The sequence below is a fragment of the Octopus bimaculoides genome, chromosome 8, assembly GCF_046866305.1.
Source record: "Octopus bimaculoides isolate indiv1 chromosome 8, ASM4686630v1, whole genome shotgun sequence".
Taxonomy (NCBI): Eukaryota; Metazoa; Mollusca; class Cephalopoda; order Octopoda; family Octopodidae; genus Octopus; species Octopus bimaculoides.
This window is the reverse complement of record NC_142935.1, coordinates 75,453,194-75,597,372: the sequence shown is the minus strand read 5'-3', so window position 1 is coordinate 75,597,372 and position 144,179 is coordinate 75,453,194. Positions and strand designations below refer to the sequence as shown.

At 35.2% G+C, this 144,179-nt stretch overlaps 3 protein-coding genes and 1 pseudogene across 7 annotated transcripts; 2 read left to right on the top strand and 2 right to left on the bottom strand.

The window, feature by feature from the left end:
* Positions 1-9,319: 9,319 nt before the first annotated feature.
* Positions 9,320-12,692, bottom strand: LOC106875672 (dynactin subunit 4). Its single transcript, XM_014923913.3, has one exon. The coding sequence runs from the start codon at positions 12,602-12,604 to the stop codon at positions 11,270-11,272; it is 1,335 nt and encodes a 444-aa protein (XP_014779399.2). The 5' UTR covers positions 12,605-12,692; the 3' UTR covers positions 9,320-11,269.
* A 14,307-nt stretch (positions 12,693-26,999) lies between these two features.
* LOC106875671 (lysosomal cholesterol signaling protein) lies at positions 27,000-77,338 on the top strand. Of its 5 annotated transcripts, none has more exons than XM_014923912.3 (15): positions 27,000-27,229; positions 42,737-43,125; positions 46,322-46,609; positions 48,075-48,189; positions 51,477-51,642; positions 54,107-54,262; positions 55,693-55,776; positions 56,172-56,380; positions 58,272-58,365; positions 58,642-58,897; positions 62,558-62,799; positions 63,462-63,557; positions 73,387-73,451; positions 76,531-76,662; positions 77,107-77,338. In XM_014923912.3, the coding sequence occupies exons 2-15, from the start codon at positions 42,741-42,743 to the stop codon at positions 77,294-77,296; spliced, it is 2,478 nt and encodes an 825-aa protein (XP_014779398.2). In that variant the 5' UTR covers positions 27,000-27,229; positions 42,737-42,740; the 3' UTR covers positions 77,297-77,338. The 5 variants fall into 5 exon arrangements, with proteins under 5 accessions (XP_014779398.2, XP_052826128.2, XP_089212778.1 ...); XM_089356652.1 differs by lacking the exon at positions 27,000-27,229 and adding an exon at positions 28,859-29,016; XM_089356653.1 differs by lacking the exon at positions 27,000-27,229 and adding an exon at positions 36,814-36,930.
* Positions 77,339-77,689: 351 nt separating this feature from the next.
* Positions 77,690-78,375, top strand: LOC149134448 (ribonuclease P protein subunit p25-like protein; annotated as a pseudogene).
* A 6,904-nt stretch (positions 78,376-85,279) lies between these two features.
* Positions 85,280-141,159, bottom strand: LOC106875674 (uncharacterized). The gene is made up of 18 exons (XM_014923915.3): positions 141,024-141,159; positions 126,608-126,802; positions 119,236-119,331; positions 118,663-118,963; positions 113,076-113,671; positions 109,971-110,133; positions 109,500-109,566; positions 108,058-108,073; positions 106,226-106,289; positions 103,542-103,679; positions 98,945-99,054; positions 98,478-98,645; positions 96,167-96,242; positions 94,999-95,213; positions 91,574-91,670; positions 91,207-91,385; positions 89,076-89,194; positions 85,280-85,869 (listed from the first exon to the last, which is right to left on the bottom strand). The coding sequence occupies exons 2-18, from the start codon at positions 126,748-126,750 to the stop codon at positions 85,679-85,681; spliced, it is 2,739 nt and encodes a 912-aa protein (XP_014779401.1). The 5' UTR covers positions 126,751-126,802; positions 141,024-141,159; the 3' UTR covers positions 85,280-85,678.
* Between the last annotated feature and the right edge of the window lie 3,020 nt (positions 141,160-144,179).

Genomic DNA, 144,179 nt, shown 5'->3' with positions numbered 1-144,179 from the left:
GCTCATTGTGGATCCTAACATGTCTTTTAAGACCCCCATTGGATTTGCAAGCCCTCTGGCACACACTACATTCAAACGTGTGCACAGACATATAATCAGAATAGTTGGTTGAAGTTTGTTTTCCATGGGTTCGCAGGTGAGATTTGAGGCCAGCCAAAGACAGGCATGGTCTGTCACAGACTGTGCACACAAAAAGGTCCTTGTCATTCACCTTCTCGATCTTTACATTTTTCCTTAAATATCTCTTGAGTCCTGCTTGCGTCATCCTGGCCTCTTCAACCGCTTTCACTCCACTCCACACCCTTGTTCACCATCCAACTCGATCTCACATACATACATACAGACACACACACATGTACATACATACACACAAACACACACACACACACACAATACTACAGTAAAATGTGTACACATAAATCTATGACAATTCCACACATATACATGTTCAAGTCAATAAGACACCCTGTATGGTTGCTTGAACTGCTGCAAATAACAGTCAAATTTATCACACTCTGCTACCTTAAAAAAGGTAAGAACACACTGGGTAAGAAAAAAGTCCCAGAAAAAGATGGCATAGTCATGGCTAGAATGTCTTAGGTTTATGTCATCGTGAGAGTTAAACATCAACAGACTTACCCATAAGCACACACATATTTATGATTAAGTCAAAGTCTTACTGCTTTTTCCTTTTTCTCTTTTAGTCTCTCTCTCTCTCTCTCTCTCTCTCTCTCTCCCTCTCTCTCTTTCATTCTCCAAATCTTTTATACTTAATTTTCCCTCTTTTTGTGTTTGCAACTCATTCTCTCTCACAGCATTTTTCTCCTGCTTCTCTCTTTGTTCTTCATGTCACTATCTCACTCCTATCACCCTCTCTCTGTCTCTCATATTCACAATTATATGACAATTAATAACGTTTAAGCCAAAATTATCCAGAAACAAGTGCAGTGTTCCAGCATTTCCAGTTGTAAGCAGATGATAACTTTATAAAGAAGAAACAGTACTTCTTTAGTACTTCTTTACACTCTTATCACTCTTACTTAATATGACTCATTGAACACTTTGGAAAGAAGCTATGTAAAATCAACAGAAAAATAAGATTGCAGAGAAGGAGGGATAATGATGGGCAAGAAATTTTTAAAAAAGCAAAGAAATAAAGTTACAAAAAATGATAGGAAAAATAGAGTTCAAGAATGTAAAAAAGAATGAAAAATAAGAATTGCAGAGAAAATATGTGGAAAAAGTAAGGACAAAATCAATAACAAAATATTGTATTTAACTATGATTCTAATAATGATTATGCATCTGAAAAAAAATGAATCCCTGGACTCTATGTGCAAAATATGTGAGAAGTGTGGTGCTAGAAGTGGGACAAGGAATAAATAGATATCTATGTTGTAAGATCCATTGATCGTTAGTATCAATAAGATTGATATTGCATCAGCAGAAATTCCAAACATAACCAAAGAATATTAAAATTGTAAAATTGAATATGGTTCATAATGCTTGAAGTAACCTCAACCCCACTGCATTTACAAAAGAAAGGTACCACAAAAAGAAGATTTGGAAACAAAAATTGGCCAGAATGTAATTGGTAGGCTGTAGATATACAACTGAGCTTTTCAAATGACATCATCTGAGGTAAAAATTATCAAAGTACATGGGTTTATGGCAATTTTTAAAGTACAAGATCAAATTTATTATAGAATTGGCATCATTAAGCACCACAGTTTTTACAGATATATCTTACAAGTGACACTCAAAAAGAAGCACAGTGCCACAACAAAAAACTATCCAAGCACAAAATTAGAACTTATTTAAGGTGATGAGCTGGTAGAAACGTTAGCACGCCGGGCGAAATGCTTAGCGGTATTTCGTCTGCTATTACATTCTGAGTTCAAATTCCACCGAGGTTGACTTTGCCTTTCATCCTTTCGGGGTTGATAAATTAAGTACCAGTTACATACTGGGGTTGATGTAATCGACTTAATCCCTTTGTCTGTCCTTGTTTGTCCCCTCTATGTTTAGCCCCTTGCGGGCAATAAAGAAATAAGAAACGTTAGCATGCTGGGCGAGATGCTTAGCGGTATTTCATGTCTTTATGTTCTGAGTTCAAATTCTGTTGAGGTTGACTTTGCCTTTCATCCTTTCAGGGTTCATAAATTAAGTACCAGCTGCATTCTGGAGTTGATCTAATCGACTAGCCCCCTCCCCCAAAATTTCAGGCCTTGTGCCTAGACTAGAGAAAAAAAAATTAGAACTTATTTTGAAGTTGTAAGAAATGCTTCACAGAAAAAATTCTTATGTTAGAAGCTTTTAGTATGCTTTAAAATGTACTTCACCTCTAAACTTTCAAGTTACCAAGTTAGAGAAAAAGTTCCCCAATTTAATATTCCAAAGTGTAACGAAGTGAGTTATTATGGTTGGAAAGCAGATGGCAAATTAAAGAATTGTTTAGAAATGTTGTAAATGTTGCATCAAATTCAAAAATGATGCTTTGTAATAATCCTTGTTTTTGTCAACTGAAAAAGTGGACGCCACTTTGGTATTTCAGTTGGTGGAATCACTTCCAAAATATTTTCATTTTGCTTTATACTTATTGATTGATGATTCAAAGTAATTTATTTAACTGTCTTCAATGATAAAATATTTTTCACCAACGTGTTGTTGATATGTATATTAATATAGTGTCAGATGGTTGTGCTCCATAAAAACTTATTAAAAGGAACTATGTTCAGAATCCTATGTGCATTTATAACATGGCATTAACAACAATGATATTGCTGGATTATTGGGTCAAGACTCAGACATATTTGTATTCCTCTGTTCAGTTTTATAGGAAGCTGTATGCTTGAGAGAACACTGAATACCATGACTTTATCATTTCGCATAATTACAAATGTACTGATCTTTTCATTACTTATCTACAATCCTAAATGTAACATCCAGACAGAGCATTTTTCCAGGATAGTTATACATTTATAGATACAACCAAATTGCAAGCATTTTTTTATCACCAGATATTTGAATTGAAGGATGTTATAATTAAGTCACAGACGTCTTAATCAGTACATTACCACTTGTACATAACTGAATGGCAAAAAAAAAAAAAAAGCCTACCTCACACACAAATTGTAATTGGCTTTTTTTTTTTTTTGCACAAAATTCACTCTAATGAGATTGATATTATATCTGCAGAAATTCCAAACCCCACAAAACACAAAGAATATTATAAAGTTGTAAAACTATACTTTACTATAGAAACTGCTACACAGCAATCCCTAACTCTAAGAGAGACTACATTAACAACTCTTTTGAGACTTTGCCTCAAAGACACTTTCTCTAAAACCCTGTTATATTATCAATTACCATCATGTTATACATGAAACATCCAATGGAATTGCAAAAAAACTAAAAAAGGAGGCACTTGGGTTTAATGTTCCATAAAGATTGGTTTTTTTCTCTACACACATTTTCTGTGGAGGCACTTTCATATGAACAAAAAAAATTATCTAGTTCAAAACAATTTTTCATTTGATTAATCTTTGAATTTCAATGAGTAATGATGGTCAATCAGAAGCTGCAAGAGGTGTAGTGGGATCACAGGTTGACAGGGAAGGTAGACTTCATATGTGGCAGATACGAGGTGGTATCAAAAAGTTCCCAGACTAGTTTTGTAGCATTCCAGCAGATGGCAGCACACAGTTGCATGTGCAGTGAGAGCTAGCATTGACTTTTATGAAGCTGTGTACCAAATGACATCACTGTGTTTATTTTACAAAGATAGTACCTGGCAATTACTACTGCTCTTTTTTGTTGAAGCTAGATAACAAGGCAAGTTGTAAGATTGCGTTAAAGAAACAGGACATGTCACATTGCTACATACATATTTCACAAATATTTGCTTTCTTGAGTAATTTTTCTGAGTTTTAGATGTGTTCTGCATTTATCATGTAGACTAATATGACAGCTCTAATATCCTAACAACAAGCATATGTTTTGTGATGTGAGGATCATAGGCCCAAAGTATTTCAGATTACAATGCAGAGTACTACACAGAATCAAGAAGTCAGTGGGGTGAAATGTGAACAAAATGATAGCAGCACACTTGCCCTCACTGATGCTGAAAACAAGAAGCATGGAAAAGCTTCTATGAGAGGTTTTTGGATGTAGCAAGAGAGAGAAAACTGCTGTACAGTCAAAAACGTGATTAAGAATGTCAAAGGCAGGACTATAACCAAGATACTGAAAATATCTGATAAAGTAGATCATGTCCTAGTTACATAGTTTAGTCAGAGAACACACAGAGACGTCATATCCAATGAATGGCATAGTCATATAATAATTTGCTACAAAAAGTAAAGGAGGGGCTCCAGTAACAAGCAATTACCAAGGCATCAAGTTAATGGGCCAAGTCATTAAAGTTACTGACAGAATTATAGCACAACTGATTAGGAAGAGAATTAACCTACATAAAATTCAGTTCATGTTTATGCAAGAACAGAGAATGAAAGATGCTCTGAAATCTATTGGTTACTAAGGAAATTAGGTATAGTTGAAATGCTTATAAGAGTTATGCAAGCTATGTACAGAGGCGCTGTCAGCAAGACAAGAGTTAGCAATGAATCTAGTTTACAGGTTAGGTGTTTATCAGAGCTCAGATCTCAGCTTCCTTCAGTTTATTACAGTTTTTCAAACCATAACAAATGAGTTTAATACCAGCTGCCTTTGGGAACTCTTGTATATCAAAGCCCAAGTTCTTCTTGAATCAGCCAAAAATATAACAGGAAAGAAAATCCAAAACTAAAAAGCAAAATCTAAAATTGAGAGACTTGAAAGTGAAGCTAACATAGGTAAAAGTTTTGGCAAAAATGAAGACAAAACTCTACTGAGGAAGTGACAATGCTCCATATGCAGAAAAAGAATAGGTAAGAATTCCATACAACCCAATGTAATATCTGAATGCACAAGAGGTGTAGTGGGATCACAGGTTGACAGGGAAGGTAGACTTCATATGTGGCAGATACAAGGTGGTATCAAAAAGTTCCTGGACTAGTTCTGTAGTGCTCCAACAGATGGCACTACATGGTTGCATGCACAGGGAGAGCTAGCATTGACTTTCATTAGGCAGTGTACCAAGGGACATCACTGTGTTTAGTTTGGAAGTTACGAAATTTGTGTTTTTTTTATCACATGTAGGCTGTAGTTTGTGATTTTTGTCATAGCTAGGAAGCTGAAACAAAGAGCCGATGTGAAATTTTGTGTTAAACTTGGTGAGAAGTCTGCTACAGTGGCATTGAGCATGCTTCAGCAAGCTTATAGCAATGATAGCTCAATCAAGAGCATGATCATTGCTTTTTTCAACATCTGCAGTATGTGCATCAAGAATTCATCCCTCAGGGCCAGACCATCAATCGAGAGTTCTACTGCAACATTTTGAAGCGTTTGAGAGAGAGCATTTGGTGAAAGCAAACAGATCTGTGGAGTGTGAAGAATTGGATTCTTCACGATGACAATGCATCCTGTCACCGATCTCTCCTCACTTATGAGTTTCTCACCAAAAGCATGGTATCACTTTTGCACTCACCCTATTTACCAGATTTAGCATCTGCGGACTTTCATCTCTTCCCCAAGATGAAAATGCAGCTCAAAGGTTGTCATTTTAACACTGTTGTCGAGATTGTAGTGATGCAAGTCATAAACGGTGGTAATATGACATAATGGTCATGTTTGCCCGAACAAGTATAATATGACCAACAATCACTAGGTATGAGTGTCATGGAGTCTAGTGACAACCAATGATCATTAGGTATGAGTGTTGTGGAGTCTAGTGACAACCAACGATCACTAATCAATTTCCCCCAAATCAGGGTTATTATAACTGCTCATACTTGAATTCTAAGAACCGTATTTCGTGAAAGATTTCTCTTTGACAAAAGTTTAGAATTCAAATATGGGTAGTAATTTTAACCAATGGGAAACTAACAATTATACTTGTTCAGGCAAACATGGCCATTATGTCATATTACTGCCGTTTATGACTTGTGTCGCTACAACATCAAGAGCGAATCACAGAGACTCCTTGGCTCACTTTCAGAAAACAACATTCAGGCTGGATTCCAAAAGTGGCAGGAACGCTGGGACCAGTGTATTGCTGTACAAGATGACTATTTCAAGGAAGATGATGTTAAAACTTGGGTAAATAAGTTATTTTTTTATTAAACATAACTAGTCTTGGAAATTTTTGATACCACATCATTAATCATAAGCGCAACTGCAAAATAAATTCTGTCAATCATCCATAAGGCTTCCCCCAAACAGTTGACAGTCTGTCACATAGGTGATGTGATGAGCAATGGAGGTGGATGTTGTGAAAGCATAGTAGCCGGAGTAAGAATGAGATGGAAAAGGTTAGAGAATTGTTACTTTTGCTGGCAATAAAGAGAGCTTCTCTCTGAGAAAAGGGCATATTATAAGATGTCTGTATATAAAGTACAATGATGCATGATGGCGAAACGTGAATCTTGACTGTAGAGTATAAGCAAGGCTGGAAAGAAATGAAGTAAACATGCTCTGCAGGATGGCTAATGTTAGTATTTATGAATGACAGAAGCCATGGAAGAGGAAGACATATGAAGATGTCAATACTGAACTCAGCAAACTGAATCATATGAGGGAGATGGCAAAAACTTCATCCAATCATCATCATCATCATCGTTTAACGTTCACTTTCCATGCTGGCATGGGTTGGACGATTTGACTGAGGACTGGTGAGCCAGATGGCTGCACCAGGCTCCAATCTGATCTGGTAGAGTTTCTACAGCTGGATGCCCTTCCTAATGCTAACCACTCCGAGAGTGTAGTGGGTGCTTTTAAATGCCACCGGCATGAGGGCCAGTCAGGCAGTACTGGCAATGGCCATGTCCAAATGGTGTTTTTTACGTGCCACCTGCACAGGAGCCAGTCCAGCGGCACTGGCAATGACCTCGCTTGAATATTGTTTTTCACATGCCAGTAAGGCGACGCTGGTAACAATCATGCTCGAATGGTGCTTTTTACGTGCGACCAGCACGGGAGCCAGTCAGTGGCCCAGGCAACAATCACGCTCAGATGGTGCTCTTAGCGCTCCACTAGCACAGATGCCAGTCATGCGGTGCTGTCATCAAATTTGATTTTGTTTTTGATTTCACTTGCCTCAACAGGTCTTCGCAAGCAGTTAGTGTCCAATGAAGGAAAGGTACGAATAAGTGGGCTGGTTACACCCCTGGCATAGGCCATGGGTTATAGTCTCACTTAGCTTGCCGGGTCTTCTCAAGCACAGCATATTTCCAAAGGTCTCGGTCACTAGTCATTGCCTTGGTGAGGCCTAATGTTTGAAAGTCGTGCTTCACCACCTCATTCCAAGTCTTCCTGGGTCTACCTCTTCCACAGTTTCCCTCAACAGCAAGGGTGTAACACTTTTTCACACAGTTATCCTCATCCATTCTCGCCACATGACCATACCAGAGCAACCATCTCTCTTGCATACCACAACTAATGCTTCTTAGGTCCAACTTTTCACTCTGTTGTGTATGCACACTGACATTACTCATCCAGCGGAGCATACTGGTTTCATTCCTTGCAAGCTTACGCATGTCCTCAGCAGTCACGGCCCATGTTTCACTGCCATGTAGCATGGCTGTTTGTACACGTGTGTCATACAGTCTACCTTTTACCTGAGCAAGAGGCCCTTTGTCACCAGCAGAGGTAGGAGCTCTCTGAACTTTGCCCGGGCTATTCTTATTCCAGCAGCTACACTTTCACAGTACCAATCCATGTAAGAATGAAAAAGCAAATGTAAAATGATGTTGATAATGATACACAATAACTGGGTAATGACAACCTTTATTATGAAAAAGCCAAAGGGGATCTTTTATCCTTGACTCATTTCAGTCATTGTACTTTAGTCGTACTGGGGACCACCTTGAAAGGTTTAATCAAATAAATCAATCCCAGTACTTATTTTTTAAACCTGGTACTTATTCTATTGGTCTCTTCCGTCATACTACTATGTTACAGGAACATGAACAAACCAGCACCTGTTGTCACATGGTGGGTGGAGATAAACAAAAATACATACATAGATGTATACATATACGACAGGCTTCTTTTATTTTCTGTCTACCAAATCCATTCACAAGGCTTTGGTCAGCCAGGTGCTATAGTGGAACACTTGCCTAAGGTGCCTTGCATTAGGTTTGAACTCAGAGTCATGTGGTTGGGAAGCAAAATTCTTACAACACACCCACATCTGAGCCTATGTTGTGGATGGAGATTCTGGAAATCTTTTGTATTGAGTAAATTGGACTGCAAAACATGACTTTTGCTTCATATTACTTGGCTACCAACTGGAGCGATTGTAAAATACATTCATGTAACAAATAACCTAAGTGAGAAACTTGAGTGCCTTTACAAAGATTGGTTCAAAAACTTCTAAGAAGCTTATGCCTTTCTAGCAATGCATATCAGCAGCAAAACTTATGATAGCTGCATAGTCTTCAGTAATTCTAGTTGCCACATATACAAGAGCCTCTACATGGTCGCTCACCAGTTAGAAACAGCAGCCAGATTCTTCTTAAATCACACCATACTACCTTAAAAATGAATGGACACCTTTGATACTGTAATCTTAGATACATACAATATGAAAAAAAACAAAGAGAATGATCACAGCTGGAATGCCTTTGATCATAGAGAAGTCTGCTTTGCAACAGAAAAACTGTTCCCTTTCACATACATGGGTGACCCAAAATAACAAAACATAAAACAAACTATAAGTGCTTCAACGAATAGTTGTCTCTTTTATATTCAATGCCGTCATCCATTTGAGGAAGTGATGGGTAACTTTTGAAGGCCTGTGATCTAGGAGATAATATTTTTATTGTTTAAGTTGCTATTTGGATTAAAACTAACACAAAATCAGTAGTGGTTTCGTTTGTAATCCTGAGAATAGGATATTATTTTTGTACTCTTAAGTGTACATGAGGAACAAAAGAAAAAAAATATTTTGAAATAAACTTTTTAAAATTCTTGTATCTTGATAAATGGGTTATTTCCCTTAGATCAAAAAAAAGCGTCAGCATTTTAGATAGAAAAGAAAACATTCTTAAAAATATTTCTACATAATGCAAATTATTCAGTGAGACATTTTGCCTGGGGAAATCAATATTATTGACCAAGTTACTTCACATTTTATTTTTTTTCTAAATCAACTTTTGTTAAGTTTAAAGTATTTTGAGGAATTGCTTCTGAAAATTAGAGCTAGAGACAAAAGAAGACATTTCTAGAGTATTAGATAAATTTTATTTCAGAAAAATACATTTGTCATTATTTCAGAATACTGGCAATAATGAATTGTGCAAGAAATTATAACAATGGTGTTCAGGGTAAAATAAATTTTTCAATTTAATTGCCAAAGTGAATCCATGAAAAAAGTTTCCCAATTACATACTGACTTTAAATAAAAGCATTTCTAATTATATCTGCACTGACATGTATTCTTCAAGTAAATTTTTCTTAATAAATAGCTTTTTCATTCATTCTTAAAATATTTTCTAGAATACAAAACAAAACAGGTTACATTTCCCACTACACACACATATACATATGCATACATATATATATATATATATATATATATATATATATATATATATATATATATATATATATATACACATATGGATATATATATATATATATATATATATATATATATATATATATATATATATATATATATATATATATATATATATATATATATATAATGACACAGGGACAAGAAATTATGTAATGAACTTCATTAGTTTACAGTTGTTTCTGTTACAAGCTGCAATACATTCATAGCTGAGTGCTTGTGTATCACCTAATGGCTTCATCAGAGCTCCAATGAAATTATAAGGTGATATAAAAGTACTTAGCTATGAAGTTCATTATATAAGTTCTTGTCCTTTATTTTATGTATTACACCCTATACTCAACTAATGCTTTTTTCTGAAGCATATGCATATTGAGTTTTGATACCAGATTATTAGTATCACTATTCCTATATATACATAATATATAAATATATATATGTGTGTGTGTGTGTGTATGCACAGATTATAAGTGGAGGAAGAAGATGAAGATATCAATATAGCATTGGTTAGATTACTGATTACAAATGTTTCAGTATCATTTTGCTTCAAACCACATTACATACAAATGATTATGCACAGTAAATTACATCAGGGTATTATTTGCATACTTAGAGATATTATGTGTGTGTGTGTATTATATTACTAAATTAAATTAAGGGACGAAATCACAAGACCATAATTGTATAGCTGACAATAAGTAATTCTAAAGTTGCAGATGTATCTCACTAGTTATCCAAAACCATTTAACAGCAATTATTTGTCAGTTTAATAAGAATATTATAACAGGTTTATATATGAACTAAAGAATAGGCAACAAGCAGTAAGATGAAGAGGTGTAACAACACATTGGTCCCCCCACTTCACTTGGTTTCCTCGCCACATACTGAAAAGTGTATATTTTTAAATGAAATTTTGCAGATATATATTTTTGGGGATGTAGACAACAATTCTACTGATAAAATTTGAATAAACAAAAATTTAGAAGTTTCAGATCGTTGTTCCGCTCCATTTCCTCTAGCCTTTGTTATCACCAATTTCTGTAGCAATTTGCACTATTTATCTTTCTGAATTGTCTGACAATTCCACACTTGATAATCAACACTTTCGAAAACATATATCTGCAAAATGTCAATTCAAAACATGCATTTTAATGGAAGTCATAAGTAAACAAATCGGCAGTTGGAAGAATAATCCGAAACTCCTTCAAAAAGAATTGTTCTTTTTTTCTAATGATATTAACATAATTATAGCCCCATCAACATAGTGTTGATTATCTTAGGCATTTTAGACAAAAGAGACAAAAAAAAAGCCCCTTGATCGGGACGTGAACTACGTACGTACAGTTTACCTTTAGTATTTATAATATCGATTATTATTCATCCTAAATCCTTTGCAATAATTACGTTCTTCACTTAATGAAGCATTAGTGTATACCGAATACAAAACGGGAGGTAAATTATACATTTTGGCAACATAAAAAATAGCATTATTAATGAAGGCTATGCGATGTCAAAGTTAGTTATACATTGTTTCATGACAACCAACATACAAAGATCATCAGGCGTTTGTTCATATGGTCCTTTATTTTACTAGATTTGTCCAAGTTGAGCATAAATTGTATGATCTAACCAAACTGTTTGCACCTCTTCTTTTTCGCTCGGGAGACCGAGAGTAACGTTTTTATAAGTATGGCGCATAACAAATGCAACCCTTACCTCACCTTCAGAAATTACAGGTGTAACACCAATAACAAAGATAATTTTGTTCAGCTTGCGAGACACAATAACTGCTGGATCATCATCGAACACATTCTCAAGAGAACTGCTACCTTCGTATAATGCATCTTCATCACGTCGTGCCAAAACAATCTTCTTTTTAGGCAGCTCCACTTTGGCAGTTGAATACAGATCTTCGCCTTGGACAAGACTAAATTCAATATCCATATTGTAAATAGCAGGGTTTGATAAGGTCAGGCTAATTTTTTTCTCTTTCTTTGGAGAAAATACATTATAGTTAGAGATTCGAAGCTCTGGTACATGATACATGGCAGTTGATTGAATTTTAAATTTGGTCGAAGCAGAGTTGTAGTCAGGTTTGATGAGATTATGATCACATTTCTTACATCTGACAGACTTCCTCACTTGTAAATGCTTGTGTCTAGGATACATATTATTCACCTGTACTGGTTGGAATTCTGGTGATGATAGTCTTTGGTCGATAGTAGTAATTTTGTTCAGCTGAATCGGAGTAGCAAATATTTCATCGTCAAGTTCGGGGAATTCAGTGACTGTTTCGGCAGGTTCTATCTCTAGAATTGTGGTGTCATCATCGTGTAAGGCTGCCGAAGGACTGTTTAATGCTTTGCGTTTCAGAGCTACGGTCGCCAAACTAAATTTATCGGTATAATAAATATGACCACGCCTCTTAATAAATTTCTCACGTTCTTTTTCAGAGTTCTCTTTCAGTGAAAGCTTTTTATAGTATTCTAAAAGCATAGTAACTCTATCAAGATGCGGGCTTTCCAGATCTTGCCAACCTCCCGTAGCAACAGGTTTGTCACCAATACCAATATCTCTGGTAGTCCAACGACAAAATCCACAAGCTAAATAGTACATCTTTTTCGGGATGTTTTTCGTCGGATCCTCTGGGTTGACAATAAAAGTGTTTGTAGCTCGAGTAGACAAGAGATGTCCACAGCTGGGGCAATCAAAACAACTCCCACATCGATTTTTACGAAGCTTAGCTTCTGTTGAAGGTAGATTTTCAAGACAACAAGGACAAAAGTGGGAATCCACTTCATGTAGAAGACAGTCACCACATCGGAGCTTAAAACAATGTCGACATAGATAAAGCCAACAAATTGGATGCTTCTTGCCACAATCACAAAGGTATTTCACCTTATCAATATCACGATACGTCGCCATCACAGCAACCGGAAGCGATAGCAATGCTAATGTCTCGTATTTTCTCGATACGTTCTCGCTTAATGACGTTTCCTACCCACCTTCCCATCTCAAGTAACGTTGGTCCTTCAATCGTTTCTATGCTTCTTACATTAATTTGCAGTAGCTGCCTACTATGTATGCAGGGTAAAATAATAGTTTGTAATTTAGGCACAAGGCTAGCAATTTTTAGGAGTATGGAAGGAGGTTAGTCGATACTAACCCCAGTTGGAAAAGTAGAAGAGAGAGCTGGTGAAGAATGTCCAGGTGTACCCTTAAGTTGCAGGAAGGTGTATATATGTATGTGTGTGTACATAAGAGTTATGGAATGGAGTTGGAAAGATCCGGGCTACATATGTTTTATAGCGAGTGGAACTTCAGAAGTGGTAAAATCCAAATGAGGTGTATACTGCCAGCTACTCTTCAGGCCAAGGATATCTCCATTCTGTAATTCTTATTCACACACCTGGCAACCCTGGTCGCCTACTGTGGAATATAAAAAGAACTTTTTCAGCTTATCGTTCTTTGATACGAAAAAATCCACAACCTTCCATCTAAATAAACCACTGTTGTCCCTGAAAGTTGTTTTTTGATATTTACTACAGATTGCTTGAAGCTAACTTTCTTCCTACACCTTGATCCCTGGATCTTACATACATTTATATATATATATATATATATATATATATACATAGAATTGCCAACCAAGTGTGGCGTCCTATACAGGACAGTGCTACTGGCGTTTATAGCCCCAGGAAGACATCTTTTCCAGGCTGGCTAACGACACACATTCTGTGTCCGATTAGTATTTGTGTGGGGAGGTCAACACTCACATCCCTAGCTTTATGTGATACACATGGACTCAAGTTTCTGGGTGGTTACCCGTCCTCAGCATGTGTTAATCATCAGCTAGTGATGAAAACTCACCTCACTCACAAAATACTGTATGCTTTTTCCAGTGACAGTTCGTCGCTGATCTTAAAAAAGGAGAAATAAGCTATATTAAATCTCTGAGCGAGATGTAAACAGTAGCAATACGGAATCGCAACATATAATTGCCAACCAAGTGTGGCGTCCTATATGAGACTGCTACTGGCGTTTATAGCCCCAGGCAGACATCTTTTCTATCTGGCTAACGACAAACATTCTGTGTCTGATTAGTATTTGTGAGGGAAGCAGCTGAAAGAGATGTCTTCCTGGGGTTATAAACGCCAGTAGCACTGTCCCATATAGAACGCCACACTTGGTTGGCAATTATATGTTACGATTCCGTATTGCTATTGTTTACATCTCGCTCAGAGATTTAATATAGCTTATTTCTCCTTTTTCGAGATCAGCGACGAACTGTCACTGGAAAAAGCATACAGTATTTTGCGAGTGGGGTGAGTTTTCATCACTAGCTGGTGATTAACACATGCTGAGGACGGGTAACCACCAAGAAACTCGAGTCCGTGTGTATTACGTATGGCTAGAGATGGGAGTGATGACCTTTATTTATATATAAGCACAAAGAACAGAGAATTATACATTCTTTCATTTGTTTACATGAGTTTTGCATTGGCATTTCAAAATTTCATAATGCCGTAATCAATCCCGTATTTGATCACCTAAGATTCTACAGAGCAGGAGGAATTTAACACTATCCTATTCTTATTAAAGCTATACCACACTGCTTAGATTAGAGAAAATTTTAAGGGAGCTAGATTGTAGAAAAGAAACTATTTAAATAGTTATATATAGTTATGCATCTGTATATATATATATTTCTTTGTCACTCTGGCATGTATTGATGTTTTTCAAACTTTTTCTCCCTATAAACACATTTAATGGAATGATGAAGCACCTCATAACTTTTTATTTTTTGGAGTTTTCAGAAAATTCTTGTAAGTTTGTGTTCTATGCACAGGAATTTATATGATCATGAAACAATTTTTTAAAAATTTTATCCCCCTCCCATAAATTCTGTCAGAGACAAAGAAACAAGGAAGTATTAGGTGGTCAAGAGATGTTCTAAAAAGAACAGCTAAATTTTTTTGTATAATCATATGAAAAGCTAAATTTTTTTGTATAATCATATGAATTCCCATGTGTGAAACACAAAACTTTTCTAGAAATTCCCAAAATAAAAGCGTTGCGAAGGGTTACACGGGGTGCTTAAACCAGAATTCTGTCAATCAAAATATTATCATGCATAAATTGGAATTTCTCTGGGAGCTTTTTCTGATGATTTTAATCATGAAAAGTGAAATGAAGTGGAAGAGTTATGAAATTTTTTCTCTAAAAATGCATATTACAAGTGGTCCAAAACGTAGAGTACTATAATATTGAAAATGGTTATTGAATTATTCCAAAACTCTAATTCTCTTCTTTGTGAACTAAGAAACATTAAACATGACATGAATGGCAGATATATTCACAAAGTTCATTGAAGTTAATTGATAATTGGAGGTTAAACCTTGTCAAAGTAAAATCACCTCTCTCCATGTTTCTTTCCAAGTTACAGTTATTCAAATATAACATAAATTGCTGTGAGTTCTTCCAGTTTCCAAGCCTCTCTGAAACAAAGAAGGTAAAAAGCAAATTAGAAGATGACTTTTACATATATTGTTCACATGCACAGAGACATGCTAGGCAATCCATTCCAAGATATTAATCAAGAGAAAACAAAAATAGTGGAGGAAGAACTGGTTTCACCTTAAAAGGACATTGAGATGAGGACAAAGTTCTAAAAACATTACCATGATTTTTGGCTACAAAAGGACTTTTCGGACAGCTTTTCAGAACAAAGTCAAGATGTATTTTATTGTCTTCTCAACATCATATGTAGTAGAGTGGGGCTTCAGTACAGTTACCCAGACTTTTTCTGAATAAAGTAAAATAGACTGAAAATTATTGAATGTGGGTTGGTATCCCTGCACAATGTAAAACCATCGCATTAAAAATATGAAAACAATGTAATTACAGATGAAATGTAAATTTACTCTCTCGTATTACAAAAACAGCAAAATGGGTTAACTAGGATAAATTGTATTTGTGAAATACAATTGTGTTGAATCCTCTGAAGGAAGATGTCTATGCTTGCAGTGTGTGTGTGGTAGGCACTAGGAATGTGGACTGGGTGCCTAGGGATTGGGTGGGTGCAGTCTGAAAAAGTTTGGAAACAGCTGCTTTAAGATTTAATTTTAAATATTTAAAATTATTCGAAAATGGTCACACAAAAAGAGTAAACTAGCACCCAAATTTTTTGTTAGAATAAAGCTTCAATTCATTAAAAAAAATTATACCTCAGTAACATTTTTCCTGTTTTCATGTTTTCATTCACCTATAGGATGGCAAAAGAGTCAATTAGCTCAGTTTCCTCTCTGTTTTCCCAAGCTTTTGCAACAAGAAACTTTGAAGAGTAGAAGAATATTATCTTTCTCAGAAGAGAGAAGTCAAAGCTTGAACTGAAAATCAAAACCAAAGTGGGGAGCAAGGAATGTCATCATTATTTTGATTCCAAACATTATGAACAGTATGAGTGGATGACAGGATGTCCCATTTTGAACAAATTGTTCTGTGTTCCATGTCTTATTTTGTCAACATGAGAACACATGGATAACTACTGGCTACTGTGAGTTGAAAAATTTTATTACAGCTTTGACAAGACACAAAAAAATCTCAAAACCATCTGAATTCCATAATTGCTCTGGAAATTCCATAATTGCTCTGGAAATCTTTGGTTGATAATGATAATGATAATACTACGATTGATAACTAGATAGCAACTTTTATTAAGTTGCATAATAGGTAAGTCGAGAAAAATTATGAAATATCGAAAGGTTATTTCATTGTATTGAAATTTTGGCCTGTCGAGAATTAGCATTTCAAGAACACAATGAAACAGAAGAATCAAAAATAAGGGTAATTTTCTAGCTATATGTGAAGCAGTAGTAGAATACAATGATTGTTTAAGATTGCATCTAGATTTTGTGAGGAAAAATGTCAATTGTGCATTTTCTGCACTTTCAAGTAATATTCAAAACAAGATGATTAATTGTATATCAGCTACAATTGAAGGTGAAATTAAGGCAATGATCATAAAAACATCATTTGTTACTGTATGTTTGATGAGACTACGTATCTTTGAATGAGATCTCAATTGTCATGTGTTTTGTGATTTGTTGATAAAATGAGAAGGTTTTTTGAGAAAGGTTTTTCGGATACATTGATGTCAATAAAGACAGAAAAACTGCATCACTGATAGAAGTTAGAAAATTTGTTAATGAATTCAACAATGGCCAAAAATTGATTGCACAAATTTATGATGGAATGAACATAATGGCTGAACATTTATGAACAAGAAGAAAAGAAAATTTTTGGTGCGATCGTCATATTTGTACATTGTTACACACAGTCACTTAATTTAGTGCTCTTGTAATTGGCTTCAAGTATTCCTGAATGTCGAATTTTCTTCCAGTCTTTAAAAGGAATTTTAACATTTTTCTCCAAGTTGATGGTTCAAAGAGCACTACTGGATGAAATCGTTAAGGCAATTTCCAAAGTTACCTAAGACACTTTGGAATTATTTGTCTCGAGAAGTATCCATTTTCTCTGACAAAATTACTGAGTAGTCTGAGCTATTTCAGCTATATTAGAAAATTCAGAAGACTGGAATGCTTTAGATGTCTCATTATTTGCAGTTTTTTTTTTTTCTAAATACCTCTCCTAACCAGAAATGGTCATTATGGCTAGTCCATTGTCAAGATATTATCAATGGGGAGATATTAATTCCAGTGGAGAGGGTTAACAAGCCTGAAGCATGGGTTGTGGGTAGAAATGCATTTTCTCACATTTACAGATGGGGGAGTGGAATCATTTTCCAGGAAGTGGATTTAAGGCTCCACGGCCTCATCATGGATTGCATACCCTGGTTTTTAAGTCACCTTTCATCACTGATATATATATATATACATATATATATATATATATAAACACGAAGGAGAGTCAAAAATTATATGCACCCTTGTTTTTCAATGTATTTACACAAAAGCGTGGGATAAACAAGTACATCATTTTTCTATATAGTCCTCCCTTTTCAACGCACTTGAAACAGCAGTTCACAAACTTGCATATTCCCTCCAAGAAGAAGGTTTTGGGCTATATATTTTTTACCTGTTTCAGTCAATAGATTGTGACCATGCTGGGGCATTACCTTGAAGAGATTGCAGTGAGTCAAGAAAGGTATTTGTGGTGCCGCGGCATTGCACAATTGTTATGGCATACTCCATCCAATCAGGGTTGGCTGCATAAGAATGCAAAAGGAGAGAAGTGGGAGTTTTAAGCAGTTGACGGAAAGATATATATATGACAGGCTTCTTTCAGTTTCCATCTATCAAATCCACTCACAAGGCTTTGGTCGGCCTGAGGCTATAGTAGAGGACACTTGTCCAAGGTGCCATGCAGTGGGACTGAACCTGGAGTCATGTGGTTGGGAAGCGAGCTTCTTACCACACAGCCATCCTTGCACCTAGCTTACCACATAGCCACTCCTGCGCCTATATATATATATATATATATATATATATATATATATATATATATATATATATATATATATATATATATATATATATATATATATATATATATATATATATATATATATATATATATATATATATATATGTATATATATATATATATATGTATATATATATATATATATATATATATATATATAGAGAGAGAGAGAGAGAGATATACCCCATAGATAAGACCCAGAGATTCTCAGTTTCTCAGTATAGAAAACACTTTGTAGTGCTCAACAGATTCAAACTTAAACTCCGATGTCTTTACAGGGGATTGATTCCACAAGTTAAAGAATGGCTATAAGATGGATCAAGTTGAGCTGAAATAGATGTAATTATGTGGATAAACAAATTAGACACATTAAATATAATAGTTAGGGTAAGAAATATTCTAGGTGCAGGTATGATTGTATGGTAAGAAGCTTGCTTCCCAAACACATGGTTCCAGGTTCAGTCCCACTGTGTGGCACCTTGGCCAAGTATCTTCTACTATAACCTCGGGCTGACCAAAGCCTTGTGAAAGGATTTGGCAGAAGGAAACTGAAAGAATCCTGTGATATGTATATATCTGTATATATTTATGTGTGTGTGTGTTTGTCCACCCACCATCGCTTGACAACTGAATTTGGCACATAAGCTTATAAAGAATAAGTCCTGGGGTCGATTTCTTCAACTAAAACACTTTAAGGCGATGCTCCAGTATGGCCTCAGTCAAATGACTGAAACAAGTGAAAGACTAAAAGAATAAAAGAATACAAAATATGTATATAAATATACATGCAAAACAAGAGAAAGCAGAAGGTGGAAACTTGCAGATGATGAATTTTTAAACATAAATATATAGATATTTATATTAATAGGACCAACGTACACAGAGTACAAATGACAGAAAATTAGAGGAGTGAATGAAAGGTGTTATAAATCCAACAACTGTTTCTGGTAGTTAAAATGGTAATTAAAATAGTAATTAATGGTAATTAAAAGTGACACCACCATCATCACTGATATATACTATAAACACACAGGTGTGCATCAATACCTGAATTTTAAATTCTGCCATCCAACACATACAAACACAATATCTCATACTGCCTAGCCAGAAAAATTTGTACCTTCGTGGAAGATGTGAATACCAGAGACAAACCCCTGACAGAACTCTAAGAATTTCTGCTCAAACAAAACATCTGTCTCTACTTATAGAAAATGATATACAGTATGCTATAGAAATACTTATACAACAACTTAGGACAACACACAAATGAGGAAAACAAGAACAGGTCATACCATTTATAGTGACACACAATCCGTGTCACCAAAATATCTTCAGCATTGCCAAAGCAAACTTGCCAACCATTGCTCAAAATAATGAATTAAAGGATATAATCACAGATTGAGCTATGATTCAAAGTAAAAGATACATAGTTCAATTTCAGTTCTTACTTATTTGTCAATTGATTAGCTACTTAATCAAGGAAATAATTCATTGTTTGATTAATCATTTAGTTAATTAGTTCATCAGTTTACCAAAGTCTTTTCATTACTATTCATGACCTTGCAGTGACATGCTTTCTCTACTCCAGGTTTAGCTTCACATCTGTCTTTTTGTTTTAGGTTCAATATTTATGAAGTTGTATGGATGTGAGTGGGAATGTATAGGAGAAGATGGAAAGAGAGAGAGAGAGAGAGAGGGAGAGAGAAAGAAAAAGAGAGAAAGAGAGAGAGAGAGAGAGAGAGAGATAGAGAGCATGTGTGTGTTTGTGTGTGAGTGTGCATTCAGGTATTTGTGTGTCTGCATTCATGGGTGGTGGTAAAAAAAATCTATTTCTATGTATCATTTATATAGTATCATTTATCTGTCTTTATGGGCATCAATATGAACTGATACTGTGCAGCTGTGCCACTTGTTATTGAGTAGCACAAATTGAATTATAATTTAACGCCATTTTGTTTTTATTCCAATACTGGAATATGTCTGTATATGTGTGTGTGTGTGTGTGTGTGGTAAGAAGTTTGCTTCCCAACCACATGGCTCCAGGTTAAGTCCTACTGTGTGGCACCTCAGGTAAGTGTCTTCTACTATAGCCTCAGGCCAATTAAAGCCTTGTGAGTGGATTTGGTAAACGGAAACTGAAAGAAGTCCATTGTACATATGTATGTATGTATGTATGTATGTACGTATGTACGTATGTATGCACCTACCTATGTGTGTCTTTGTGTCTGTGTTTGTCCCTCACTACCGCCTGGAAACTGGTGTCGGTATGTTTACGACCCTGTAACTTAGCAGTTCAGCAAAAGAAACAAATAGAATAAGTACTAGGCTTAAAAAAATAAAGTCCTGGGGTTGATTTGTTTGACTAAAACCCTTCAAGATGGTGCCCTAACATGGTTACAGTCAAATGACTGAAACAAGTAAAAGATAAAAGAAAAGATTTATATATATATATATATATATATATATATCATCATCATCATCATCATCATCATTTAATGTCTGCTTTCCATGCTGGCATGGGTTGGACGGTTTGACTGAGGACTGGTGAGCCAGAGGCTGCACCAGGCTCAATCTGATCCGGCAAAGTTTCTACAGCTGGATGCCCTTCCTAATGCCAACCACTCCAAGAGTGTAGTGGGTGCTTTTACGTGACACTGGCACGAAGGCCAGTCAGGTGGTTCTGGCAATGACCATGCTCAAAAGATGTTTTTATGTGCTACCTGCACAGGAGCCAGTCTGGTGGCACTGGCAACGACCATGCTCAAATGTTGTTTTTCACGTGCCACCGGCACATGTGCCAGTAAGGCGATGCTGGCAATGATCATGCTTGAATGGTGCTTTTCATGTGTCACCGGCATGGGAGCCAATCCGTGGCCCTGGCAATGATCACGCTCGGATGTGCTTTTAATGTTCCATTAGCACGAGTGCTAATCAGACGGTACTGTCATCGGCCATGACAGCGATTTTGATTTTGATTTCACTTGCCTCAATAGGTCTTCGCAAGCAAAGTTTATTGTCTAATGAATGAGGGATATTCATAAATGGGCTGGTTACACCCACTGGCATAGGCCACAGGCTATGGTCTCACTTGGCTTGTCAGGTCTTCTCAAGCACAGCATAACTCCAAAGGTTTTGGTCACTAGTCATTGCCTCAGTAAGGCCCAATGTTCAAAGGTCATGCTTCACCACCTCATACCAGGTTTTCCTGGGTCTACCTCTTCCACAGGTTCCCTCAACTGCTAGGGTATGGCAATTTTTCACACAGCTGTCCTCATTCATTCGCAACACATGACCATATCAGCGCAGTCGTCTCTCTTGCACACCACATCTGATGCTTCTTAAATCTAACTTTTCTCCCGGGGCGCTTACACTCTGTCATGTATGCTCACTGACATTACACATCCAGTGGAGCATACTGGCTTCATTCCTTGCAAGCTTATGCATGTCTTCAACAGTCACAGTCCATGTTTCACTGCCATGTAGCATGGCTGTTCATATACATGCATCATACAGTCTACCTTTTACTCTGGGCAAGAGACCCTTTGTCACTAGCAGAGGTTGTAGCTCTCTGAACTTTCCCCAGGCTATTCTTATTCTAGCAGTTACCCTTTCAGAGCATCCACCTCTGCTACTAACTTGGTTCCCTAGGTAATGGAAGCTATCAACTACTTCTAGTTTTTCTCCCTGGAATGTGACAGAAGCTGTTCTTTGCACATTTTCAGTGTTTATAGAACCTGAGCATTTGCCACATACAAAAACTGTCTTCCCAGTTAGCCTTCCTTTGATATTGCTGCACCTGTGTCCATAGCTTACACTGGGTACATTTTATGGCGTTTCTACCTACGCCTTTTCTACAGATTGATCAGGGATTTGTGGTTTGTCTGCCTTCCTACTTATTAAAACTTTGGTTTTAGTTAGGTTGACTCTAAGGCCCTTCGATTCTAATCCTTGCTTCCACACCTGAAACTTTTCCTCTAGTTCTGATAGTGACTCAGCAATTAGAGCAAGGTCATCAGCATAGAGGAGCTCCCAGGGGCATCCTGTCTTGAATTCTTCTGTTATTGCCTGGAGGACTATGATGAATAAGAGGGGGCTGAGGACTGATCCTTGGTGGACCCCTACCCCTACACTGAATTCTTCACTATACTTGTTGCCAACTTTCAACTTACTGACAGCATCCCTGTACATGGCTCACACAGCTCTCACTAACCATTCATCTACCCTTAGTTTCCTCATTGACCACCAGATAAGGGATCGGGGGACCCTGTCAAAGGCTTTCTCCATGTCAACGAAAGCCAGGAACAGAGGTTTATCTTTGGCTAGGTATTTCTCTTGCAGCTGTCTTACCAGAAATATAGCATCAGTGGTGCTTTTCCCTGGCACAAACCCAAACTGCATCTCATCTGAACTGACTCTCTCCCTTACTATATGACAGACTCTCCTATTGAAGATGATGTATGAGTGTTTAGTGAGAAGACAGGAAAATAAAAATCCAACCAAATAGACAATCAATAACATACTCACACTACCCACACTACTATTACTACCATTCACTAATGTTTACAATTCATCCACTTCACGTTGTGACTCCTCATATGAGTCACACACACACACACATAAGGGAAATAGGACAAGGTAGAAAATGCTAAAATAATTTTATCGTGAAGAACATTTTAGTACTGGTTTCAGTCTTTGCGACTTTTTCAACTTAGAATAAAACATGAAAGTGATTAAATTGTGGAAAAATGAAATGAAATGTTTTTTTAAAATATTTTCATTGTTTTCAAATAAGTGGGACATTTTCCTTTTTTCTGTCTCTCTCTCTTTTGTTTTTGTGAAGGCGTGGTAGGTAGGTAGTAGCAGATCTGAAGAAATAATTAAGAGGGTTGCAGTGTGGGGAGTTAGGTGGCCAGATGTTAGGGGTGATGTGATCACAGAAATTGTCTGAGAGCCATGACTGGGTTCTCCTGCTTGTGTGGCATGGTGCAGAGTCCTGTTGCCAGAAATAGGGTTTTCCAGCAGCCACCCTCTTGACCCAGGGCAGCACTACCTCCTTCAGGCACTTGATATAGGTTTCCATGTTGAGTCTGAGGCCGTGTGGGAAGCTGAATGGAGGCATAATAGCACCTTCACTAGTGATCACTCCAAACATCATGATTTTGACTGGATGTTTGATTTTTATCACTCTTGGCACATGTTTTGAGGACATGGCAAGCCAACAGTTGTTCTATGGGTTCACCATTTGTTTGTATTGGAGCTTCCAGCACGAATGCCAAGCAGTATAACATGTCGTTTCCAAAATTCTGGCAGAGTGAATTGTGTCAGAGTGCTGTTTTTCTCACAGATGGTGTCCAACTGACTGTACTATACTGTGTAGTCAACAAAATCAAAAACAATGTGCATGCACGAAATTAAAAATATAAAATGGCAACAATTTAACCATCACACCCTTTGTATATATACACACACACTTATTGAATATCAGGTCACTTGTGAGGTCTCTCATGAATGTTAATGGTAATATGGAATCCAATACAAATTGTTGTATAGTTAGGCCGTCAGTGACTAAACCGGTACTCCCACTAAGCTTGCTACACATCCAGTAGAATTAAAAACAAAACTTCAGGAATTCCTGGTTGATGTCTGGTATGCTAGAAGATCATTGAGAGTGAGAACCTCTTAGCTTTTGCTAAAGTTTGTCTCTAGGAGAAGGTGACTCTGATATATAAAACATACAGAATGGCACAGAGCATTTTGGGGATCTTTTGCTTGCACTTAATCATACTGCTCTCACATTCCTGAGCCTGTGACCCATATCAGCACTGGATATCTTGCCCTGGCTTGTCTCAGGATCATGTCAATAAGGTAGAGAGGGTCTCTGAGGTGCTATGCAAGCCTTATTGAACCTAAAATTTTAGGCTGTGCAATCATTGGCAAGGTGACTATCCAATGCCCAGTCTAGAAGGAAGATGTGGACATGGACCTGGTTGAAGCTGACTGCTGGTTCAATAACCTCATGCATGGGCAATGATGGCATTTTGCATTGTCAGTAGTCAGTGATTGTCTTCTTCAGTCATGAGTGGACAGCATCATATATATACATACATACATATGTGGAGTCCCTTGATGGACTGTTAGTACAGGGGAGTCAAAATATTTGACAGGGTTGGAAGTTTGAATCTGAAATTAAGGAAGGAAGAAGACAGATAGAATATACATATTTAATATTTTTTGTTGACTTATTATGAAATTGTAAAATATCTAGTGATTGGTAATCATGTATAACATTCTTTCATTCTTTTTAGAAATCATCAGTATGATATAACTTGGGGTATATAAATTAATAAATTAAACATCTTATGTAGCAAGAAATTTCTTATAGATGGAAAATAATTAGTCTAGAATGTGTTTTTCTTTTCTTTTTCTTCATAGAATATTTATAGTTTAGCAATCAAGAGAAAAACATATCTAGCTACAGGGAAATATTAACTTACTGGAAACAAGTGAGGGTTGGAGGCAAGAAAGGCATCTGGTTGTAGAAATGTTGGAAGATAAGAAAACAAAACAATGTAAGAGATGGTGGAAATAATGTATGAGCTAAAATGGGAGGGGTGTGGTGAGGTCCAGATCAAATGAGGTGGAAGAAAAGTGAGAATGTAAAGTAAAGCTAAGAGAGGACCAAATACCAAAGAAGACAAGCAAAGTGGGAAAAAGAGACAAAATGTAATGGGAGAGTGATATGGTGGTGAGTAAGATGTGTTTGAGAATATAAAGAATTAAAAAGCTATAAAGAAGCTGAAAAATGTATGGTGACATGCATTAGAAGGTGGGAGAGGAACAAAAGGTGAATATAATTAATTGAACTATGAACAAACACAATAACTATAATACACATATGCTGCTCAAAGCATATAGTGTCATATACAGTGTATGTACAGAACTGCATACAGCATATACACACAACCTGGTTATGTATATATATATATATATATATATATATATATATATATATATATATATATATATAATAATGTAGATTTAATCAAAAGATTAAATGTGGTACTTAAAATGTTTGAGGCACCAGAATTTGGTAGGGTAAAAACCAAAAACAAAATCAAGAGATTTGGTGAATAAAATTTGAAGATAAGCAACAAAAATTCAATAGGTTATAGCAGTACGTACGTTTCGTACAAGCTCCATTTATTCATGTAGTGAGAACACCACATAGAATGTACAATTAAAATGTACTCCTCAGCTGCATAATGGAATTTCATTTTAGAAAGTCATTTTGAAGATGTTTGCAAATAACAAGAGTAAGAGAAGAAAACATACCATCTCGACTATGCTGCTGTTTAACAGACTAGTGAATCAAACAAGAATTTAAAATCTTAAATTCTTATTTTAAATTCTTGTTTGATTCACTAGTCTGTTAAACAGCAGCATAGTCAAAATGGTATGTTTTCTTCTCTTACTCTTGTTTTTGCAAACATCTTCAAAATGACTTTCTAAAATGAAATTCCATTATGCTGCTGAGGAGTACATTTTCATTGTACATTCTATGTGGTGTTCTCACTACATGATTAAATGGAGCTTGTACGAAACGTACGTACTGCTATAACCTATTGAATTTTTGTTGCTTATCTTAAAAAAAATATATATATATATATATATATATATATATATATATATATATGTATATATATATATATAATAATCATTTAACCTCCGTTTTCTATGCTGGCATGGGTTACATAGTTTCACTGGAGCTATAAGCCAGAGAGATGCACCAGGCTCCAGTCAACTGTTTTGGTTCAGTTTCTATGGTTGGATGCCCTTCCTAATGCTAACCACTTTACGGTGAGTGTCTTTTATGTATCACCAGCATGGATACCCCTTTACCTATTGTGGCACAGGTGCCTTTTACATATCACTGGCATGGGTTCCTTTTACATGTCACCAGCACTGGTCACAATCACAATTTCACTTAGTTTGATGTATCTTCTCAAGAACAGCAACTTGCCAGAAGTCTCAGTCACTTGTCATCACTTCCATGAGATTCAACAACTGAAGATCATATTTCCCCACCTTGTCCTATATCTTCCTGGGTCTCTCTCTTCTACAGGTTCCCTCTAAAATTAGAGCTTTGCACTTCGTTATGCAGCTGACTTTGTGTGTATATATATATAATATCAACAATAATAATGATAAGGATTATTATAAAGTTGCATAGCATTACAATATATCAGTCATTATCATTATCATCATCATCATCATTTAACATCTGTCTTCCATGCTGGCATGGGTTGGACATTTTGACAGAAGTTAGTAAACCAGAGGATTGAATTAAGCTCTGCTTTCACATGGTTTTACAGCTGGATGCCCTTCCTAACATCAGCCATTTTACAAAGTGGACTGGATGCTTTTTACATGGCACCAACACTGGTAAAGTCACCAAGTAACTTGCAAGATAAAGATTCCTTAACTGAGAGGAGGAGTAGTATTGTGTAATGTGATGAGAGGTTAAAGATAGGACAGAAACAAGTGTCTTGCTATAGAAGAGATACATAGTTACCCCAGTAGAAGAGAGAGAGAGAAAGAAGGAAAGAGAGAAAGAAAGAAAGAAAGAGAGAGAGAAAGTGAGAGCAAGAGTGAGAGAAAGCAAGAATAAGAGAGAGCAAGACAGAGTGAGAGAAATGGTGGCGATGTGGCAGGGCATACTCTCAAGGTACCAGGATATGAATATAAATGGAATGAAAGAGGATTGCCCAGCGTAAGTAAGAAGTGCAAGGAAGTGCAAAAGGGGGAGAGGGGGAGGAAAGTGGGGGAATGCAGTGAGTGATAAAACATGGGTATATAGTGGGGGGCTAACAAGATAGCAATGATACAACTGGCTGGGAGAGGACGGAGAGAGAGAGAGAGATGGCAGAAAGAAATAAGCATAGTGCTTGAATAAGAGATGTAGCTTGTTTCATTGGGATAGGGCATGTGAATTAATGTTACATGTGAGTGGAATACACAGTGCTTTGAGAATGCAGTTTTTCTGAGGTAGGTAGGTCTTCTCAAGAACTTCATATCACCAGACGTCTTGGTCTGTTGAAATCTCTTCTGTGAGGCTCAACATTTTGAGATTAGCCCTTAGTACTTAATCTCATGTCTTTCTAGGTCTCCCTTTTCCATAGGTACCATCCACTTCCAGTGATTGGCACTTCTTTTTTATACAGCTATCTTCATTCACATGTTCCAATCTATCGTAGTCTTCTCTCTTGCATGTTACATGATTCCGCTTGAGCGTAACTTTCCTCTCAGCACATTTTCAGTCATACATGCACACTGATGTTGCACATCTATAAGAAGATACAAGCTTCATTCCTCTCCATTCTATGCATGTCATCTGCATTCTGGGCCCATGTCTCACTATCATGAAGCATAGCTGTTTGTACACGCACACACACACACACACACACACACGCATGCGCATTCCAGGCCAGGCACACACACCACATCCATGAACAGTCCTTGAAAACCTCATGTAATGGTCACATGGCAATATAGTTTTCTTCAGCAGCACCAAAGCATAATTACAATACATATCAAAGAAAAAGTCTTGCATCAACTGTCCCTGCACAAGAATGATGCTTAACAAAAGGCTTCAAAGTTGCTACAAATGCTTATAATGATCCCTCAATGCCATATCTGCATATTTCAAACAAATCTTCTTCAGATGGTCGAAAATACTTAATTTCTGATTAGTAACTGAGTGACCAAAAAACATTGTCTAAAATCTCCAACTCCTTCAAAGCTGGTTCCAAGTTTGGTTGAGAAAGGAGGAGAGTGGTAAGCATAAGGTTAACACCAACAAGAGAACATATGCAACTGATCCTGGTAATGAGAGGTAGTCATCAGAGATTGCATATAAGAAGGTTACATCTGGGGACAGCTATCCTATGCTCCACATGCAATCAAAGAAACTATTATATCGGGGACCTTTGCTACAACTACACTCATAAATACCCTAGACAACATTTAGAAGGGCTATTCAGCCAATTCATGAAGTATCATTCGCCAACCTATAACAATCACTGAGCCCAGATACCTTATTTTCCTCTGCCTCTTCAGCCACTTTAAAACACTCTTTGCTTCTCTGAACTAGCAAACTCCACACCACACTTGCTCCAACCTACCCGTTACACCTGTCTCCTCATCACTCCCACAAGGTCACAATATTTTCCAGACTACAATATTTTGGTCAACTATTTCTCCCCAAAACCCTCTGAATTCTGTTCCTCATCTTAAAAATTTCTTTGACTAATTTATCCAGAAAGTAAAATATCCAGCTTATAACTTGAACGTTCGTTCCTATCTCCGTTCCTTTACATTTGTTTTCCATTAGGCATTTCAGAAAGTTACATTAACTGGTTATACATTTTGCCCAGCCACAAAGGACATCATTTCAATCTGCTGAAGGGTACAAGAACGTACTGGCTCTCAGAAAACGTTGTTCGGAATGAGATACATTTTTTTTCTTTCGCAACAGAAACGTAAGAAAATCTGTATTCACTATCCCATTATAGCCGGATTTCAAAGGCCAATATAGTCAATATATCAATAAGCTAGTCTGTGAATGAAGCTGTAACACTCGTTGTGTTGGTGTAATTTAATTAGCAGACACCGAACGTTTTCGCTTCCAACATGGCGTCGTGTTCATCCCACATTGCTGGATATGCATAACTAAACGTCTATTCATCAATGTTTTAATTTTAGTAACAGTCCTAGTTATGTAACAAAAAATATTGAGGAATACAGAGTATTTGCTTGTTAGAACAACGATAGAGGTAAGGCATTAATTTTATATCTTTTAAACATTCTATCGTCTCGTGCTGCGAGATGAGGAAAAGTCAAGTACAAAGCATGCGAGTTTTTATTGCTTTTATTGTATCACCTGTTTTTATATCTGATAATATCTCTACTTATGACTTTCTCTTATCAATTTATATTTTCATACTGATTGCTCTTAGTAATCAAATATGATATAATTGTTTGGAACATACAAACATAAGGCAAAGATACGACAATTTAAAGAGACAGATAGACAGTTTACTACTTCATCTTAGAGACTTCGAAAACTGCCGAAGTGACTACATTCCAATTCCTACAATATGCATGGATATATATATGTATGTTACATATTAAAACATTAAACAATACTGAGCTGAGGGTAATAAAAAAAACACGTTATAGAAAAATAATTATCAAATAATAGGTCTCGGGTCCCAGTCACTATTTTCCTCAGTAATTTCATATAATATTTATGCAGTGTTATTTTATTTCGTATATCTCAGTAGATTGTATAGTTTCGAGTGAGAAATTTACAACAACATTACAGTATTTGTTAGTTGTAAATAACGATGAAATATATTTGAATATAGCATCAAACGACATTAATTAGCTATTTTGGAAAGTGTAATCCGCGCTGTTTAGTTTTGCGCCAGAAAGTAAAAGGCACCTCGAAATATGCGGCTTCTGTAAGATTGCCTATCTATCTATCTATCTATCTATCTATATATATATATATTACACACAAGAAATATGCGTGTGTTGCACACACATACACAGGTGTGTGTGAATTTAGGAAGAGCAGAGCTCATGTCCCCTTTACGGAACTTTCCAGATTAGTAGATGAGAGGAAATTATCCTCAACCGGACACCTGTTTAATATGATTGCCTCGGAGTGAACTCCTCCAGAGGCCCCCAACTGTGCTTGCTGGTGGTGTTTTGCGGAATTCCTATTTAAGCATCCCATATAACCCCTCATAACCTTTTCATTTTTGGGAATTTACAGAAAATCTTTGCAAATTTGTGTTCTGTACATGGGAATTCATACGATTATGCAAAAAAAAAAAATCTTTTTTGATTCTTATTACCCCCAACTAAAATCTTCACAGCTATCGGAGAGCCTGAGATCAGTGCTGGGATTTTTTCATAGTGACATAAAACGGTTATGAAAAAGATCATTTATTTTAAGAGCATACTTCTCTGTTAGTAAATGTTTTTTTTTTCCCGAGTGACAAAGAAACGAGGAAAGTACCTGGTGGTTGTGGGATGTGCTGAAAACAACAGCTAAATCTCCCTTAAATCACACACTTTTTCATCTGAAAATTATTTTGAAATTATGAACAGAAACAGAGGGCAGATTCGGACTGTCTGTATTTTAAAACCATTATTAAAAAAAAAAACACACATTTTGAGAAGGAGTGGAAATTTTAGGATTTGTGAGGTGGGGTGGGGATAATTACATAACTTTTTTTGCATAATCGTATGAATCCCCATATATACGACACAAATTCGCAAAAATTCAAAGGATACACCCCCATTCCTGAGCCTATGCGGGATTCAGTCCCACTGCGTAGCACCTTAGGGAAATGTCAGGATTTGGTAGATGGAAACTGAAAGACGCCAGTGGTATATATGTGTGTGTTTGTGTGTTCAACACTGCTTGACAACATTGCAATATTCTAGAGAGAGTTGGTATGAGACGTTGTCATTCACCCTCTTTTTCAGCTTATTGTCTTTATCTATGTCATGAAGGAAGGTTGTGTAGGCGAATGGTGTGTACCAATAACGAAGGGTTGTCAAATATATATATATATATATATATATATATATATATATATATATATATATTTACTTGGAGAATGGAGCAACAAATACAAGAAAAAGCATTTTCGTTGGACTAGATAGCCGTTGTTTTATTATGTGGAACTTGTGAAATGAGTCAGTGTGGAGGTTTAGGTTATGTAATGAGTCATTTTGTATATTATGTCTTAGTCACTTACGTACGTTTCGATGCAGCCAGTAGTTTGGCCGATCTCTTCAGAGTGTTGAAGGGTATATTCGAAGTTTGTGGTGTGCTTCAGACTACTCCTGAAGGATCGAGGCAAACCTACCACTTACCTATATATATATATATATATCTTGATTCAGTTGATTCAGTCATTAGACTATGCTTGTGATGGGGCACCACCTTGAAAGGTTTTAATTGAATGAATAGACCTCAGTACTTATTTGTTACAGAAAGCCAGCTACCTATTCTATCAGCTGCTTTTTGCTGAACTGATAAGTTATGGGGATGTAAACAAACCAACAGCTGTTGCCAAGTGGTGTCCAACACACACACATACATACGCCCAGACGCACACACACATGCACAGAAATATATGCACAAACACACACACAATTACGGCTGGCATCTTCCTGTTTTCATCTACCACATCCAGATATTTTCTCAAGGTGGCATACAGTGGGGCTGAATCCCACATAGGCTCAAAAATGAGGGTACAGGGGGTGCAAGCAGATCACCTAAACTTTTTTGGGATGGGGGCAACGAAAATGCTTCGTACATTCTGAATTGGACTTGGATTTGCACCTTCTAAGCCAATTTCTTTCTCACACATGCCACGCCTATGCCTATATATATATGTGTGTGTGTGTGTATAAGTAAAGGTAAGATCCAAGGATTAAGATGTAGGAAGATAGTAAGTTTCGAGCTGTCTGTAGAAGGTATAAAAAACCAAATTTCTGGGACAATAGTGGTTTATTGATATAAAAGGTTGAAAATTTTTCCTGTAATGAAGTTCAGTAAGCTGAAAAAATTGCTTTATAGTTTATGGTTAGCAACAGCGATTACTGTGTATGTGGAAATAAATCCAATATTAGGGAATGGAGTAGAATGGAATATATATATATATATATATATATATATATAATGAATCAGTTTAAGAAAAATAGAGAATATCTAATTTTCTATTATATATATATATATATATATATATATATATATATACATACATATATATGTATATACAAGTGGAGAATGGAGAAACAAACACAAGAGGAAGAAGGTCGATTGCGCTAGTTAGCCATTGATTTAATTATGTGGAGATTATATAATGAGTCATTAACGATCGTTTCGATGTGCCGATTTAAAAACAACCACGTGTGGAATGCGTTTGACCAAAATTGGAACTACGAGCTTGAACAGCACCTGCCCTACCTCTCCTTCACAGAAAGACTATTAACACAACTTCAACTAAAATGTAAGACTAACTTTACCTAACTCTATTCTTATACCACTATATGCATTACTATATCTCCTAACTGTTATTCCTGCATCTCTCACACCATGAACTTAAACATACTTCTCAACATTCTGAAGAGATCTGCCAATCAAATTGGCACATCGAAACGATCGTCAATGAATCATTATAAAATCTCCACATAATTAAATCAATGGCTAACTAGCGCAATTGACTTGCTTCTTCTTGTGTTTATTTCTCCATTCTCCACTTGATTATAATTATAAACTGCGGTTTAAACGATAAATTACCTGCCTCCGGATACCTTCTAACAAAGATGGTACCCACACAAGTAATCTCCAGGAGTGCCTTCAGATTTAATTATCCCCTGGTTGCTTAGATACTTCAGATTACCCCTTGAATGTTTAAGCAATCCTATCATATACCTATATATATATATATACACACACACACACACACACACACACACACATACACACACATACACACACACACACACACACACACATACATACACACACACATACACACACACACACACACACACACACACACATACATATATACATATACATACAATAGGTAGGTAGGATGGCAAAATGATTAGTTTCTGATTTCTCATTATTTTCTCTCTACCATTACTTTGCAAGTATCGTATCATCATTGGGAGTAAAAATTGGTCAGCATAGTTGTTGTTGTTGAAGTTGAGAGAGTTTGAAACAGTCAGGTGACAGGTACTTTTTTTGAACTCATTTTTCCTCAACCTTGACCCAATTATAATTGAGCTTGCTAATAAAATATTTGGATAATTTTTGGTGTTTAGTGATCAATATTCTTTTCTTTGTTGGATTTCAATTTAATTTTTTCCCCATACTAGTGTCTAATTTGATAATTTTCAATTTTCAAAACATGATGTTTAAACTGGGGCAGAATCAGTAATGACTTATTTCAATAGTTTCTTCTCTTTAACTGCATGATGCATAAATATATCATGAAGAGAGTAACTCCTGTAGATCATGCAGAAGCCAGAGAGAATATTTTATGCTAACTTTTTAGATTTAGTCAATTTTTGTTAATTTCATTATCAAGTGCCATTTTTCCATGATCAAAGATGGATCTCGATGTGTATGAGTCTTTTCTCAAATATAATTCTGTTGAACTGAAGAGAGAGCAAAATCTTATTGTGTTTTACTTATTTTGCCCCACTAAATTTGTCTTTTATATGTTCAAAGAGAATGGAGATAATTTTCTGAAATAGTGTTCAGGTTGTCATAGTGTTTTTAATGAATTTAGAGAAGGTCATTTGCTTTTGTAAGTAGTGAACATGTGTAAAAAATATATTTTGTCTTAAAGTCAAAAATGCAGTGAATCTTACTCATTGTGCCCCCCCCCCCCCATATCTTTTACTTGTTTCAGTTATTGAACTGTGGCCATGCTGGGTTACCACATTGAAGGGTATTAGTTGAATTAATCGATCCCAGAGCCACTGATGTAAACAAACCAACACCACCTGTCAAACGGTGTTGGGGGAAAATACTGCTGCCAAGACACATAGATATAGATATATTAAAAACAAAGACTGGAAAATTCGGTTTATTTTTATTTCCATGTAACAAGTGTTGGATTATAACACCTGTACATATATATAGCCTGAATAACCTTGGTCCTGGAATAAATATTATTCAAAACAACTGCTATTGATTAGGTCTACCTATTGGCTACAATCATAAGCCCAACTTACATCTCCTTGATTATCAAAACCCTTCCTACCTCCATAGTTGAGACACTAACACCTCTTTTCCTACCTCTCAGATAAACAATTGTATTGACCGACATGGGATATAGACAGAGCACAATCACACTGGCAGTGAGAAAACCTGTTGCTGTTGTGTCCCCAAAGACTGTTTGATAAATGGGTTTTGCTTGCATTATAACATAGTATATAAATGTCTGGTCACAACTCTGCGTTGCCACCAGGCTAGGATCTACATAGGGGGTACTATCAACTTCAAGTGACACTATCTTACTCACCTATGCTCCTTCTCAAATAAGTCCTCTAAACAATTCCTTTCCCTATCACCTAGTCTTGGCATACCTTATACCTTATCTTGGTCTATAGGTTGTGGTTGCCAGGAACCACTCACAATATTATGCCAGAACGAGACCTCTTTATTGATTGATCTTCTTATGCAATCTCTTGCAAGCACAAAATCTATAGCGCCTTTGCCCATTATGTACAATCATTATAATTTCTCTTCATTTTAGCTAAAATTCTTGTTTCTCACAGTATCTTTTTTGTTCCCCACTGCTACCACACTCTTACCTCAATGCTTAATTTTCCTATGCCTATCGCTTCTGATATTCTTAACTGCTTTACTGTTTGAGAATTACTACTCTGAATCCCTCTGTTAGGTTTACTGAATACCTTTTTTCTTTGGCCAGCTATTAATGTTATTTTCTTTAAATCTGGTCTTTGTCAGATTATATGTTTATCTTGTCTTGCTTCTTAATTACCCTCTCTCTTTGCTTCCTCCAACTCCTATTCCTTCCTCTTTTCTTTAAAACTTTATGCTTGTAAAGACTACTAGAAGATTGCATTTGCCATTTTTTTTTTGAAAAGGGAGGCCTAACTTACTTTAACAATTTTATCTGAACTTGTTGGTCACACACCTATGACATTATGCACATGTCACTTATAAATATGGTTATGTAAGTTTGGTTTCTTGAAACAGCTGTTGAGATAGGGCATTACATAATTTTTTCAATATATATTTTTTTCAATATATATTTTTTTCATTATTTTATAATCTGTATCTTGTGTTCCATGTAAATATGTCTCCAGCCTAACTGTGTTTATCTACCTTATTACCTCTATGCACACACACACACACATTATGGGTTCATATATATATATATATATATACAGTGGTGGTGAGGGATCTCTGTCACTTGATGAGGATTCAGTTGTTTGATAAGTTGAATTATCTAATCCTGTATTAACATATAAATGGCTGAGTATTCTATGGACACTGTACCCTTAATATAATTCTCAAACTGAATCAGTGTGATACAGTGTATGACAAGGCTGTACTTTTATGTCACAGGTACAATCCTGATGGGCTTCTATTCCATTTACCCAATTTTACTCATAAGGTATGAGTCAGACTGAGACTATAGAAAGTGGCAGTCTGTTCAAGATTGAATCTGGGACCCCATGGTTGTGAAGCTAGCTTCTAAACTATTCAAATGCACTGCACCTACTAATGTTGTATAATGCACTTATTGTAGTATATATATATATATATATATATATATATATATATATATATATATATATATATATATATTATTGTAACCAGATTTGTCTCTGATTCCTCTGCATGCTATATCAATTGAAAAATAACTCTTAAAAGTTGTCCCTCCAAGACTAAAATTTGAAGTATGAATAGAAGACAGAAATTATGTCAAATCGAAAAATATTTCAATATAAAATGTCACAAAGAATGATTATTTTCTTTTGGGTAAAATTAAGGATGGGGAAGTACTTGTGGGTATTGCACAAGTTTAACCAATCAAAATGTGTTTAAAATTTAAAAAAGGAAGACCTGGCACTCCTTCATATGGTGTAATTGTTTGCAATATAACACCTCTCTCTGCCTTCTTTGTTTTGACTTTTTTTTTTCCAAATAATTTAGGTTTTGTTAGATTAAAAAAAAGATTGTTTCTATTGAAAGTTTTAAATTACTTTTTTCATTTAGAAAGTATATATTTTTTATGTAACTTTCAAAAGACTTAGTAAAAAAAATCACCCACTCTTACAAATTTAAGTTTTTATCCACTACAGTAATTCCTGGAAGACCATCCTCTGAAATGCAGAGATTGCTTTCTAGCATCCATGGCCCACAAGCTCTCCTGTTTCCCATATTGCAGCTGGTCATTTTGTTCTCTTATTTAAGTACGAATTTTGCAGAATATCCTTCTTTCTATTTCTCAACAATAAATGCTTCTGTAACTAGTACCTCCATGGAGAAAACCTCCATATTTGCTACCTGCTTTGCATTCAATCCCACAATGTACAGATTTGGTAAAAGTTATCCAAAACTATCCCTCTTCACTCCATTAAGCTCACTATTAAGTATGAAAGCACCTCTGAACACTTGAAACCATCAAGCCCGCTGGCCAATACAAGGTTCCTTCCTTAAACAGTGCGTTCTAGAGCTAGTCCCCATCTTTGCTAAACATCCTTCTCTCTTCTCTCTCTCCTCCTCTCTCCTTCATCCCAATGGTGTATCCCAATCTTCAGAATCATGCTAGAATCTTTCCCATTACCGAAAATGACAACTCTTCCTACTCTGCCAATTATTCAATAGTGACCTTCTTCTTCACAGTCAGAAAATACTTCATCCCTCAACAACTAGTAATCCTCTATAAGGCTCAGGTGACTCCCATGATTGAGTATTGATTCCATTGATGGAACGGTGCTGCTGCAACACACATATATCCTAGACTTCACCAAAGAAAGATGGCTAAATTGATAGGTATGAAGTCATGTGGCCTACAGACATGCTGTCTCTTGTCTCTGCCTTTTCTTTTCCTGTTATTACAATGGCCTCTGATCCTCAGAACTGGTTGACTTGGATCACTTCCACTCAGGTACTCCTGTCTTCTTCATTATTCATGTCATTCTATACTATGTACTACATCCAGTCATTCCTTTCCAGAATGTCAGTCAGGAATTCCTTCTTTGCCCATGTTTTTTGTGCAGCCACCAGCTTGTAATTGTTCAAGTAGAACAGTAACAACACCAATATCGATGATCTCAGGATGGTATCAAATACCAGTGGACACAGTGCTACTAAACATAATACAAATATAGTAGCAGACTGCATCTAAACAAAGTCTTAATGGTATGGCATGAAGTCACTCACCAGTATACACAACCTCAGGCCTACAGACATATTGTTGTCTCACTTTACCCCTTTTATCACTATTACAATAGCCTTTGTTCCTCACACTTGGCTGATCTTGTGTCACATTTAATTAACCCATCTGGCTCACTTATTGCTCCTTCTCTCATCATGCATACACATTTCCCTTGTTCTTTCTCTCCACAATGTTATTCTTCTTAAATTCCCTCTTTACCCTTTTATCCTACAGCTATCTCCTTGCAGTTGCTCAAAAGGCCCATCAACCATGTTGATCTAACTGATCTTAGAGAGTCTGGGAAGGACATAGTCACAGCCCCTTCCTCCTGGCCTGGGTTGTGTAGTCAAGAAGCTTACTTCCCAACCACATAGTTTTGGGATCAGTCCCACTGCATGGCACTTGGACAAGTATTTTCTTCTATACTCTTAGGCTGATCAAAGTCTTGTGAGTGAATTTGGTACATGGAAACTGAAAGAAGCCTCGTATATATATACACCAGCATACACAGCCTCAGGCCTACAGACATTGTTTTCTCACTTTACCCCTTTTATCACTATTACAATAGCCTTTGTTCCTCAGACTTGGCTGATCTTGTGTCACATTGAATTAACCCATCTATCTCACTTATTGCTCCTTCTCTCACCATGCATAATATGCCACCCTCTGGGTCTCACACTAACCACATTTCCCTTGTTCTTTCTCCCAACAATGTCATTGTTCCTACACTGGTTTCAGCCATTACATTATGGTCATTTATTTTCTCAGTTTAATTAAATATCTCTGGAAATTTGTAATTTTTTTCTACAAGGTCTAAAGAGGGATTTTGTGCAAATTTTTGTCTTTTGCTGCTTCTGTTGCCTTGAAACACTTGCTTTCATTTGGATGTGTTTTTTGCCTGCTTAAGTTCTTGAGTATGTTAGATTAGGTGACTCTATAACCACTTTGTTTTCAAAAACTCAATGAATGCAAATGAAACAGCATTAAATTAAAATCATCACTTATATATCCTACTAATGTACACACCGTGAGAAGACATGAATCTATGAAATTGTCTGAGATAAAATCTCTTTATAGACTTGTGTTAAAAAGACAATAGATATCAGATTGAGACAAACATTGTTGCTGCAGTGACTCATGAAAATGACAGATGTGTTTTGCCTTTCTTGGGGCTTACGACCTGGCAAGCTTCTGTGATACCAATGAATCCTTTATTTGATGTATATTGAGGCATGAATTTTGTTTATGCTATTAACAGTTGGGGGTGCACAGTGTTGAAAAACCTCAAGAAAAGCATAAAGTGTGTGTTGTCCTCATAAATCGCTGCTGCTACAATGTTTGCCTTGCTCCTGTATATATTGCTTTTAATACAATAAGTATACAAAGATTTTTATCTCAACCTATTCTACAGCTTCATGCTTTCTTATGATGTATATGCCTTTAGTATGATACATAGATTGCAATTTTAATTTAATGGTGTTTTAATTGCATTTATTGACTTTGTCTACAGCCTGGCAAGCTTCTTCAGTATCAGTGAATCTTATTCACTCAATATTGAGGCACAAATTTTCTTTAAACATGTGACACTTGTGTACTGCATTGACAAGCCTCAAGAAAGGCAAAATGTGTTTGTCATTCTTGTGAATTACTACAGTGATGATATTTGTCTCACTTCAAAATATATTGTAGTTTTAACACGAGTCTATGAAGAGATTTTATCTCAGGCAATTCCACAGTTTTATTCTTTCTGATGGTGTGTGTACATTTACTATGATACACATTTTGCCACTTTATTTTCATTTATCCAACCTTCAAAGTAATTTTCCAAATCAGGCTATTCATGGATGCCAATTCTTGCAACACATTTCTTCTTTGGCATCTTCGGGGAAGCTTTACTTTTCTTCCAATCATGTACCAGCTTTTCATTTCTTCTGCACTTCTATATTGCTGCAGTTTTGTTTGAAGAAATCTGAAATGCAACAACTTTTAGTCTGAAAGTAGCTTCATATTTCATTCTTTTTGTTGATGGAGCCATGGGAATAAAATATATTCAGCTTTAATATCTGAAAGTGATCACAATGAAATCTGAACAGTTAAAACAAAGGACTAACCATTTTGAGTGTTGGTCATGTGGGCTTGGTAATGTCATTGTCTATTTGTACACATCTCTGATGCAAATAGCAGGAGGTGGTGGTAAGTATGGTTTAAGTACTTCACAGAAGTGGTATCAATTTATTATATGATGTATGGTATGTATATTATAATTGGCAGTTAAGTCTACTCTAGGGCAGTCATCTGTAAGTATTGCTTACTTAAGTATTTTGTAGTAATTTTAATAGTATATATGTATTATAATAATCAGCTAGAACAGTGTTTGTCAAGTGGGTAGTACTGCTTCTTGGGGAAGGTAGTTGAACATTTTTGTGAGTAATGCGGACAAAGGGGATGGTGGTGAGGTGATAGATACATCTGTATAGTATTTTTTAGTTTTTGTCTTCTATTAAATTTTACAAAAGTTTTAAATGTGATGTTATGATAAACTGCTTGTTAATTATGATCCAAGCAGTTATAACAATTACAGTAGCAATGACAATCATCATCATCATCATCATCATCATCATCAACAACATTTAATGTCCATTTTCCATAGTGGCATGAATTGGATAGTTTGACAGGATCTGATGTGCTGTAGGACTACACTGAGTTCCATTGTCAGATTTGGCATGGTTTCTCTGTTTGGATGCCCTTCTTAATGCCAACATTAACAACAATAATATACTTCGAAATTTGTATATTCATTTGAAATGAATAAGAACAATAAATTAAAGTATATTTTAAAAAACATTGTCAAAATCTGTGGGTATTTCCATACAGGTAACAAAGGTGGTCATTGCACCTGTTGCATTATGTGATATACTTACTGACTTGCACATGCATATATATGCAAACATACCTGCTTGTACATTGTTGATTGCAGCTATGAGTGTGTCATCTTTTAATATCACAATACACTGACATGTTTAAAAAGCTTGTATAAACTTGTACAATATATATGTGTTTGTGTGTGATCATCTAGAAAATGCAATTGTAAATCAGAATGCATAAATAAATCTCAACTGGTAGTAATGGAGTTATATTTGAAGCCCAAAGAATACATACCTATGTTGGATTGAAACCAATAACTGAGGTTGATAACTAAGGTGACCTGATAAGCAGTAGGGGAGGATGTTCTGAAAGTGTAGTCACTAGAATAGGATAAGGCGGCGAGCTGGCAAAAACGTTAGCACACCAGGCGAAATGCTTTGCGGTATTTCATCTGTCTTTACGTTCTGAGTTCAAATTCTGCCAAGGTCGACTTTGCCTTTCATCCTTTTGGGGGTTGATAAATTAAGTACCAGTTGCGTATTGGGGTCAATCTAATCAACTGGCTTCCCTCTCCAAAAATTTTGTGCTTTGTGCCTAGAGAAGAAAAGAATAAGAATAGGATTGTGAAAGTTGAGAGCTGTTACTTCTGTTAGCAATAGGCAGATTGTATGATGCTACATGGTAGTGAGACATGTGCCCTGAATGTAGAGGACATGTGAAGACTAGATAGGTATGAAGTTACTTTGCTTTGCTGAATGTGCAATGTTAGTATGCATGACAAAGTGTAAATGTATTGAGAGAAAAGTTAGACATGAGAAATCAGATGTGTGCAAAAGAGAAGACTGTTTAGGTTTGGTCATGTGAAGTATACAGATGAGGACAGTTTGCATAAAGAAATGCTGATTGCTTAAAATGGAAGGAACTCATGGAAGAAGGAGACTCAGAAAGACATAGGATGAAGTAACATATTGAAGGCTGATCTCAAGACGTTGAGCCTTATGGGGGAGATGACAAGGGACTGAGATGGTTGGTGTTTTGCTGTGCTTAAGAAGACCATTAGAGCAAAACGGATTTCCTAAAATCATTAGGTTATGCTTGTACATGAGAAACCCTGTTCCCCTCTCTCCCCTTTCTCTAACACATCAAGCTTTTTCCTCATTTTCATCCTTCCTCCATCTATGATACCACTTGGCTGCTGTACTCACCTGAGAGCAGAATTAGCACATATTACATCCCTCCCCTCTCCCTGGAACCATTTCTATTTCTTATCCTCTCAGACCACACTATTGCTATCAATCACCCCTTTTCTGTACCTTCAGCCACTGCTCTCTCTCCCCTGTATTACTCTCCATTATAACCAAACACCTCTCTTATCTGCTATCATTCTCAATGCCCTCTCATATCTACCATCATGTCCCACTTACTGTAGCCCCTTTATATCTCCCTCTCTACTATTTCTATGCCTTGCACATCATCCTACTACTTTCTGTTTGATTCTCCTTCCTGATCCACTCCAATATCTCCCACCTTACCCCTCTATATACTGGTATTTCCCATCATCCACAACCTCATCCTTATTCATCACTCACTACATTAACCTCCACCTGTTTATTCTTCCCTGACACTCCTATCCCCTCCCATGACTCACTGTCTCTATCCTCTCTTAAGCTCACTTTCTTGTAACTTGAGTGTTTGCTCCAGCACTTCGTCACTACCTTTCTTTTATCTGTTTCAGTCATGTAGTTCCTCTATAGCAAGACACCCATGCTTGTCTCTCTGTCATACTTTAACCTTTCAATACCTGGCATACAACCACCCACTTCAACCTTTCCCTCTCAAATATTCTCTTTAGTAGTGAGAGCTCTTTTCCTTTCCTTTTCCCCCCCTTTTCTTTTCTGTTTTGCAAATTACATAACAACCTAACTAGTACTGGTGGCATGTAAAATTCACTCTATAAAGTGGTTGGCATTAGGAAAGGTATCCGGCTGTAGAAATCATGCCAAAGATGACACTGGAGTTCAACATGGCCTACCATCTTGCTGGTCCCTGTGAAACTGTCCAACCTACACCAGCATGGAAAATAGAAATTAAATGATGATGATGTGATGAATGATTAAGCATTGATGTATCAGATATTCACTTATTGTAGGACCCTGTTGTGGTAAGTAGTCAGCCACATCAAACTTGTACCTGGAATTAAGTTATTCTGGCCTGATATTACCTTAAGAATGAGAAAGGGAGCATTGAATTGTAGCAAGAGTGCATTGGAAAAGTTAGTGAAATAAAAGAGGTGATAATTAAAAAAGTTTGAGAAGCTCTGAGAACGTCTCTGGGACAGCATCAGTAAGCATATTATCTGTTTGAGAGTTGATCAATACAGTAGGTATGGGCCTAACACCTAAGAATCTTTAAGATTGACTTGTATACTGGATCAATCTATAAGCCACGGTTTACAGTTATTATTGATAAATATTTATGAGATATAATGCAAATAGTAGTTATAATTAGAGCTCATCAAATATGTTTTTCCCTGCTATTTATTATTTATGTTGTTGTTGTCATTGTTGTATATGTTATTGTTGTTTGTTGAACTGTTATTTCTGCTCATTATTTTAAATACTATTGTTGTCATCTGGATATGTTTTTATTGCTGCAATATCTTGTTTTCCAGCATAATGAACAACTCTACAATTGTACCCAACCCAGGAGACTGTTCCATAAACAATTTATATCCTGCTATTGTACAATGTTTTGCTGTTATCTTTGCTGGTTATTGGGCTGGATGGACAAAAATAATTACTTTCAAAACTGGAAAAAGCATTGGAATTTTTGTATGGAATTTCTGCTTACCAGCGATGGTCATGCAAGGAATGTGGGAACTCCACTGGGAAGAAGTTAACTACAAATTCATTTTGTGTGTCTTAGTCTCTAAACTCATCATCTTCACTTTGGTCATATTAGTTACTTTTATTACCTACCGTCCAATCAACTTTGGTTATGCTGGTATTTTTGGTATTTTTACTACATGTAGCAATGATTTTGCCCTTGGCTATCCAATATGTAAGTATACAGTATATTTTAATAATTATTTGCATCAGCTATTTCTAGCTTAGTAATAAAGTGAGTATTTTAAGCATAATTGCCTCACTCATATGACAAATAAAATTCGAAGGTTTTTATTTGACTTATTTTTTATTTTAATTTGAAACGCTACCATATATTTTGTGACCAAGTTACTCGTATAGTTAATCAAGTTGTCCACAATGGAGTTACATCCAACTACTGGTGTAGCAGCATTTTAGTCAAGTGCTACAAAGGTGACACCTTAGACAGAAATAACTACAGAGGTATCAAACTGCTGGACTGGGTCATGAAAGTTACAGAGAGGGTCGTAGCTTAACTAATTTGAAAGAGAGCCTAGACGAAATGTAGTTTGGTTTTATGCCAGGGAGAAGTACTATTGATGCTATCTTCCTAGTAAGGCAACTGCAGGAGAAGCATGTAGCTAAAAATAAACCCCCCTACTTGGATTTCGTTGACATGGAGAAAGCCTTTGACAGGGTCTACTCCCTTATCTGGTGGTCAGTGCAGAAGCTAGGGATTGAGAAGAAGCTGGTGACAGCTGTACAAGTCATGTACAGGGATGCTGTCAATAAGGTGAAAATTGGCAATGAGTATAGCAATGAATTTAGTGTTCACCAATGATCACTCCTCAGTCTCCTCATGTTTATCAGTCCTCCAGGCCGTAGTAGACAAATTTAAGACTGGTAACCTTTAGGAGCTCCTCTACGTTGATGACCTTGTTCTTATAGCTAAATCTCTACTAGAATTAGAGAGGGGAGGAAGAAACACTGACTCAAGGGTCACTACATTAGAAAGCAATACATCAAAATATTGAGTTATCCTCAGATGTGTTATCTGATCAAATATTTGCAAAACAGTGGTCTCTGATAAAGGCACTCAGGATCCAAGGAGCTGTGTTAATTGGGCAATATTTCTATTTTATTTTTATTAATATATTTGATTCTTTTCTCTATATTCTCCAAGAAGACTGAATTCCTATAATATGTACTTTAAGCATGGTACATATATATATGACTTTGAGAAGGTGTCATCATCATGCTGGTGGCATGTAAAAAGTACCCACTACACTCTCGGAGTGGTTGGTATTAGGAAGGGCATCCAGCTGTAGAAACTTTGCCAGATCAGATTGGAGCCTGGTGTAGCCATCAGGTTTCACCAGCCCTCAGTCAAACCATCAAACCCATGCCAGCATGGAAAGCAGATATTAAACAACAATGATGATGATGATGATGATGATGATGATGACGATGAAGGAGTAGTAACTGGAAAAAAACCAGCGAGATAGCTCTAGGCCTAACTTTGGTGCATGAAAAACAATGGATAGAAAACTAACAGCTCCAGCAGCAGAAAATGTTTGAGACTATATATTGTTGTCATAATCATTTTTATATGAGATTGTTGTTAGCATATCATCATCATCATCATCATTTAATGTCCATTGTCCATGCTGGTATGGGTTGGATGGTTTGACCAGAGTTGGCAAGCTGAAGAGCTGTACCAGGCTCCAGTCTGATTTGGCATGGTTTCTATGGCTGGATGCCCTTCCTAATGCCAACCACTTCACAGAGTGTGCTGAGTGCTTTTTACATGACACCAACACAAAATTCTTGCAGGCCAATCCTATTCATCAGGAGGAGTGACCTTAACACTTCTGCTGTAGAGTACAGGTCTTCTTGAGTACAGCAAGGCATCAAGTATCTTGGTCCTTTGTCATCTTGTATGAAAGGTTCAGCATCCTTATCAAATGCTGCTGAATTATTCAGTTACTACAAGAGTTAACTTTATCTTCTAGTTGTCAAGAATTGATAAAATATATGTACTCGATATGTATTGTGGTTGATTCTATTAACTACATCCCAATTAACCAAGCTATCATTAGCCTTTGACCTTCAGATCTCATATATTTGGGGTTATTTTTTCAGAGATTTTACACAAATTGTTAAACTAGTTGAGAGTTATAACAAAGTTATTACAGAATATGGTTAACTTGTATATGATGCAATTTGTGCTTGTACTAAAATTCAGAGCCATAGATGGCATATTTCTGATGATGGCAATTGCAGGAGTAGTTTTCATTTAAAACGAAGCTACTCTGCATTTAAAGTTATACATAGAAAAAAGGTTATTACTGTCCACCAGACTATTAAAACTAGTCTGGTGGACAGTAAAGAACTAGATGTAGATGATTGGCTTGTGAGTGTCAATCAAGCCATGTATAAGATTAAAGTTGGCAGCAAGTTCAGAAAGAGATACAGTGTATTGGTAGGCTTTCACATTGGTCCCTTTCTATTTGTTATAGTTTTTGAGACTTTAACAGAAGAGTTCCAGACTAATCAACATTGGGTACTTTAATGTGCTGATGACTTGGTTCTTATAGCAAAATCTGTTGCAGAGTTGGAAGTAAAGTCCTAAATCAGGAAGAATAGTCCAGAGTTCAAAGCAATAACTTTTTAATTTTTAAAATATTAATATAGCAATGTCTGAAATTCTCATAAGAAAGGAACTGTAGATGTTCAGGGAACTGTCACTTCTATTTGCAAAAAAATGGCAATTTATCTCTGCAAAAGGCAGTCAGTGTGAAGCATGTTTAAGATGCCTGATACAACATAGTAGTGAGGCTTGGGTATTGGTTGTGGAAGATCTGTAGAGGCTAGAGAGAAATGCAAGGAGCATAATGGTTAGATGAATAATATTAATATGGATGAAAAGCAGATCCTAATTGAACAGAAGTAAACCAATGTATACAAGAGAGACAACAACTGCACTGGTACAGGAATGTAGTATGAATAAAAAAATAATGATTATTGGATATAGGCCGATGATTGAAGGTGCCTGAGATGAGGAAGACATGAGAAATTGTGTAGTAAGTTCTTGGGATAATGAATCACACATGAATTAATGAAAGATTGAAAGTGGTGATACATTGTAGGCCAGCATGGGAAAACACATTAAAATTACACTGAAATAAAATCTGTCTGTGGTTATGCAACGTATTCCATTACAAATAGAGGTCAATGTTAACATATTGAATTATTCACTTTTCAGAAAAATGCCATGTCCTATTGGAAGAGTTTATTTTTTTAAACAATATAAGCTTTTATTAAGTATATATTAATCAGTTAATTTTATCAAATTATTTTATTACCTGTATTTCTACTTCTTTTTATTGCAGTGAAAGCCTTATATGGTGACAATTCAATATATCTTAAATATATCTACCTGTTTGCTCCTATCTCGTTAGCTTTGATTAACCCTATTTGTTTCATTATGATGGAAATACATAAAAATCGAAATCCTAATAATTTTCAAGAAAACAGAAAACAACCTTATGTAAATTTAAAAATTCTTGTGGATGTAATCAAAAATCCCATAGTATTTATGACAATATTGGGAATTATGTTCAATTTTATCTTTCAACAAACAATTCCCATCATTATAAAAAATATTCTGACAGTGTTAGGTAAGTAACAATGTTTTTAATACTTTATTATATTTAATCTTAATTCATGTGCTGCATTGTGTTTCTACAATTTCCAAATTAGCATATGAGTGCAAAAACATTTTTGGTAGTCTGTTTATATGATTTTATTTTGAGTCCATCATTCATTCTCCATTTGAACACTTCATTTATGCTTCTAATATTCTTAACACTTTTAATATTAAGCTACTTAAGACTATCCATATTGATTTCCCATCAAAATCTATATATTGTGTCATATAGTACCAATGTACTATATACCAAGATATATAGTTACTGATATTTTACTAAACCTCTTAAAAATCTTAATTATTTAAAAAATAAACTGAAAAACAGAGATGGTTAAGAAAAATTGGCGATCATTCGCTGATTGTCAACTGGCTGTCAGCTGGTCAACATGTCTTTGTTTACATCAATTTGGCAATTTCCATAAAGAAAGATGGAAAGGGCGTGCCAGCAGGTAGCAGACTGCAGGGACTCCTAACCCTAACCTTCCCCCTCCCTTCCCCCTCTCTTAAAACCACATGTCACTTATCACTCGCTTTCTCTCTCTCTCTCTCTCTCTCTCTCTCTCTCTCTCTTTCACACTCTCTTAAAAACACATGCCAGTTATCTCTCACATGTCTTTGTTTACATCAATTCTCTCTCTCTCTCTCTCTCTCTAGAGAGAGAGAGAGAGAGAGAGAAAGCGAGAGATAAGTGACATGTGTTCTTAAGAGAGGGGGAAGGGAGGGGGAAGGTTAAGAACACATGTCACTTATCACTCACTTTCTCTCTCTTTCTCTCTCTCTCTCTCTCTCTCTCTCTCTCTCTCTCTCTCTCTAGAGAGAGAGAATTGATGTAAACAAAGACATGTTGACCAGCTGACAGCCAGTTGACAACTACTACTATCGAATGATCATCGCTGAAAAATTTGATTCATGTATAGTCTTGTTTATCTGATTTCCTTCACCTTTAAAAGGAGATCTTGAAACTTATGAAAAAATTCAGTATAATGTCCAAGTCAATGTCCAAGTCAATTCATTCATTTTGTATTGGTTGATGTGAATAATCTTGGTCACTAAAACACAGACTTTGAAATCAAAAAATATAATTTGTAAATAAGACCAATCCCATATTTTATAAGCAGCAGTTTTAATTTTACCTTATTTTTGCAGTAACTTGTTATGTGTCTCTTTGATGTGAATGTGCAACTTATTCAAAATACTGCAAGTAGATCATCAAGAATCTGTATTGGTGTCATTCTACAAGATGTGTGTCTCATAGTTTCTGTTTGTTTATGATAAATTGTTATGATAAAAATATACTGTGAGGATAATTATCTTGCTTATGAAATACATGTTTAAACAATTTCAAAAATCAAAATTATTTTTAATCACTGAACATTATAAACTTTATTTAACTTTTTTTTTTATTGTTGTATTTTAATGTGATTTTTCTTTTCCAGGTAATGCATTTGCTGCATCTGCCCTCTTCTACCTTGGTCTGAATTTGGTTGGAAAAACTAAGAATCAGCTTGGTATCCAATTAGTTGTTCCATTTTTATTGGTTCTTGCTAAAACGTATGTCTATATTTCTTATTTTACAAAAAAAAAAAATGAAACTCAAAAAAACAAAAAAAAAAAAATCAATGTGAATTTTGATGGCTTATGTGTTATGATGATTACTGGTTGCTTGATGGTAAATGGGTTAGAAGCAGATGTGTTGACAGTTACCCTACCTTTGTTTTATCAAAAATTTCTTTAGTTTCCTATGCTTTTCAATTACAGAATTTATTTTTTTATCTTTTACTTGTTGCAGTCATTTGGTTGCTGTCATGGTGGAGCACCCCCTTGAAAGGTTTTGGTCAAACAAATCAAGACTTATTTTTTAAAGCCTAGTACTTATTCTATCATTCTCTTTTGCCAAAACGCTAGGTTACAGGGATGTAAGCACACCAACACTGGTTGTCAAGTGGTGGTGGGGACATAGACACAAAGACACATAGACACAATGACACATAGACACAAAGACACACATATATGATGGGCTTCTTTCATTTTTTTATCAAATCCTCTCACAAGACTTTGGTCGACCTGATGAGGCCATGCAGTGGGACTGAACTCGAAACCATGTGGTTGGGAAGCAAACTTCTTACTACAGAGGTATTTCTAATGTTTTAATATTATATATATATACTATTGGTTCTTAATGCATCTCTGAAGAGCGGAATTACTGATAATAAGATGATCTTTAGATCACTTTGTGATTATAGTAATATCCGCGAAACGATCGTAAGATATTTAACTCTTTAAATTTTAGGTTCCTTTATATTTTATATTTTAGACTTTACAATATTCATGCTTAATTACGCATAAATTTTTATACGCATATATATTCACACATATATTTATCTATATTCAGATTTTTATATGTATTGATATTTATATTTTAAATTTTAAATTTATTATGTTGCCGTGTCATGTTGGATGTATGTCTTTCAAAATATTAAATATTGATTTCCTGAGTATATTATTGATGAGTTTATGAATTTATTAATAATATAAAAACACACACACACACACACACACACACACACACACATATATATATATATATATATATATATATATATATATAGTCAATCCAAACTAGAACAAGCAAGAAAAAACAACAACGTGAGGACGTGGTACAAGTACTGTGTTATTGGACGCTCAGGAAAGGAAAGAAAAGAAAGAGGATTTCATGTTCTGAGTGGATCTCTTCATCAGATATATAGAAAAAGTTTAAACAAGGGAAGACGGAGAAAGAAAATCGCCAACGATACACACCCGGTCACATATTGAAATGACTGGAAGGGAATGGGTGAAGAAAAAGTTCTTTCTAAGACAGGAGAGTGCAAGTAAAGGAGGCATGTGTGGGTATGTGCATGCGCACAGGTCTGTGTGTGTGTGTGTGTGTGTAATGATAACACATGTATGTACGTATGTGTGTGTGCATGTGAGGTTATGGCTGTTTATGTATGTGTGTGAGTAGGTTGAACTTTGTGTCACTTAAGAAGCTTGCTTGGTACAGGAGGTGACTTTTGATAGACACCCTGCAGGGTGAAAAACAAAATCTATTAAAGGACAAATGAAGTCAGTAGAATCAATGCCCACCCAATAGCTGGGAGTAGGAGATCCCTAGTCTTTGTTTAGAGATCACTCTAGGAGAAGGAAATTCTGAAATAACATCCACCTCATTGTGAAGCCGGAGATTTTGCTCTTGCTTGTTTCTGGACTATTTGGCTTTGTAGGTGAGAGTTGTATTGGTGTTGTGCAAGCTGTTATTGAATTTAAATTTCACCTCGGACATTGCTGACAGTCATTGTCTTTCGCATCTAGGATATGTCAGTGATGCTTATACTCATCTATGAATTGACAGCCATCATTATATGAATATATATAAATGTATGTTTATTAACGTATATGTATGTGTGCATGTGTATGTATACTGTTTTTTTATCATTGTGGTTACTTGTTCTAACAGACCTAGAACCTTTTTCATTCCAAGGAGAGGGATCTATTTGCTTTAAGGGTAGTATTGTTACTGTTACTTTCCTAATTTACTCAGGTGGTAGTTTGTCTCAACTTGGGTATAGTCACTCATAGTGAAGGCTCATGGCTTAGTGGTTAGGGTATTCAGCTCATGATCATAAGGTCAGGAATTCAATTCCTGATGGCATATTGTGTCCTTGAGTAAGACACTTTATTTCACGTTGCTCCAGTCCAATCAGTTTGCAAAAATGAGTAGTACCTGTATTTCAAAGGATCAGCCTTGTCACATTCTGTATCATGTTGAATCTTCGTAGTAACTTGTTAACGATACATGTCTGTGGAATGCTCAGTGACTTGCATGTTTATTTCATGAGCAGGCTGTTCTGTTGATTTGACCAACTGGAACCCTTGTCATTGTAGCTGACAGAGTGTCAATGATGAATGATAAGTAATTTATATTTTCAGCTTGGTTAGGTGTTGTTGACTGCGATAGTTTTACTGTATAATTATCATATATTTTATAGATTTATGTGCCAAAAGAAAGATTTTTCTTGGAATTTGAAAGAAATACATGTAGAAATTTATCTCCACATCTATTTTGTATTTGTACTTTGAGATCAAAATATTGATAAGAGATAATAAGAAACAAGCAATAACTCATTTGTCCCTCTCATGTAAATCTTTTGAAGTATACCACCCCCTCTGGTAGTAAAAAATGCTAGGGAAAGCTGAATAGCAGAAGGCCTTCAGCAAAGAAGCCTCCTAACCTCATGCAAATCATTTGACCCTTAACTCCTTACACTATATGGGAGTAGAGCCACATCCAGTTCATGACTCCTGGATACCCCTCTGCTACCATGTTCTCTTCTACTGTCTGTATTGCAACCTGCACCTTCCTGGGTGCTTGAAGTACCCCAGAGCCAAGGTACCTTGAATGTTGTCACCAACTTAGTCTGAGACACAGTTGAACAAAGGGTAAATTATACCTTTGGAAATTCACCTCTTTCATTACTCCTTAAGAGTTGAGGTTCTATTTCTCCCAGAAACTGAAAGCTGTTCCAGATCATAGACAGATTTGTCCACAAACCTCCATCTTCCCACCTCTATAGCAAGAACTTTGGTTTGGAAGCTAGATTTTCTCAATTTGATGGCTAAACTACCTATTTCTCAGTCTTGCTTCCATATAGCACAGTGAGTTCTGGCAGAACTACTTGCTTTTTGATGAAAGTGAGTAGGGTACAATATTCATTCTCATGCCAAGCTTGTTGAGTGTACAACACAAAATGTTTGTTTATTGTTTATTGTTTCTAACCAGTTTTATCTTATTTTTTCAGACTATTGTTACCACTTGTAACCTGGCAAGTTATCTATATTGTCAAGCCAGGGGCTAATGCAAATGAGACAAGCTCACTTAGTATGAATGGCTTTCTTTATGGAACATTCCCTACTGCTCCGTCAGCCTTCATCTATGCAAGCCAGTATTCCATTGCTACTACTATTGTAAGTTTACTGTTTTCTAGAGTTTGCTATTTAAGGATGTTACAATCAAGCTTGTCATTGCTCATATGGTCAAAATCTTTAACCTTATCACTACTATAATTAGGTTTTCATTTTCATAAATATTAATGTTGCCTTTCATCTTTTTGGGGTTGATAAAATAAAGTACCTGTGGAGTACTTGGGTCATCAATTTTAACAAAATTCTTTACCTCAGAATTGCTGGCCTTGTGCCTAAAAATAGAAATATCATTATTTTTTTATTATTGTTTTTGTTATTGCTGTTGTAGTTGTTTTAATAGTGTTCATTATAATCATCTTTAATATTGCTGTAACCATATTTATAAACAACAATACTGTTGCTACATTTTATTTGATGCTGTCTAGTTGACATCATCATCATCATCATCATATGCATCATCATTTCTTTTTTCCCTTCTCCATTATAGTTAGCAACTTCATTGTTAATCATCATCATCAATATAAGCTCTTTAGCATTAATAATTCAATAGTGTAAAATATATTGTCTATTCAGCAAAAAAATGAAATGATAAAATTGTAAAAAATGGGAGGAAAAATCTAGCTTTTACATACTCCTTCAATAACACCAATCTTAAGAAGTCTGATAGTGAATGTGACCTGGGCATTATTGTCAACAGCAATTTGCATTGGACAAACCACATTTCTAAAATTATCAAGAAAGCTGAGGGTGTCATAGCATCACTCAATAAGACCTTTTTTAGCTGCTCTCTGGCTATCTATTTAAAGCTGGAACCCCTATCTTGCTCAGCATATCAATTTCCTGGAATCTGTTCAGAAACGTGCAAGCAGATGAATTCTGGCTGTCAGGCAACTACCATATTCTGAACATCTTGCTTTTCTGGACATATTAAAGCTCTGACATCTGGCAACTAAGTTGGTAGACACCAACAAAATTGTCCACCATCTTTCCAACAATAACCTCAGGCATCTTCCCAAATTCCTTATGTCTAACACTCAAGGACATGCTTACAAGATCAAGAAACAATACAACAACCATGATTTTTAGAAATATTTCTTCAGGCTCAGAATTGCTGAAGCTTGGAATAAACTATCTGCATCATTTGTTAGCTGTTGAGACATTACATCCTTCAAAACTTGCATGCTGCCTTAAATTCACTGTTCATTTCCTGTGCATATTCTATATACTGTTCATGCATGTTTGGTTACTTTTTCTGATGAGTTGTAGTGCACCTGAGCACTGGATACGATAAGTTCATTATATTATATTATATTATATCTATTGTGAAGGCATGTAGCCTCGTAGTTAGGCTGTTGCACTCATGATCACTAGATTGTGGGCTCAGTTTCCAGACTGGGCAGTGCATTGTGTTCTGGAGCAAAGCACTTCAATTCATGTTGCTTCAATCCCCCTTCTGATCAGTGTGTGTGTGGGGGGGGGGGGAGAATGTTGGACTGCTTACTGAGCCATTTGAAGGCTAAAACAATGCAAAACACATTGTGATGAGCGATGTGTAACAACAGCAGACAGCCTGGTCAGTCATTGACCGTGATCTTGATCACGTGATTATATCTATTATTTGAATTTGTGGTGGTTTTCCTGCTACCAGAGAGTATATGTTAGAAGATTTATGTATTGATAGTTTGTTCAAGTGGCACTGTTTTATGGTGACCTGATTCAGTTAGTTTGAAAACTTGAGAGCTATTGTTAACAGCCTAGTGTTTGTTTCTGTTGTTGCCATGATTTTAGTGATAGAACTTTCATGGCTAACATCTCAAAAAGGTGTTAATTTTTGTCTGAATCAAGTATGCTTTCTACAAGTTGCGTCTGTGACTCAGTTATGATTCCTGGTTGTAGCTGAGTCACTTAATTTACATTTCCAGTGCCCTTGAGGAAGGCATCAGAGCTCTGAAATTATCCCAAATAAATGAGATAATAATACAAATTGAAGTTGGTCTACACATGCTTGGCTCCTTTGGAAACTTTCAGTTACCAACTAATTTAGCTCAATTAATATTTATAGTACAAATGATATGTCAGCTGCTTTGTACCATTCACCATCTTCACTAACAATAGACTACATACCAGGAAAGGAAACTCATCTTACATTTACAGACATCTTCAAACATTGGATCATCATCAAACTGTTGAACTGTGTCTTGTTTACTTTTCTTTTTTATTACAACTTCAATGATTTCTGCTTATCTGAGTTTGTTAACTCTATCATCACTCTTCTAGATTCATTCAGTGTAACTATTATGTTTTAGTGTCATCTCCACAAACTGTACAATGGCGTTGCTCTTGAACTCAAAATCCAACCATTTAAAAGGTTATAATTACTGTTCTTCCTTTTCAAATTAACTAATGAGTAAATAACTGACTTTCCCTCATAATTTTCAGTTGCTTTGCCTACCTAACAAAATCAGTTTTATCAAGGTATACATTTTATGATGTTTTGCCTTTACAGACTGCAAGTGGCTTGGTTTTATGCACAATTTTCTCAGCTCCACTGATGTTCATTTCTGCCAGAATGATGACATTCTTATCTCATCACCCTTCCATTTACTCTAAGATCATTAGAGATACTACATTTGATATCAGCACACTTTCTCTCGTTTTTTGTGTAAGTAGATGATTTTTACTTTGCTCACTTTTTATATCAATTATTGTTTATTTATTAAACACTTTTAAAAACTGTTTTACATTCATTTTCTAACGCTAGACTAGATTTCAACTTTGGGACTATGAAAATGTTTGTGGTATCAAATCCAGAGAGTAAAGCAGCTGGGTTGCAGAAGTCATCTTATGCTCTGCCAAAAGGCCATGGAGTGACATTTGAGCAATTGTGTTGTTATGCAACATCCATGTTTCATTTGTCCATCCATCAGACCTCTGTCTTTATACTAATTCTCTCAAACACTGCAGGGCATCCAATTAAGACTCTTTACTAATCATCTGACCACATGTAGCAAACCTATGATGTTCTTCCAGTCAAAAAAACTGATCAACATCACCTTCACATTTGGCTGACTCAGCCATACTTGTTTTAATTGCAGCAATGATGATCTAGCACATTGTTGAAGAACACATTGCAATGATTACCTTTTTATTTTGACATCACAGATGTACACCCATGTTTTTTCACCTACTGTGGCACTTTCCAGAAAGTTTTCATCAGTATTTAAATGATGGAACAACTCCTTACTGACTGTGACACAGTTCTCTTGTTGTTCATCAGTTAGCAAACAGCACAAACTTTGTGGTGGCACAATGCGTTTTCAGTTGTCCTTTTAAAGTTGGCTCAAATTTTTGCAAAGGTGGTTCTTTCACAGTCAGGTGATAATTTGCATGGATCACTGGAAGCACTTTCACAATGGAAGGTCATCAGATTTGAGATCATCTTTGGAAGTGATCTTTGAAACATTGGTGCCACTTGTGACATTGTGTACAGTTTAAACATTTCTCATCCCATAGGCTTGTTACAACATTAGGAAAAATCTTCATAAAGTTTTTCTCTATTTAAATGTTCTAAGACAAGATCATCACTCCCAAAATCCTTTGTTCAACTTGCAACAAATTGCCCACTGCACTGTAACTACATTCACTTTTGCACCTCTATATGAATGAATAACTGACATGTGATGTGGCTGTTATTAGACTAAAGGTGAAAATTACTCATGTATATAGCATCGTAGTGGATGGTTGGTCTGCTGTTTTAGAAGTTCAGTTTCTTTTTGATAAGACTACTTATATCACATTAAGTCTTACAATGTCAAAATGGTTGAAATACTAGTTGCTGCAGTAGATCTGAATTCTATGCTAGATTATTCACCACTTGTAAATATGAAAGAGTTGAGGTAGCATCACATTAAACTAATCTGTTTCCCCTATCTTCTCTGTACACACCACTACAGGTTTCAGGCTTAAATGAACATGTACAGCAAAACATTATCTATATCATATTGGTTTATTTCTTAATTTTATGTTTTAGTTATATTTCCTCACATGTTATTTATAATAATCCATTTAAAAAGTATTTTCTTTTCGTTAAAGGTTTGGATTTGTGTAATATTTGTTATCACGCGTCGTTGGAAAAAAGTTCCTCATCTGTTTACATTATGCCTTGCCATATCACAGGTAATGATTATCATTAATAAAATAAGAGTTGTGAGTTAGCTTAAATAGCAGCATGCCAGAGCAAACACCTACAGTATTAAGTTTACTCTGCTATTCTAAATATAAATTTTGCTGGAATTTACTTTACCTTTCATTTCAGTAAGTTCCAGTCAATTCAGTTGGCCTACAAATTCATGTCATTGTTCCTATTGAAGAAAAAAATCATTGTTGTTAAGTGATAACTCATGTAAGGTTAATAACAGTTTGGTTTTGTTACTGGTTAGTTGCAGTTTCATAAAATAAAGCTACTTTTAATAATTGTTGTACTTATGGGTTCTATCAAATGTAAAATCAAGATTATGTTTAACTGTAAATTGTTTATGATTGTTGTGATTCCACCTGCTTATTTATTACAGATATTTCGTGCTATTGGACTGATCTGCTGCCATTCTGATAGAAAGCTTTTCAACTGGCAACATTATGTGGAATTCATTTTTATCAATGTTGGTGATTTATCTTCCAATAGTTGGACCTGTCTACTTAGTATTACTATTTGTATTCTTCGCACTCGACAAAAAACAGACTGGCTGCAAAACCATTTTCTGTTTTCTTTAATTGGCTTTGGGTAAGTACTTCCTCTTGTTTGCAAATTGATTATTGGACAAAACATTGTTTAATTTTGTTGTCATCAGCATAACATCATCGCCACTACCATTACCATCACACAATCACTACCACTACTATTTGCTGACAAAGAAAGATCTTTTGTGTATTCTATTCAGTTATCAATCATCTTTTACACAAATCTATATTGTGGTTTCATCTAGTCCTTGAGTGCCCTTAGTGGAGTTTGCCCTGTTACAAACATTTGAGCTAGGTCTCCATTTTAAGGATAAATTCCTCTCTTCCTCCCACTAGTCTTAAAGATCTACTCTTCCTCTTCTGAGCTGTAAAACGAAAAATGCTGAAGCAGGTTTAACATATTTTTGTAAATACAGAGATTTACTCAAAAACATAGATCTCACTTGAACAGAATCTTTTGGTTTTTGATATCATCTTAAAATCATTTGAAATAAGAACTACCTATATTAAAACAGATATAACCAACATATATCATTACCAACCTTGTCCACCATTCCATCAAGCCATATACCTCTGCTCTACAAAATAGGAGATTTCAATCTTGCAATACTTTGTGTTACATTTGTAACCGAGACAACACCTCAAGGTGAAGTGGCAATATATTCTTGCTAAATTCTCTACATTTAAATAAACAACTTAAGAGCAATTTAAAAGTTAACACAGGAATGAGGCACAACAGAAATTTAGCTACATGTAAGAACAAGGCAGTTTACTTAAAAGAATTACTATAAAATAGAAAACCAGAATACATCCTATTAAAAACAATAAGCAGCATCAAGAACCCCAACCAGACTTCACTAGAAATCCAAGTAATTTTATTCACATCCTCTTCTCTTCATTGTAATTTTGCACCTTTATTTCAAAACACTCTTTAAAATGCAAGAAAAATATTTACATGGTACAAAATCTTGCATACACTTAAAACTCTAAGGAACAACATACCAATGCTGCTAAATGTGTAGTCTTTAGAAACTGAATAATTGTATTTCTCAAACATGCTGCCAATATTCTGTAGAACCATCACTTTCTTGAAAAAACTTAATTCTATAATTCAACAATGCACATGTTCTTCCTAATATTCTGTACAACTACCAACTATTTTATCACTGTAGTACTGTTAGTACTGTTTTATCACTGAAGTTTAGTTTGGTTTCTCTTGTGCAACATTACCGCTAATAATATCTTAATTCCCTCCCTTGGATACTTCACCGAACTTGCATGCCAAAATTTTACTGGGCCTGAATCATCTAAAATGACAACCTACAATGATTTAATATTCACTCCATTTGTTTACAAAGCTTTCAGCAGCAGTTTCTCAGTACCTACTCATGAAAAATATGCATCACTGCACTAATTAAAAACAATGCTGGCTAAGTACTTTTTAACTTAAAATATTCTGTGTTCAATCTCACAACATCTGAATATTCTCTTCAGTGTAGTACATAAACGTGTGTTCTATCATCCATTCTCTGCAGTCTACAGGTTTATAACTTTCTTACAATATACAAAACATTTTATGTTGATAACATCTCAATGAACCCCTATCACAGATCCCAGGTACAATTTCACCCCTACTTCTCATTGTGAGGTCTTCAGAGATGAGTAAACAAACACTCACTCATTGTTTTTCACTATTGTTATTTTTTTTCAAGTTAGGTAAAAATTGAAGTTGCTCAGATTTTAGTTTCCCTTTGGAGAAGTTATTGTTATTATTTGATAAAAAAGGAAACTATTTTAAAACTCAGTAACTAATAATGACTAGTTTAGTCATCCTCTCCTGTAATATTTTGTTTGATTTTCAAATAATGTATCTTGCAAGTTCTTCTTTGATCTACTTATGGAGAAAACATTTTTGACTATACTTTCTGTGTTAGGCTTCCAGTTTTCCTGACAGGGATCCTCTTCTTAATCAGCTGGAAGTATTATTCTGTTAGTATAGATCCTACTCTACAATATGGTCTCATTCAGGTATGCCATTTAATTATTTGTTTAATTTGTAATGATATCACAAACATCTCAGTTGTTGCTGAGATCTTTAACGAACCATAGTTTTTTGTTCCTGTCTTAGCACTTGTGACATTACTCTGTACATGTATAGTATGACAACCATGTTGTGTTGTATAGCATGACTTTATAACATAAACGAACAAATGCCATCAAAGTAGTGGTCGAAAAACAATTTCTCCAATCATCAACTTATTAAATTTTTCTTATCTTGCCTCTTTTTTGTTTTTATTTTTATAGATTGTGATAAAGTTTGTAATCCTTTTAATATCAATAACAATAACCAGTGCTGCCCTGATTATTGGACAGAGGAAACAAAAAGACAAATATCAGCTTATGTCTTCTAATTCTAATCAAACTGACAAAAATCCTCAGGAAAGATCTGAAAATGCAGAGTTTAACCATTCATTACAAGAAACTTTACAACCATCAAGTATTAATAATGATGTTGAAGCTAACCATTTCTTTGAATTTGAAAACCAAACAAATCAAACAAGTAAGTTTTCTTGAGAACAAGAGTTGATGGTTTATAAATATTCTATTATAAAAAGCTTTCTGTTTGAAGTTTGTATGTACTTTGATGGAACCAGGACAATTCATCATCATTGTTAGTCAATTGGTTATCAGAGTTTAGGTCAGAACATCGCCAAGTTGTTTCATTTTATTATTCTGGCTTCAGTTAAAATCTGCATGCATGGAAAAAGTGGTTATTGCTTAAGTTTGGGAAACAAATAGGTGTTGAATAGTTGTTGCAAGTGGTTTTTGAGGTATTCTGAGTGGGTCTTGTTTAATATGTAATTCCAGAAATAGAGAGGAGATAACAATGAGATTAATTCCTGAAAAGTCATCATCATCATCATCATCGTTTTTCAATCATGAAAAATGTGTTGATTACGTGTACAAACAATACCAAATTGCAAAACTTCATCTAACAAAAAGAAACCAGTCAAAAGAAGCAATACAGAGATAGCAAATAGGACATTAGAAATAGGATAGACATGATTTAGAACAAAAAAAATGAAAATCCTGGAAGCATTTGCTCATCATTGTCATCATTTAACATTTGCTTTCCATGCTGGCATGGGTTGGACAGTTTGCCAGGAGCTGGCCAACTGAAGAGCTGCCCAGCTCCAGTTGACGTTTTGGCATGGTTTCTATGACTGGATGCCCTTCCTAATGCCAATCACTTTACAGAGTATACTGGGTGCTTTTACATGGCACCATCATGGGCACTTTTATATGACACCGGCACAAGTGGTTTTACATGACACTGGCACAAGTGCTTTTTATATGTGTCACTAGCACCTGCAAGTTCTCAAGAAAAGAACTTCTTGGCTGAGAGGCCGTAGAGGGCATGCCTGTTTGTATGAATGGCACAGTTTTACTTAGCTTGGTATATCTTCTTAACCAAGCAAACCACCAGAAGTCTCAGTCTCTTGTTATCTCCTCTGTGAGGTCTAATGTCTTAAAATCCTTCTCACTACTTTGTCCTCATAATCTTCTTGTAGTGTGATGGGTTTAAATGAAGTAGATGTAATTACAAGTGTGAGAAAAAGGAAATATCTTCAACAACGTTTCTAATATTACTAAGTAAAAATATATGTAATGTATTGTTTGTCGTATATTTTTGTAAGTAAATGTGTAATTTTTAAAGAGAGTTGAGAGATATCTTATTGATGTAGGTCTAGAGTCATATAACTTCTGGCTGCAGTAAGAGAAATCTCTTGAGAAACCCAAATTTCAGGGTTTACATAGATTTGCTAAAAGGTTTTGTGAAAATTAAAACTTTCTTTTTTATCTGTCAATGCTCATCAAAATCGTCATCATTATCATCATCATCATTTAATGTCTGTGTTCTAGGCTGACATGACTTTAATGGTAGGCCCAAGGATTGTATTATGCTCTGGTGTTTGTTTGGTTTGGTTTCTACTGGTGAATGCTCTTTCTAATGCAAAACTGACATAAAAAAAGATTAGCTGGAAAAAAATGTCAATGGGTCTTTTGATAACATTCAAGGACATTAGGGCAGCTAGCAGCTGTAGTCAATATTACCAAATATGGTAATGTTAATTGTAAGCAGATTTAATTTTAAACCTAAATTTTCTAAGTTCGGATCTGTAGAAGCTATCTGCTGCAATCTGAAATTTTAATATCCCAGTATTTTGTAATTTGCTTTAATTTTTAGTTGTTATTTTTGTTCTTGACAAATTTTTAGCTTAATAAAGTATTTTCAATAAATAAATTTTATTTTTTAAATTATAATTTTCTTACGTATCAATACATAAGTATAATTCATAAAACCATCTATATTCTATATGTTTCATTTTATCTATGCCTTTGTTTTGATGTGTTCAATAAAAAAAATGAAAGAAACTAAAGAGAAAAATTTATGAAAGTAAATATTTTACCTTATTATTTTCGGTTTCTTTTTCTTTTCATCACTCCATTCCAACTTTTGTTATTCTCCACATCTTAATTTTAATAGCAAGCCGGTATTCCTTAATGCTAGTTCATTAATTTGTTTCAGTATTTGTTTAATAACCTGGTGGCATTCTAACTTGGCTGCTGCTGCTGAGTTAACCAGGTGATTCGACCTTTGACAAACTAATTGGACACCACCTTTGATATTAATATATACTGAACTGTAAACTTTTCAATTATGAAAATTGTAAAAAAGAAAAAATTGCAAAAAAAAAAAAAGGTGGGGCAATCAAATAAATGTGAATATTTCTTCTGTAGTAATTAGGGATCTTTTGTGACTATATGATCGGTCAAGTTCTTTGCAATGGTGATTGCACCAACTCTTTCAGTATTTCCTATGGCATTAAACAGGGCTGCATATTCACCCCTGTTTTATTCAACTTGTTCTTCACACAAGTCCTACTTTACACAGTGAAAGACCTAGGACCTGAGCATATACATCAAATATCACTCAGACAGGGCTATTTTTGACCTCCACCAACTCTCTGCTTGAACCAAGACAGTGGAAAAGCTTATCACTGTAGCCCTATTTGCAGATGACTTATGGCACACAACGAAAACAACCTGCAGACCATTGTTGATTACTTTGCAGAAGCATCAAGGCTCTTTTGGAGTGACCATCAGCCTTGAGAAAATGGAGTCCAAGCAGCCCTGAGCATAATTTGCCCTCAACCAAACATCACTATTGAAGGAATCCAGCTTAAGTGTGTGGAGAGTTTCAGGTACCTTGGCATTACAATCTCAGCTGATGGATCATTTGACAGCAAATTTTCATCCAGAATCTACAAGGCCAGCCAAGCACTTGGAAGACTGAAAGTGAAAGTCCTCCAGCAGAAAGGTGTCAAACTATTGACCAAGCTCAAAATCTACAAAGCTGTAGTTGTTTCTACACTATTTTATGGATGTCAAACATGGACCCCATGCTGTTGACACATCAAACAGCTGGCACAGTTTCCCCACAAGGACACTGCACAGGATCAAGGGCATTTGCTGGCAGGACAGTGTGACAAACCAAGAAGTGCTGCACAGAGCTTGTAAAACAAGCATTGAGTCAATGTTGCTGAAGGCTCAGTTATGCTGGATTGGCCATGTCATCAGAATGACTGATAACTGTGTGCTCAGACAGCTGTTGTATGGTGAACTCATGCAAACAAGGAAGACCTAAACTGAGGTACAAAGACACTCTGAAAAGTAACCTCAAATGGAGAAGCATTAAACTACATGAACTTGAAGCGTCAGCTGCAAACAGATCAGCATAGAGGTCTCTCACCTCACAAGCAGCAGCTGCCTTTGAAGAAGACAGGTGACAGGGTCTTGATGCTACAAGAGAAAGACATCACGGTAGAATCCACCTCAGTCCAGTCAACAGACTATCACTGACATCTGTGGGTATCTGTGTGCTTCCAGCTTTGAACTGCGGAGTCACATGTGCTCTCATCACTGAGAACACAGACTTTGTTGTCATCGGACACCGATAGACTACATATCAGTAATTAGGGATCTACTATGTCCATGTTGTTGAGAGTTTGGTTTATGAAATATTGAGCTGGTTACTAGATGAGATTATATTCTCTGCTACTCCCATATTGTATTTGATTTTTATGAAGGTTAACAAAAGTTTTTACAAATTGGATATTTTATGACAAATTATAGAAAATATATGAATTTCTTACAGATGTAAATTTTACAAGTTTTGAAGAACAAAGTATTGAAGATTTAGATTTATCACCAAATTCCACAGATCTGAATGATTCTAAAGTACATCTTCTTGAGAACTACTTTCAAGCAGAACCTTCAACTGCAAATTCTGATATTGACAAAATAGAAATTACTTCCCAAGAAGAATTACCTGAAGAATCTCTACAAATCTCCAAACATATCATTCTTTTATTGTGTCTTCTTTTTTCGATGTGTATAGTAAGTATTATGCTTTATACTATTATAGTATTATTTCTCACAACTGATTGTTACGATGTAGAGGGAGGAATTATTATTTTTGTTTATTTATTTTTGCTCATCTTTAAAGAAAGGAAGGAGCTATGTTAGAGACATCAGTTCCTTTGAGCTAATGGGATGTTTTTCGTACCTTGATGTGAAAAATAGAAAAATATTATTAGATAACAGAAATTAATAATGTCTTAGTTATCATTTATTAATGATTAAACATCATAGATTAGAGGGTAGGTAAGTTTCTGGAAAACAATATCTGAAAACAAGTAGCAGTTTTACTAATTGTTTTATGACTGATAGGTGACTCTAGTATAATACTGTGTTTGAAGCAACTAAGTGGTGAGGAACTGATAAGTATTTTGTTGCTGTTCAGTGCCAAGTTCAATTTTTCCCTCAGGAAACACACCCGGCAATACAAAAGCATATTATCCACAGAGATATTTATCCTTCTCAGTTTCCTAAGCTGAAACATTTGTGATTTAGAATTGATTTTTATTTTTTTGCAAACTATTTCTAAATTATTTCATTAACATTTAAAATATAAAAATATTGTATATCCACTTTTCTTTCCAAAATAAGTACAGGATCAGCTGGGTTTTTTTTCTAATTTATCCTTTTAATTCTTTTAGTCTCTTTTCTTAAACTTCTGGCGGCTGATGAGTGGTAAGAAAACAGGAACTTATGTAGAAGTTGTCTTTTTCCATGGAGTTTTGTCAAGTGGATTGGTAAGTTATGTCAGTTCTTTCCTTGTTTTCCAACTACATGGTTCTGGGTTCAGTCCCACTGTGTGACATCTTGGCAAGTGTCTTCTATTGTAGCCACAAGCCAACCAAAGTCTTGTGAGTAGATTTGCTAGACAGAAAGAAACCTGTTGTATATGTATGTATGTATGTATGTAAATGTATGTATGTATGTATGTATGTATATATGTATGTATGTATGTATGTCTTTGTGTCAGTGTTTGTTCCCCCTCTGCCACTTGACAACCAATGTTGGTGTGCTTACGTCCTTGTAACTTAGCAGTTTGGCAAAAGAAACTGATAGAATAAGTACTAAGCTTAAAAAAAAGATAAGTACTGAGGTCGATTCATTCAACTAAAAATTCAAGGCAGTGCCTCAGCATTGAAACAAGTAAAAGAATAAAAGAAAAGATATTAGACTAAACCCCTCCAAATTCTTGATTATACAGAATATTAAGTGAAACCCTTAGGCAGTCTACATTTTAGAAATATATGCAGGAAGAGTTATAAGTTTTAAATATAAAAGCTTTACATATTGTGTTGATTTATTAACAAAATAATATCTAGAGGAATTTGAAGCTTATTCATCAAATACATATTTCAACTTTGAATGCTTATCAACTTTTTATATGAAAGACTGTTGAATTTTCCAATACTCACAGGTATTTAAGTTTTTTTGCTATTTCCACCTTACAATCTTTTTGCATATGCAGAATTTTCTTTAGAAATCAAGCCCTAGACAGTTCATAATAACTTTAAAGAGTATGATAAAAAAGAGACATTATGAGAAGGAATCCTCATCAACTCAACATCATCACCTTTTAACCACCATTTTCAATGCTGGCATGGATCAGGCAGTTAGACATTGTTGCAATGTCTGCTCAGGCATGCTTTCTAAAGTTAGATGCCTTTCTGAATGCCATCTACTTTACAGAGTTATACTACCAGCACCTGTGAGGTTATCCCATGCAGCTTGCAAAACTAAGATTCCCTTCAGCAGAGTGGAGCTACTGTAGAGGAAGTTGGCTTTATGTATGGAGGTGAGAAATTAAAGTGAAGAAGGAGTCAGAACTGAAAAGTTTCTTGTTGTAAAGGAGCTACATGGCTACTCACATTATAGAAGAATGTATAGGTGAAGCTGGAAAGAAAGATAAAATCGTGATGATGAAGTGTCAGGGGTGAACCTTGAAGCTAAAAGAAGGTGAACCTTGAAGCTAAAAGAAGGTGAACAGAGGTGAGTGTTGACAGAAGAACAGGGAGTGTGGGTGAGTAGAGGCTGCAAGAGTACATGAAGTAGTGAAGGATGATTAGAGATGGGGGAATGGGTGAGAGGGAAAATATAATGAAGAATAAGAGTTGAAGAGCGGTTAATGATAAATAGATGGATGGAAGAGTAGGTGATAACTGTAGAAATTGGGTAGAATTGAGAGATGAGAGTAGTGAGTGATGAACAAGGGTGGAGGCATGGCTGATAGTACATATGAGGTGAAGGGAAGAGTAGGTAATGACTGATTGTACAAACATAGGAGAGAAGTAGAAGAATAGTAATAATACAGCAAACAGAGGAAGGATGAGAGGGAGAGTAGACAGAGTAAAGATGTGTGGGTTGCATAAGAGTGAGTGGAGAGGCAGATATCATGCCTGGGGTGGGGTGGGGGAGCAATGTATGGTGGTTAAGAAAGGGAGATAATTTGTAGTACAGAAGAGTGATCAGTGTAAAATGTCAAGTGGAGAGTGACAATCGTCATCATCATCATAAAACATCTGTTTTCCATGGTGGCATGGGTTGGACGGTTTCACTGTGGTCTGGAGAGCCAGCAGCTGCACCAGGCTCCAATCTGATCTGGCAATGTTTCTACAGCTGGATGCCCTTCCTAATGCCAACCACTCCGAGAGTGTAGTGGGTGCTTTTTACATGCCACTGGCATGGGAATCTATATATATATATATATATATATATATATATATATATGTACATATATATATATATATATATATATATATGTACATATATATATATATATATATATATATATATATATATATATATATATATATATATATATGTATATATATATATATATATATATATATATGTATATATATATATATATATATATATATATATGTATATATATATATATATATATATATATATATATATATATATATATATATATGTATATATATATATATATATGTATATATATATATATATATGTATATATATATATATATATGTATATATATATATATATATGTATATATATATATATATATGTATATATATATATATATATGTATATATATATATATATATGTATATATATATATATATATGTATATATATATATATATGTATATATATATATATATATATGTATATATATATATATATATGTATATATATATATATATGTATATATATATATATATATGTATATATATATATATATATGTATATATGTATATATATATATATATGTATATATATATATATATATATATATATATATATATATATATGTATATATGTATATATATATGTATATATGTATATATATATGTATATATGTATATATATATATATATATATATGTATATATATATATATATATATATATATATATATATATATATATATATATATATATATATATGTACATATATATATATATATATATATATATATATATGTACATATATATATATATATATATATATATATATGTACATATATATATATATATATATATATATATATATATGTACATATATATATATATATATATATATATATATGTACATATATATATATATATATATATATATATGTACATATATATATATATATATATATATATATATATATATGTACATATATATATATATATATATATATATATATGTACATATATATATATATGTACATATATATATATATATATATGTACATATATATATATGTATATATATATATATATATATATATATATATATATATATATATATATATATAATGTAACCTCGTGGGCATTGGTACCATTTTCCTCTTTCTCCGTTCTTCCATTCTCCGCACTTTCCATCTTTCCGACGAAGGGCTACACCCGAAACATCATACACTCTCTCTTTCCTTCCTGAGCGTCCAATAATACTATCCATATCACGTCCTCACTTTGTTGTTTTTTTGTTTCTTTGTTATTGTTTTTTTTAACTATATATATATATATATATATATATATATATATATATATATGTATATATATGGAAGTGAGAAATTGGTATTAAAGAAAAAGATGATCAAATATAGTTCTACTCCCTTTTAATTACACTAGCAAAGTATTGCAGTTAGGTAAGTAATGAAGGAGTTAGTGATAGACAGACAAAAGGCCTGAGGAGGAAATTGAATGAGAGGATGCAGTTGTGTGCTTGTTTTTATATATATATATATATATATAAATGTCACCTAATTAACAGTGGAAGAGAATGTTCTGAAAGTATAGTTGCTAGAATAAGAACAGAATGGAGAAAGTTCAGAGAACTATTACGTCTGTTGGAAACAAAAGGTCTTTCTCTAAGAGTTAAAGGCAGATTGTATGATATTTATTTACAAACTGCAATGCTACATGGTAGTGAAACATGGGCCTGAATACACTCTGCATTCAGGGCCCGTGTTTCATGTGAAGACCAGAAAGAAATGTAGTATGCTCTATTGGATGTAGTATGCTCCAAGTGCAACATCAGTGTGCATATTTGACAAAAAAGCAAATGTGTAAAGAGAGTACACGGGTATAAGAGAAATCAGGTGTAATGTACAAGAGAAGGAAATGTTTGTATGGCCGTAGAGTTGAGAACAGTTGTATAAAAAGTGCTGATTGCTAACTGAACTCTCTCCATCTTGTTTTTATTCTAGCAACTATACTTTCAGAACATCTTCCTCCACATCTGTTACCTCTAGGGATCCTCCTGGGCATTTGAGAAAGTCCATTTCGTTTGCGCTCTTAGTGCTTATTGCTCCTGAGCATCTACCACATACAAAAGTCTACTTTCTCTGTTAACCTATCTATGATACACTGCATCACTTGTGTATCCATAATTTACATTAGGTACTCCATATAGAATTTTCCTACTTACTCCTTTTCTACATGCTGAGCAAGGCCATTTCCCTGATGGAGGTAGAGATCTGTCTGTTTTCTCTACTTACTAAAACTTTATTATTTGTTTGGTTGACTTTGCAACCTTCTGATTACAAGTTTTGCTTCCACATCAGGAATTTCTTTTTAATTTTTCCAGCAGAGGTAATTCAACTAGACTGAACTGCAAAAGAAATGTGATTTCTTTCAAATGTCATTTTTGTATGGTAAATTCTGAAAATTTATTTCGGGGATGTAAGTGTAAATATTCCAATACATGGTAGTTTATGGCTGAGACCCAAATTGCAGGTAACCTTTCAACTTTCCCTGGAACGAGATGCCAAAGCACACTTGTGTTGAATGTTGTGGGTGGCATTAGAAAACAGTTGTCATGAAAACCAAAATGCATGTGCATCTTGTGGAGGTTTTGAGTATAAAAATCAACTTGAAACGCATTCCTGGCATTCGTAATTTTGATGCATCAGGAAGACCCAATTGTTAGCAGTGCAGAGAGAACAAGCTATCAACCGATTGCAAGCAGGACAGTGTGCCCTGGTTGTTGTGAAAGCTTACAATGTCCATGTCTGTCAGCACCATCTGTGGCCTGCAACAATGATACAACAACACCAACAGCACTTCAGACTGTGCCCGCAGAGGATGCTCTCGCCCAGGTAAGACCACTTCATCCACCTGCAACACCTCTGTGATCGCTTCAGACCGGCAAGCATGACAACTTGTGAGACCACTGGCACTGGACAGCAACCCATCAGTGATGATGCAGTATGACGTTGACTGGCCACCAACAACCTGCATTGCCATTGTCCTGCTTGAGGGTCTGTCCTCACTGCTGACCACTGTCAGAGACGACTGCAGTGGTCTACACAGCACCTACATTGGGAACATAAACAATGGAAGTCAATAGTCTTCTCTGATGAGAGCTAGTACTGCATTTCCACTTCGGATAGCAGAGTGAGGGTGTGGCATAGGAGGGGTGAATGCTATAGAGATGCGTGTGTCATGGTGAGACACTTGGAGTGACCAAATCATCATGGTTTGGGGTGCTATAGACTTGAATCAGACAATTGGGCCCCATGGTTTCCAAAATGCTGGTAAAGGCAGAGGAAATAGCATCACAGCCCTTCTTCGCACATCACCATAGCCACATGTTCCAGCAGGACAATGCTCCCTCTCACATGGACTTCCATGGATTTCCTGCATATAATGCCTGGGGGAGAGCAATGTATGGTGGTTAAGAAAGGAAGATAATTTGTAGTCAGAACCATGCTATGGCCGGCTCTCAGCCTGGATTTGAACCCAATTGAACACCTGTGGGATGAAATCCAGAAACGGCCGAACCAGGTGGTCCTAAGGCTGACAACTCATGTAGAACTGGAAGCAGCTTTCCTCAGGATGTGGGTACAGGTACCAATGGCTTTTGTGAGCTGCCTCATGCAGTTCATGTACAATGGTGTATGGCCGTTTTGAACACCTAGGGAGGGCACACATGGTATTGAACATGTCATGCCCTAAAATCTTGATGTGCTGGATCCGCCCACTACCAGAACATATGATGATGACCCATAGACTGTGGTCAAAGTGCATCCAAAAAATTGACTTTATCAGATTTATGAAAATTTATCTCTGCCATAATGAAATTAAAACATATTTCATGGTCATACACATCTTGCGGGTTTTTTTTTTGCGGTTCAGTGTATATGAAAGGGATCACTAGCATATAGAACTTCCCACTGGCAACTGTTCTTAAATTCTTCTGTTATGGTTTGTAGGACTGTGATGAATAGAAGGGAACTGAGAACCAAGCTCTGATGGACTGCACTTTAAAGTCATCACTGTACTCATTGTTAACTCAACTTACTGGCAGTATTTCTGTACATGGCTTGTATGACTTTCTTCAGGTCAACAAATGCTAAATACAGCACATTACTTTTGATTAAGTACTTCAGCAGTTGTCTTACTAGGAAGAGAGCATCAGGAGTACTTTTCCTTGGCACAAAAACAGACTGCATCTCATTTAGTTCCAATCTCTTTTTAATTATTTAAGCTATAAATCTTTCTGTAACTTCCATGATTTAGTCCCTCAATTTGATACTTCTATAATTTCCTCTCTCTAAAGCATCTCTTTTACCTTTACAGTGATTGACTCTCATGCTTCTATGCTAGTCATTATGAATGACAATGTAGTGAGACATGATAAAACTATTTTTCACTGAGGTGCGAGTTAGTTGCGCTTCGTCAGATGCAAACCAGGTAGGGTTGGCGTTGTACGGATTCAAGCAACAACTTCTGCCCAATGTACCTTCAGATAAAAAGTTAGTTCAGTTGCTGCTAGTATGTTGGATGGTCAACCATGTCACTTTGAAGCTCCTCATCCTGTCAGCTTCATCTAAAACATGGAAAGTGATATATTTTGGTTCCTTAGCTATTATATTTTCAGAATGATTGAGAAGTTATTTAAGTTATCCTGAGCAACTTTGACTCTTCTATAAGTTCTTCACTTGACATTCCAATTATTGCTTCAAAGAATTTGTTTAATTGATATATCCAGCTTGCAGAATTTTGTTCTTTTAGCAGTACTAGCGTCCACATTATGGAATCAATATTCATACTCATATTTATGGCAGTTGAACTCTGATAAAATATATAGTTAGTGAAACCTGATCCATTCATGTCTTTCACTACATTTCCTTCAAACTGAGGCTCTAATGTTTGTTAATTTTCGTAAACAGTAAAAATCCTTTTGCACACAATTGTTTAGTGTTCTTACAGGATGTAAAAATAACTAATTTTTTAATAGCAAAACAAAATACTGCCTTCTGAATCTTTTTGTAAACTGTTGACTTTCTTCATTATGACTTTCTAGAATGAAACCAATGTTTGTACAAATTGAATTTGTCCTAGTTATTTGAACATGTATCATGTCAACCTTTGTATTTTGATTTTCAATGTGTTTAATAACTTTCTGTACTGTGTCATATTACTGACTCTTGTATCTTTGCTAAAACAACTTTGTATACAACCTCATTGACTGTGCAAATAACTAAGCCACATCCTACTCCTGCATTTTAAGCATTCTTAGCAGTAATTCCTGATAGTCCAGGGGCTTTTCCTGACTTTGTGTCCCTAATTATTTCATCATACTATTGTCAATAAAAATATCTGGTCTCTTTGTTGGGTTTTCTACATTCAGTAGCATTTCATAGAAGCATTTCCATGCCTCTTTTTCTTTTCAGAATCACTAAGTACAAGTGTATTATTATCCATTTGTACACACTTCTTATTCACATCATCTCAGTTTTCACGTCTTGCAATGTGCAATATCTCATGCTGTAGAATGTTGGCAAGCCTACATCTACAAAGTATCACAGCTGCTGCCCGGGCTTAGTCAGACTAAGAATTCTGTCTTCTATAAATAATAGTTAAAATTTAAGGAAATCTCTCCGAAACTAATTTTAAAAATCAAAACATAGAAAACCCAAGATTCTTTTCTACTCTTGGCACAAGGCCCAAAATTTTGGGGGAGAGGGCCAGTCAGTTAGATCAACCCCAGTGCGCAACTGGTACTTAATTTATCGATCCCAAAAGGATGAAAAGCAAAGTTGACCTTGGCGGAATTTGAACTCAGAACGTAAAGACAGACGAAATACCATTAAGCATTTCACCCAACATGCTAACGTCTCTTATTTCTTTACTGCCCACAAGGGGTTACACACAGAGGGGAGCTAACGTTTCTGCCAGCTCGCCACCTTATAGAAAACCCAATATTAAGTCAATAAGGACTCTATGTTGGCATGTGTGCAATACAGTATATCTTTATTTGTCTTGGATTTCCAGTCTCTTCACTGTTGATCTCTCCATTTCTTGTAAGCAAATCAATTCCAAGATAACAGTTAGGCACCTTGGCAAAGGTAAAGCACGTGTACACCCCTCATTTATAGTCTTTTCAGATTTCTATAACTTCTTTCCAGAACTCAATTATAGACTGGAATTTATGGATCATCTTTAGACCCAGGTCCTCCTGTAATTCCATTAGTTCCATTTCCTCAGTAGATGATTTTGTAACCAGAAGTTCGCAAATTGGACATCCATCATTGATCACATCAACCACAGATGGATTTACAAGAAATGCATAGCAGGGCTTCAGCTTCCACAAGTCATCAAACTTAGCTAGGAAATTATCAAGCAGTCTTTGTAATTAAGAAAATGGTCTACTAGTAAAAGTCCATTGTGTTACATAGAATTCCCAAAAAGAAGGATATTCTGTCAAAGAAAGCAGTGAGGTATTTATTTATTTTGTTCCTACAAATAAACTCAAAAGGAACAATTTAATAAGATTAGAAATATGGTAGCTGAATTACTAATTCTATCAGATGCTAACCTGAGAGTTTCTCTTCTGAAATATTTTGCATGGTTGGAAGTATTCTATTGAATGAAAATGTTCCTGTAAGCTGCCCAAATAAATGGGTAGATTGCAAATGTTTACCCACTTATCAAATGTTATGGATGTTTGTACTGCTTCAGTGCTTTCTGCTAAACCTTGTAAATGTAGCAAATGTATTTATAATAACTTCTCTGAGCCGATTGCTAGGTCAGATTACATTCTACTAACTTGGTTTTTATAAAAGTTAAAGAAAGTTTTTACAAGTGGGATATTTTTGATAATTTATAAAAATATATGAAATGTATTTAAATATATTTTATGGCTGTGAGGTTAGGAAGCTTACTTCAGGTTCAGTCCCACTGCATGGCACTTTGCACAGGTGTCTTCTGCTATAGCCTTGAGCCAACTGAAGCCTTGTGATTGAATTTGGTTGGTGGTAGAAGTTCCCATCATGTGTGTGTGAAAGTGTTTGTACCTCCTAACTGAGAGGAGGGAAATCTTGAAGAATAAAACAAAAGAGGAGGGGTAGATCTGAACTAACATCAATAATAGAAGATTGTAACAAGATAAGAACAACAACGTTAGCCAACAAAACAATAATAATACCTCTAAATAATCTAAAACTGTTTTTTTACTTCAGTTTCTGCTAGCCTGAATGTCTGTCTTATTCTTTTTGTAGGCAATGGACTGGTACAATCATTAAAGTATCAGACAAAATACCTTATTGTATGTAGTTCTAGCCCTTTATGCTTATAGTACAAATCTCACAGAGGCCAATTTTGCTTTTCATCCTCCTGGATTCAAAAAAATAAGCACCAGTCTAGTAGTAGGCTTGATATAATTGACTGATATTAGTGTCTCTCCTGAGTATATCTTCTGGATATTGCATGAGCTTTAATGATGAATGAGAGTGTAATCTCCAAGAGGCTCTACTATTCTTGTGAGGGTAGTGATTCCAGGTATTTCTAGCTCTGAAATACATTATCATGGAATAGTGCCATACAGATTGTATAACAAGATGTGTTGTATCAAGCATCATGCACAAATTCTGGAAATGAATTTCTGAAATTTAAAACATTGAAAAAAATAAATAAATAAAATGAATTTTTGAAGAAATCATGTTAATTTCAGCATTGTGAACAAAATATGAAGACATTTTTGATATATTCACAAATTTTAATGTATTTATATTTTTCCTGACTTTTATCTTGGTAATTAATAAATGGTTATTAATAATTAATAAATAATTAATTAATGGTTATTACTTCAATTTTATTTCTAGGGACTCATTTTATTTGTTATTTTTGGTTTTGATGTCAAAATGCGACTTGGAGCTTTTCTTGCCAGGTAACAACTGATTTTTGCTTTGTTCTCTCCAAATTATTTTTATCATAGAAGTTGCATTTAGCTTTGTTAATTTGTTTGTTTTTAAATGTTCATCCACCCATATGTCAATTTTCACCACCCATTATTCTTAAAAGTGTCAGTGGGTGGAGTCATCAGGCACATACATCATAGGATCCTATCAGAAGCTGACTTCATTACACTTTCCAACAGAATTTCCAAGCATGACCAACTGATGTTATGGATATCATCCAACTGTTTCACTTATGTCTCCTGCTGGTTGGCTCAGCTTGAAGAATCTGTCTTGTGATTCTTTCCTGTGACGTTCTACTCACATGTCTGTAGTACCAGAGCTGTAACCCTCTCAATGCAGAGATGTTGTGACTCAATCTGGAAAGACTCCTTGATCTCTGAGCTATGCACCATCAGGTAACATTACTTCAGATCTCCTTTGGAGAAACCCTGTTTTGGCCACTTGTATTCGTAATCATATCCTTTTGGTCATTACTCAACATTCATAGCATAAATGAGGATAGGTACAAAATCCAAATTGATGATAGCATGTTTGGATTTTTTAGCAATCTCTGCTATTCTGAGGATCAGTTGCTGAAGTTGGCACCTTACTATGCCAGTACCTGCATCCAATTTGGCTTCCTACCGCTCATTGTTTGTGAATATGACACTGAGTGTAGACTTTACCAGGAAGGTTTAACAAGGCGAATCCTCTTTAATTAGAGCATTCTTTTGTTTCCCCCTTTTTTAAAAACAGATTACCACTCCAAATTGCCATTGCTTTGGTGTCTTTCCAGAGGTCTAATCCACTTGGCATACACAAATTACCCAGAGAATACCTTCTCCTACTTAAGGCTCTTAACATCTCAGACTGAATTTCATCCTACCCAGTGGCCTTACCACATTTAAACATTTTAATCACCTTAATAATTTCAGCTTGTGAGATAAGTTTCCATCCCTAGATGCATCTCATATCCACCGGAAGATTTTATTGACTGAATTTAGGAAATCAGTCAAGTATTTTCTTCATGTCCCAAGGATGCTCTTCTCTGAAGAGAGAACTTCAGCCAAGTTCTTAATGGCAAGTTACAAAGTTGATGGATGTTCTGTCAAAATACTTTATTAAATGTACTGTAGAATGTTAGCAAAATCTGATGTAGGTTAATGAGAAAACATTACTTTGCTATCTGGTACTGATATTTGCCCAGTATATATGGTTTTGTGCTTCTGCAGTGGGTGGTGGGGTTTTGGAGACATGGATTGTGGGTGGGTTTTGCCAGAGGACAGAATTATGTGTGTGTGTGAGAGAGGAAAAGGGTGGGTTATGGCCATAAAGGACATGCTTATGGATGGCCATGATTTTACTTAGCTGAGCAGGTCTTTTCAAGCGCAGCAGATTGCCAAAAGTCTTGGTCCCTTGTCATCTTCTTTGTGAGGCTCAACCTCTGAAAATAATTTTTCGTCTCATGTCTACCCCTTTCACAAGTTCCCTCCACTGTTAGAGACTGGCACTTCTTTATGCAGCTGTCCTTATCCATATGCGTCACGTGGCCATACTGGTGCAGTCTTCACTCTTGCACACTTCATCAGATGCCTCTTGTACCCAATTTTTCTCTTAAATCATTTACCCTCTGTCTTATATGCACACTAGCATTACCCATCCAGCAGAGCATACTGGTGTCATTTCTTCAAGTCTTCACATGCCCTCTGAAGTCACAACCCATGTTTCACTGCTATGCAGTGTAATTTTTCGTACACAGGCATCATACAAACTGCCTTTCATTCTGAAGGAGAGGCCCTTTGTTATCAGCAATGGTAGCAGCTCTCTGAACTTTACCCAGCCAATTTTATTCTAGCAGCTACATTTTCAGACCACCCTCCTCCACTGGTAACTTGGTTGCCTAGCTAACAGAAACTACTTACTACTTCTAAGAATCCTCACTGACATTTGAGGGAGTCTATTTTGTGTACATTTGTTGTGCATATCTGCTGCACACAAAGACTACATAGTGTGCAAAAGATGTGCAGGTTCAATAAACTTTTAACTTTCCTGTGACCACTGTACCTATTATGTATCCATAACTTGCACTGGGTACACTGTATGAAGTTTCTATGAATACCTTTTCTATACATTGAGCAGGGCCATCTCCCTGAAGGGATCTGTGATTTTGTCTGTTTCCTTACTTGTTTGGAAGGATTTGGTCTTTGCTAAATTCTTTGGTGTAAGAATTTTATTTTGCAGTCATGATGTTCCATATTTCATGGGACTGCATAGCACCTCTGGGAAGAGTCTTCTTCTATAGTCTGGGCTTCACCTTAGCCTTATGAGTGAAAATAGGTTAATGGAAACTGAAAGCTGATTGGATGAACCGTTCTTTAGATGCTAGACTTATTAATCCACTACCCAGTCTCAGGATAATAATTTGAGGTCTTCATGCATGTGTTTTACTGCTGTGACCCATTAGTCATGGTTTCCTTTCCCTACCATTCTTTAAAGTTCTCCAAAAAGTTATTGGCACTGCTCTCTCTTCTCTGGTTAAACCCTCAAGAAAAATTTCTAGGGTAAATTAAATCGACTTTCTCCTAAATTTGTGACCATTTTAAGAAATTGTTAGCATTAGTACAACTATCTGATCAAAGATAGCTTGTTTGGATTCATTTGGCAATAATATCTGTTAATTCCCGTTTAGCTCTAAAAAGTTGAAACAATGTTCTTTTCTTGGTGTGAACTTGGGTATAAAATGAATATATATATTCCCTAGTTAGCACTCTGTGTCATTTAGTTGATACTAAAATTTCTGGTTGGCATGCTAGTGTGTCATTTAGTTATAGGTTATCCAAATCAGTGACTCAGTCCCCATCGACAGTTTCAGCTACTTATAAAGGAATGATCATACCTTTACATAAATTTGGCTGAGATCACCTGATTATAGAAAAATTGAGCCTGCTAAGTTGATTTGCGGTTGATGATATTGTATGAAGGTGGAACTACAACAAATATACTCAACAATGAAAAATAAGTTATGAGCATTGCTCCAAAGAAAACTTACATAAACTTTATCTATTGTAGCTGTCGCTGCTTTAAGTGTTGTTCGGAAGGTGATGGTATCAACAAAATTGATGGAGCTACACAACTAAAATGTCACCAATTTAAGAAATATCACAAAACAAACTGTAGAGGTGATGTAGAAAGAGATATCAGGTAGGATCTCTACTTATTACAAATGAATTCATCATTGTTTATGTTCCACTTCCCAAATCTCAGTAATGACTTAAAATTAAGTATTTTTTGTTTGATCACAAGTTCACTAACTTCTTCACATTATTATGTATAAAAGAATTATACTCTATATAAAATTATTATTAATGTATGAAATAAATCCACTTACAAATGAAGTCTTTACCAGATTATTACAGTAAGTATTAGAGTTCTCTTAACTCAATGTTGAACATATAACCAGCAATTTAAATGCCTATTTTATAAATTCATAAATGTGTAAGTTACTTGTTAGGAATAATATCAGTTCAAGTATATCAATGTGGTATGGTTCAGTTTTAAAATATTTAATGAATGAAGAAACAAAGAAATTCTGTTCAGAACTTTGTTTTTATGTGTTTAAAATATAACTGCTTCTTATTGTTACAGATATAACCTGAAGGTTTACCGTGCAGTATTCCCAGGTAAAGTTTTATGTAAGTGGCTGGTAGATGCAGGTCTTGCTGGTGACAGCTCAGAGGCTATTGAATATGCAGTCAAACTACTCCAAGGAAATGAGATTAAAAGTGTCAATAAGAAGAAAACATATTTTAGCACAATGCATTTGTACAGTTTCTAAATGTACATTTTGTTTTTAACTTGTAAAAAGAGATTTTTAAAACACTGTCGTTTTGTTTTTATTATAAATGTCTTAACCCTTTAGCCTTCAGATTACTCTGTCAAGTATAATGCTTATTCATTCATGTTGTTTTGAATTAATCATGCATTATCTTGTAGCTTTGAGAAGCTGGAAGATGGCCAGTTTGAACATAAAACATACTATTTGGGTCAGATGTCATCATCACCGTTTAACATCCATCTTCCCTGCGTGCATGAGTAGGACAGTTGATAGGAGCTGGCCAGCTAGAAAATCTATTGAAGGCTACTGTATATGTTTTGGCAGGGATTTTACGGCTGGATGCCCTTCCTAACACCAACCACTCAGTTCTGACAATATCTGATATTGCCATACATATTGAATGCTCTCTTCTATATCAAAATTGAAAACTACACTAAAGGAGATATTGTCACTGTCAAGGAATTTGGAATTACATAAAGATAATATTGTAATGACTGTCCACTATGGCAGTAAGATATGTAATTTAATTGGACTTGCTTTGAACAAAATGCAGAATTCCAATACCAAACGGATAGTTTGGACTGGAAGTGGTCCAGCAATCACTAAGACGATCACCTGTGCTGAGATTATGAAACACAAGATAGAGGGCCTTCATTAATTGAGCACACTGGCACATGAAAGAGTCAAAGAAACTTGGCTGCCCAAGATATAAGGACTTGAAAAATTAATTGTGAACCGTGACATTCCATGTATCTCTATTTTGTTATCTAAAGACCAGCTTGATGTTAATGAACCAGGGTATCAAGCTCCTGGGAAGTGCAATATCCAGGATGACTTGGAAGATGGAAAATATGAAGGAAATCCAGCTTACAAAAAACAAAAGCAGTTTAAATGCAGGAAATGGAAAACGCCTTCAGCTCAAAATAAAAACCTTACAGGAATAAGTCTCTTATATTAGAGAAAGTGGATTTGGCCGTTTCATGCTCCCCCCCCCTCTATCGGTTTTTATCATTGCTATATGGATTTGTGGCATGTATCCCTTTGCTAAAGTTTACTGCACAATATGTAATCATCCTCCTTTTTAGTCACTTTGTACAAAAGTGTTTTTTTTTTGTTTTCTTTTTCAGCTCTGCCAGCTTTTTTTTTTTTTTTTTACACAAATTAGCCGGAGGCAGAATTAAGAACATTGAACAAAACACTCTGTACAGATTCAGTTAAAATGCTAATATTGAATAATTTAAAATTTGCTACATTTTTAAATCCTGGTTTCCTTACTTTGTGCCAATATTAGCAATTCATACTCAAGGTTCAAAATGCTTCCTTGGCTAATTTTTGATTTCTGGGTTTTTATAAGAATATCAGTGATATATGCAAGTGTTTCCCTGTATAGCCTTGCTGGTTCCATGACTGTCTAAACTTCTCCCTCACCAACTCCCTCACTTTAATTCCTTCGTCACCTTTTAGCCATGTACAACACCACAAATAGCCATTCTAATTCTGACTTGTGCTGAACCACCTTTTTGTGTCTACATTCTTTGGAAACTCTTTTATTAACCCATTCCCACAAGGGCAGCAGGTACTTGATCATAGGGAGTCCCTCCTTTTACTTTGACCTCAGCTTTCAAAGAGAAGGCATAATGTAACCACCTGTTTCAAGCTGGCAGAAACATTGGCACGCTGGGTGAAATGCTTAGCAGTATTTCGTCTGTCTTTACATTCTGAGTTCAAATTCTGCCAAGGTCAACTTTGCCTTTCATCCTTTCAGGGTTGATAAATTAAGTACCAGTTGTATACTGAGATCAATCTAATCAACTGGGCCCCCTCCCCCAAAATTTCGGGTCTTGTGTCTAGAGTAAAGAATATTTGGCTTTATTTCTTTTCTAAGGCAAGAATTCCCTTCATGATGCCAAGTCTTTAAGTTGTCCTATTACAACACATTGGAACGTGTATTTGAATGGCATTATAGCTTGCTTGAAGCATTGTGATACAAACATAGAATGTGTTCTCCATATGGACTGAATACATTGTCACAACATGTAGCAAATCATCAATAAACCCATTTTAATTCTATAAAAATGCCTTGTTAAGTGAACACAGTATTAAGAAAATGCAATGAACACTTCAAGAACTAAAAATTATTTGGTTAAAATTTTAATTTACCATTAACTGAAAGTAATAACTGAGGATAGTTAAAAATGTTTGTTATTCAAGCTTATTAGAAATAAAACCTCATACTTTACTGTTGTGCATGTAGCGACCATGTGACCAGGAGATGGTGACGAAGGAACGGCTCCTTTAGCGCATCACACGGTTGGCACAAATATAAAAAACAAAAGATGGAATGAGGTAAGTGCCAACAAGAAAAGAGAGAGGCTCAACCGGTACAAATGTATAAAAGTAAGGGTTTTATTGGTTGTCAACTAGAATGTCTGTGTGAGTGAATGCGACATAGTAAAACACAATATAAGACAGGCCTTCGTGTATACAAATATGTATATGAATGCAAGAGATACAGAGCATAGAAAACAGTCTATAATAAGGACATTAAAAGTCCAGACACAAGGATGAGAAATACCAGTTCGTAGCTAAGGTACTCAGTAATAGAGGTGCTGTACCAAGAGGTTGTGGCGTTGAAGGCAGAGCCGAAGTAAGACACATGTCATGTAAGAAGTTGAGGCTGTGGCTGGTTACTTGGTACAGGAGTTCTCGCAGGTTGTATTCTGGCTGCTAACCTTGGTGAAGCATTTCACACAAACTGTGGAGAAAGTTATGTTAGCGTTGCTGGTTTGGTGTGTACGTTAATATGTCTGTGTAGACGCTGGCGACGAAGAAGCTTGTAGTAAACAGTTAGTTGAACAGTGGTGTGTCGTCGCTGGAACTGGCTGGTGCTCTGTGGTCAGCGGCTAGACATCAGAAGGTCTAAGGCTGCGACAACTTTAGCGCAGACAAGCCAGCTATTTATGAAAAATAATCAGCTCAAACAGGGGTTCAGAAAACTGTTCCACGTGACCTTATCAGAAGGCTGCAATTGGTTGGTTTGCACCCTGGCGCAAAATAGAACTAGCGACAAAAATGCGCCAATACCAACCAATCAGAGTGGTGGACACAACAGGGGCCAAAGATGCGGTCGAAGGCTAGCTGTTATCTGCTACGTCCGCATTCATGTATATATAACAGAGAGAGAGAAGCTTCGCTACATGTACATAGACAAATATTTTTATGAATATATTTCTTGTTCCTCTATATCAATATTACATAGAACTAATAATTCATCAAATTCTCAGTTAGCTCAATTGTATAACTTGAACTGAACATTGCATTAAGAAATACAATGATTGCTTCAAGAACTCTAAAAATTTAACATTTTAATTTCTGTACCATTTAAGTGAAAGTGTAGCTGAAAATGTGTTCATTATTCAATGGCTTATTAGAAATAAGACTTCATACTTTCCTATAGTGTATGTGAAAACAAACTGAATATATTTAACTGTAATACTCAATGTCATTTGAGTAGCATTTTTCTCTGCCTCTCCCTGCAATTTCACCTAAAAGTGATGCTCCTTGTCCAAGTTTTGAGCTGATGTGATTTATTTGGTGTTGATTTGATAGTTATTAACTGAACTCGTCATTCTTAAAACTTATCGTTCCCTTAATCTAAATTTTTTTCAAGTTTGTGATTGCCCACTTCATCATATTTGCTCCAACAAAAGGATGCAATTGCTTTAATTAATTTGAATATAAAGTAAATCCAGAACACCTATCCTTTTCAAAATTAAACTCTTGTAATGTTAGCTGTTCATTTTGTTAAGGAAGAACAGTAAAATGTTTCCAAACTACTCAATTGTCATTTTATGTGATAATTTTCATATGGTATCTTTTATACCAATGAATTTTTTTTTCTTTCAATTACTTGTGCAAAGGTTCATCATTGTTTGTTGATTCTTTATTGTCCACCAGGGGGCCAACACATCACGTGTGGGGACACAGAATGGCAAATCAAAAAACAAACGTATGACCAAGATAAATAACATGAAAATGAAGAACAGGAATGGGGCTACTCAGGCCCACTTCTGGGCAATCCCATTTCTACCCTTTATCACCTTTTGTACCCCGTTCCTTCCAGAATGTCTATCCCATATAGTTCTAGTATTTCCTTGTACATTGAAAATTCTGCTAGTTCCTCTGTCCAACTCTACCTCCCACCACCAATAACCACTTTTGTTTCAATATCCTCTCCAAATGTTCTTTCGTTGGCAGCACAACGGTGACACCTAACATTGTCAGACCCATGTGTTCCTATTTCCTTAAAATTATCCCATTTCAGCAATTCTTGAAACAAATCCGTTTGAATCGTCAATTATCACTACTGAACATTTCTTTTTTGTCTGTGGGGAGGGAGTTTGAGATTTCAGTACTTTTTATGTGACACTAGCACATGTGAAGTTAATTTTGGCAAGATTTTTACAGCTGGATGCCCTTCCAGATGCCAACCACATTACAGTGTCGACTGAATGCTTTTAACATGGCACCAGTTCTGGCAGGGTAACCAAGTAACTTACAAGACAAGGAATTATGAGAGGGGTAAGGTATTTGTATCAGAGGATGAAAGTTAGAGTGTGTCAAAGAGACAGAGAGACAAGCAGGTGTCTTGTCACAACAGAGGTGGTATTAGAGGTGATCCAGTATCAAATGATGAAAAGTTAGAGTGTAACAGAAATAGAGAGGCAGAAATAAGTGTCTTGCTATTGAGGAGGTACATGGTTACCCAGTGAGTGAGAAAGAGGCCCAGAAACAAGTGTGTTGATATAAAGGTGATACTTGGTTACTTAGTCAGAGGAAAAAGAAGAGGAGAGAGAGAGAGTAGGAAACAGCAAAAGTGTAAGAGAGATGGTCTAGTGCTAGGGTATACTCACAAGCAACAAGAATATGAATGTAGAACCTGGTTAGAAAAATAGGTAGTGAGTGGTGGTGGGTGTGGAGAGCAGTGATACATTGAGCCACTGTGGTACAGTGAGGGCAACAAAGAAGATTGGGAAACAATCATAATATATGAGGAAGAGAAAGAAGCAATTAGAAGAGGAGTGCTAGTTTGATTTCTTAGGGTAGAGTGGGCGAAAAGTATGTTGTTACATGTGGGTGGGACACAACTCTTCTAGCACAGTTTTGTGGATGGGTCTTCCCTAGGACCTCATATTGCTAAACATCTCAGTCTACTGCCATTTCCTCCATGAACCCCAGCATCCTAAGATCAGTCCTCACTTCATCCCATGTCTTCCTCTTCCATAGGTACCATCCATTTTCAGCCACAGGCATTTCTGTATACAGCTGTCTTCACTCACATGTCCAAACCAATGCAGTCTCCTCTCCTGCATACCACATTTAATCCCTCTTATGCTGCTCAACATTTCTCTCAACACAGTTGTACTTTGTCAGTCATGCACACTGATGTTGTAAATCCAGTGAAGCATACCTTCATTCCTCTCCAGCCTACACATGTCCTCCGCAGTCAGACCCCATGTAACATAGCTGTTCTCACACAACCTACCTTTCACTCAGGGAGAGTACTTTTGCTAACATCAGAGGTAGTAGTTCTCTGAACTTCCCCTCCACCCTATCATTATTCTTGAAACAATACTTTCAGAGCATCCACCACCATTACTAATTTTGTCACCTAAATAGCAGAAACTATCTACTACCTCAAGAGAGCCTCCTGGGCATTTGAAAGAGTTTAAGTCCCTTGTGCTCCTACTACTTACTGTTCCTGTGCACCTGCCACACACGAAAGCAACCCTATCTGATAATCTTTAGCCAGATATGCCCAGTTTAAATGCTAAAGGGTTAATCCATAACTGGTTGAACTGACTGTTAGCTGTCTTTGTGTTGCAAGTCCATTTTTCTCTCTCCAGGTTATGGACAACAACTTGGAATGTCATGTGTAAAGGACTCAGTAAATTATGCTCAGTCATATTCAATACACCAAAAGCTTACTGCCACTGTATGTTAATCTATTATCCACATTTCTAAAGTATATATATATATATATATATACACAACTAACACCACCATTTCATCCTCTCATTATTCAGATACAGCTTCACCTATGGTACCAAGGAACCTTAATCCAAAACAACAAACTTAAAGTAGCACCTACCCACTGTTTTCTTTCTTTTGAGCACTATTACATTCAGTGACAAAAATAACCATACAGAAAACAATACTAGGAGCTACAACATTTACAGTACTCGAGACATAATAAACAAAGGCACTCATAAATACAGTAGAAATACATAATATACATGATTAATTATTAGCGATTACCAAAAGGTAATCTTTACATTCAACTTAACATGGATGTATTGTTAGAATAAATACTGCATTATTAGCCTTGAGAGATCCCCTCATATAGGTGCTTGGGGCATAAAAGCACACACATAGATCACAGCAGATAAGAATCAGCAGTCATGGGCACTAGAACACTCATTATCACATCATTTCATTCCTCTGGAAATCAGTGGGAGGTGTCTGGTTATTGTAATATTTCCAAGGTCCTCTAGCTTTCCACAAACTATAAAGATCATAAAACAGCAGACTTTACATCACCACGGGTTGCAGAACTGAACAGAAATACGAGATGTGCAAGTGATGCAGGTAGTTGTCAAAATAAACTTTAGTCTCAGTTCCAACCACAATCATTTCGAAACATTCAGACCAAAAATGTCACTAAGAACTGCATCCTCAGATCAGTTCTTTTCTTGTAAAACAGCTGAGAGCTAGCAACAAGAAGGCCATCCAGCTGTAAAAACAATGTTTCAATTGTATGTTTGTTTAAACCATTTTATCACGGAAAAATGGATGTAAAAATGTATATAATAATATATCTTCATGTTAGTGTTTGTCAAGTTATATATAAACAGTTTAACATTAAACTGGAGGATTACTCTATACTTTTTAACAGAGTACATGTTCTTCTCTAGTCTAGGTACAAGGTTCAAAATTTTTGGGGAGAAGGCCAGTCGATTAGATTGACCCCAGTATGCAACTGGTACTTATTTGAACTCAGAATGTAAAGACAGAAGAAATCTACTCCACAAGGCTTTGGTTGGCCTGAGACTGTAGTAGATGATGCTTGCCTAATGTGCCATGAATTGAGACTCAACTCAGAACTATGTGGTTGGGAAGCAAATTTCTTACCACAGCCACACTTGTGCCTATGATGACAGAGTAAAAATGTAGACAAATAGTAAAAAAGAGGGAAGTGATAGTAAAGTGTATGTAATGCAGCCACCTGTATATAGGCTTTGAGATAGACTGGAGAGCTGAAGAAGTTTTAGGGAGTGGTGGCAGGAGGAATGCAAGGTAGTTGGTTCCTGTACCAGTAAAATATACAAGACTGGTCTTGAACCAGCAAACAACACAAATGGATGTTAATGCAGGGGCATCCTTGACTATACTGGGAGAAATGTATGACAGACAAATAATAGATCTACTCTCAACTTTGGTCCTACAAACAGCATAGAAGATTAAGGAAAGAAGGAAAGGAATGAAATGAAGCACAAGTGGAAAAGGCACAGGTGACAGTGATATGTGTTGTAGACATATGTGTTTCATAGGCACAAAAACATAATACATGTTGCTATTTAATACTATTGTTTATGCTTAGTAGCACAGATTGGATTATTGTGCAGATTCATTTGTAAAATGGGACTGGTAACTACTGGTATATACATTGAGGGAATAAATTTTGCCTAATATTATCAATACTCTTAGCAGCTCAATTAATGGATCTCTAATAATTCTAGCAAAGATGAGTTCTTAAGAATACCTCATTAAATACTTCTGTGTTTATATCAAAACAAAATTTCTTTTTATATAATAAGTAAATGTTTTAAAAAATATTAGTATTTCTTGATCAACAAATTTATGCAATTATACTTTCATCAAAATAAGTATAACAAAACTTTGAATAATAAACATAAAAAAGAAAACATTTTAATATTTTATTTCTGGATGTTGTACAAGTTTACACGCATGCTAATTGTGTGGATATGTATGTAAGAATGTTAGCATGAGGAATGAAGTCAGAATATATATATTCATTTACAAATGGATGTTTATTGTGTAATAAAATAAATCCAGTTAAGAAGCATAATGTATGAATTATAAGAGAGTGTAATTGTTAAGAAAAATAGTCAACTCCCTTATTCCACATTCTAAATAAGTTATCCCAGCTATACATCTAAAATATTACTAGTTCTAGACCCAAGCATGTAAAAACGAAAAACAAACCAATGTAGAAACGAAAGATAAACTATACAGAAAAGTCTCAGGTGATGTCCCCTTTGCTTTATTTAATTTATTTTTTTATATTCTTCCCATCAAAATTTAGTGTATGACAGGAAGATGTGATCGTAATATCGGGGAGTCCCAGTGAGCAGAACTAGAACGGTGATTAAAGCGAGCTTTCTTTTTCACAAACAATTCATTGAGATCAGGAATTTCTATTGGAGGAAAGATTTGATCCAAATTTGGTGGATTATAATATTGTGCAAATAGAGCAATTTTCAGCTCAGGACCTAGAAGAAGAAAAAAAAAAATATATATATATAATCATTCTGTACTTATACATGAATGTCAAAGAATGTTCAAAACACTTGAATGGAGAATGGTAGTGTTCCCAACCTTTGCAGGACCTGTTCCGGAATTATCAAAATTGATTCTTTTCAGTTTGTTTAAGACAAAGTTAGATTGCACTGGCACGACTCAAATGAAAGAAAACCATGCATGCTGGTATACATTGAGAGCCTAACATTATGAATATGGTTCCTCCAGAAAAATATGTGATGCAAATGTGTGTTACAAATCTTACATTGAGTGAAAGTTGAAGTCAATATTTTGAAAATAAGTTTAAGCTGTGGACGCCAGCTATGTCAGAAGAGATCAAATGGAGTAGCAAAAATGCCAGTACAGAAAAACTTAACATTAATAAAAATTGTGGGAACAATATTTCAGTGTAAATCTCAGCAAATCTTTGTACAAGAGAAAGTGGTTGTTGAGGAAATAAAGTATTTTCCATCCCTGATGAGGAAAGCAGCTTTTGTGGTGATGCATGTCCAGCTGGAGAATTGAGACGTAGCATTTGTGGCAAACTCGATGGTTCTAGTTACATGCTGCATGAGGACAGTATAAAAATGTTTTCTTGAAAGAATGTAAAATGATTTTGTCTTTGTGCTGTTGATGGAGACAAGATTGGTCCAATACCCAAAGTTTTCAAGGTGTCTTCTTAGGGCCAATCTATGTTTGGCACGAGGTAACAAGGTGGTATGGGGTTGACAGTTGGGAATGAAGGCTAGGGTGGAGTGGTATCATCAGCTAACTGTAGGTATTGTTAGTGGTGAAGGCAAGTAGGTTGATATATAAGGGGGAACGTTGGGGTACATCAGAGTTAATACAGTGTCAATTCAAGAGAGATCTATCTGCACACAAAGCAATGGCACCATAAAATAGGAAGCCACTGAACGAGCCGACAGGTGAGCAGTTTTACTTGAAGATTTGTGTCAGACACAGTCAGATCAGTACAACAACATAACCTCTACCAAGTAACTCAAATGCAAGTACGATGAATGACATGAGTGTAGGTCTTCAGTAGATCTGGTTTAAAAGCTATAGTGGTGGCCATTAAGAAAGGAAAGGGATTTGAAGTGTTCAAGAGGCTTTAAGTGAGTGTAACAGAATGATAGTTGGTAGGGTCAGCAGGGTGTAAGGGTCTAGCTTGACCCTGCCTGAGATTTGTCAAAACGAGCGGGAAATCCTCCACACTAGATGATTGATGAGAAAACACTCCACTCTCTAGGACCTGTACTGGTCAAGGAAAGGTCAGTCCTTTAAGGTTTGACTTACATTACTATAGTCTATATAACAGAGAGAATTTTCTATTTCTTCCTCTTTTGTGTCAGCCAGACCAAGGAGCAACACCCGCCTTTGCATCAGCCTTAACCAAGAGCAGCACTTCCTTTTGCCCTTTGCTCGACATGTTAAAAGAGGCTTTCGGCTGCAAGAAAGACAATGACGTCTTTATCCTTTCTAGTCAGCACCATGACTACCTTACTCTTTCCCTCTCTACTCACAGACAAACCTTTTCTACATATCAACTACTAACTAGCGAGTCATCCTTGTTGCCACTATCACTAGAATTGCTACTGTCTCTTTAACAACCTGTTGGGTAAACGAATAAATATATTTAAATAACATTTCTTCCTTGATGTACACTGGTTACTCTGACGCGAGAACCTTGAAGCGTTACATCTATACATTACATTTAGTAGTAGGCTACATCGTATTTAATTGATATGGTGCACCACATCCAGCCAACTAGAAGGGTATTCACAGGAATAAGACAAACCATATAGAATTTCCAAAGATACAGATATATTCTTGCAGTGAGCAAGCAAGGGAGAGGGAGAGGGAGAGAGAGAGAGGGAGAGAGAGAGAGAAATTAATGAATTTGATAAGGAAAGAAGTTAGCACATGGAAAGAACATTATCAAGGATGTTAGCCATACTGGTTTGGAGTAACAGGAGGTGTTTTCAGACTTGGTGTGTATGGGTGCATGGCAAACTTGGTGGAAAGAAAAGAAATGATTCTGGAAAGAGATTTACTAAGACAATCCAGTGTAGATACTTTCTTTGCAAAGAGCATTTCTTACATCAGGGTTAAGAGGAAAGGAAAATTCTGCAAAATTGGCAGAGATCCTTTCAACAAGGGGCCAAAAGGATAAGTTGCAGTTTGGGAAGTGAGAGAGCATGCAAAGCTGTATGATATACAAAGGCATATTTTGTATTTCAAATGATGGTTATGCATGAGTTGCAATTCTGTGTGATTTGTAGCTAGTCTTGCAGGCTATGTTCTTTGCATAACCCTTTAGCAATTAAACCAACCATATCTGGCCAAAATATTCTCCATTTTATGTTCAAAATGGCCAGATATAGTCTTTCATACCTGCCCTACAGTATCATGAAAAAGAATAAACAAGTGCCTCATCGAAATCTCACAGCTATGAGATAATATGTAATTAATTCAAAACAATGTGAATTAATAAGTATTACATTTGACAAAGTAATCTGAATGCTAAAGGGTTAAACAGCTTCAGTAGATCTATGAATAAATTACAGGCACTGCCACAGGTAATTAGCATTAAACTAGGTAAGCTATGACTAAAAGTAACAGTGTCCAAAAAGTAGGTGTTATATAATAAGACAGTGACTGGACAACCCGAGATATGTGGTGGTTTGGAAGAAGAGAAAGAGATATAAAGTGTTTCGTGTGTGCATCAGTCAGGGATATATGTAGCTGGTGAAATTAATTGTAAGTAGTCTCCATTTAGTTCTACTGACATAGATTTCTGGCATTTAGACAACCATTTTTTTACCCATTTGATATGCCATACTTCAATCTAGTTTGTGTTCATGCTCTACATGCTACCAAGGCATGTTGCCTTCAGCTCATCAATTTTGTAATCTTCACATGAACTTTGAAAACTCTAGTGTTGCCTACATACAACAGACATGAGGAACTTGGTGTGCTGGTTGAAACTACTAGTCTGGGTATGCAATGTAAGTCTGATTAAAACATCATTGCAAACTTAAATGTGTGCAGTCATTAACTCTTAAACTGAATATTTTCAAGTTGTAAGGTTACATCTGAATTAATCAAGACCAAGGCTGATAAAAAAATACTACCTACAATTAGACTGAAATGATAAACTTATGTCTATAATACTTACCTTGAGCCCATTTGGGAATTGGTTTTTGAGGATTAGATTCTTCATCAGTAGAATCATCAGACTTCAAGTCATCGATGTCATAGCTACTGTAGGAACTTCTCTGTGGTGTCATTTCATAACTAGAAAAAGCAAACAGACAAATATAAATCTCACTAAAAGAAAAATCCTTCTTCATAGTACATTTGTTTTTAAAAATAATACACAGGGGACAAATTTAAAGGAACTCTCTCTCTCTCTCAAAATGTTGAAAATAGTGAGAGAAATAGTTTTATCCACTAATGAAGCTCTATGTTAAGAACAGGATATATTCTTCTAAGATCTATGGAAGAGAGGTATCAAAATCCTCCACTTATCTTTGCCACTTATCCCTCCTAGTTTCAAAAGCAAATGAAATGGTGTGTGTGAACAGAAAAATAATGCCAAGAGTTATTGGTAAAATGAAATAAATAAAACACTGACTATAAGAGATATAAAGAGAAGTTCCTTGTTAGAAGGAAAAGAGAAAATCCCATTGTTATCTAAATACTAATGAAAAGAAGCAACATGTCAGAACAGAACAGCAGCAGCTTGAAATAACCTCCTTTCTCCCAAACCAACAAACAGTAAATGAGGGTAGACACTGCTGATCAGTTAAAGTTGAGTTATAACCTAAATAGAAAACGAGATGGAGATATGCATTTTTGATGAAAATATTTAGGTAATGTATATACACTAATTAGTGAGAATACAGAAAAAGATCATCCACACAGATTAAGCAACATCAGCCAATTACTGGTTATTAAACCATAGAAAAAGGCCAATTTTCCTGATGTTTATCTGCTGGTTATTTATTAGTTTGCATCTCCTGAAAACTCTGCTTGAAGCACAAAGTAGTAAGTTTCTTCTAACACTTAGAACACGATGTCTCAATTTGATTGTATTGCTTATTCAGTGCCCATCACACTTTTTAGGATTGCCAAGGCTGAAGAAAAAGAAAGATCAGCACAGGAGGCTTGGCTCAAATTTTTGCAATAAAAATGAACATGGCTAAAGACACCCAAGGTGCTAGGTCAAACCAAGGAACAAGCTGACTACCATTTAAGTAGGCCACAAGAGAATTTGAACTCAGAATGCAAAGAGCTCATATAAATATCATAATGCATTATGTCCAATGCTCTAATGATTCCGTTGGCCCATTGCCCCACTATACTGGTACATAATTTAAATTTATCAACCCTCGAAGGACGAAAAGCAGACAACCTTGGTGAAATTCAAACTCAGAATGCAGAAATCCTACAAAATATCGCAAGTCATTTCATTCAACATTTTAACAACTCTGCCAATTTGTTTTTTTTTGGGGGGGGGGGGATCATTAATATTCGTTATAATTACAGTAGAGTTTGTTTGGTAACAATGAATTGAATGTATGAGCATCTTGGTTGATTAGTATTTACTGTAGAAGTTTGGTCACCTTGTTGAAGAAATTTAACTAAATGTGTGGCTTTTGAGGTGACAGTTATATTCATATATAAATCTAGGCATTTGTTTAAATATAATGGGAATGTTTATGAAATTTAGCGGTATAGCTTCGATGTGTTATTTACATTTCTAGTGGTCTGGGGGGATAGGTGAGTGGACATGAAGTTGTAGATCCTGAGTTGGAATAAATGAAAGTCATGAATTGTGCTCCTTCATGTTAAGATGGCCAGTCACTATTCATTATCAGTGTGTAGTGAAAGTTGTTTGGCTGCAGGTCAACCACATCAAGCATATTTGTGACCAGACATTCCATCCGTGACCATCTTGCCATTTTAAGGGTGGTGTTTTTCCCTATAAAATATTGTGTGATTTAGATGAAACTTAGTTACTGTTCCTAGCCAGTTGCACAACCACATAGAAGCTCCATGTTGACTCATGCAGTAAGAGTTGTCTTGTATGGCCTACTGTTAATTTAAGAATAACAGAGGTGTCCTAGGTAGGGTTGATATAATTCTTGAAATATCTTACACATTTTCATGAAAAAACCAGGGATACCTACATTTAGGACAAATGTTGCACCATTGAATTTCCAAAGGATTTAGCTGTCTACATGCTAAGGGCATTGTTGAATGAATGTACAGGAACCTCTGTTATAGTAGTTCATATCACTCACCTTTCAGATTTTTTATCAGATTTGGAGCAGTCTGTAGGATTTTCAATGGTAATAGTGGTATTGTGGCTAACCACTTTCTGATATGTAGTGGTTTCTGAACCAAGAAGTTTTTCGATTTGTTGATCTTTCTCAAGTTTCTTTTCTTGTAAACTCTGTTCATAAAGTAATCGTTCTCGTTCCTAATAAAAAAATAATTTTCAGTAAACAATATCAAACACATTATGACAAGTCAATATTTATGATCAGTAATTTCAAAATAAATTATAAATTTAACCATGTAGTTTTATATTTATTCAAATACATGATATAAGAAAGGTAAATCATAATGTCTATGTAAGCATGCAGTGTATAAAAGTTCACAATTTACCATTTCGCGAATCCTCTCCAGACCTGCTTCTTGAACCTTTTGTTTTTCTTTTAAATAACGTTCACGTTCAGCACGTTGCTTAGCCAATTCCTTTTCTCTAGAGAAAAAAAAGAATTGTTTTAATTTGTTATTGAAGCTAGAAGTAGCAGAAAAAATATGAAGAATACTGTGGGGGACAATATTTCATGTATTTTAAATAATTATTGCAGTCAGATGTTAGAAGAAAATCATTTAAGTATGTTGGTGATAACACTTGACCTCACCTGAAATACCTGCTCTACCACACCTGACATTTTATTATGTTAAATTTGTCTTCAAACTTTTTCCACATTTTGAATGTAGAGTCAGATATTTCAATTTTTAATAGGGACAGCAACTCCAACACTAATACTGAAAGTGTGAACAAATTTATTTAAGAGACACCGGCAGCCAAAAATCTGAAAAATATTTCACTGCAAATCTTTTTGGAAGAAACCAACCCCCAACCGTGATCTTCTCACTGACTCAAAACCAACAAATTATTTCTTTTTATTTTCTTTCCTATTGAAATGTTTCAAACAATAAATGCAAGAACAAACTTATGGATAGCAAGAAAAAGAAAAGAAAAAGTCTTGTACATTATTTCTGCTGTAAATAATTTATAGGTATTAGGGTGGTGCTCAGGATTATCAACCACAGAGCATAGATGAATCTTTGGTGATCTCTATACTTTTCAGTACCATAACAAGAATGCTATTGAAGTGAAGGTATGTTAGTATTTTGCATGTATGAAGCATTAGTAGTACACGAGGGTAGAACATATGACCCTTTGCCCTGCGCAAGGGATATTTAAGTTCTATAACCAGTTAAGGAAAAGACTTATCCATTGGTGAAATGGTGGTGAAATAGAAAGGCTGGATACATTTCTGTCAATATAGCCAAGCTCACAAATTAGGAGTGGATGAAAGATATAATTTAATCTTATAAAATATTTTGTTATTTTATTTATTTGAAATTATAATTTACCAGTAGAGTGAGTGATAAATTTTTGTGTGTATTTGTAAGTCTTAAATGCAATCAAGTTCCATTGAAAATTCAGTAATGTGCACAATTCTATTATATCATGTTCATTTTATATGGGGATATTTAAACAAACTTTTAATAATCTTACATAATTTCACTAAATTTATCAGTAATTAGAATAGATTTGAGACAAAAATTCTGCCATAGATGTAAGAACCTTTTGTTAAATTATGTTCCAAATGTCATTCATAAATCAATAAACAAAAGTTATAGTTGCTTTACAAACACAATCTAAGTTCTCTATTTTAAAATTTAACTGATACACATGTTAGTTAGAAATACACCTATACAAGGTTTAAAGTTTTGACTGACATCTCTCTCCAATTGAAATAGCCATGTATCTTCTCTACTGCAAGACATGTATTTCTGTCTCTCTCTAAAATATTTTAACTTCTCATATCCTGGCAAAAAACCAACTCCTTTAACCCTTTCGTTACTATATTTCTGACCAAAATACACCCCTCATGAGTTTCAATCAAATTCTAAAATAATCATGTCTCTTTAAACACCTGTAACTTTTTTATTTATCAACATATTAATGTGATATTTGGAACATAATTAAAGAAAGGGTTCTTAATCAATTCTATTGCATAACTTTTGTCTCAAAGTTCTCCACGTATTGGGGTACTGCTAGTGTCTCTCACATGTAAATATTGGTTCAGCTTCACGAATCGTACTCGTTCATAATACTGGAAATATATTCATCGCCAAAAGGTTCCTGATTGCTCCAGTAATTTGTTATTCTGGGTAACTGTCTAATACCCATAATAATATTTATGGCAAAAAATGCCCGTATTTCATCTACAGTTGCAGGAAACCACAAGCTATCTTTTTTTCCCGGTTTGTTTACATTCTGCGTAACGGTTTGTTTCCGCAGTAATCATTTCAAACAAGCATGAAAAAGAAGTCTAAAGGTTTCGCTTCCTGAGAAAGACTATGGGTAGACCCTGTCTCCTCAGAAAAATTGTTAATAAAAATATTTTTAAAATCTTTACTCCATTCTGGTGTAAAATCATCCTAGCTGTTGCCGTCGCTGCTTTCAGTTTCGGATACAGAAATATCCGATTTATTATTGTTCACCACGTGCTTTTGTAGCTCATTCATTCTTTTCTTCGATATCTCTATATCTTCTGTTGAAAAACCTTCAAATTCGGAATCACTGCTTGATAGCACGAAACTCCTTTCCATCTTCAAAGTTGAAAAAAATTAACGCCGCAAAAAATGTGGAAAAAAATCTTCCAAAATTCACTGAGTTCAAATATCACGCCATACAATGTCGGACACAATAACTCAACTGTTTGCAAAGTGAAATCAGGTGTTTTAACGAATGTACTAACGAGATTTGGGTTCAAATATACATTTGGGTACTCTCAAATATAACAATGGGTACTCTCAGCCGGGTTGGTCTTATGAACCAAAAAAGTTTTTGCCCGGCTATGGCCAGGTTAGTAACAAACGGGTTAATACTACTCCCCACCATAGTTGAGAGGGTCTTATCTTGTAATTTACTGGTACTAGCTGTAGAAATCATGGCAAAGCAGACAGTAGAGCTTGGTGCAGTCTTCTGACTTGCGAGCCCCTGTCAAAATGTCCAACCTATGCCAGCATGAAAGGAGGATGTTAAATGATGATGAAAAAGGGTTATCAAATATTTTCCTTCTTCAATTTCAAACACAATCAACTACAATGCATAAACAAATCAGTGTAATTTTGTCTTGTAACATTACAAAGGGATTACAGGGGAAAGGATTATTGTGGACATTGGTCTACACTATTTTGCCAATTTTTTGTTGATCTTTGAACTTCTTTAATGCATGTTCTGTTTATGAAATGTTACACTTGTCAATCTAGATATATAAAGAGCATGAGTTTATTTAATTGAAATATTTATGAATCCGTAACTAATTTTCAGTACGTCTATTTCCTAATCATCCATGTACTCATAACTTTCATCCATCTAGTAAATTTTTATTCTTTCTGCATAGAATGACTGATGCCTGTTGGAAGTGTAATGTTTCATAAAAGTGAGGCTGGGCAGTGGCATCAGAAGATACACAGTATCTATAGAATGAACTATATTTAACTCAACGGGTGTGAAAATAGAGTGCAAATAGAAAATACAGATGAGCAAAGAAAGTCATCAAATAAAAACATGCTGAGTCCCTATAACTGTCCCTATATTAACAGTTGATGGTAATCTAAGAAAAATGTTGACTGAACTAATTAGACAGGGATTTTGGAAACTAAAATTCAGTTGAAGACAACATGAGAATTTTATTATGAAGTAATATCAGCACGGAAAAAAAGCAATAAATATGATGTAATGTGACCAAAGAGTAAAGAAATCAATAAAGACGTAAAACCTTTCTGCTTTAAAGCGAAGTCTTTCTTTTTCTCGTTCTTCTTCAAAACGTTTTCGTTTCTCTAAATCAATGAGCTTATCTTTTTCAGCCTCCAATTTCCTTTCTCTTTGTTCTTCAACCTTACGTTTCTCTTCAGCAGCCTTTTTCAACCTCTCTTGTTCTTCAAATTCCTTCTTCCTCTGGAGAATGGATTGCTGTCGCATTTGTTCTTCTTCCTGGTTTGAAAACAATTAAATTTTTAGCTTTGGAAGAAGTTCAAAAATATGCTTCAGCAAAAACCCAAATGGAACCGGAGAAAATCAATAACATTATAAAAGGTGGCAGATTAGTGGAATTGTTAGAGCATTGGTAAAAAATGCCTTGTGGTGTTTCTTCCAGCTCTTGACTTCCTGAGTTCAAATCCTGCCAAAATCAATTTTGCTTTTCATCCCTTCAGGCTTGACAGAATTACTTGCTGGTCATGTACAATGTTGATAGTATCGACTAACCCTTCCCTCAAAATTGCTGCCTAAATTTTAGGAACAATTACTTCACTATTATTCATTTATTACAAATTATAACTTCAGAGGAAGAAATAAAAGTGAATTTTATCATCAATATATAATTTTAATCGAAATTTTTCAAGAATATGTATTAGATAGGTAAGGGCCAACATGTTCATGAAAATGGTATGAAATGTGGGCAGAAATGATCAGATAAAAGGAGTTTAAACTGAAGTAAATATCTATATGGATATTCATAATTTTGGTATCTGTGGTGGTAATTGTTAAAATAATATTTTTCATCATCATAAATTGGTATTCTAGCACATTTTATTTATAAAATTTGAGATTCTTGTTTGGTCAACCTCTGCCCTATTTATATTCTAGCTTATAGCTATCAACTGAATTGTATACACATTTGTCAATGTCTATCAGATAACTATTTACTTTCTTACTATCTTAACTCTGGTATATTTTGCAATCACTGAATATGATTCATTGGATGTGCAATGTGAACTGGAATCAAAGAAATTTGCTCCCAGTAATTACTGAAATATAAACAATCTATTTTCACTCCAAGTATTGTTTCATAGACTTAATTCCATAATAAACTGCATTATTTCAAATGTAGATGAATCTTTACTCCATCCCTGAACAAAAAGGAAAAAAAGGCCCAGAATACTCACTTGCTCTTTCCTTTTCCGATTTCTTTCTTTCTCTTCCATTTTCCTTCTTTCCTCAGCTTCTTGCTGTTTCTTTAATCTATAAATAGGAGACATTCATTTAAACCATCGATAAAAAGATGTGTCAGTAACAAACTAAATATTGAATAATAAAACAACAAAAAAAAGATATATATACTCTTTACTCTTTTAATTGTTTCAGTCATTTGACTGCGGCCATGCTGGAACACCACCTTTAGTCGAGCAAATCGACCCCAGGACTTATTCTTTCTAAGCCTAGTACTTATTCTATCGTTCACTTTTGCCGAACCGCTAAGTTACGGGGACGTAAACACACCAGCATCGGTTGTCAAGCGATGTTGGGGGGGACAAACACAGACACATATATATACATACATACGATGGGCTTCTGTCAGTTTCCGTCTTCCAAATCCACTCACAAGGCTTTGGTCGGCCTGAGGCTATAGTAGAAGACACTTGCCCAAGGTGCCACACAGTGGGACTGAACCCGGAACCATGTGGTTGGTAAGCAAGCTACTTACCACACAGCCACTCCTGCGCCTGTGTGTATGTATATATATATATATATATATATATAAAACACACACAACACAGAATGTAGTGTTTGTATGCAGAAGATGCACAGGAGCCATAGAAACTACAGATACCTCTGCTGACAACCAAAGGTTTCTCTCTCCAAGTGAAAGGAAGATTATATGATGCATGTATATAAACAGTAGTTCAACATGGTAGTGAGACATGGACCTTGAATGCAGAGGACATGTGAAGGCTAGAGAGGAATGAGACTAGTATGCTCTGCTGGATGTATAATGTAAGTGTGCATGTTCAATAGAGTGGTAGCGTATTGAGAGAAGTTAGGTATAAGAGGAATTAGATGCAGTGTGCAAGAGAGAAGACTGCACAAAAAATTGCATCACTTGAAATATAAACACACACACACACACTCTCTCTCTCTGAAGTTCATAGACTTTAAGAGAGAAGAATGTGCTGGTATGTGATGTGGATGGATGCTAACAACTCCATAAAGTGCTAATCTCTCAAAGTAGATGGAACATGTGGAAGTACTGAAGGATGACCTCTGGACGCTGAACCTTTCAGATGAGATGACAAAGGATCAAGATACCTGGCACCTTGCTGTACTCAAGAAAATATGTCTTCCACAGCAGAAGTGTTAAGGCCACTCCTCTTGGTAAAGAGGATTGGCCTGCGAAAGTCCTATGCCAGTGCCACATAAAAACACTTGTGCAGTGCCATGTTAAAAACACCCAGCACACAGTCAAATGGTTGGCATAAGGAAGGGCATCTAGCTGTAGAAACCAAGCCAAATCAGACTGGAACCTGGTGCAGCTCTCTAGCTTGCCAACTTTGGTCAAACTGTCCAACCCATGCCAACATGGAAAACAGAAGTTGATGATGACAAAAATAGAAAATGGAAGCTGTACAGACAGGATTGATGATGGAAAAGCAATGCTTAGAATGGTAAAATAACTCTTCTAAAACATATCAGGTGATCAGAGAAGCAACATTGTTATGAATGAACAAAAATTGAAGTGGAGAGTCATAGGGACAGTTCTATGACCTTGTACTTTAAGTAACCTGAAGGTTAATGGCTAGAAAGAAAATGCATTTGTGCTGTTGGAATCAGATTTAAAAGCAAATTGAGAGGAACACTTGATGTTGGACAATAAGTTGTGAGTCAATGGATGACTTTTGAGAGAGGGAGAGAGAGAGGGAGGGAGAGAGAGAGAGAGAGGGCGAGAGAGAGAGGGAGAGAGAGAGAGAGAGAGTGTGTGTGTGTGTGTGTGTGCGTGCATGCGTGTCCTAGGTGATGTAGTTATTTGTGATATAGTTGTGATCAAGCAGAGAAAATGGGTTGCTTTGCAAGTCATTAGGAATATTAGGCCAAGCAGATATATATTACACACACATTATATATATATATATATATATATATATATATATATATATATATATATATATGTATATATATATGTATATATATATGTATATATATATATAATATATTTCTATATAATGGGTATGAAAGGACTGATTATTGTAAGATACATGATAATTAAAAATATTTGCAGCAAAATTTTGGGTAGCAGAAAGGATAGATAATCATGCAGGCAATCACTAGAATATATATATATATATAATGGTAAATTATGATAGATGCTAAGATGGAAAAATGAATTTAAGAAATTTGTATAGCAATTTCACAATACATTTTAGGACAAATAAAAAAGACTACATTTGAAAATATGGGTGTGTAATAGAAAAATTAGTTTACCTAAGGCGCACTTTTTCTCTATCTTCTCGCAACTTTTCCTCTCGCATACGGTCAGTGGTATTTAATTTTTCTTCAAGTCTTTTGGTCTTCTTGTCCTTCTGGGCTTGTTCTTGAATCTTTTTTATTTCACGAGTTTCAGCAACCTTTCGCATACGCTCCTCTCGTTTTCTGGAATACAAAGTACATTATGGAGACCAATAAGACTCAGTGTAGCAAGCAATGTTACCAATAAAACACTTGTTTTAAACGCCTCTAAGGATGTGAAAGCTCCAAATACTAAGGAATACTAAGGAAGTAACAAATGTTCTTTACATTTTATTTTGAATACATCCTAACTTCAGAGAAACTGACACAGAACATATCTTTGATAGTTTATCATCTGGCTTTTGAGGGAGACATCAACTGATGTTTTGGGATACTGCTACAACTATATCAATTGCATTATATTCAACTTCAATTCTGCCCACCTTTTCTGTTCATCCAACTTGAGCCGCTGGATTTCTTCTCGCTTCATCATCCTCTCTTTTTCTTTACGCTCCTTGTTTTCTAATTCACGCTTTTTTAGTTCAATTATTTCCTAGAGAAAAGGGATACAATTATAAACAGGTCCAATTCAACAAGGTAAAATACATTAGAACAGTGTTTTTCAAACTGTGGGTCCTGGCCCATCAGTGGGTTGCGAGATAAATAAAATGAGTAACAACAAAAAAGGCACAAAAAAAAAACTGAAGTGGGTGCAAAGTGCAGAATATAAATAAGTTAAGCTTGTATTATATTTAATTTTTTTTCACTAAGTTTATCTGTCTTGTTCGTCAAAAGACCATGATCCGTTCCAGGTAGGCAGAGATATGTTCTCCCGAGTGCTTCTATTAGATATGCTTTTAAATTTTGTATCTGTCTATTTGTCGGTCAGTCTTTTATAAAGGTTTTTGATATATTAAGTTTGAATGGGGATAATATAATCAAAATTTGGAAATTAGGAGGAGTAACCCCACATGGATGATGGGCATTTGTTAGTGTTTACCTTTATTTTTTTCTATATTTAGTCATATTTCATAAAGTTTTGTACTTATCCTTTTTATATTTTATGAGATGCCCCTGTCCTGAAATATCAGTTCCCAATAAAAGGATACGATGTTTCACTATTTTTAGTCTTCTTATCTTTGATACATATATATATTTCAGAACCCCCTCCCCCCAATGATGGGTCGTTATATCATTCGGAAAAAGAAGAACGATGAAGGAACAGGAGCATCAACATTAACAAATACATCTGGAAATGCATCTTCCACGAACGATGTTAAAGATGATGATATTAGCAAGCGAACGTTGACTTCTTTTGAGACAATAAGATGAAAGTAACAAAACTTTATAGTGAAGAATACTTGCAATATGGTTTTATGAACTGAGTAGATTCTAATGGAAACAACAGGCCTCAGTGTTTGATCTGTAATGATGTTCTTGCTAAAGAGAGTTTGAAGTCTTTAAGACTAAAAAGACACTTAGAAAAACAGCACAACAAACTTTCAAATAAACCTCTGGAATATTTTTTCAAAGAAAGAAACAAGATTTACAGTCACCAGTAAAAGTTTTTTGTCACTTTACAACTGTTAATGAGAAAGCCTTATTGTCATCATATCTAATTGCATATCATGTAGCAAAAGAAAGACAACCGCATACATTAGCTGAAAAGGTTATTCTTCCCTGATGTTTGGATATTGTGCATACTATGCTTGATGAAAAAAGTTACCAACAAATTAGCAGTAATACCTGTCAGTGATAATACAATATCATGGTGAATTTGTTCAATTTAGAAGGAGCATTTAGAAGAAATGCTTATTGCAAATTGTGCTACGCTTTTAGTTTATGTCAGATTCGTGTGGCAAAATAATGTGCTGGAAGACTTGCTGCACTGTCTAAATTTGACATTGTATACAACTGGTGCAGATGTATTTGCTGCATTAGAAGAGTGTCTTTTTGGGCAGTATAAATTAAACTTGAAAAACTGCAAAAGGATTACATGTGATAGTGCAGCAAATATGACTGGAAAAAATAGTTGTGTTATTAAAAGATTTTTAGATGCAGCCGATAACAATGCAATTTGGAATCACTGTTTTATACACCAACAAGCTCTGATATCAAAGAAACTTAAAGATAATCTTAAGGACGTACTGAAAAGTGCAGTTAAGATTGTAGATTTCATCAAAGGGAGCTCACTAAAGAGTAGAATATTTGAAATATTCTGTTCAGAGATTGGATCCCAATACACCCACTTACTGTATCACACAAAGGTTTGTTGATTGTCATGAGGCAAAGTACTTAGCAGGGTGTATGAACTTAGAACTGAGCTTCACATGATTTTGGTAAAAAGAAATAATCCCTCGGTACAACTTTTTGAGAATGACGTTTGGGTTACTAAACTGGCTTACTTAACTGATATTTTTGGCATTCTTAATGATTTAATCATGAAACTTCAAAGAAAAAGTGGCAATATATTTCAACATATTGAAGGGTTTCAGAAAATGTTGAGTCTATGGCAAAGAAGACGTAAAAGTGATCATCCCACCTATTATATGTTCCCAACATTGTTACAATACACTGCTGAGAACATTGTCAATGATGACATATTAAGAGGATTAAAACTAGAGATTTTGTCACATCTTACTTTCCTATTTCAAAGCTTTGATAAATATTTCCCTGAAGAGATATTTGAACCAGTGAAGAAAAGCCTTTAGATAAAAAATCCATTTGCTTTCCAAAGTTCTGAATCAATAATTGAGTTAAACTTGTTACCTGAAGAGGAAGACCTGTTGAGGCAAGTGAAATGGAAATCGAACTAAATTCGACGACTGGCACCCATGCCAATGTCGTCTCCTTCATTGGACACGAAACTCAGCTTGCGAAGACCTGTTGGGGCAAGTGAAAGCGAAATTGTGATGGCACTTGTGCCCGTGGCATGTGTAAGGACTTTCGAGCGAGATTGTTGCTAGTGCCCCTGGACTGGCTCTTGTGCGGGTGGCACATAAAATACAACATTTTGAGCGTGGCCATTGCCAGTACCACCTGACTGGCCTTCGTGCCGGTGGCACGTAAAAGCACCCACTACACTCTCAGAGTGGTAGGCGTTAGGAAGGGCATCCAGCTGTAGAAACTCTGCCAAATCAGACTGGAGCCTGGTGTAGCCATCTGGTTTCACCAGTCCTCAGTCAAATCGTCCAACCCATGCTAGCATGGAAAGTGGACGTTAAACGACGATGATGATGAAGATGAATTGCTGCATCTTAGTTGTTCCTTCACACTTAAGAATGGTTTTGAGAAATTAAATTTGTGCTCATTTTGGAATTTCCACTACTGAGTAAAAAGGCTATTCTATTATCATTGCTTTTGCAACTACTTGTGTGAACTGGGATTTTCAACATTAACTCAAAGACAAAGGACAGAAACAGGCTCAACACTGCACCTGATATGTGTGTAGCATTGTCTTCCTGTTTCCAACTGGAATCAGGTACTTATGAACAAACAAGCACATCAATCTCATTAAATGACATTTTTTTTTCAAATATTATTTATCTTTGTGTCGGAATTTCCCTTAAATTTATTTTTCTAAAAATATTTTTACATTCCTACAAATAGATACATACAATTCTGATCTGTGCAGAATATAAAAAAATATACATATAAACTGTCGATGCTAAATAAATGAACCTGGTGAATAGAATTTGTCTTTGATTTATTACACATGGGTATAATGGGTTGCAATGTGGTTCTTGCTGTGAATTGCAGTAAAAAAAGTTTGAAAAATGCTACATTAGTACTTTGAAATTTTAAAATTTGCTGTATTTATGAATTTATTAAAAAATTATTTTGCTGTTCATAAAAAACAAAAGAAAAAGTTTGGCTAATGCTGATGGTTTCCATCCTTCTTGCAGTTATTCAATCCTTAGGCAAGATTATCCTCCAGAAAAAAATTATCAACTTATTCTGTGATATTTATCAGAGTTTGAATTTATTTAGCTGACAAAAAAATAAAATTATCAATATTTTGGTGAAACAAGTTAAATGTGCTTTCACAGCCTGACTAGTTGTATCCTACATCCCTAAATCATGAAAGCTATGGTTTCTCAGCTGTAGTAAAGTTAACCAAGTAAACGTAAATGTATAACCTGCATTAGAGGGTCGTAATTAAAAAAAAAAAAGATCTAGAATAGAAGAGGACTAATGTGCATGGCACAATAAACTGTACCCAGCCTATACTGTGAAGTGGTTGGTGATATGATGGGCATCCAACCATAACAACTAAAGAATAACAAAGTGTGGAAATTTTGTCTGTTGATATGTGTAACAAAAGGATGTGAAACAGGTAGAATTTGCCCATCCAATGCAAGAAAAACAAAACAAAAACATGTAAAATGATGACAGACAGATGTCAGTGAATATAGTTTCATGCTACAGAAATCTTCAGCTCATTCCAGTGACAATAAATAAATAGAGATATAAAAGTAGTGAGGTTATATGCTAGCCACTGACTACATGAAATCCAAACCTTGTTCTAGTCAATGATGTGCTGCATAGCAAGACACACAATACAGCAACAAAGAAACCAATTATTAACTGTATTGTTCACTGAAAGTTCTGTAGCAACTTCATCCACGAGGATTTCTGGAATCAGTAACATCACAAAATGTGATAATAAATTCAGTGGAATGGAAGTTGTTACCTCCAATGACATTTAATATGGTTTTAAAATATGATGCTTCTAAAGAATTGCATTTATAAAGTTTTGGAGCTTCTATACCATTTCAATTGAAATTCTATCCCATTTCAATAGTTCTGATTTCTGGATATGTACAGGGTACTATGTTTGTATACAGGAGAAAGACAAGGACCAAACTGATCAAAAAAATGCGTAAATGTAAATAATGAAAATGTGTTTGTCTCTAAGATCAATAGTCTAAAAAATTAAGTGTTTAGTTTGAAGCTTCACTTTTCAGTGTGTGTATATAGACATATATTTTATATGTGTGTGTGTGTGTGCTGAGAGAGAGAGAGAAGCAGCAAAATTACCTGTGAAGTTACGGCTTTAATTGGAGTTGCAGTTTTCTTAAGAAAAGATTTGAAGTTACCAAAATTTGATAACATTCTAAGTCGAGAGTGAGTATTATTCTTCTGAGCAGAACCTGTCAATGTGCCATTTTGTACAAACTGAAACGAAAATTTGATATTAAATTTATTTGCATCCAGAAAAACTGATGGTAAGTAATCATAAATATATATCAAATATAACATCTAAGAAAGAGTGATATATAAAATAGAAACTGAAGAGAGTAAACACTATTTACAAATCAACCTTTCACCCAATCTTGTTTTTTTGTTGTGCTGTTTGAAAGGTTAACCAGCCAGCTACTGGTGTCTTAAATACATAATTTACATTTGGTTCTGAGTCAAACCTATGTTATTTCAGGTTACTTCTATGAGACCTACTTTTCTTTGTCGTTGACTTCAATATCAGTAAATAATTTGATTGCTTAGTACATGAATCTTGTGTCAAATTAGTCTACTGAAGGGCTGCTCCACCTATTTTCCATAGTGTAATCTGACAGGAAATCAATGATCCATCATGTTCACGGATCACTCTCTGATCAACCCCAGGGTTCAATTTTGTCCTTGAATTCTTACATCCAAAACCTCAACCTATTTTAGCAATATGTCAATTGCTGTACACAAGAAAACATTATTTTATCCTCCACCATTAATAGCATACAATTAGAACCACTGTGATATTTCAAATGCCAAGAATATCTCCTGAAGAATGTACATACTCAACATAGTAAAGACTGTACGGTTCTATATTTTTGAAATGAGAAATTCTGTACATTATTTACATTGGACAGATATGTGTCCTCATCTTGCTTGTTGTTATCACAAAGCTTTGGCTGATTTACTCTCCAGCCTTCATCAGGTGTCCTATGGAATTTTGAACCCAACACTGGGTTCTCATTCCTAAAGTATTTTTGTGCTGATATTATTATTATTATTAATATTTATTCAAGGCACTGCCTGGAATTGAACTTGCAATCTTGGGGTTAGTAGCCCGTGCTCTTAACCATTACACTATATGCCCATGGGCAATTATAGAGTGAATATTTGGGCTTATAAACCTAATATCTTTGTATCCTTAATACCAGTTCCCATTTGCTATTCCCATATCTGCACTAGGTCTGCTTAGGAGGTTATTGTGTCCTAGCATATGGGCTGCCTCTTTTAGTTTTCGTATTTTCCAGTGGTGTTCTCTATTATTTTAACTTCATCCTACATGGAACTGGTATTAAAGAAGAATACAAAAATATTAGGTTTATAAGCCCAAATATGTGCCTTGAATAAATAACAACAACATCAGCAAAAAGTACCTTAGGAATGAGAACCCAGGGTTGGGTTCAAAATTCCACCAGGACACCTGACGGAGGCTGGAGAGTAAATCAGATGAAACGTGGTAACAACAAACAAGAGGACAAACATCCGTCTAACGTAAATAATGTATAGTAAAAATTGCATCTCAAAAACTGGAAACTGGTGCTCTTATTGAAAGTCAGAAAATACTTCATTTTCCAACAACTACTAAGTGATGTATGCATGTACACACACACACAGCCAAACAAAGTCAATTGAGTGATTGACATGAAGTTACTCACAAACGCCCCAACTTCTGGTCCATAAAAGTGCTGCCTCTGCTTTATTTTTTCCACCACTACTACAATGGCCTCTGTTCTTTGGAACTGGCTGGTGTTGTGCCATCTCCACACAGGCATCCCTAACATTCATTTTTCCCCTGTATTTATTCCCTATTCCAGCCCTATATCCAGTCTTTCCACCACAGAATGTTGTCTCCCTGGAATTCTCTCTCTGTAGTTGTCGGTTTGTACCATTTCAAATGGAACATTAATAACACCAAATCTCACCAGTCTCAAAAACTAAAAAAGGCCATGAGTACAGCACCTAAAACAGATGTCAAAATTACTCTGAGATTTGACCAAAAAGTATTGGCACTATTGCTATAGTAATGGAGCTAAATTATGCAGAATGAAGCTGTATTGACCTTGAACTTGGTTGTACATATACACTAAGTAATAATGTTCTCACTCTCATTATTTATAGTAGTGTTTGGAAGTTAAATGTGCAGAGTATGGTTGTCTCAAAAAGAAGATTGAGTTTCAGTTGAGCAGAATCTCCTTGATTGTGCAAGGAAAATGAAATCTTTGTGAAAACAGTCATAACAGGTGATGAATCTTGGGTCCATGGCTATTATCGTAAATTTCAAGGCATTGAGGAAATCCAAGAGAATGTGATGAGGTTGCTGCCTGTTATCCCAATAATACTTCCGTCAATAGAAACAATACTTCAGAAGTATTTCTGGGGAGATTAAATGCCAAACTGATGTGTGTTGTAGTTTTCTTTTGATAGCACAAGTCCTGATACCTTTTGATCAGACCTCGTATTACTAAACATTGCTTTACTTTTGTAGATAATTTTAACAAACTTGGCACTTAAAAAAATGTTTGGAAAACAACATTTTCCTTTTTTTTCCTATTAAAGTGTATTCTAAATGACAACAGATAATACCATAATTAAATGATCAACATATGAAAGACAAAAGACAATGGTATTCAAAATAAAAACTTTAGAGATTGCCATATAAGTAAATCAACTAAACAAGTTGCCACTCTATGGCAATAGCATGGACTATATCTTACCTTGCTTAAGCTGTAATTATTTCGATTAAAGCTCCTATTGGCCAAGGAATAACTGGAGTTCAAACTAGACATGGGAATTTTAAAAAAAGAAACAAATCATTTGTAAATTTAGAGAATTAACTTTTTTCAACTAATGTAGTAGCTTTAATGTCTAATGTTGTAAGCTGGCATGCAGAAAATAGAGACTGCAGCAAGCCACAGAGTCATTTGCCTTGAGCAAAGTAGTCTAATATACAAAAAGATAAGCTAGTCACCTTTAATCATAAATCTGCTTGATCAGGGCAGAACTGAAGCCGAGTAACAACACATTATTGATATAAAGTAGATAAATTTGGATCATAGTAAATTTGAATATCACATGTTTAACTGAAAAACAGGTGTTCTGAATAATAATAGCTTCTTCTGAAGAAAAAAAGTTCCATCTCTTCTAAACAGATGTTAGGCAGGTATAAAGTATGATATACAATAACATTCATAATTTGGTTTAATCCTTTCTTTACTATATGTGTTTAAATTCACAATTTTTTTTGTCTCATAACTACTTGAATTGTAGGCAGGTACAGGTAAATTTTGAAATATAAATATTTCTTAAACAAATAAAATAAGCTATTAACCTCATATTATATAGCTTATACAACTATTATACAATATATTATATAGCTTATACAACTTATATGATAAAATGTCATCATTTGTTCACCCTGTGAAACATACAACTATTATATGATAAAATTTCATTTTGTTCACCCTGTTACTTTTCCTTTGTTTACATTTTCCATAGTGATTAGTTCCTGACATTATTCTAAGGAACATATGAATTTGAGTAAACAAAAGGAGTGATCAGTGAGGAAATTTGATTAGGTACTGTTTCTTCTGATAATTTGAAAGAGAAATTTGGAGAAAAATATTCACTCCATGATTATCTTTCTGAAAAGCACTGCTTTCTACACTGATGTCTTGACAATTGCTTATGTATTTCTAAATTGATACATCTAGTTCTAAGTGTACCACATGCTATACTTGATGCATATTTTATTTACTGCTGCATCCCAAAACATTTAAATTTTGAGTTACTATTACTAAATCTGAAGCTTATAAGATTTAAAATGTTATCAAGGAAAGAAAAGAAAAAAAAGACGGAGCATAGCAATTGTTTATTGAATGAATTTGTGTTATTACTAAATCAGTATTGAGTTTTACATCAATATTTTGATTTATATATGAATAGGTAAATTAATAACATGTAGCTTAGTACTTGGGGCATTTGGCTCACGATTGTAAGGTTGTGAGTTTGACCCCTGGTGGTGTGTTGTGTCATTCAACAAGACGTTTTTATTTCACTGCTTTAGTTCAGTCAGCTGGCAAAAATGAGTAGTACCTGTATTTCAAAGGGCAAGTCTTGCCACATTCTGTCATGCTGAATCTCCTTGAAAACTACATTAAGGATATGCGTGAATGTGGAGTGCTTAGCCACTTGCATGTTAATTCCATAAGCAGGGTCTTCCATTAATTCCATGAACAAGCAGTTCCATTGATAGGATCAACTGGAACGCTTGTAAACTAGTAGTACAGTAAAGGAAGGGTTAACACTACTGATATTAGTATTAATAAAGACTGAGCAAACTGCAGAAGGAAAATATGACTACAAACAACAGTAGTACATGATCTTTGTGCATGGAAATCTATAAATGGAAAACAGTGCACATCCAAATGAAGAACAAAAGTTAGTTCTGCAACAATAAACATTTCATCAACTGTTAATACCTATAGTTCACTATGGTTAAAAACTAAATTATAGACAGAAAATAATGCAGAAATTAGAAAATACTTACAGGAAACTGTGAAGTTCTGTTTAAAAACAATAATAAACAACATTAAAATGCAAATAAAATAATCTTATCAACAGATTACTGAGAAATTTTTTAAAAAATTATCTACATTGGCTTTAAAACGATTACTTATGAGTGCTGGATCAAAAGTGGGCATAAGTTTTTTTTATCAAATGACATACTGTTTGAATTGTACATGTTGGTAGGGTAACTCTTCCCCTAAATGAAGGGCATAGTTTCCATCACAAGCAATGCAACAACCCTTTGTTTTTAGATCATAAAGATACAGATGTGTTACATACCCCGTCACCAGATTTGTGAAGGTTAAAAAAAAGTCTTTGTTAGTTTAACAACATAATAACAGAAATGAATATTTTTCTAAGCTACTCCAATCAATTATACTATAGCACAGTAATTACTGGAAACATCACACTGTACAAGACATATATTCCCAACAAAATAGGGATTTCAGTAGGAAGGACAAATGCTGACAGCCATCACTTCCTCTCCCCTACCTTTCATCCAACTCATATTCACCATGGACCACCACTCCATCCTTGTTCATTATTTACAAACTTCACTCCCCACCCCAATTCCACCTCTCACTCTTTACACACCTCTACCCACCCACTCTTTCTGGTCTGTTCCCTCTTCTATTCGTCTTCTTTTACTTTGAGAGTACACACTCACACATACAGACACACAACATCACAACTATCTTTATCTCTCCAGCTTCACACTGATTACTCCTACCCACTATTGTATATTATGAGGTAGCCGTGTATGTCCTCTGTAGCAAGAAACCTATTCTTGTCCCTTCTTTCATACTTTAACTCCCAATACCTAATATAAAGCTACCCACCCTCTCTCTCTCCTAAAAAACTAAAGAACTTAAGTCAAGGAAGCTCTTCGGTCTTTCGAGTTACATGGTGACCTCATTAGTGTTGGTGCCATCAAAAAGAAGAAAAATAAAAAAGCATTCAGTACATTTTGTGAAGTGGATGACATCCAGCAGCCTGTTGACTTGTTGGATCTTGCTGAAATATGCAACACAAGCCAACATGAAAGATAGCTGTTAAATGATAACCCACAGATGGATACTTCAGGAGAAACAAAAGCTTGTTTACCATACTAATACATGAAGTAAATATTTGTCATTTTATACATGCATTTTGTACCTATACATTACATGTTTGTAGTACTGCTTTATGAATGTAGTATGCCAAAATAATGAAAAAGTGTAGCATATTATAAAGATCATATGATTTTGCACAATTAGCTTCAACCACAGAATACTAAAATTTAGGACTCACTGATATTCATTTTAAAAATAGCTAAATGTTTGTTTAGAGAAATTTTAGCTGCTACACTGAATAGTTTAAGTAAACATGAAAATGTTATTTAGCTGACTTTTGGAATATGAAATAAAAGCATATGAAACTTACCGTTATGTTTAGGAGTAGATAAATTTGATGGGGTAGTGTATTCATTAATTAAGGATTTGATTTTGGACTATAAAATAAAATTAAAAAGAGTCAAGTAATGGATGAATGCAAACAGTTTAGCAAGTTCAATGCAAATATTTGATATAATGCTTCACTTCCTTTTACTAAAATTTAAATTAAAATTTTTAAAATGACTTCTCTAAAAAGCATGCTCAGCTTCATGAATTTAGTAATCCAAGTAATAAAAATATAACTAGCTAAATATTCGAACTATAGTATTGTTGGCAAAACAAAATTCACCTAATGTTACCAAATCAAAATTTGATAAAATAGAAAGTTATATTTTTATAACACAAATTAACAATGCTATATGAAAGCAATAGTTTTTTCACCAATTTTCTCTAATTGCCTCCACCCCACCATCTTCTATATCATTTTGTTGAAACTAAACTTCACAGAAATAAAACTTACTTCACTTTCATCTTCAGAGTCCTCACAATCAGCATCTTCCTCAACTTCTTGAGATGAAACATTTTTCTTGCTGGACTCTTTCATTTCCTCTGCACAATATCGTTTTGTGTCAGTTGTAAAAGCATTTTCTACTTCTTCACTTGTCCGTTTGCGTGCGCGACTTCTGAAAATATAGTTGTTGTTGTTTATGCATTTCACATGTCAGAAAGTAACAACTGAGTAAATATTTTCTAATCTATTTAAACCTCATAACAAAATAATTGAGTAAGCACTTATGTAAAAAGCTTGAGATCTGTCTCAACATATTTATCAGAGTAATAGGTTTTCATTAAATTTATAAATCCTGTACAAACAATTTCCAATCTGACTTATAGCTCTGAATTCTTTGCACTTAACATCTAAAATATAACCACACAGCTTTAGAGTATACAAAAACAAAAGGCGTCTTTTTTCAAGATCAATATAGTTGATGCCCAGCCTGAACATCTGTAGGAAACGGTCAGTTCTGAGTGCCTGCAACTCTCCAAAAATTTTTCAAAAACCACGTGATGTTAAATCAGTGATACTAGGCCTTCAACTTTATAAAAACTAAGCAAACAAAATGGAGTTATCAGTCTCTGCAATGGAGAGAAAAAACTCAATTTAATAGCCTATAGTCTCATGACTTAAAAGCTTTAATGAGAAGCTCAAACACTAACTTCATTATAAATCATTAATAAACAGGAGTGTTGTGTGTGTGTGTGTGTGATCAGCAGTGAAAACGAATCAGGGGAAAAGTTGATGTGTTTAAATATATGTCTATGTATGTTTGTTTCTCTTTCTCTTTCTTACTCTGTGTGTGTGTATGGTTGTATAGTTAAGAAGCTTACTTCCCAACCATAAAGCCACTTCCCTCTGTACTTTACTCCACTTTGTTGGAGAGAATCTTAGTCCTAGAGGCTGCACAGTAACCTCACTAGTATGTCATAAAAAACACACCAAGTACCTGTAAAGTGGTTGGTGTTAGGAAGGGCATCTAGCCATGGAAACCGCTAGCAGAAAGACTGCCCTCCGGGCAGTTTTCTGCTAGCCACTTGATATTTTCACATTTGATACCCAATTCTAATAAATGATATTTTACAACCAATTACTTCTTTGTATAATAGTGCTCACTTATATTGCTTTCATTATTTTTTCAGTCATAATCTCTTTTTTTTTACAAACATCAAAGTAGTCCAACTATGGAGAAGGAAGCAGTTTGTCAACTTTTACCATCCCCTCAAAGCAACATATAGATTTCAATTCAGCAGCCCATCTGTAAGCTTTGTAGTATGAACAAACATTGTCAAAGAGACTCCTTGCATCATGTGGCTGTATAATAGACAGGACAGCCTGCTTTTGAAAATCATCGAAACTGGCTTTCATTGTTAATCCTTTAACAGAATTCTTCCTAATTTGAACTGACTCAGGATCTTATTTTGAAGTAGAATATTCTCCTCTTGAGATACCCTAACCAGTTGGTCATGTGTAGCAGAAACAGAATCATCTCTACATCTATGTACATATTCAGACATTTGTTCAGTTGCTTTGCCCTGGTTTTATCCGATTCAGTTGCCTGTCTTTCTCTGCCGTTGTGCCTTTGCTGCTAAATGTTCTTGTCCAGTTGTATATTTTTTGGACACCCTATGATGAATTGCAAAATTCTGTGATATTTGTGTAATAATGAAATCAAACCTGGAGTGTATGCTTATATCAGAGAGACTGTATGTGTGAGAGAGAAAAAGAGAGAGGAAGAGGAGGAGATGACATTGTAAACAATGAATGAAATAAACATGAAATGAAAAATTCAATATAAATAAAAGCTCATTAAAAACTATCTTGTACCAAATATATAAATTTGTGAACTTGAAATATTCATTATCATCATCGTTTAACACCCGCTTTCCATGCTAGCATGGGTTGGACAGACTGGGGGCTGGCAAGCCAGAAGGCTGTACCAGGCTCCAATCCGATCTGGCAAAGTTTCTACAGCTGGACACCCTTCCTAACGCCAACCACTCCGAGAGTGTAGCGGGTGCTTTTTATGTGCCGGTGATACGAGGGCCAGTCAAGCGGCACTGGCAATGACCACACTCGAATGGTGCTTTTTACGTGCCACTGGCATGGGTGCCAATCAGGCAGTACTGTCATCAGTCACGACAATGATTTCACTTGCCTCAACAGATCTTCGCAAGTGCAGTTTATTAAGGGTACTCTTAAATGAGCTGGTTATGCTACACTGGCATAGGCCAGTTATGGTCTCACTTGGCTTGCCGGGTCTTCTGAAGCACAGCATATCTCCAAAGGTCTCGGTCACTTGTCATTGCCTTGGTGAGGCCCAATGTTCGAAAGTCGTGCTTCACCACCTCATCCCAGGTTCCCTCTACAGCTAGGGTGTAACACTTTTTCACACAGCTGTCCTCATCCATACACAACACATGACCATACCAGTGCAGTCGTCTCTCTTGCACACCACATCTAATGTTTCTTAAGTCCAACTTTTCTCTCAGGGAGCTTACAGTGTCGTGTATTCACACTGACATTACACATACCACACTTGCTTAGTAAATATTTCTTTCAGTAATTTATCATAGTTGTAATAGATCTCTAATTTAAACAAACTTCAAAGTAATCCAACTACGTTTAGTGTGCTAGAAATAGCAGTAATCACATAGTTATTATTGTAAGGCTTATAGCATTCTAAACAGCTGTACCAATAAAATCGCTTAATTTCTTTTTAAAAATCATACTAGTATATTAAAGTTTTCATTTTATCAAAACTATTTATTTAACAAACTCCAGAAACTGCAGAAGCCTCAAAGTTATACAGTTCAATTTCTTGAGAAAAAAAAAAAATTTATAGTCAGCTATGACCTGTACCATAAACTCTTGCTGTTTATACAGGCCAATGTTAACTTCATACAACATGCACAAATAACTAGTCAAACCATGCTGAGTCATATTATAACCATCAATGAAACGAGTGAGCAAATTAAATCAGAAATTTAATTAATGTTAACATTAAACTGAAGAACATTTTTTTGTACTCTGAACAATATACAACCCTAAGTAGTAGATTGCACTTACCTTGTACATGGCCTAGAAACATCAGAAGTCTGATTATCGTCATTAAGTGCAGCAGCAGTGGCTTTAGCTTGCCGTTGCATCTGCCTGGTTCTGGTGCGGGGCCTTTCAGGACTTGAAGCCTGTGGAACTTCCACTGAAGATGAGGATTGTTCAGCTGGAGTTGATACTTCAGAGTTACTGCTAGAGCTTTTAGTATCACTCGGTAATCCAGAATCAGAGTTTGCCTTTTCAGTATTTTTAATTGGAACAGTATCCTGACTATTTTGAGATTGATCGATCTTTGGGATGACTTCAGAATTTTGAGATTCATCAGTCTTGGCAATATCCCGACAATTTTGAGATTCATCAGTCTTTGGAATATCTTCACCATTTTTAGATTTATCAGTCTTTGAAGTATCCTCACAAATTTGTGCATCATCAATGTTTGGGATATCTGATGAGGGATTTTCCCTTTCTATTACATAGCTGCTATTGTCAACCCTGTGTTCACTATTCAATGGAGAAACTTGCTTTTCACACTCAACCTTTGAAGCCACGCTATTGTTTGGAGATACTTCAGTTGCATTGGTGATAGGATTGTTCTCAGTTTTTGAGTCCTAGACAGATAAATTTAAGGTTAAATTTAAACAAAAACATAAAATTAAATATGAGTAAGAGCTCAACAATCAATCATTTACTAAGTGGTTCAATTCATGTTATCAATAATCATTATAGTGTGCCTTCTAAGCAAAACACATAGCTCATTTTCCCTAGTTTGCTTGACTGACAAACTGGTTAAAATTAGGAAGAGAATCATGTCATTAGAACATTTGTTGCAACAACACCCAACAAGGGAATTGTTATTTGGTTGCTCAATATCTTAAACTAGAAGCAAATCACACCCTAACACCTTCAAAAATTGGAGAGATTGGATAATATAGTCCTGTGTAACAGAAAGATGTAGAAAAAAAATATGGAAGTGGGATGTTTTTTAGCATCAAACATCGGTTTTTCTCCAGTTTCACTTTAATCAAATTTGTCTAAGCACAAGCAGATTTTATACATCCAATGACTGTTCCTTTTCTCCCTTATATTTTTAAAAAGAAATATTTACTGGTTATGTGACTCAATCGTATAGAGAAACAATATCATCATACCTAGTTTTACAAATACTAATGATTTCTAACATAAATACAAAATTAAAAATTTTGGGAAAAAGTGCAGCTGATTAAATTAAACCCAGCATTAGATCAGTAGTTCTCTGCTACTGATGTTGTGGTAGTGAACACCATTACCTGCCTCTTGACTGCCTAGGTGCAATGGTTTGAAGTTGCCAATCAAAACAATACTACAAAAATGTAACATACTGAAGAATGGAAGTTAGCACAAACACTGTAATTGTCTTGCAGTAATTATCCAAAGGTCAACTAAAGACCCGAGAGTGAAATTAGGAGGATGGAAACTGCGGAAGCCTATCAAATGGATTGCACCTGTAATTTAAAGGTCTAGCCTTGTCACACTAATCCCAACTTAGAAATATGTTAAGAGTACAGATATTTGTGGAATGTTCACTTAGCTGTTACTTCAATGAGCAGATAGTTCAATTGACTAAACAACTGAAAGTTATTAGTGAAACCAACACAAATCTATTATTTTATTTATGCATATCTCTATATTTAGAGGTCAACTAATGACAAGATTACTTTCCATTCCTTTCATATACAGTAATGGCCATAATATAAGGGTCAGTAAGAACAAGTGTATTGAAATATTTATTATAAAAGATTAACAAAACGTTGAGACTAGATATTTTACCCATATTTAGATATATGTAATATCTATCTTTTGTGAAAATTTCAAGTGAATGGAATAAATATTTCGTAAGTTATGAGGAAATAAACAAATAATCTTCCAAACTGCAACAGCCAAAAGTTAAGGGTCACTTACAAAAACACTGAAAAATGGAACAAGAACAAAAAAGAACCCTTACTATTTATATTTTGTGAACATCCCTTTACTATCAATGACTTCCTGACATCCGTTACCACAGGACTGAATTAATTTTCTTGTAAAATGGAGTAATAGTGTTCCATTCGTTTTTCAATAATTCCTAGAGTTCATCTTGGTTCTTTGGATTTCTCCTTTGCACACCATCTCCAATAATCTTCCAAACGTTTTCTATAGGGTTGAGATTGGGACTTTGAGGTGGCCAGTCCATGAGATCAACCCGTTTGTCACTCAAAAAATCTGACTCTTCACAGTGTGACAGGGAGTGTTGTCCTGCACGAAGATAAGAGGTTGAACTGATGAGGATCAGAGATGTAGAAGGGCATGTTGTCTCAGAATCTGCCTGTAGATTTCAACACTGACAGTCCCTTGTAGGACAAGGACCAGCTGCAAAGATCACTCCCCATACCATTACACTGTCTTCTTTTGCCACTTCTTCATTGGACATACATCCCACCATTGGAACCAATCACATTAAACTTCAATTCATCGCTAAAATGAACCTGCGACCGTTGTTCTTCTGTGCAAACGACATGTTCATGAGTGAAACGAAGATGGGCTCTTTGATTCTTCTTGAAGATCAGAGGTTTCTTTGCCGGTGCCCGAGCAAGCAACCCAGAACCTCATAACCTCTGAGAAACTATTTTGCGCAATATGTTGACATTGGAAGTGGAGCTAAACTCGTGGGATATCTCAACACTCTTAAACCTATCCTTCAGTGACATTCTAACCATCATACGATCCTGTCTTGGTAAGTTTTTACGAGGTCTACCAGTTTGGGGTTTAGCATCTGTCGATCCTTTTGACTTAAAACAAGCTACAATTCGTTGCACAACACTTCTAGACCTTCCTACAGTGGTTGCTATCACAGAATTTGACTTGACCTCTCGGTAAAAGTACACAATCCTTTGTTTTTCATCACAGGACACCAGTTGTCTCTCACAAGCCACCATGTTGACAGTTGAATGTTCTAATAATGGAAGATCATAAGAAGTAACTGTTAGTCCATTAACAGTCTTCTAAACAACAAATACCTCGGTTAGTAGTTAATTTTTCTAAGTGACCCTTAACTTTTGGCCAGTGCAATTTGGAAGATTGCTTGTTTATTTCCTCATAACTTATGAAATATTTATTCCATTCACTTGAAATTTTCATGAAAGATAGATATTAGATATATCAGGATATATGTAAAATATCTAGTCTCAACACGCTGTTAATCTTCTATAATAACTATTTCAATACACTTGTTCTTACTGACCCCACTACTGTAATTTAAATAATGCACAAGAGAAGTTGGCCTTATGGCCAGTCAAAAGAAATCTATTTTGTATCATGGTTAAAATATAAGAGGAACTTAGCGTAACATGAGCATGATATCATTGTTATAGTGCCATGTGTTTGTGTGATTGTACATGACTAGGTCTATATGTGGCTGATGTAATTATTTAATGTTTTAGTTGAATAAAACTGCTGAATGTAAAAGGAAGCATGTGACCATGACCATTTAGATAAACAGACTGGTGATACAACAATGGCATTTAACACTGGTAAATAACAAACCCTCACACAAAGAAATAGCAAGAAGCTTGGCTACAATGTTTTGCTACAACAGAAAGGAGAAAGAATATTCTAGACATTAATGATTAAAAAAACAAAAAAAAACAAACCCAAACCTTGTATTTTTAAACAATGAACTTTAGCATAAATTTGTCACCAAAAGAAATTAACAACTGCTTTCAGTAGATTCACAACATTAAAATTTAACCAAATCTATTCAAGGTTATTTTCAAAAATCACTTGAGTCAACTTTTTTTTATTTGAACTAAACTACAAAGTTGAAATGATATGATTTAAATGAAACTCACAGATGAACTTTGTGTAAAAGCATTAAAATATCTAGTCAGGTGATCTGAAACTTAATGCATTATGCACGGATTTCATTCAACAGTTTGAAATAATTTCTAAATTTCAGATGAACGAAACTCAAAAACAGTAAGAATGATCTTGATAACATCATGTCACATGGTAAGAAAAAAAAAAACAAGTATAAATTCGATTAAAATGTTGCTAATTGTGGATATAATCAAGCATTTGGTAAAACTTCTATTAAATGTGTGTGTGTGAACTAGTATCCTTTTAAGGCAGTATATAAATCTTAAAGAAAAAGAGTAAAGACCTCCTTCGGTCATATACGACCATAGGGCTGCACCTAGAAAGTTTCCTTCTGAGGCACAAGTCCCAGCAAGGTTATTTATGGAAGACCAGCAGTCACCCATGCAAACCAGCCTTTCCTCTCCACACCACCAATGTTATCCAAGAGAAAGGCTAAGGCTGATAAAGCTAAGCACCAATGATGTCACAATTCATCTCTACAGCTGAGTGAACTGGAGCAATGTGAAATAAAGTGTCTTGCACAAAAAATCGTTTATGTATTTATAAAATTGCTCCAGAAACTCTACAATGAGCTTTGTTATATTTCGGTTGGAATACTCAGCCTTTGTTTCAAATTTTAAAAGAATGAAGAATTTAGTAAAATAACAGTCATTATTAAGCTGGTGTTTGGAACAAAATAACATGAAATTTTGATGGCAAGTTTTAATAAGTTTATATCATAAAAACAAGAGTGGTCTCAGGTGGATTGATATCAAAAGAATTAACATGACACTCAATATTGTCAACCTTAATTTGAAAATTGACTCTGGCAGTCAAATAACTATAATATCTTAGAATTTCTGGATAAGAATCTGTGATTTCAAATTAAAAATTTTTTATGGATAACACATTGAAATAATTTGACACAATGGAAGCTGATGAAAAATAACTAGCAGTACTTGTTGAAATTCCAAGGTTATTTTGAAAATTCTAAGATAGAATTGTATATTCTTTTGAGGCATTTGATTGAGATGATGTAAAAGTTCACATAAGTCGTATTGAATGGTAAAAACTCAAGAAACATGTCTGAAAGCTATAGTTTTATGTTTTGAGCTTCACAATGATTACATAATACATTAATAATTTCACCAATGTTGTAACATTCAACTATGAATTTCCAGTTTTCTTGATACATGCATTAATTTTTATTTTCCTTTCTGTCTTAAACTTTCTCTCATCTGTGCTAAACACTCATTGTATTCTCTTTCATTCATATATTCTCCTCTTCTAAGCTGCTGCTTCTGTGCTTGTTCTTGTAATCTGACCCTCTTTCCTCTCTATGTCATATGCTAAACTTTCCCATTCTTTCTCTTGTTAGCTTATGCCAGCTATCATTTGACATTCTTTAAACAAATATGTTTCAATCTGGCAGATAATTAATTGCACTAAAGTACATGTTTTAAGTGACGAGTAATATAAAAATTAAATAAAAACAAAAAACCCAGCACTTTTCATGGTCCAGCAACCATCACCATTAACCAAATCCTTAGTGACACCACCACCACACTTTACGTTTCATCATCGTCTCCATCAAGCATTCTAACTTCACCCTCTCCACCTCTGTCTTCTACACGCCCACTCTTAACTCAACTTCTTGAACCCCATTCACACCATGTGCTCTTTCCATTAACTCCCAGTTAAAAAGAAATGATTAAATTGAAATACATACATTTGAGTCAGTCAAAGACTTCTGAGGAGAGAGTGATTTTTTGGCAGGTGAAACAGCATCAATATTTGAGGTTAACACTTGGCCATTTTTGGGAGATGTTAAATTAGAACAATTTCTTTTGGATTTTCCTCGTGCAGGTTGTTTTCTTGCCTTTGAGATTTGCACAGTTCTTTGTCTAGTAGAGCGTGTTGAATAGCTACTGTTAGTATTACCATCTGATTCTTCTTCAGGTGGGATATTCTCATCATTGCAAGATGAAGTATCAGTTTCAGAAAACTGAAGAGTCTTCCCAACACAAATGCTATAAAAGAGAAAGAAAACATGAAATATTTCATTCATTCAACCACCACAACAATAACAACAAATGCTTGAAAATTTTCATCTTATTATATTACATTTTCTAACAGAAAATAAACTCAAAGTTTATTATAAAATTCGTATTACTTAACATTTCCATCCTTTAATTGATATACAAAATATTAAAATTGACATTTTTTATAATTACTAAAGTTAAATGTTAATTTTCAACAGTTCATTTCCAATTCATTTCTACATAACAATGGCATAGCTCACCTGGATCTGCTTATAAATGAAGGAAGCTCACTCTGTTTTCTCTGGGCACGGCACTGTTTAGCTGATGGTGTTTTGGGCAATACCTGGATCTGAGAACTGGAAGGATAAATAAATTCTACTGCTAAGAACTGATGTAAATGCATTTTTTTTTTCACTTTAATAATAAACATTTGCATTTATTAGCAAAAGAAAACAAAAGTTTACAGAAAAGGATATCAGCAGGAAAACCATAGGTGTGAATGGAGCCAAGAGTCCGGTCCAAATGTTATCAACAGTGAATCTTGCTAAAGGGAATCAAGGACCAGTTACTGGTGTTAGGTCTACTATTTACAAAAAAAGTTGGAACATGTGATTTACTCTTTATACTCTCTTCACTCATAAGTACTATCTACAGCTGTGACAACAACAAGGTTTGTGGCTGATTTCACTGAAATGGGTATGATTACCTGTAGGTAAGGCAAGAGAGGTAATGAAGACAAGTGATGTGAAATCTCAAAACTAAAATAGTCATAGATTTTTTTTTAATCACTTAGACATAGAAGGTAGTCAGTGATTTCTTCTTTTTTTTTCAGGTTCTCCATGATTGGAGGAAAGATAGGAGGAACGTTATCTTCGAACTGAAGACCTGAATTGAATGTTTGCAGAGTAAATACTGCTCAAGACCAGGTAGTGATATTAACCCTTTCGATACCCAACCCACCTGAAAGTGCCTCTGGCTTTATAGTACAAATGTCCTGTTTTCAAAAGTTCTGAATTAAAATCTGCCACCAAACCTTAGTTGCAATATGTTCCTAACACTAGCTTAATGACAACTAAGTTATTTTACTAAATTCTTTGTTATATTTAAAATTAATTGAAAGAAACACAGAGCATCTCAACAGAAATATGGTAACAAAAGGGTTAAACTGGATGACAGCTTTAAGTCTACTTCCAAAGAACTAAAATTATTTTGTCTGAAGCTCTAACATTTTTGGCAAAGCATTGACTTGAATTGAACAATATTTTATTATCAGCCATAAACATTATATAAGAAGTGGGACCTCACACAGTACAACGGTTGGAAAGTAAATCCAATAGTCTCTGCATGTTTTTAGAAGATTAAAAAATTTGACTGGTTTCCTTTTGGCATTCCACCATCTCTACCATCGCAAAACTAAAATCATTTACAATTGTAGTGTGGTAGAATAGCTGTTCTTTACATCAGTGCCTCCCAAAATGAGTTTCTGAAGACTCCAGAATTCTACAAAAAGATTCTATGGTTCCAATAAATATGGTATCTTTCAAAAGGATTTAAAAGTTCATTTTTGTTCATAATTAAATTCTCTATAAAATAACGTCTGCTTAATTTGATACTGTTGTGATTTTAGTTGTCTCAATTGCTGTTATTTGCCTGCAGTGCGGCTGCACGGAGTTCTGTCTGTGGCATGACGTGTTCAGTGTTGGTTTTTAGTTAGTTGAGGCTGTAGCAACTCGCTGCATAAAACTGTTATTGTGTTGAAGTTTGGTTTTGCTTATAATTTAGCAATCTTTGTAATGTAGATTGTTGTATTTTTAGTTGATTTAAACCTTTAAAATTTAGACATTCCATTTTGGGTTTATAACAATTTAATCAACTAAAAATAGCTAGAGAGAGAATGGACAGCAAATTTATAAAACCAAATTAGTTCACCGCTGATCCAAGTTTGAGTCAAGCTTCAAAAGAATGGAAATATTGGTTCAGAAATTTTATAAATTTTTTAGAATCATTTCCTGCTGAACCGCCTATCACTGATGAAAGCAAGCTTAGGTGTTTAATAGCGCACATAGATAAAGACGTTTACGAACTCATAAGTGAATGTGAGAATTACGTAGAAGAAATTCAAACTCTGGAGCAACTGTACATGAAACCCTTGAACATTATTTTTGCGAGACACTTCTTAACGACATGTAAACAAGAACCAGGTCAATCAGTTGACTATTTACAGAAACTGAAATGACCAGCTAAAGATTGCAGATACAGAGCAGTGGACGCTGAGACTCACAAAAATGAAGCTGTTTGTGACGCATTTATCTTGGGATTAATGTCATCTTCAACTTGCCTTAGATTTTTAGAAAATATTCAAGATGTGTTGATAACTTTAGAAGCGATATTTAATCAAGCTTGCATGCTGGAAGTTGCTCAAAGGAATTCTGAAGTGTATAATAGCAGCCAGTCTGCTATAAACAGCCAGGGAAGCTGTTTGTCAACGTTTATTCCACGTGATGAAAACAAAATCTCAATTCTTGATGGAAACACAGCTTGTGCAGCAACAAAACAAACTCAAAAATCCTGCACCTTTTGCGGATCTAATGATTTTCATCTGAGGTTTAAGTGTCTCGCTAGGCGGAGCAAGTCCTACAAATGTGGATATTTTGGTCAGTTTGCTAAAGAATGCTGTCAAGTAACTGCAAAAATTTTGATAAGACATCAGCAGCTCTTGATGATGGCAACTTCGCTGTGGTTTTATGTCAAAGTGGAGCTGCTACTAAAGTTAATTATACAATAACAGTCGATGGCACGAAAGCATTTGCTTTGATTGATACCGGCTCTACTATGAATCATATTAACAAAGACTTTGCAAAGTAAAAACAAATTGGTGGTGAAGTCCGAAAGGAATGAAATTAACATGGCTGTCAATGGAAATCGTTCCCAAAACAACGGTTATTGTATGGGTTCAATTGAACTTCAAGGAAGAATTTACGAGCAAGTAAAGCTGGTGGTACTTGATAATTTGTTTGTAGATATAATTTAGGACAAAATTTCTTAAAACAGCATCAACATGTACAGATTACCTTTGACAGCGACAAGCCCCCATTACATTTGGGAACTCTAAATTGCATTAAAAGTGACATTACACCAAGGTTGTTTGAAAAGTTAAACTCTGACTGTAAACTCATAGTTACAAAATCGAGAAGATAGTCCACCAATAATGAAAAATTTATTGCTGATACTATAAGCCAAGATCTGCAGAAGGGGTAATTGAACCCAGTGTTCTCCCTGGCGAGCCCAGGTATTGGTAATATCAGGAGAAAATCATCACAAGAGACTGTGTATTGATTATAGTGAGACTATAAATAAGTTTAGGCAATTAGATGGATATCCACTGCCAAATATGCATGACATGGTCACAAAAATAGCTCAATTTAATTATTTTAGCACACTGGATCTCGAAAGTGTGTATCATCTAGTTGAGATTCCAGTTGAAGATCGACCTTACACGGCTTTCGAAGCACAGGGAAAATTATATCAAAGCAAACATATTGCTTTCAGACTTACAAATGCAGTACCCTGTTTCCAGAGAGTGATTGATAATATAATTGAAAGCCATAATTGTAGAGCTACTTTTGCATATATCGACAACATAACTGTGTGTGGTAAATCGAAGGAAGAACATGGATCAAAATTTAAAACATTTTCTTCAAGCTGCTAAAGACTATAATTTAACTTTTAATGATGCCAAAAGAATTTACAGCACTTCACTGATTCGATTGCTTAGCTATGAAATTCAAAATGGTAACTTGAAATCTGACCCTGACCGGGTAAAACCCTTATTAGAACTACCTATTCCTAGTACCCATGAAGCACTGAGTCGAATTGTTGGTCTATTTGCATATTATTCTAAATGGATTCTCTGACAAGATAAAACCGTTAGTTGATACTAAATATTTTCCTTTGAGTGAACAAGTCTTGTCAAGTTTAAAAACTTTACAAGATGCTTTAGCAAAAGCTACCTTAAAAGTGATTTATGAAAGCTAGAGAGGTAGCTATATCTGGCATTTTACACCAAAATGGAAAGCCAGTTGCATTTTTTTCAAGAACCCTCAACCCAAGTGAGTGTCGTTGTTCTTGTATTGAAAAAGAGGCAACAGCAATTGTGGAATCTGTGAGAAAATGGACTCATTTTCTTCTTGGACGTAACTTCACACTAATAACTGATCAAAACAGTGTTGCTTTTATGTTTAATTGTCAAAAGCGCAATAAACCTAAAAATGAAGAGATAATGCATTGGCGAATCGAATTAGCCCAGTATAAATTTGATATCATTTACCTCCAAGGCAAGTTTAATGTTGCATCTGATGCTTTATTATGTACCTATTGCGCAGCTATGACTGATAATGAACTGTACCATGTTCATGTAGCGCTGTGTCATCCTGGGATCACATGATTGTTTCCTTATATTAAAGTTAAGAATTTACCATACTCTGTAGATGATGTAAAGCTTCGCTTTACTAAAACCTGTTTCGTCAGTAATTAAATCTACTCAAGCTTTTGAAAGATTGAGTGTTGATTTTAAAGGACCCCTACCTTCAGTGTCAAAGAACCATTATTTTTTAACTGTTGTGGATGAGTATTCACATTTTTCGTTTATTTTTCCATGTACTGATACTAGTGCTCATTCTGTTATTTGTAATTTGAAGGTTTTGTTTAATCTTTTCAGATTTCCTGCTGTTATTCATAGTGATAATGCTAAATGTTTTGCATCTAAAGAACTTAATTTCTGTATGATAGGGGTATAGCGATTACTCATTCTACTGTGTACAATCCTCATGGGAATGCTCAATGTGAAAGGAATAATGGAGTAATATGGAATTCCATTAAATTGGCCTTACATAGCAGAAATTTACCAGTTTCTCAATGGGAAGTCGTGCTTCCAGAAGTTTTACAATCGCAACATTCATTATTATGCATGGCAACTAATGAGACCTTGCATGAGAGATTTTTAAAATTTCCTAGACGTTCTATGTGTGGTGTTTCCGTTCCCACTTAGTTAATGCAAGGACCTGCTAAAGTGTTTGTTAAATGACATGTACGCAATAAGCATGATCCGTTAGTAGATGAAGCCCAATTGATACAAATTAACCCTAACCACGGGAGGGTGCAGTGCCCAGGTGGACGTGAAAGTACTGTGTCCATTAAAGATTTAGCTCCTACTGGCAAAACAACTGAGGAGTATCAGTTAAGTAAGGATCAAACTGATGTTGCTGACACTGAATCTCAAGTGCATGAACACCATGGTGGTTTTCAGGTACTATGATTGATTCTGTCCCACCTACACCAGCTCAAGAACCAGAACCTCAAACTACTTTGCACTGGCATTCATCCAGAACAAAAAAAAGTTCCTGATAAGTTAAATTTATGATTGATGATGTGTTACGCTTATGAAATGCCTCATTATTATGTTGTTGTGATTGGCTCATGGTTATGTTTGTATTGTGCATTTTGTTAGTTAATTGTTCTTTTTCTTTAAGGGGGGAAAAATGTTGTGATTTTAGTTTTGATCACGTGATTTTAATTGTCTCGATTGCCGTTATTTGCCTGCAGTGCGGCTGGACGGAATTCTGTTCAGTTTGCCGCACGACGTGTTCAGTGTTGGTTTTTAGTTAGTCGACACTGTAGCAACTTGCTGCATAAAACTGTTATTTCATTGTAGTTTGGTTTTGCTTACAATTTAGATTGCTGTATTTTTAGTTGATTAAAACCTTTTAAACTTAGATATTCCAGTTTGGGTTTATAACAGATACCTTATTAACAAGTAAGGTAGCTGAGGTTGTTCATAAAGTATAGATACAAGTTTTGCGATTCATATAAGGGTTCCAAAAAAATTTGGTAACCATTTCTCTGTGATCAGAGAGTGTAGTAGAAGAAAATCAGGGCTGTTTGCCTCACCTACCACAACAAGTCTCATCACTCCTCTGTTCACTGTCCCTTCAACTTCCAACCTGACACAAATCCCTTTCTTTTTCCATCACTTCAATTACTTCCTTCTCTAATACCAACTTCTCACAACTATGGATCTGTTCCTCTCATCACCCCCACCTAGAATCATTGCATACACTCTCTCTCTCTCTCTCTCTCTCTCTTATTCTCCTGCATTTATTGAGGCTACTTTAGAATCCTTAGTCTAGCAAACTGCAAAGCATTACTGCTGGTGTGATGGAAAAGCACTCAATACACTCTCTAAAGTGACTGGTGTTAGAAAGGGCATCCAGCCATAAAAACCATTCCAAAAATACTGGGGCATGAAGTCCTCTAACTCATCAGATGCTGCTGAATTGCCCAAGCTATGCCAGTATGGTATATAAACATTAAGTGATGATGATTATAACAAAAAAAAAAAAAAAAAGAAAAGAAATCTTTTTCAAATCACAATGAGCTAGCTGGAGCTTATCTCTGGTTTTCTGTAATACTGGACATGTGAAAGCTAAATCTTCCCCTTAATAGCTTAATTCAGGTACCGTGTAGGAGAAATTTAACTCTGTATTGCAAGTTAATGAAATCAATTTCATAGTGTTGCTGCTGTCTACAAGATACTGTCAACTTCTTGGCAGGTTGTAAAACATTATCAACCCCATGGTCTATGCAATCATTTCCTCTTACAATGAGACCCTCCATATGGTCAATGAATGCCAGCAGTGAAATCTTTCTCAAATTACATTATGCAGTCTTGAAAAATTGTAAAACAACACATTGGATGATTAAGTCTTTGCTAAACTGTATCTAAAAAAAGTATGAATGACCATAGTTATGTTTAATCCTTAGGTTTGCTTGATCAAGGTTGACCAAGGATAAATATTCTTCAGAATTTTCTTTTTTAACCCACTAAAAAGCATTGAAGAAGGTTCTATTGATGAGGATTTTTTTGTTTAAAGTGAAACAGCTTAAGAGTTCATTGGATCATTACAAGATACAGTATGCAATGTCAAAGGGGATAAACCTCACGGAGCTCCTCTCTCCTCCACCCTCCAGTCCTTTAACCCTTTAGCATTTTAATTTGTCAAATGTAATGTTTATTCATATTGTTTTAAATTAATAATACATTATTAGATTTAGAAGATGCGATTATTTATTTTTAGAATGACATTGTAAGGTAAGTGTGAGAGGCTGGATCTTGCCAGTTTCAATATAAAACAAGGTGGAATATTTGGGCCGGATATGGTCAGTTTAAATGCTAAATGGTTATTAAGTACAGATGGAAATTAAAAGAATAAGGATTAACTCTTTAGTATTTAAACTGGCCATATCCAGCCCAAATATTCTACTTTGCTTTATATTGAAACTGGCCAGATCCATAAATTCTACTTGTTTTATGTTCTAACTCAAAATCTGGCCTCTTAACACCTGCCCTATAATATCATTCTAAAGATATACAATTATACTATTGAAATCTGAAAGCTATGAGAATGCATGATTAATTCAAAACAATGTGAATTCATAAGCATATGTGACAGAATAATTTGAATGCTAAAGTGTTAAGCGAAACCATGTTTTTTTGGTAGTTTCTCATCATACTTTAGCAACTGTACCAGATGATGTACTAGTTACATATAATTGTACTAAATAAGAAATACATACCTTTGAAAAGCAGTTTTAGCTGTCTCTAAAATCTCATCAAGCCAGGTGAAATGGTCTTCAAAGCTTTCCAAAGCTTCCTTAGTGAATAAGTCACTTTGTTCCACTAAATCCAAGCCTAAAGTATGGGGAACTGCTGAAGCCATATTTTGTAGAATCAATTTGTAAAAGACAGGGAAAAAAAAAAAAAGCTAAAACCTGAAAGAGAATTTTAAAAAATTAATGAGCATAAAATTGATAAATTTGAACATTATACAAAGTCAATCAAGTAAAGAAAAATAAAAAATAACAGTCACTAACTATTATGATTAACATCTCAAACCAATATTTTCCCTACTTTAATTAATCATATTTATCTATATATCATAGGCATTTGTGTATAACACACCACTAATTATAGCCAGTGAAATCCTATAACAAAATATCTTGTATAAAAAGCATTGATATTTTTCCAGTATTATAATGCATGGAAAAAAAGAGGAAAAAATGAGAGAGAAAGATCCACTGATTCTTGCCATTGTAGAAATCTATAGTTTGTTTTTTGTATATGTTCCTTAGCAACTAGCTGATACCACCATGGTAGGGTTAGGGTTTTACAGGGTATCACAAAATTTCATTGTAAATGTTAATTTGTTGTTTTCTTTCATTAAGTATCTTTATCTTTAAAAGTTTTGTATTGTTTTTATTAATTTCTCAAAAAGAATTTTTTTTTGCCATGTACCACTTGAAAACAAAAATACATGCCATGTTTTATACTATTGCAAAAGCACATTGACAATAGATGGATTTGATTGGCTAAAATTACAACAAATTTCATGCTTTAAAAGATTTTACTCTTTTACTTGTTTCAGTCATTTGGCTGTGGCCATGCTGGAGCACTGCCTTTAGTCGAGCTAATCGACCCCGGGACTTATTCTTTGTAAGCCTAGTACTTATTCTATTGGTCTCTTTTGCCGAACTGCTAAGCTACGGGGATGTAAACACACCAGCATCGGTTGTTAAGCGATGTTGGGGAGGGGGGGACAAACACAGACATACAAACATATACATATATATACACACACATATATACGACAGGCTTCTTTCAGTTTCTGTCTACCAAATCCACTCCCAAGGCTTTGGTCAGCCCCAAGGTGCCACGCAGTGGGACTGAACACGGAACCATGTGGTTTGTAAGCAAACTACTTACCACACAGCCACATTAATAGAATTTTCTATGGTCAGGTGCTCTTTTTGTTCTCAACCCCACCTGTTTCCAAGTGAAGTAATAATCTCCAAGTTTATCAAACAAAAAACAGCCAGGACATAGCTACATGGAAAATTGGAAATAAATGACACTGAAATGAGCCTTTTGTTTACAAAGCTCACAAATGTCAAGAAGCTAGGATATGCTTTTGTAGTGGATTATGAGCAAATGACACAACTGGCAGCACAAGGGCAATATGAAATCACTCCCATAAACAAAACAGACTTTAGTTAGCTTACATCTAGAGGACACTTACTCGAGATGTTACCCACTGAGACTAAACCTGAAAGTGATTAGGAAGAAAATTTCAGCCCTGCCTGCATATATGCCTATATGCATATACACATCGTTGTCGTCGTCGTCATCATCATTTATCATGTTTTCTATGCTGGTATGTGTTGGATAGTTTCATAGGATTTGGCGAGCTACAGGGTAGCACTGAGCTCCAATGTCAGCTTTGGATACATTTTCTAATACCAATCACTTTACAGGGTGCACTGGGTGGCACTCAGCCAGCACCAAATCTGTTGTCAATGTAGCAAAACATTGACTGAAAAATCACAGGAGTTGCAATTAGCTGTATTGTTGAAAAAAAAACACAAGAGATTTTATCACCATACAAATACCAGTCAATTTTCTTTTTGTGATGTCTACAGAGTAGAAGAGTCTTATGTCCTGCTCTCAAGAGTCATGCTGGCTGCCTTCCATGCCATGCCACTCTTAACAAGATCATAAAGCATGGCTAGATGTCACAGGCTTCCCTCCTCAGCTCGAGCCAGCAGGGCTAGACTGCGGGGATCGTAAAAGGTTAGACTGTATGATAATTTTCCCATTCCATGGCAGTAGGCTCCTCATCTGGGATGCTACATGCTTCACTGCTCATCTGGCTAAGAAAAGCAAAATGTCAAGGTATCAGTTGCTCTCCAGCAGGTTTATTATCAAGCCTGTGGCAGTGGAGACCTCTGACATTCTTGGACATTGGACCATATCCCTACTCACTGCTATCAGGGCAGAGATAGCTGTCTGCAAGTGTGAGCCCCGTGAGTGAGTGGCTGTTCCAGTGTCTCTCCCTTGCCATCCTCCAGGGCAACATCTTTTCCACTTTGGCTGCTAGGGCCATGAGAAATGTTTCTATATTGTGAGAGGCAGGAGTTTTCAAAATTAAATCTGATTTTATTAAACTCTAGTCATTTTATCAATCTGTTTATTATTCCTTCCTATCTTTCTATTTGTCACACATTTCTACCTGTCTAAATGTTCAGCTTACTGCCTGTCTCTATAACACTAATACTAGTGGCATGCAAAAAAATTGCACCTTGTACTCTGTAAAGCAGTTGCTGATACAAAAGACACACAACAGTACCACACGTGCTAAAAATGAAATGTACAAGAAATAGACTTCCTAGGCTGTGTAGTGGCACAAGCAGTCAGTGCCATATTGAATGAGATCTCGCGACAGCCATTGCCATCTCCGAGACTGGAGTGAGACCTCACCTGCATCCATTTGCCATGTGCGAGCTCACAACAAGGCTTGCGATGGCAAAACTATAAAAGGAAAGAAACCTCGAGGTTCGTTCTCACTTTTCTCACTGCGACTGCTAGCAGAGCACACTTCACTGGCTTGTCCTCTAGGCTAGTCCGCTTGTTGCGTCTCCTGAGGCAATGGCCCGCGTAATGGAGAACAATGAATTTATACCGCATGAGATGACTGCAAAAGAGCAACATACCACACCTGTGTATATATTGTAAATAAAACCTAATGGAGAACCTGCGTTTTGCCTAATACTTCTTTACTCAACTGCTGGAGTCTTAGCAACACGAAGAATAAGAAATTAATGGGAGAAAGATGATATTCAACCGATATCCAGAACCTTGCATTGAAAAGTACTAATCTAGGAATAATAACTCCAAATAAACACTGATACAGGGTAGGGGGCACTCATTAATCCTGCCTGTTTTATGGAACAATCTCTAGTGCTGATGGCACAATAAAGAATAAATAACAAAGTTAGCAGGCTTTCTCTGGTACCATGTATGCAAGCCGATGCAGATACTGATAACCCATCCAACCAAGCAAGCGTTAGTTGAATGGGTCACCTTTATGATTACTGTCTATGAGTCAACCTCTAAGTGGTCACATAACCAGCAAGAATTAGCTGTCAAATCTCCCTTAATTCACACATGTTCTTGAATACGTAAGAGGATGACCACAAGTGGAAAGTGCTTGATAACTGGCTGCTTTGTCCTATTGACCCAGGGATTGAACTGAAAACCACAACACATATTCACTATTACGTTGTTCTGTAAAACAATTAGGTACTTAAAATTAGGAGGCTTAGCCATTTTAATTAAAGGAGTTCTATACTCAGCGTACTGAGAAAGTTAAATTGCCAATTCTTTTGGTAATCTCAGCTTCCAGTCATCCTCATCATTTAATGATTTCCATGCTGGCATAGGTTGGACAGTTTGACAAGAAGCTGGCAAGCAAAAGAGTTGCCTGGACTCCATGTGTTTTGGCATGATTTCTATGGCGGATGCCCTTCCTAAATGTCTACCACTTTACAGAGTGTACTGGGTGTTTTTACATGGCACAGGTGCTCTTTACATGGCACCAGCACCTATGAGTCCACAAGATTAGGATCACTTGGCTGAAGAGGGGTGAAGGGACAGCCTGTATGCAACGACAGCCTTAATTTTACCTAGCTAGATGTATCTTCTCAAGCACAGCAAACTGCCAGAAGCCTTGGTCCCTTCTTGTCATTCTCTTTCTCTCTTATATATATGTACTATTAAAAGTCAAATTGAACCTTGCTTGCTTGCAATGTTACTCAGCCAAACTGGCGCATACTAGGAAAATACTATGAATTAAGTCCCCACTGAAATGGAAATACAGATGGAATGAAATAAATTTCGCATAAATCAGATAAGTGGTTGTGGAGATATTAGGTGTTTTTGGGGTATATATATCCAAAAATGGTGCATAATGGAAAAAGTCTCCGAAAATAATCTTTATCCTGAAAGGGAAGGAACTCTTATCTTTCAATTAGACAGTGACTTAATAAAAAAAAAAAATTTTTTTGTTAAAACTAGTCAAAAATGACGGCTAATTGTAGTATCTATATATATAAAAATGAGAATGTGTGTGTCTGTCTGTGTGAATCCCTAAAACTCGAGAACTACGCAACCAATTTCATTCAAATTTTACACATGCCTTACTTAGGGTTCCAGTTGTGTTTTAGTAAAAAAAAATTATTAACTTCTTGCAGAGTTCGAGCACACGGCAACATAATATCTCCTCCACTATTTAAGTATTACGTGTCAAAAGTGAAACAAAAACACTCATGTCAAATACTTTCACTTTAAAAATGAAACTATTCCACTAACTGAAACAATCACATTTCGATACTGTAGTGACAGATACTTTCACAGAGAGAGAGAGACATGTATATGTATACATATACATGTATATGTACACCATTTCGATACTGTAATGACAGATACTTTCAGAGAGAGAGAGAGAGAAAGAGAGAAAGAGATGTATATGAATACATATAGATGTAAACGTATATGTATATATATATATAGATCTATACATACATGTATATGTATACATGTGTAGATGTATATATATATATAGATGTACATGTAATATGTACACATATATACATATATACATGCATACAGATATCTATACATATATACACCCATCACACACACATACACATGCACACAAACACACACATTAGTCATTTGTTTTCTTATCCAAAACTACGTCAAAAGTACTGAATGGATCTTTATGAAATTTGGAAATTATATTCTTTGCATAACGGCCATAACTCCCATGAAAATTCATATATTTTTGATGTTGATGAAATTTTAACCCGAACATAACAGATGAGCATTATTTAGAAAATGATGTCACACGTTATCGAGGCTACCATTCTTTCTGGATGTGCAAAAGGGGATGACGTCTTTATTCCAAGAATTCCTCTTACTCCATCAGGAGCAGACATTCCTTTTACATTCAGAAGACTACAATTCCCCCTTCGTGTGACTTTTGCCATGTCCATAAACAAATATCAGGGTCAAACACTGTCTGTAGCTGGTCTTCTCTTGGAAGAGCCCTGCTTCTCACATGGACAACTGTATGTTGGCTGCTCAAGAGTGGGCAGCAACAAAAAACCTATTTGTATATGCTCCACAAGGGAAAAAGGAACATAGTTTACAATGAGGTGTTATAATCACAACAGCAAGAAAGTATGTACATGATCACCTTCTTTTACAAAACTTCATTGACTTTCATATATTTATATTGATATATATATATATACGTTTGTTTGGGTGCGTGTGTGTATATACATCTTTATATATAAAGATGATGCGTAGTCTAGACGGCGTTTTTAGATTTCGTTATTCTCTTTAACCCGGGCAACGCCGGGTATTTCTGCTAGTTTTATATATAAATAAGGTACATAATAATCGCACATACAAACATTCACAAACTTCCTTGTACATGCACACACATACTCAGAGTTGAAACATTATTTGATTTTTCTTTTCAGCGTTGAATGCTCACTCACACATACAAACATTCACATTTTGCCATCACTCTTTCCTTTCTCATTCATATGGTGTAACAGAAAAACACAAGAGTATTTATTATAGAAGAAAGAATGTTTCTATTTTCTCTTTTGTTAAACACAATATTCTAATCATTTAGAAATTTTTAAGTGAATGTGATTTCAAAAATGTAAGTTGTTTGCACAGTAAGTATTTATATTTTAGCTTTCTTTAAAAAGACAATATTTTAATGTTTTTTAAAATTATTTTCAAGGAATACCATTACAAATTTTTTTTACAATGAAAATGACTTCCATAGGTATTTTCAAGTGCATTCAATGTATCTAACCTCCAAAGATTTGGTTATTTCTAGCACACCCTACTACCACAGCTATTTGTGATAAAGGACCTAAAATACCTCTTACATGGTAGCAAGGCGTGCAAGAAATAGCAGCCAAATCTTTCCTTTTGAGGGGAAAGGAGCCGTTTAGACATGATTTTGATGTCACATTCGTTGAAAGTATGCAAAATAACCAGGAAAAGGAAAAAAAAAAACCCACGCAACAAAACTCCATTGCTGGCAAACTCAAGAGTTTTTCATTAGCATGTATATTGTATATATAAATAAAATTAAAAAAAGCAACCATGCCTGACTTTCCTGTCCCTTTAACCTTAATTCTATTGGGAGATGGCTGGTCTCACCTTTATATTCACCTTCACAGCTGCATGGGACTGATGCAGACTGTAGACACCACCTTTCAAAAATAAAAGTTCAAGCATTATGTGGCAAATTTGTGTAGGCTTCTGATATACAACTGTTGTGTATCCTCACTCTGTATGAGTTATTAGTTCATCCAAGAAGGCTAGTTTAGTATCCTTTCTCTCTTCAGTTGTGAACTGTATTGAAGGTAATGACAATACCTGAGGAAACTGAAAAACTAGGTATGGTTGATCATTTGTGGAAGAAAGGAAAAATAAAGAGAAGACACCAACTCTTGTGGAGCAAAATCAAAATAACAGATAAGGAATAAAGGAAGACAACTAAAAGAATCACTAAGTACACTGGGCTTTGATAACTTCTTCAGTTAGCCTAGTATAAAGCTGAAAAGAATATGGGAGTCTGAGAAAGAACATTAAAATAAAGTTTCAATCAAAAACAATATAAACTCTGGTTCAAGCAGAATAAGCAAGCAATATCACTTGACTAATAATGAAGAAGAGAGCATTCCTAATATGGTCAACAAAATGAGAACAATTTACCATCATAGATATTTAATAAAGGGGTTCAGTTCAAAATTCTGAGAACACCAAATACAAAATGCATCTTAACCTTGTGACTATAACAACTAAGATGAGGATACTAGCCCAAATGTATCAATGTATAATAATCAAGCGAAACACTACATGAAAAAAGCCAAAACATTAATATGCTGCAATATTGGAGATCAGTACATCAGTTTCACTTTTGTCAGTTGATAAATACATACATACATATGTGTATGTTGTGTGTATATATCAATGCAAGTATGAGATAATGTAGACATAGATGTATCTTAAAATATGGCTGAAATACCTTTAATTAGAGGCACTTCAAATCTTGGCTCAATGAGGATTAACTTGAGATCAAATTACATCACCAACACAACCCCCACTACGTTTATTACCATAACTTACATTACCCATACAAAAAACACACAACCACTGTCACTATCAACAACAACATTAATCTATGGTGTATGTCTGTCAAATGTACAGTATATGTCACAATACAATAAGAATAGGGATGTGATGTGTATAGAGAAGATGAAGTTTTTGTTTCATGCTTCAGTCAGAGACAGGGTTGCAAAAATGAAACCTAACTTTGAATCCAAACAACTCATGATAAAAAATCATTACCCCGAAAAGCTAAATGTATTGAAATATGATTCTGATATTTGTGTCATATAACAAGTTCTATATCTAACAAGTTCAGTAGTGTCATCCTTGTTGGATGAAGTAGAACCTATAGTGTAGTCTGTATGAGATACAAAATTGCCTGATATCTTTTAAGATGGAATGAAGTCCTTAATAACATTTGTTCATGCACAATAGTCCTGCCTTAATTCTCACAACAGCATCAAAGAGTTTAAGCTGCATTCTATTTCTCAGTAATGTTTTTTGAAGATACAAGTGAAAATATTCTCACAACTTCAATATTACTGATTGGTGCGATAAAAATATAAAGGCAAAAGTGTTGAAGTACACAACAAATCTAGATTTTTTCTTTATCTGTTGGAATTCCCTCTTTCTTAAATGGAATTTTTTCCCCACAACCAACACAAATGATTTTTCTATACTGTTGTTCAATAATACTAAAACTGTTTCCAGTAAAATTTAGCTCTGAAAATGTGGGTCTTGAAATTTGATTTAAAGCTACTGTAGGGGCATAATTTCGCCAGATCTTCAAAAAATACCTCTGGTTAATGGAAGTATACATTTTACTTGACTAAGAGCTTCTAGTATAGTCAAACACTTTTCTTTGGCATTTTTATTTCTATAAGAGTGTTACTTTTTTGTGGCAACTTGTACATTCTGTTAAGAATTTAATCAACAAACCAACATCATTAAGTTATCTTTTCAGACCATTGTTATCACACAGTCTGTTAAGACTCTTGGAATGCAAGACTAATTTTTTTGTGCAGATCATCCAGATCAACTTTAATTTGTTAGAAAAAAAAATCAATCTTTCCAATTATAGTACAATAAGTGTTGCCACTTAAAAAAAAAAAGAAACTAGTGGCCTGACATTTCCTATTTTATCTTTGCTGTGAGTCTTATACCAAACTTTAATTTGGTTAGGTCACTTACATTAAAATAAGACTCAAGCTTTTCCAAATTCATCAAAATATTAAACACTACCGTGCTTATGCCACCAATTAGATGAAGGTTTTTCAAAAGGGAAAGTATGTTGGTTCAAATTCTGTAACTGTATTCATTACTTTAAACAGTTATATATATTTCTCCTCATTTCAGTATGGTTAAACTAGTGGGAAACTTCAGAGAACTGAAATTCTATGTTGAGGGCAACTTTGACACAACATATTGATTATAATGCCAGTGAATTTGAGCTGCACATAGAAAGGAGACATCTTTTAGCCTAGACCACATAGAATTGTTGTATCTTCCAATGTTTGAAACACCATATGATGCAAAAGCCAACAAAATTTGTAAGCCTGGATACATTTTTTTTTTTTATTTCTTCAATCAAATTGAATAGGTTTTATCCAGTTGTTTCTTTCACTAGAATTAAATTTATAAAGGTAGTAGAAATTATGTTTTTCTGATCACCTAAAAAAATAAAATGTACAAGTGTTTGCAAGTGGAAACATCTGTAGATTCACTTAAGTTATAGCATATTTCCAAAAATCTCTAATGAGATCAGTCTGTAATGTAGGTGAAATTACATTTTTTTTTATTAAACAAGAGCATATAGTTTTTTGTCACCTGCCCAAATGTACTCCCCACTCTATCATCATTATCATTTAATGTCCATTTCCCATGCTGGCATGGGCTGGATGATTTGACAGGAGCTGGGCAGCTGAAAAGCTGCCTGGGCTCCATGTCTGTTTGAGCATGGTCTCTATAGCTGGATGCCTTTATAATGCCAGCCATGTTAAAGAGTATACTGGGTGCACTTATGCAGTACCGGCACAGGTGTCTTCATGTGGCACTGGCAATGGTGCTTTTTATATGGTATGAGCATCCATGAGCCTGCAAGATTAGGATTGCTCAGCTGAAGAGGGATGTAGGGGACGAGCCTGTATGCAAAGACAACCATGATTTTACTTAGCTTGACGTGTCTTCTTAAACACTGAAAACTGCCAGAAGTCTTGATCACATGTGATTTCACCAAGATGATCAACTTTATTTATAGCACACTGACAACCTTTTACAACTGCAGCTTCAACTTGATCAGGATGTTTTGACTGCAGTATATGTTACATAGAATTGTTTGGCATGGTTGAATAAGTAGATTGCACAAATTCTCAATAAAGAATGAAGTACATTATATGCAGTCACTGGTGAGAGTCAAGTGGTCACAGCTTGATTGCTATGAGTATGTAACAGTGTGATATGAGTGTTACTAAGTGTAGTGGTAAGATATGAAGGGTCACCAAGGTTGTGTAGGCTGGGGATACTGGGAAACTGTTCAAGACATCTGGTAGGTACACCTGCTTGGTAGTGTTTCACCATGGCATCATGTGTGGGAGGCATGTTCATCTCCGCTTTAGTGCCCATCAAGAACTTGTTATACCGTGCTGTATTGACACTCAATCTTGATCATACAGTCTACAAACAAATTTCTCCACTGTGTGTAGCAGACCATCTTCTACAGAGAATGTTGCACCAAATTGTTGAAAGGCTGCTTGAAAATCAACAGATTCAATCATGAGCTTCAAGGCTTTCTTCTTAGACCGGCCACAGAAATAGCTTGTTGAGTCACAGCCTGTAAAACAATGAAGGCCAATGAGGGCAAAGGCAACACTGTCTCCAAGTTGATTTTGTGTAGCTGTTAGATTAAGTGTATGCTTGTTGTTGCCTCTACCAGTGTGAAAGAGTAGCTGGGCCTGAATTTGATGAGCCTTTGCTATGCCAATAACAAAAACATCAGTGTCTGGGCACTTTATAATGATTGCTGGTGTACTGCTTGAAGCCGAAGGGAGAGATGCAGCAGCATATTGACAATGCAAGAACAGCCTGGTGTCTGCTTCTTCATGGTTGCATTCAAGTTCCTTCACAACTTGTATCTTGACTGTGCCATCTACATTCTGCAGCAAATGACATTCTTCATCATGAGCAATGACAACTTTGATATCATGAAGCAAGGTTAGGTGTTCCTGCACACATCATCGAATTCAACAAGCTTTTTCCATGATGACACTTTCTGGACAATTTTTTAATATCTTTCCCACTCTTTGAACTTATTGAAACTTTTCTCTGAAAACGGAAGAACTCTTCTGTGACTCTTGCATGTAACAAAATGCCAAAGATTTCCCCTCAAAAGACAATGTACGTGACTGTAGCACTACAGAATTAGATTTTATGTACTTTATATACACATGAACACATCATTGAAAACATATTTTTCACATTATGTGTGTATTTTCTTGAGAGAATGTATATGTAAGTGTAGGCATGTTTGTGAATGTACCTCTGTGGATGTGTGTGTGTGAAAGCTACAGCAGTGGAGAAGAAAACCCAGTAATCAGTGCTAAACCACCAGCAAAAACAAAATTCCATCCATAACTTTAAATCTTACATAAAAGAACATATGAGACAATTGCAGTCCTAGATATGGTTGAAATGCCATGGATCATAAGCACTTTAGGTCAATATATCCTTCCCTACCATAAACAATAACACTAACCAGCAATAACTACTATCATTGTAATAAGTATTATATCTTTGTGTGTTCCAACAATGAATATTCAGTTGTTTGATCAACTTTACTACTTGTTCCTGAATTAGTATGTAAATGGCCGAGTCATCTACCCATAATTTCTCGGATGGAATCAACAAGCCACGATGTGTGAAAAAACCGAATCTTTAAATTACAGGTACAACCATCTGACAAGGTTCCCTGCAATTTCTATCAATCCAAAGCTGTAGTAAAAGATACTCACTCAAGATACATCACAGAAGAATTGAGCTCAAAATCTCATGATTGTGAAATGAAATTTTTAAGTATTCATCCCTGCTGTGTTTATACTCTGATCACCATTACCAACACCAGTAACACTAAAATTGGCATTGTTTTGGTTGAACCTGCATTTGTGTCAAACTCAATCATATGGGAACATAGCTGGCATTCCTTCAGTTGAACCCGCATTTGCATCAAACTCGATTGTTCGTTAATTTCAGTAAAAATCTTTTTATTCCTTTACTGACCTTTGGAAGGCGACATTTGCTTTGAAGTGAGAGCAGAAATTAAAAGATGCGTGTATGAGTGTATGAAATGGACGTGAGAGAGAGAGTGAGTGAAGGTGTGTTGTTGTCATGTATGTATATTTTTGCATGTATGTGTAAGTGGCACTCACTCTCTCTCTCTCTCACACACACACATTATCTTTCATATACACGTACATACATAAAAACATATGCATACATCATTTTTGTGCGTATGTGTGCATGCGAGAGAGAGAGAGAGAGTGTGTGTCACTTACACATACAAGACAATAACACACACTTTCACTCACTCTCTCATACACATCCATACATCTTCCACTTTCTTCTCTCACTTCAAAGCAAATGTTGCCTTCCACTCGTCATCACAACACACACCTTCACTCACTCACACACACACACTTTTCCCTTTCTCCTCTCTTTCAAAGCAAATGTTGCCTTCCAAAGGTCAGTAAAAAAATTTTAAAAATTTACGGAAATTAACGATGATCCCATAAGATCGAGTTTGATGTAAATGCGGGTTCAAGCGAAGGACTGTCCTAAAACTTATACAACCAACATCACTAAATAATGAGCACCAACATTAAAAATAAGTATAAAGATAGCAATGTCAAATGTTAAAGTTATAGCTACACATATATTAGATTATAGTGTAAATGTTACAACACAACGGAATTGGGGCTTTGATATGTGTAAGTGATGGGAGTTTTCTGTTTTAAGGTTTAGTCGGACGAAATGGGGCTGCTGTCTGAAAGGACATTTTTATGTGCTATATATATATGACGGTAATATGATTTGAATATGAAAAGCCTAATTGAAATTCTATAAGCACCCGAGTGAAAAAAGAAAAGCTCGTGAGAAGCCAACAATGTCAAACAGATAACTAACCAAATGTAGAAAGAAAAAAGTATCCTGAAATTTGGCGCAAAAAGAAAGCTAATCTGTCAACTCTAAAATAATATATTACTTGCTTACTTTTTTTTAATGTGCCAATGCAAGCACTACACTGGATATTTAAGGCATTTAAAATTCTATCGAATAACAGCGATGAATCAAATATAGGTGGGCTGGGGTAAATATAAATAGTAAAAGCACTTCTTCCTATATGTGAAAATTCAAAGGCTCTGTGTTTCGGAACACACCTCCCTCACCTAAGTGCTAGAAAGATTTCCACCCGCAGAAAAAAATTTCCGCAACAAATCCCTATATAATCGAAATCTACATCTGAAATATATTTGCAGAAATATTTCATAAAAAAATATCCATTATTCTGAAAGTTATAAGGAAACACAGTCGAGGGCACACTTTTGTAGGTATGCCCATTTTTGTTTCTACTTCTAATTCAGTGACGAAAAAACTTGGTGGTGCCGTTAACTGATGAATTTGAATCGTTACAAGGCTTTCACTAATTCAGAATTATCAGACTTACATATTTTGATAAATATCGTGCTCATGAACACACAACTATAATCCCTAAATAATTTTATTTCGGAACGAAAATTTAGCATTTAGCTATGAGGTTAAAATATTAATAAAGTGATTGTCTTTATTATCTAATAGGTAATAAATGGAGGGGCCAGTTTTCATAATTTCCTAAGAGTATCCCTAAAAGTGCATTCTATACAAATATTTCAATACGTTATTTATACAACTGTATATTCCATAAAACGAATGTTTTTTCAGCTACCGATATATCAAAGAAAAATCCATTATCAACTGCTATCAAAATGACAAAGATTAGTGTCAAATTTTGTGCAGGAAAAAAAAACACAACAAAAACTCTTCCCTATTTGGGTCAATATTAAAGATGGCAAGGATTTCGTTCGTTTTCAAATGTACGCGGTAGCACAATATATGTATCTGACCTAAAAACGAATAAATAATAACCTCATGCCGCCTCGAAACTAACTCCGTCAGGAAGATATTAGCTTAAATACTTATTTCTTAAAGGACGCAACATTTATTAAAAGAAATTCTGCGTAACTCATACGTAGAAAATATGAATCGCCGTTGTTTCTTCGAGAGGTAGCATAAAAGCTAAAATCAAATCAATTATGCAGAATCGAAATATTATGGTCGAACGGTAATTTATGCTTATATACTTTACAATAATGTAGACCAGAATAATATCCACATCAGTTGAACGGAATGAGTTGTGGAGCAGGACTGTTCGTGTTACATTCAACGTAGTTATGGCGGTGAGCGAGCTAGTGACAGGTTTGTTTTGAATTTTAAAAAATACGATTATGTTAGGGAGACAACGATACAATTCGGGAAATGAACATTATCAATATTAGAAATTCTACAAATAACCCATATTAATTAAAATATTTAACTTTACATAATTCCATTCCCTTCAGCTTTCTCGATCTATTGTTGGCTTATTCTCTATAGGCCTGTCTGTCTACGCTGCCAAAACATTTTGAACTACTTTATTAAAATAAAGAGAAATATATCTTTCTCGAGTAAAAAAGAGAGAAAAAAAAAAAACATTCTTATTTCTCTACCTTTGTCATCGGCAAAAACAAACTTAAAGAAAGATTGTAATGTAACATCTATTAATAAAATACAAATGTAAGAACACATATTAAAACATTAAAATAACATAAACTAGAAGAATGAAATAAGCTCATTAGATAAGCCTAATAAAATATAAGAAAATAAAATTACCTATATATAAGAGCCATGACAAGACGTATTTAAAAGAGAAGAAAATTTAAATATACCGCCTTGCCTTGTTTGACCAATAAAAACAGTCATAACGGAATTCTTGTAAAGCTAGCTTTCATATCGGTAGATACGTACATTTTTCATTTTACTCATTATCTCACTTTTGTTTTTCTTTTCTTTTTTTTTTTCTGTTACACCCTTTTTCTCGCTCACTATATTCTAACCATTCTCTTTCCGGCAATCCTTCGGAGATAGTTTCAGAAAAGTTAAACTATTTGTTCAGCAATTTCCATATAAAATTTTTATTTCTTTCCTTAATGTTTATTTTTTGCAGCTAAATTGTAAAAAACACGGTTGCGCACACACAGACACACTCATACATTCATTGTCTTTCATTTGCACGCACCAACATACACTTGCACACATATAGATGCACATACATACATATACATGTTTTATGGTTTCACGAATTGCTCATATTTATATATTTTTGTAATTATAAAAACCATAAAAGGCCAACAAATTGTTTCGACTTATATGTATTTTTTCTAATATACATAATCATAGTTCCTTTAATCACTTAAGGGCCATGGTTTAGAAAAAGACGAAATGACTTTATATATAAAGGAACTGTAATTCTGTATATCAGAAAAAATATATATAAGTCGAAATAATTTGTTGGTTTTTTATGGTTTTTATAATTGTTTGTTATATAATATTATGTTACATTATATTCGTAGTATTTAATGTAATACTGTAATATAAATAAATTATTGGATTGACAATAGTATAACTATATTTAATTTAACTTTATAATTGAATTATACCAATATTTATATGGTATCCAACTGACGTGCCTGTGAATTGAACACACCCTTTGAAGGAATACTTTTCCTCAGTTTGTTACTTTTTGTGTATGTATGTATGTATATATGATGGATGCATATATGCAAGTAGTCATTGTTCAATTTTCAAGATTTCTTGCCAATAGAGAAAGAGCCAGTGGTACTTTTTGGTTATCTCACCCCCATTAAAAAAATGGGGTTATCTCCCCACGTCCTATGAGAAATATCAGTACTTTTGATTATCTCCCTCAAGTAAAAAAATTGCTTAACCCTCAATAAAACAAAACAAAAAAAAGGGGGAAAAAGATGAAACATCTTATTGAATCTGATAATATTTTTATAACAAATCATACCATGCCTATTGAGGAGGCCAAACGTCAACAATGTGTTGAAATACTAAATCAAAAGGATCTCTTTTAATCCAAACTCTTGTCGTCACATAAACTCAATTTTTTAGTGGGGAGATAACCCAGTTTTTTAATGGCAATATTTTAATAGGGGTGAGATAACCAAAAATTACCGAGGATAGTCTCTAACCTAGATCTCAGGCTCCTTTACTAGAATTTCAACATCAACAACAGGGTATTTTTGTTTGTATGTATTTATGTATGTATGTACATGTGCAGATTTGTATGTTTTGTTTTATGTATGTATCCTTATGCATATCTAGACATGCTCATATCTAAATGATAACCTTCTGGAAAGTTTTACAGATTTTTATAGCTCCAGTGATCAATTGGATCTGTAGTCTTTTAATTAGCTTTCTCCTTTCTGGTTTTGAGCAGCCTAATTTCTCAAGATTGGTATTTAGGCAGTGTGTTGCATATCCTAGAGCCTCAATAACTACAGCTATAAACCTGAACTTGTAATCTGGATAGAGTAACTGCAGAATAGTTCAACGTCGGTATTCTCACTTTCACTGATCTTCAGCTTTGTTGTATGTATGTATGGATGGATGGATGTGTAAGTTAAAAAAGAAACTAAAGAAATGAAAATGTTTTATGGAACTTGCCAAACAAATAGTTTTACTTTTCTGAAACCATCTCCGAAGGATTGCTCTCTTTCCTTTATTTCTCAATCATCATTGACATCTATTTCGATTTCGGTCTTTTTTTCTACAATTTCCTTTCTCTTTGATTCATATTTTCCCTTTCCATTAGCTTGCTCTTTCACAGTACCTTCTTTTCCTCTCCATCTCTTTCTTTTCGTTCTTTTCTATCTTATTTCCTTCACTCATACAGCTTTCTTCTCACACTTGAGGCATCACTATTTTGTCAGGGATGGCAAGCTGGCAGAATCGTTAATACACCAGGCAAAATGTGTAGTGGCATTTTGTCCATCTTTACATTCTGAGTTCAAATTCTGCCAAAGTTGACTTCACCTTTACTCCTTTCAGGGTTGATAAAATAAGTACCAGTTGAGCACTGGGGTTGATGTAATCGACAAGCCCCTTCCCCCAAAATTGTTGGCCTTGCACCAAAATTTGAAATCAATATTCCATCGCTCAGTTCAAAATATTGCTGATGTCAATGTAATTGATTACCTCCAACCCCCAGTTACTGGCCTTGTTTCTAAATTAGAAACAATTATTCTGTCATTGCTTTTACATATCCTTCTCCTTTTCATCCCTATATTTCAATATCTGTCACATATGATGCTTTGATTATAGATCTTTCAATCAAGGCTGACATTGGGTTGAACAATTAAAATAACAAGTGAAGTTGCTCGTCCCACTGGAAATTGTGGTAAGATCTCCCTTGTTGTGTGTGTCCACTCTAAAAGGTTATGTTTAGCTAGTTGTAAATTGGTCCATTTATGCAACTTTTCATGAGAAGTCTGCCACTCTGCAATACTATTTGCAAGGTGAGGGGCATTTGTATTTAAAACTTCAATTTAATGAGCCGGGGTTGAAGTTAGCTTTAGAAAGAGACATGTAGATTTTCAAAACTCATTCCATCATGCACAGACTCCTTGATAAAATATGATATGTGTTTTCTTAGTCTTTTTTGAAACATGTATGTTCATTTATTATATCTGTTTCAACCGTTTCTTCCATTCCCTATTAACCTATTTATTTCTATATGCATTGTCACTGAAATTAGTTATTCAGTGCTTAGATTTATATCTCTCCTTTACCTTGCAAGTGCATTTCTATTTAAAATTATATCTCTTTAAAATAGCCATTTATTTTTCATACTTATTGTATACATAGTTGATGTAGTATCTGTAGAAGATAACAACTGTTATGGACGTGCTGTATTAAAAGTAATAGATATTAGGGGGAGATGAAAATCCATCCTGGCAGAGATCA

Excerpts from the sequence above, each read along its gene's own strand:
- LOC106875672 (XM_014923913.3), bottom strand. The coding sequence starts at position 12,604 with ATGGCGACGTATCGTGATATTGATAAGGTGAAATACCTTTGTGATTGT.
- LOC106875671 (XM_014923912.3), top strand. The coding sequence starts at position 42,741 with ATGAACAACTCTACAATTGTACCCAACCCAGGAGACTGTTCCATAAAC. Across the intron at positions 54,263-55,692 it reads CACTTTCTCTCGTTTTTTGT|GTTTGGATTTGTGTAATATT; the intron begins GTAAGTAGATGA and ends TTTTCGTTAAAG. Across the intron at positions 58,898-62,557 it reads AAACCAAACAAATCAAACAA|ATGTAAATTTTACAAGTTTT; the intron begins GTAAGTTTTCTT and ends AATTTCTTACAG.
- LOC106875674 (XM_014923915.3), bottom strand. The coding sequence starts at position 126,750 with ATGGCTTCAGCAGTTCCCCATACTTTAGGCTTGGATTTAGTGGAACAA. Across the intron at positions 91,386-91,573 it reads TGGAGAGGATTCGCGAAATG|GAACGAGAACGATTACTTTA; the intron begins GTAAATTGTGAA and ends TTTTTTTATTAG. Across the intron at positions 85,870-89,075 it reads AATTCCCAAATGGGCTCAAG|GTCCTGAGCTGAAAATTGCT; the intron begins GTAAGTATTATA and ends TTCTTCTTCTAG.